The sequence below is a fragment of the Rhinolophus sinicus genome, chromosome 1 (assembly GCF_057876585.1).
Source record: "Rhinolophus sinicus isolate RSI-liver-muscle chromosome 1, RSI-T2T, whole genome shotgun sequence".
Classification (NCBI taxonomy): Eukaryota; Metazoa; Chordata; class Mammalia; order Chiroptera; family Rhinolophidae; genus Rhinolophus; species Rhinolophus sinicus.
The window spans coordinates 154,242,244-154,386,422 of record NC_142501.1 but is presented as its reverse complement, the minus strand read 5'-3'; the positions used below and the strand labels follow the sequence as shown (position 1 = coordinate 154,386,422).

The 144,179-nt window shown below is 33.9% G+C and overlaps 2 protein-coding genes across 2 annotated transcripts; both read left to right on the top strand.

Annotated features, from left to right (window-relative positions):
- The first annotated feature begins 38,006 nt into the window (after nucleotides 1-38,006).
- On the top strand, nucleotides 38,007-53,535 carry GNRHR (gonadotropin releasing hormone receptor). The gene is made up of 3 exons (XM_019748045.3): nucleotides 38,007-38,644; nucleotides 49,067-49,286; nucleotides 50,256-53,535. Exons 1-3 carry the CDS (start codon nucleotides 38,123-38,125, stop codon nucleotides 50,498-50,500), a joined length of 987 nt encoding a protein of 328 aa, XP_019603604.3. The 5' UTR covers nucleotides 38,007-38,122; the 3' UTR covers nucleotides 50,501-53,535.
- Nucleotides 53,536-68,738: 15,203 nt separating this feature from the next.
- On the top strand, nucleotides 68,739-141,966 carry UBA6 (ubiquitin like modifier activating enzyme 6). The gene is made up of 33 exons (XM_019748064.3): nucleotides 68,739-68,862; nucleotides 71,930-71,992; nucleotides 86,165-86,259; nucleotides 86,776-86,804; nucleotides 92,437-92,531; nucleotides 92,957-93,068; nucleotides 97,786-97,866; nucleotides 98,789-98,911; nucleotides 100,707-100,830; nucleotides 104,044-104,147; nucleotides 105,476-105,538; nucleotides 106,323-106,399; nucleotides 106,980-107,046; nucleotides 112,091-112,234; nucleotides 114,111-114,178; nucleotides 114,684-114,762; nucleotides 115,615-115,695; nucleotides 119,266-119,343; nucleotides 120,834-121,015; nucleotides 122,483-122,588; nucleotides 123,999-124,088; nucleotides 124,197-124,277; nucleotides 125,035-125,163; nucleotides 127,155-127,206; nucleotides 127,294-127,357; nucleotides 128,343-128,412; nucleotides 130,305-130,376; nucleotides 132,907-133,024; nucleotides 134,143-134,336; nucleotides 135,141-135,268; nucleotides 136,172-136,259; nucleotides 136,446-136,540; nucleotides 139,662-141,966. The coding sequence occupies exons 1-33, from the start codon at nucleotides 68,792-68,794 to the stop codon at nucleotides 139,795-139,797; spliced, it is 3,159 nt and encodes a 1,052-aa protein (XP_019603623.3). The 5' UTR covers nucleotides 68,739-68,791; the 3' UTR covers nucleotides 139,798-141,966.
- The last annotated feature ends 2,213 nt before the right edge of the window (nucleotides 141,967-144,179 follow it).

Below are 144,179 nucleotides of genomic sequence, written 5' to 3'. Positions count from 1 at the left end.
TATTATATTCCTGGTATTCCTCCAGACTTTAAGAACATTATGTAGGATCAATCACAGGAAAACAGACTTTCTGGAGGTCCTTTATAGATTTATTACCTTTCTCAATAATTTTATCTATTACAATGCCATCCCACAATTTCATGAAGAGCAGTCACTGTTGAGCATAATACACTTGAGCACAGATGGTGCTTTGGCATTGTCTCCAGGCCCACGTGTTGCTTAGAAACTTCCTCTCCCTCCTTCCGCACCTCTCATCAGAAGCTAGATGTCTCATGAAACTGACTGGGGGCTCACAGGCACAGGATCAAACACAGAAGCCAGCTGGACCAATCCTCCAAAACCACAATGAAATGGGTTAACTCAAAGCTCACATTCAAGGCAGCTCTTATTGAAAAAGAATGTTAATTTTCATTATTCATCACATAACTAGGTCTCCAGCTTAGGGATCTATGGAAAGTTCAGTTAGGTAGTCAAGGTTGCTGTCACAGCATCTTATTGACTAGCCTGACCTTCTTGTGCTGCCTGGTTAGTTCAGTTGCTTAGTGCCTGCTCCTAAGTATGTCAAGATTGTGGGTTTCATTTTAATACAAATTGCTTAACACAGAGGAAAAAGTCACAACTTCCTCCAGCTGTGGCTTAGACATCCCTGGCCTGTGCTATTAGGTACACTCAATGGCTGCATATGGCACCAGTATTTCTGTATTATTATGCCTAGAAGGAAGGGATATAGAATAGTGGTTAAGGTCATGGGTCCTGCTATGATATTTGAGATATGAATCCCAGGTCTTCTACATATAAGCTGTGTAACTTTGGAAAGATTACTTAACATTTCTGTGTTTCAGCCTAACCATCTTATCTTGAAAATGATGATAGTAAAAAAAATATTTCATATGGTTATTTTGAGCATTTTAAAGACCTAATGCACATTAAAAAAAAAAGAAAAGAAAGAAAGTAACAGCACTGACACAGAGTAAATATCCTTAATTGTGGAGTTTTTATCATGAAAAAAAGAAATTCAAAATATACGTCATGTGGATTATAGATTTGCTAGTCAATCATATATATATATATAATATTATCTATAATATATTAAATATATTATTATATATTACATATACACACTCATATACATACATACATATATGCTATTATTTTTATTAATAGCCCTGTCCCGACCCTCCTCCCAAACTCAGGCTACACGATGGGTACGGGGGAAGGACCTGGAGGCACTCTAAGGGAGAATAACTTCCCAAAGCACTAGTGCAATGGGGCAACTCCATTTCCCCACCCCTAAACCCCACCAAAATCAAATTACTTATCTCATAGAGCCTCAGCTTCTCCATCTTTAGAAAGAAAATTATGGTTCATATACTTCATAGTGTTTTTTTCTAAAAAAAAAGACCACATACATCTAAAGCCCTTAGTGCAATGCCTGGCATAGAGCAAGCACTTAATAAAGAGTAACCAAGATAATTATCTTCTATAAATGCACTTTAGAAAAGAATCTTTTCCCAGCCATCGTGGTTATTCTTCTGACAATTGTATACTGAACATTCATTGCCCAGCCAACTGAATCTTAGGGAATATACCTATGTGCTTTTTATCTATGGATTCAAAGCAGGGCAATAGCCCATTTAAGAGATTTTACAAGCCTCAGTGATGAAGAAAATCAGTGGCAGTTGAACCAAAGGATTAAAAACTATTGCTTTTACAACAAATAAATAAAGCAAACAAACAAGCAAAAACTCATAGATACAGACAACAGTTTAGTGGTTGCCAGAGGGTAAAGGGGAAGGGGAGGAGGTAGAAGATGGTAAAGGGGGTCAAATATATAGTGATGGAAGGAGATTTTATTTTGAGTGGTGAATATACAATGCAATATACAGATGATGTATTAAAGAATTGTACACTTCAAACCTATATAATTTTATTTAGCAATGTCACCCCAACAAATTTAATTAAAAATACACATTTTTTGAGAATAAGGGAGGACACAGTCTTATTATAGTTTCTCCCAGAATAACCTTGGATGTTATTTAGAGTGACAACATTAAGATAAAACAAATAAGAGTGCTGATGGATTTAGAGACATTTGAAAATGTAAAAAACAAAAAAATTATTGCTTTTGTAGAAACAAAAGGTTAATCAACTAAAGCATTCATTAACATTTCAATACTTAATAAATATACCTATTCAAGAAAAATTGCTCTATGCAATTCTTAGTTATAATACTAAATTATTACTAGGAAAATTTAGAAATCATAAATTATTGGTTTAATTTGTTAATTCATTTATTGAATAAATACTGACTGAATACTGATTATGGCTCAGGAAATTTGAATAAAATTTTACCTTATTAGTTATTTTTTGTTTATACTAATATTAAATTCATTTTCTTTTCCTATGCCCATACAAAATGATACTAGAATGAGTGTCAAAAAAGGATATTGTTTGATGAATTTTTTAAAATTTGCCATGGATCATTACAACTAAAAACCAAAATCTCACTGGATTTTCACTTAGAATTTGTATTCTCTACTTCCGTGCATCTTAAATTATTTATCCCAGATCAGTGGCAAAATCAGGAATGGTGAAAATACATTACTGGTTTCTGGTCCAGACCAAATATATGAAAATGCACTAGTCATTGCACAGTGGATATTTGGAAGACTTTAGAGTTGGAAAAGACCTTAGGAATCTCTGGTCTTGTTGCCTCATTTAGTAAAGAAGATTCAAGGAAGTAAAGTGATTTGTCCTAAGTCATAACATAAATAATGAGCAGACCCAAGACTTAAACCGATGTCTTCTGATTCTAAGTGCACTGTGCATTCTCTATATTATTTTATGAATCAGTTTAGAACTGAGAACTGCCCTAAAAATCTGGCTTAGTTGCAGATTTAAAGTTCCTAGTGAAAAAAAAAAAGAAATCTGCCTCCTTTCGAAATCTGTCGTCAGTCATTCTAAATCCAAATTTGTTCAATTCTGTCCTCAGTTTTAATATCAATGAAAAAAAGGATGTAAATCCATATCTACCTCAAAGAATTGCTGAAAGAGTTAAAATCATATATTATGAAATATTAATTTTAATGAACAATTATGAGGTACTTGTACAAATATTTTGCTAGGCAATATAGGGAATTCAAAGTATTGAAAGAAAAAGAGTTTTGTCCCTCTTAGCAAAAAGCCTACGTCCATGTAAGTTCACACTGAGTTAGTGTATATGAGACAAAAAGCACAATTAGTATCATTATTTCACAAATATATTTTAAGCTTATCCAATATAAAGTGTGATGTTTATTAGACCTAATGCTGCAATCAGTTGGTAAAATCAAACAGTGACTGCAAGTTGCTAGATGAGAACAGCTGAAAACTGGTTTTGTCAACAATATGCCCAAAGCCCCATGTTTCTCCGTCTACTGGCCTCCACACCATTGGCCAACAATTACCACTTTTGGCCAACAATTCCAGTAGAGGTCATATTCCTTTGACACAACTCTCAGAGGAGCCTATTCCTTTCCTTCAGAGCACTTTCCCAGGTTTTAATTATATATTCACTAAGGTGATTATTTGATTACTGACTGTCTCTCCCATCAGATCATAATCTCCATGAGAGCAGAGACCATGTTCATTTTTGCTTATCATTATATCCTTAGCGCCTAGCACAGGGCCCGGCGTATAGCACTAAATGGTTGTTGGGGAATGCCTTCCATAATATCAAAGCTGCAGAATAGGAGAGTGCATATATACAGAGGGTGCCAAAAAAAATATATATATATATATATATACTGTACTAAACTGTAGGTAAACTGTACTAAAATTGTAATACTCAATATATATCATAATAAAAGATGGATACAAGTCACATTTGACTTCTACAATTACAAGAGGTGCTCAAAGTGGTTACCATCAGCATCTAGACACTTCTGATTATGGCAAACTACTGCTTGAGCAACACTGACCGAAGTGTCCAATTGTATACATTTATTTGGCACTCCCTGTATATATATCTTTCTCAACTGAGGTTCCACAAAAGACTTAAACTGTCAAGAATATGGTATGTGTGACTTCCTATTAGGAGAAGTTCATTCATTTCCTGAAAATTAAAGCTCCCTAGGGCTTTAGAGCTTAATTCTCTTCCAGAGTCCCAATTGCGGAGGACTGATGGGAAGTGTGCCACATGTGTGCTACTAGCAGACACTGCTACCCCAGATTTAGTATGTAAAGAGTGCTTCACTTATTAGGACCCATGAACATAATGTATAATTTAATTTTCCACTCACTCCTGAATTCCATGAAAAATGACAATGCTACTACCTTCCAAGCTACTAACAATTAGTATTTACAGAGTGTATTCTTCAGTGAGAAATCAATGGTTTCTCCATTAATTCTAAACACTGGATCAGAAGATGTTCAAATTAACTATATAAAACCTAGAAAAAGAACTGATAGTATAGCTGTCCCTGTCTATGAAAGAATAGTTTTCTGAAAAATTTCTCATAAGGCAAATTGTCTAACCTAATACCATTGTTGTCAATGGGGAAAGTTTTTTTTGTATTCCCAAACCCGAAAATTTATATTTACTTATGCTTAAACAATATCACAATCCTTTGAAATAGAGTTGATAATATCAATAGCTAAAATTAGTTAACAAAATCCTTTATTAATTATTTTATAATATGACTACTTACATGGTCTCATTAGGTTATTTTATAGCTTAACAATCAAACCAGAACATACATATGATACTTCATGTTTATGTACAAACTTTAATGGAAAAAGGAAGAACAAGTAAAGCCTTGCAAGTGATATCTCATCAAACAAGTTGACCTCACAGCATGATGCACTTGACTATCACTACCACAAACTCTCAAGCCAAGAGATAAGAAGAAAATGTAACACAAGACTAGATGTACCAACTGTACAACTGCAAGTATGACCACATGGTAGCTCTCTCCTGAAAGCTCTGGAAGGAAAAAGATATCTAAGTCATTCCTTGTAAAAGCAAAGACATGCCTCACAAGGTAAAGTGAGCTTTCGAATGAAAAACCTTATAAAGTTGAATGCTCATAACCTTAATGGGCATATTTAAGGGTATGACTGTAATTTGGTTTAAAAAAATAATAATCATTTCCTACAAAAAAAAAATGCCTGTGTATAATGGTATGCTTAACCATCTACTGAATAAGTATGAAAAATATTTTAAATGCTTATGCTAAATTATAATTGGTTAAAATAAAAACTCAAATTATGTAGAAGTAATGGAAAGACTAATAACATTGAACTTCATACGCAGGATGACGGTCCTGACCCACTATTAAGAGTTTTACAAGAAGAAGAATAAAGCTCTGGTCTAACACTCATTTGTGAGCAGGTGGCCAACACAGACATATGGATGCTGTTAGTAAAACACATGTTTCATGTGGCTAGATCCTGAGGCAATGCATGGCTTCATTTGTACCATGTTTTAAGCAACTGATTAACCAATCATTCTTTGATAAATCCTAGAGGACATTTTTTTAAAGCATATTATTGCCCAAAGTGTCCTTTTTAAACCAAGAACCAATCTTCAGCACTACAAACCTATTTTATTAGCAAAATGTTTCTTAAAATATTCTAAGTAGTATAAGACCTTGAGCATTGACAATTCATTGGAAATAAATCTTCCTAAGAGGCAAATTTTCCGAATAGCTTATATTTAATCATTTTAGTAAAATATAAAATCCTCTTAAAATTATATTTTTATAAAAACTTTCTCAAACTTACCACCTACTTTCTTGACATTACTATGGATATGCATTAATACACAGGAAGTATTGTAGTGCCCTCAGGGCATTTAGGGATATGGAAGGTTATTGGTACTTTCACCAAATGACCCCAACATTAGGCTTTTGAACACTCATATTTGTTCTGTATATTTTATTTCTCTCTCATATTGTAATCTCAAGCAGAATTCACGTTGTCATTTCTATTTTCTCTATCTTCTCTTCTAACTTGTTCGAATTCATTTTAAATAATTTATAGTAATGTATGTATGAAAATTGGAAAAGCAAACAGCTTTTGGATGAGGATGTGTTGGGCCTTCTTATTTAATTATATAAGGTTTAGTGAGCTGATTTTTCTGATATGCCTTTTGGCGCCTCAGATAACCTTCTTTTCTGATACTTGACTTTATTCCAGAGAAAATATTTCCCAGTCTACTGAAGACATGGAGAGCTATACTTGTTGCTATTTCAAAGTATCTTTCAATAAAGCCTGGAATTTATTTAAAGTAATATTTCTTTAGGTATTTTTCAAATGTAATCTTGAGTTAGAATTTGAAATATATATTACTGAGCCATACAATCACATTAGACCTGTCCAGATACTTTAAGAGAGTTTAAATATTAACATACAGTCATTGTGTCAAAGGATCCACTATCAATAGGGCACATGAGACATATTTCAACAAAAATATCCATGAACTAAGAATGGTCTTTCAAACTAATCATTCTTATTTTCTAATCTTCATGAAAGGACAAAACTATTATAATTTTGTACGTTATTTTTGTTAAGCACTAATTTTTAATTATTAATACTAAAACACTCCATAGTAGGTCAATTCAGTTAATTTCCTGGACTACTTCTTTACATCTATCTGGAGTGACTCAGTTCTAAACACAGGAAAAATCTGAGACTCCAGGCCAAAGTAGGCAGCTGTTAGTAATCATACCCCAATAGATTTTATTCAGTGGAGTTTCAAATTTATCTTGCCAATTTAGATCCAGTTAGCCTGGGATGAGTCTTAAATTTCTGCCATATCCTCTCTGCATCATATCCTTTCCTTGACACTTGACTGAATTCCCAATCTGTTTCTCCATTATTGATAGTTTTTTACAACTATCTTTATTTTAGCTGTTTTTGGTTTCACATTTGCATTCTCTGCTAAAACTGAAGTTCTCAGAAACTTAGCACTTTGGGCTGGGTCCTAATAGCTGAACTACTACCCATAAAATGGTTGGGATCTTGTACCCAAGGGTTTGAATACCTAGCTCCCAGATACTACTGTTTTAATTATGTCCAGCATCATCTAAGGTGGGATAGATCTGTAGGATGGTTATTTTTATGTGTCAACTTGACTGGGCCACAGGATGCCCAGATATCTGGTTAAACATTATTTCTGGTATTACAGTGAGGATGTTAGTATTTGAATTGGTGGACTGATTAAAGCTAATTCCTTCCCAATTGTGGGTGGGCATAATCCAGAAAAAGACAGAGGAAGGGTGAATACTTTCTGTCTTCCAAACTGATTGAGCTGGAACATTGGTTTTCTTCTGCTCTCACACTGGGATTTAAACCACTGGCAGTTCAGTTCTCAGGCCTTTGGACTTGGACTGGAATTAAACCACTGGCTTTTCTAGGTCTCCAGCTTGCAGATGGCAGATCATAGGACTTCTCAGCCTCCATAATTGTCCATAGGCCAATTCCTCATAATAAATAGTTTCTGTTCCTCTAGAGAACACTGACTAATACAACCAGCCAGAATGCACTGCCAATCAGCATCAAGCCCAAATAAGTTCAAATTTGCTATGGGCATTTGGAAACCTACTTGCCTCACATATTTCTAAGAGGCTAAGCGTACATACATCTAGACCAACAACCCTCTCTCCTTTAAACTATGTCCTAGCTTCCTTTGAGTTTCCAGGAACCTAAGCTTTTGAGGCCACATGTCTACGTTGAGTGGGTTATAACATAATGAAAATTAAGAGAGATGAGTTTTAGGTGAAAGAATTTGCACTTTGGTAGGGATAAAAGGTCCATTAAGATCTATTAAAACATGAAAGACACAGTCAAATCTTTGCTTTCTAAAATCTTATCTGATAATATTGTGTAAAATGAGCAGAGGGGAGAGTATTTAAGCAGAGGGAACAGTTAGGAAGGAAGTACAACGGTCCAAATGTGAAGAACTGAAAACCTGAACCATCATAATGAAAAATAATGGACGTATGTCACAGAGATTACACTCATAGCAATGGCAGAACTGAACAACTGGATGTGAGGCACAACAGTAAGAGGAATTGAATACAACAATGGAGAGGGAGTAGAATATAGGTGATTAGCTTAAATTTTGAGTATTAGATAAACTATATATCTCTAGATAAAGTTATTTATCAAGAATTTGGAAATAAAGAATTGGCCCTCTGGAGGAAGCGTGGGTCTAAAACCATAACATGATGGTCACTCCCATAAGGTGATAATGACGTCCTGGAAAAGGATAAAATTACAAAGAATATAGGGAGATAAGAAAAAGGAAAGTGAACATGAGAATAAAACCAAATTCTGGCAAGGAGGTAGAGAAACTGAATCACTCATATAACGTCTGTGGGAATGTAAAATATCATATTCACTCTGAAAAACAGTTTAATAATTAAAAAAAAATTAAACATGCAGCTACCATACAACCCAGCAACTGCACTCCTGTGCAAAAATGATGACTTGAGTTCAAACAAAAGCTCATACATGAATGTTTATAACAGCTTTATTCCTAAGAGCAAAAAACTCAAAATAACCCATATACCCTTCAACAAGTAAATGGTTAAACAAAGTCAGGTGCATCATACCATAGAATACTACTCAGCAATGAAAAGAACTTGGATGAATCTCTAGAAAGCTATGCCGAGTGGAAGAAGCCAATTCAAAAGTTACATACTGTATTATTCTATCTATATGAATGCATGACATTCTTGAAATGAAAAAAAATTATAGAATGGGAGAACAGATTAGTGATTGCTAGGGATTGAGATGGGAGGAAACAGATGTGGCTATACGTAAAAGGGCAGCATGACAGATCCTTGTGGTGATGGAAGTGTTCTGTATTTTAACAGCATCGATGTCAATATCCTGATTAGGATATTGTGCTATGGTTTTAAAGATGTTATCTTTATGACATCTTTGCAAGATATTACCTTTGGGGAAATTGTGTGAAGGGTACATAAAAATTATTTATTACAACATCATCTGAATTTACTATTATCTCATGATAGATGTTCAATTTTCAAATTACTTTATAAAAACATACATATAAAATCTTTAAATTAGATATTTGACGTCCTGATGAGTCTGGCTCCTTACCTCTCATCTTCCTAGGTCTCTGAGTTACTGTCATAATAAATATTATTTAAATGAGTAATACTGTGAGATTTTTTTAAATGTTTTTGAAAATTTAGAACTCTTTTTGTGGCTGAAATATTAACATTATGGAGTCACGCCTACTAAAACATAATAATATTTTATCTGCCATTCCAGCAGCCTGAAATCTTTTGACACTCAAAAACTTTCTATAAGATTGTGAGTGTGCTAAAGCTATCAGAAAAACCACTTTGATTCTTCTTTTATACACTGAAAAATTACATGTGACTATTTCTTTCCTGCTTCTCTTAATGCATACATGTTAAATAGCTGAAAGTGCCATAAAATAAATGCCAATTTTAATGTTTTGCCCCTTATCTTGATTTTTCTGATAAGATATGCATCCAAGAGTTTTATTAAAGCTCATAATGTGGGGAAAAAGTCAACAAGGGACAAGAAAAGGTATTCAAAATATTAATAGCTCTATGTTAAAAAGAAAGAAGTATCTTTACCAAATCTGTCAACTCAGGCCAGGTAGAAATTTAAACTTCAGAAATTTCTTCCAAACCAGTTTTTCCATTCTTTGTACCCCTTACATTCTTTGTCTCTTCTGCAGAATTTCTGAAGAAACACAAAAGAATCCTATGTGTTATGAGTAAGAAAAGAGTAGTTGTGGTTTGTGTTTAATGACAGCTTACTTGTGCAACTTCAAAAAACATGGATTTACTCATGAGTATTACATAAAGCGAGTCTATAAATTCTGCTATGGTTGTAAGTGGGTCTATTAACCACTGTCTAAATATTTTTATTTTTCTGTGTTTTTTTCAAATATGTATAGTTCTGAGAAGTAATCTGTTTTTCAATTTCAATTTTTTTAAAAAAGCAACTTACAATAAGTTCCAGAGGAAAAAAGAATCATTCAGAATGAACAAGTGAATATGACCAGGTGATGGTTATTTACATCAAAAACTACTATATGCAAATTGTCAAGGGAACAGGAAGATAAGACATTTTCTGAGAAGAAGGAGATAAGAAGGAAAACTTTTTGGAGAGCCTACCTCTTAAGATGGGTCTTAAAGAAAGCAATGGGCATGAACTGAAAGGAATCCACAAAGTAGTCTCTGCTGGATGAAACACCAGAGGTGTGCCATCAAAATGCAGACCTTCGTAAGGGGTCTCGATACCTGGGAGAGCCAAGCTAGAAACTTTCCAAACTGAAAGTACTAATCCTAAATATTAACTCCCTGTCCAAAGTGTGTCCTCAAAAGGACCCCTTAGAAACACAAGGATAGCATTTTCAAAATGATAAGAGAGGATATGACTTACATAGTCCATTGCTCACTATATCAACATAGTTATCCAAATATACTCCTCAATACATGTCTTGTCCTTTGTTCATTACAGTAGTCTTTGTACTGCTTCCAAAGCTTAAAATCAACAATGGCTAACTCATAGGAGAAGCAGATAAAATACCAAATGAAAATAGTTCTGATTTTTCGTATTTCTTAAAATCTGCATAAAGGTAGAAAAATTGGAGCGCAGTTCTACCTTAAAACCTAATACTTGCATATACAACTGGTTATTAATTAGTTTAATTAACATAAAGTTTTAATAAATTAAATCTTAATATCTTTTAAAATTTTTTGTCTTCAGAGTCAAAATGACAAACATATTGAAGATATGTACTGTGAAAAATAAATCTACGTCACTCTGAGGAATGACAAATGATATTTAATATCTAACCACAGATACAATTTTCAGTCTAATTAGAAGCTTAAAGCAAAGCACTTACTGAGGTTAAATATGCAGCCAGGTAATGAATAAAAGCCTACCATGAATGAAGGATTCAGATTTTTTTTAACTACAAACCAGATCCACACTCTATTCTTTCGCCTTTTAATGTAGACCAGTCATATTAATGCTCCAGAGTAGGGTTTTTGTTGTTGTTGTTGTTTTTGGTGAAAATATTATGAATGAACTTCCATGATGGAAAATGATTTTGTCACAGTTACCTTGCCCAGTAAGTCCATATACATTTATGGCTTTAAAGTTGTCAGAAATCTACCACATGAACATTTAAAAATATCCCATAAAATATATCCCCTAAGAGAATTCAGTTGATCTCTTCTATTTTGAATGCTAGAACTCTAGGAAAACTATCTGAAAACAAGGAATAATTAACTAATTTAACATTTGGACTCACATAAAGTAATAAATTCACCTAAGTAGAATTAAAGCCTGTAGTATATATAAAATTGATATTATAAATATATCTACTGCTACTGTAAAATTATTCCTTATATTTTAGAATCACACAGCTTAGTTTTCATTATTATTATGTTTCAAACTTATTTTTTCAAGGAATAAAATAATCACTGGATATCAGACTTTTAAGGAGTACTTCTTTCCAGTGCATCCAATTGCATTTCTTGCTTCCAAACCTCAGAAAGACAACAAATAAGAAAAAAATTACAGATCCAAAAGCCCATTAGAGAGCATTTAAGCACATTTTCTAATCTAAATTCAACAGTGAGTCAATTATGCCTATTTTCCCCCAATAAAAATAATTCCTTAATTTTGTTATCAGCTGTTCTATTCCAATGGCACCCCTCCATGCTAGTGACTTTCCTGGTGCATCCAATTTTGTACACATACATCTGCCATAGCACTTATCACATCACATTAAATTGTCTACTTAGTTGTATATCTCTTCTGTCACACTCCAAGTTCACTGAGAACAGGGTCCATGTATATTCTTCTTTGATTCCTGGCCCATGAGAGAAGACCAATGCACATTTGCTGGCTGTTTTTTAAAAGAGCTTTGCCTTATTATTCCTTGATGGAATCTCCTTCTTTTCAGGGGCAGTGTTATTTTTTCATTTTTGTCACTTCCTTTATATGGTACTTTGTAAACAGAGTATCTTAGGTTACAGTGTTGACTCCTTGATTCAGAGGTAAATCTATAGGAGTTCCAGGCTTTGAGTGTGAGCCATAGGACTTAAAAGGAAGGAAACATGGTGACTCAGATCAAAGGAGTGACAGTTTAAGTCATTTCCCCATTTATTGTACCTGTCTTCCATCTACCCGAGTGATAGTTATTCTATTAAGCTCTGGGATAATACAACTATTAAACGTAAATTATAAGTCAGGAACACTTCTTTCCTTTAGAAAGTCACACATCAACAAAGAAAACCTCAAAGAAAGAGAAAAGTTCTGCAAAAATAGAAGGGTTTCTAAATAATTAATTATTAAGGTATAGAAATTAACATTTTCCAGTCAAGAGTTTATTTCCCAAGATCTTAATATGGTTTAATATATTTTACCAACCACAAAACAGTCAATTAAACTTTAAAGGTAACATGTCGAACAAAAATTAGCCTCTGGGAGGCAGTTATGAAGGATTAGATGGAAATATGCCACCTTCCTGTTTTAGTAGGTGTGGTTCACATCTACTCATAGTCCATCTGACTGCTGAATTACTCCTGTCTTTTTGTTCAGACAAGTTGACTTTCTGGTAAAGGATTCTTTTGTCTCCCTGGTTTGTTGTGCAATCTAATGTAAGAGTATGTAATTGTAATTGGCATATGGAACTGGATACTCCCTCCTGGATGTATAAAAATCCAAGAGCATACCGGTAATAAAAACAAACCTACATTGACATTTATAGTATTTAATTTATAAAGCAACTAGTGATTCTTTTTTGAAGAGAAACTCTTAAGCAGAAATGGCTAATGGATTGACTGTTCTCTGCATCTGAAACTTGGGACATTATTATGATTCATCTGTTCACCCTCTTCTCACATACCTCCCCCATGAATTGAACAGGTTTGCAGTTTTGCAGGGATGTGGGGCCAAGAGCAGAACCGTCTGGAGTAAATCTCATCCTGTAATATTCTCTAGATGCTAGGAATGAGTAGACAATGTTAAAGTCTGCCTTATTATTAAAGTAAAAAAAAAAAACTGTTATCCAAAATGAATGGGAAATGGAATGGCATGCTTAATTAACTGTTTTGAATAATCGAAACTTATCACACAAAGTGTATAAATTATTTTAAAATTTTTATTAAATTTATTGGGGTGACATTGGTTAGTAAAATTATATAGGTTTCAAGTGTACATTTCTATAATACATCATCTATATATTGCATTGTGTGTTCACCACCCAAAGGGTACTAATTTTAAAAGGACCAAAGCACAGCAAAATGCACTCGACACCAAAAAATGCACTAAATATAGCAATGTATGTACTCTTTCCTAGTTATTAGCATATTTGTAATGGAATATAGTTATCTGAGCATCTTAGTTTTCTGGTTCCCCCAAAAAAAACACCACCTGAGACAGAGACTTATCTGCAATAGTTGATTTGAGAAAGAGTAAAGGACAGATAAAATGGGGAGGGAGAGCTGGCTATCACTAGGGTCAATCTAGCTCCATCCCATGGGACCTTATGCATTATATTTCAGAACTGTGTTCCTCTGTGACTGAGGGGGAAGCTTTTGTCCACCAGCTCCCATCTTACATTAGCTCCAACAGCATTAACTCCCATATTTCCCATTGTTCATCTGGGAATGTCCACTGGGGTCCTCCTGAGCAGAAAGTGAGAAGTCTTAGGTGCTGACCTGAGAACAGCATCTGTGAAGTTACTTCTGAGTAAAGCAGATCCATGGAACTAGTCACTACACTGTGGCAGGAATAAGAGATGGGCCAAGAGTATTTAAAGTGGTGTGTAAAAGTCGTTAAATACATTCAGTTATCAGGTGATTTAGACACAAGACCCCTATTTTCCATGTATTTTAGTACTTTCCAGGACCCAGATTTCTTTTTCAAATAATATATTGGGAATATAATATAATGGGAAACTTGAGAGTTTTCTTAGAAACTGAGAAATGAATGCTAAGATTTTATTATTCTCTATGCTAATCTATGAACATAGTAGAAATTACACATATATCATCAAGATTGAATAAATGATTATGCCTGCAGAAAAATGTGTTCCCAAAAGCAAAATAATCAATATTAATTAATATTAAAATAAATTAATTTTAAAGTAATGTGTTCATAAATATAAATATTTCCACTTTCTTTTCACTTGACTTTCAGACATGGAAATGCCAACAGCAGAAAATCTTCTCAATACCTGTAAGTTCATTGACAAAGATTTATTTTCTAGTGAAACTTAATTCCTTGGATGGCAAAAAAGACTTCCACTTGAGAGTCAATGCAATATTCATAAAGGTGTAATGGGAAGTCTGCTTTTAGAAACTTGTGTGAAGGTGATTATAGTTGGCATTAAAAATAACTGATATCATGGATTTAAAATGAGGAACACATTAGTACATGCCATAGTGGAAATGGGTTCTACAAATAAGTGGTGATAACTAAGAACTTAGAATCTAAAACCAGCTGCACATTAGTTTTGAGCCCTAGATGTGCCATTTACCACTGGATGCGTTTATACAGGCTATTTAATCTCTCAAACCTTCAGTTCCAACTTGTTGCGAAGAGAAAAGAAAGTAGCACATGTCAATGCTTACAAGAATTAAAATAGTCCTCCCTTTCCAAATGCATATCTGTGTAAGGCCAGAGTTTCTTCATATACTTTGACCAAAACAACATATCACAATTGATTGAAAGGAGAAGCAGATATAAGAGTTCAGTCATCTTTTATTAAGACAGACATTGACGACACTTGCAAAAATGTAAAACGATGCTACTCTTTTTCTGTAAATTATATTGTTTCAAAAATATAGTTTTTCAAATAAAAATAGTATAATTTGTGCTAAAAAATAAAAAAAAAAGTATACAGCTCATAATAAGCACTCAATAGATGTCAGCTGTTTGAGTTTCTATTCTGCCTATGAAAACTTCAGGTATAGGAACTTACTATAGAATTCTGATCCTACAAGCCAAGCTTAGTGGGCTGAGAAGTAAGCTGCCTTACACGCAGGCAGCTTCCTCGCTGGCCAAGGCATTCTGCTTCCATTCTCCCAGTAGCTGCCCTGGGAAATGTGATCCCCAGGTTGCTAGAACCTGGAGCAGGCTGTCAGAAGAAGCACTGCTCTTATCTGGGGACTGAGACTGATTGGGGTACCGTGTTTCCCCGAAAATAAGACCTAGCCAGACAATCAGCTCTAATGTGTCTTTTGGAACAAAATTAATATAAGACCCAGTATTATATTATAGTAATTATATTTTGTCCAGCTATGTCTTATTTTCAGGGAAACACAGTACTGGATCAGAGGAATCCCCTCCAGAGCCAGGTGACAGCAACCCTGACTGCTTTGACTATCCTTCAGTAACAGCATACTTATTTCTGAACAACCGGGGTAAAACTTAAACACAGACTATTAGATTATTTTTACCTCTGATATATTCTTACTGAACAGTCCTCAAGTGACCTAATAAGACATTTTAAAGTCAATTATTCCAATTAAAATTTTAGTACTGTTATGATCGAAATCTACAATTAGGAATTTGTGAGGTTGGTAGAGGATAGGTAGTCAAGACAGGAATAAAAACAGTGGTAAGGCTGAAACACTAAACAACCATCCAGACCAGTATTCTGAATTTCCTATTTGAGATTTTGGCCTATCTGAGATTTTGATTGTACATTATAAATAAAAGAGGAGAAAGGAGAAGTAGGCAAGAAAAACCAAACAGGGTTGAAGAAAGAACAGAGTTTTGATATATGACAGAAAGTGTGTCAAAGTGCAGTAATAGGTGATGAAGTAAAACTTAAAAGGGTAGGGAAGTTGAAAGAGCTTGCTAGATTCTCTAATGTTTTTAAAGTATCAGCCAGAAAAATCTTCATTATACACCTTAAATCCTTGAAATTTACCATAGGACATCTTTTAACATAACAAAAGCTACAAGGTGTCACATAAGATTTCAAGGTAATATGCAGAGGTGGGAGCTGAAAGCTTAACAGACACAACAATCATGACTAAATGAGAACTCAGAATGGACATTGATGCATAATTATGAATTAGATTAAAATTCTGAGTCAGAGCAGAAACAGGGAAGTTAGAATCGCCCACGGGAGGTTCTCCTAAGCCACAGAGAAGCATCTTTGTTTTTATATTCCTCTGAAGGAAGTTGAGTAAAAGCCAACTTCCTTTAGGAGTTCTCCAAACAGAAGGGAGGATAGGGAGGAACCATTATACCTTTGGGTTCTGGATTATTTGTTTTATCTTCTGCAGCGTCTATGATAAAGGAGTGGAAAGAGGAAAAGAAAGGGAGTTACATTCAGTGAGTCACAACGTGAGAGCTCTCATTAAAAATAGCTACCTCAAAGGCTCTGTGATTTTTATGAAGAGGGTGCCTTAACAACCTAAGGTTTGGGTGGCATCAAAGAGAACAATCTAGAATCAGAAGCGATATACAAACTTAAGGACTTCCGAGGGCTAGTGAAGGCCTTTTAAAAAGTCTGCATATCTTCCTTTGTGCTTCTGATGCCTTTCCACACTCAGGAAAGAATATCTCAAAATATATCTTGTCACATACAACAACAACATCTCTGAAGTAATTGACCATTTAACCTTTCCAATTAATTTAAGCGTTCTTATTCTTGCTGCAAATACCTTTCTCTAATTCAGAATTTCTCAACTTGAATGCCATGGACATTTTGGGCCAGAAAAGTCTTTGTTTCAGGGACAGTCCTACGTATTATAGAATTCTTAACAGCATCCTAGGCCTCTACCCATTAGATACCAAAACCCCCGCCCCAATAACAAAAATCAAAAATGTCTCCAGATATTGCCAAATATCTCCTGGAGATGGAGAGTGATGTGCAAAAATGTACTGATTAAGAGCCACTGCTTTAATCTATGCCCACTGTGTTGATCATGACAAGTTTTCTTTACTCCCTAAATGTTTAGGAACATACCTATTACAGAAAAGGGTTTTGTAGTCAAATATTAGTATCATTTTTATTTCAAGATGCTTCATGGATTAGACTATATAGACTTCATTTCTACAAACATTTGTTGAGCTTTATGAGATGGATTCTCTGAGGTAGGTTCTGGAGATACTATTTTTTTTTTTTTAAGTTATGGTTCCTGCCCTCTAAAAATATTTATTAATAAGGCTAATAATTTCTACTAACAGATACCATAAGCTGTTAAGGTACAAGCTCAGTGCTTTAGTTGGAATAAGATGAGATAGTCAAGAGAATCAGAGAGAGAGTGAGTCAGATAGAACAATAGTGAAGTTGTACGATTACTACAGATTTGCTTTCAAGTCTTAATAGTCTAGCAGCTTATCTGGATTTGACACTAAAGCACAGTCGTGATTCAGAGAAGCATATAACTTTGGGAAAAGTTGACCATCTCCATGTGTTATTCCTTTTATTCACATATTGTGTATTGTAACTTGAGTATGAACACATTTCTGTCTACTCTGTCTCTCATCAGTATCTCATTCACATTCACATTCGTTCACACTTTCTCAGGAATGTTTCATAGAAATCATGATTTTAAACAACTGCCGACAAAATTAAAAAGCACACATTTCCCTATGCAACTTCGTAACGGGTTTTACAATTACTATCTTCCAAGTTCAAATATGTAATTCTACCTATATCTTACAATAGGTCATAGCAAGACCACACAGAAACACAGGGAATGTGTGTGAGCGATAAGGATGGGGAAGGAAGACAGCAATCTATTTTGAATGAATTATTTGGAAAGCTCATGTCAGCAGGAAGTTAGTCCTAACTTCTCCAAGACTGTATGAGTCTTTCCTCAGTTAATAGTGACATGTATTATGGGGAATTTGTTTACCCATACTGATTAAAATGTACTGATTAAGCAATGCATGCATAAGCAATATCTATATCATGATATGCTAATGAATTCTGTTTTGAGCAGGTTGTGGACACCGCACAATAACTTCCTATGGCCACAAGATAACAGGGGGCATGGATGCCAAGGAAGGGGAATGGCCCTGGCAAGCTAGCCTTCAACAGAACGGTGTCCACCGATGTGGAGCCACTCTGATTAGTAACAGCTGGCTTGTCACTGCTGCGCACTGTTTTATAAAGTAAGCTCTAGACCACATAAAGGCCTCAAAGCCACTCTAGTACCTAGAAGTCTGATACATATCTTTCAAGAATATGGCCACATAACTACACTCCCAACTGTTCAACATTGTATGATATAGCCTCAAAATTACTCAATGAATTATGAGTAAAAAAAAAAAAAGAAGTAGATTCAGGCTAACATAATGTTTGTCAAAAGTGGCAATATTGACATTTTGGATCAAATAAGTCTTTATTGTGGTGGGGGGAGACGCTATCCTGTGTATTAGAAGATAATAGATACCCATCAAATGACAGTCACATTCTCCCAGGATTGACAAACAAAAATGTCTCCAGACACTACCAAATGTCTCCTAGAGGACAAAATAGGTCTCAGTTGAGAATCACTAAGCTAGATTCACTTAATTCAAATTTATAAAGAAACTATAAATCTCAGATGTAACATGGGTGTTCTATTACTGTCTCACCATTTATACATTTGTTCTTATTTATTTAGTCATAAGTATTTGAATTCATCCTGTGTTCTCCATGTGTATTATAGTCCTATTTGAAATGATTATTTCTTTAAAGGATATATTATTGCACCAAAAGTTTGCCTTTCTTTTTTACCTAAAAGTTTTATTACTCTTCTGTTTAATGGTTCATTTCACTAATTTCTATTGGTTTTATGTGGCACTTATTGGTTTCATTTTCAAACAAAAATCTATCTCAAACTTAAGAGTTTGAAAATGTTCCAGAACACTATTTTTCAGTGTTTAATATACAAACCCTTGCTTAACAAATAATGGTAAAAGTCTGAAATATTTTCCTATTTATAGTTTCTAATGACTACAAAAGAGAATTTAGATATTTCCTTAATTTCCATAAGTTTACTCTGTCTCATATCCTTGCCCACTTTTTATTTAATCTTATTGACTTGTGTTGTCATATTTATTTTCTAAATCTGCTTGAGTTTTTTTCTGGACAAAACAAGAATAAAATGTAGTTTCCATGGGTTATCTTTTGAAATCCTTACTGAGTTATTCAAAATCTTCCATGTTATTATTTTTATTTTTGTCTTTTACATATAGCTTTACTTTTGTATGCTTACGTGCGCTATAGGAATTCAAACCATATCTAATTGTATAGAAAAGCATAAGATATTAATTCCTACAACTCCAACTTTTAATAAATAAATCTATTTTCTTTAGGGCCAATGATCCCAAAGAATGGACTGCTAGTTTTGGGCTTCTTTTAAGTGATCCTCAAACACAGAGAAGTATCAAGAATATTATAATTCATGAAGATTACCATTACCCTGCACATGATAATGACATTGCTGTTGTGAATCTGTCTTCACCAGTATTATATACAAACAACATTCGAAGAGCATGTCTTCCAGAAGCTACCTATACATTCCTACCCAATTCAGATGTGGTAGTCACTGGATGGGGAACATTAACGCCTGATGGTGAGTTCCTAACCTTCCTCTGTTACATGGTTTGAGTTTTAGGAGTTAAAAACAATAACCAGAGTCACAACTAAACCTGAGAAATACTTTCTCTGGATCATTTTATAGAGGCTAATGTGCAATACGTTGAAAATTATTCTTAACAACATACGTACAAAAACTACAATTTCACAGAGCTGTTTACCATAATTTCCCTTAAGAATAGTAGTTCAGGGAATACAGAAATGTATTACTTAAGTGATTAATTTTCTTCCATTTCATTAATTTATTTATTCATTCAATAAACATTTATATTGATTATCACCTTTGTTCCAAATACTGTCCTAGGTTTGGGTACATTAATGAATAAAATAAGCATATATTCCTGCCTCCATAAAGCTTACATTCTTAGCAAAGAAAGACAACAATCACAAAATATAATAAATAAGTAAATTACGCATACACAGCATGCTTGGTGCAGGTTAAGTGCCATAGAAAAAAAAGGTCTACAGATGATTAGACATTGTTGATGGTGTGAAATGAGTAGTCCTCTATGATAAGGCTACCTGAGCAAAGGCCATTTAAACATGTACATCCCCATGAACCTGACATTGTAAAGATTTAGTGGCTATTTAAGTTTGTAAATTCATTTAAAAGCAGAAGAAAATAAACCTAAAATTAATTACAAGATTCAGAATTACTCATATAGTAATAAACAGCAAAAAATCTAAAACTGATCATGAAATATGTGTTTCTGAAATAAGCACGTTTCATTTGTTTTCTAAGGCATCCATGTAATAAATATAAAATTACAAAATAATCCAAAAGGAAAAACATCCTACCACATATGGATGGACACACTAAGTATTTCTAAATATGATCATTTATAACAATAGCTTGCTGTGTTTATAAAATTACTTCTTTATTACTAAGAAAGGAGACAAATAAAAGCTTAATTAAAATGTGTGTTTAAAAAAAAATTAAATGTACGTTTTACATTGATTTGAAAATTGTACATAGTGTGAGATACTAATAATCTAGCCAGAGAAACAAATATTGACTTTAGCAAAAATTATATAATCTTCTTCCTACAGGAACAAATCCTAATATACTCCAAAAAGGAACAGTAAAAATTATAGATAATAATACCTGCAACAGGGAAGAGGTATATAGTGGTGTGATCAAACCTGGAATGTTGTGTGCTGGGTTTCTGGAGGGAAGAGTGGATGCCTGCCAGGTAAGTCTTCCTATTACATTTTCAAGATTTTTTTCTTGAGGCTTTTAATTTCCAATTAACCAGTTCTATTTTCTCAAAAGACTGACAATTTTTAAAGGCTTAAGTATATTTTACAGCCAGAGTAGCTAATGAAAATTATATTGCTTTCTGATCAGTCTCATTAAATACTAAAGTGCAAAACCATTCTTACTGTTATAAGAAGCTGTAGGTGGGAATAGAGAAGAGACTCAGTTTGGAATAACAATAAAGAGATGAAGTGGAATATTGGTGACTTTAATTCAATTGCTCCTCTTTCACTGAGAGACTTTCAACTGAGTACAACACCAATTTAATGGCCATGGAGCGCTCTTAATTTAGGGTGGCACCAATACCCTAAATATTTTATTTATTTAACAACACATACAGCATCTCCATGTACCAGGCACTGTTTTAAGCTCTTTACAGATATTAATTTATTCAAGTTATGACATCTCTGTGATGTATGTTTGTACTATTATAAACTTTGTTTCTCAGATTAAGAGACTGAGACAAAGACAGCAAGTAATTTTTCCAAATTTACTCAGGTAGTACATGGCAGAACTGAGATTTAAATCCAGGAAATTGGGCTCTACAGCCTAAACTCTGAATGCTACACTAAGCAGCCTTTACTTATGCTTCATACGCTTCAAACTCCTCTGATGCTATTTATAAGCAAGCATCCTATTGCTAACAAAAGTACTACTGTATTTATCTAGGCAAATAAAATCAGTGATAAATCCAGGAAGACCCTTATTGTATTTGCTCTTTCACGTAATGATTATTTATTGACTACAAATTATGTGCGAGACCATGTGCTAAGTTCAAGGAAGTAAAAAATGAATAGAGCATTATCTCTGAACTTTAGGAGCGAGAAGACATGTAAACAAGTATTTGCAATATGATTATCATCTCTAATTACCGATTCCCATCTTCCCAACTCTCACATTAAATCTATTCTTCAAAGCTATGACAAACTTAAATCCCTGTTTCTCTCCATTTTCTCAGTCCATCACTCTCTTCTAACTTCAAGAAATCTAGAACCCATGTTTAATAATTTCAACCACTCTTTTGCTAGCACCCTCAATGACTTCACCATCTTCTACATTCCCCACCACCCATCCTAATAATCTCCAACCACAGAGCAACCTATTTATTTTATTTGCTTTTATATGCTAGCTCCTTAGCACAACTAAAAGAAATCTTGTATTCTTGTAAACTGGTCATATTATCACAGCTGGGTCTTTAACACACTGTAGAATTCTTTAATGCATCTTTCATGGTGCTATGTCAATCTTTCATTACTGTTTGAATGTATCCCACCACACCCTTATATTCCTTAACATATGACATTTCCTCATACAAACTAGGAAAAAAATGAAAGTGATCATATGAGAAATCCTTTAATTTCTTTTCTACCTGATATATTTATATTTGTACTTATTTTCACCTTTTAGGCTCATGATGAAAAAGTTTCTTTTACTATGCAAAGCTAATCTGTTGCCTGTGTTTTCATCCACTTTTTCCATCTACACAGATATTTGAACTTTCCATTAATTTGAACTTTCTTCCGTATTTTCCAAACTGTCCCACTCTAATGAACTCTTCCACATATTCTGTAAACATTATTAGGTCTCTCCCTCAACATATCCCACTCTATTTTTCTTTTTCTCCTCTTGGTCAAATCTCTAAAGAATAGTTGACCATTGTTGTTCCACATTCCCAACTTACTTTCTGATCCATTGCTTGCGGGCTTTTGCCCTACCAGTCCACTGAAAGTACTCTAGTCAAGGTTACTAATGATTTTTTAATTGCCAAATCCAATACATGCAGAGTGGAAGATAGACTAAAAGCAAATGAGCTAGAAATAGTGGGATCCAATAAAATATTTTGCCTGAGAAAGATAATGAGGGCTTCAACTAAGACACAGTAGGAGGAACAGACAATCACAGTTGAGTAGACAAGATTGTGGGATGGATTAGATGTAAGAAAGAAGGAAAAGGAGAAAAATAATGCTAACTCCCCTATTTCTCCCTGAGTAACTGGAGAGAAGCTTTATAGGAGAAAGAACAGGTTTGAGGAGGATGAAAGTTCAATTTGGGGTGTGGTAAATTTGAGGTGCCTGTGGAATATCCAGGCAGATATGTCTAATATACCACTGAAAATAAAAACCTTGTGTTCAGGAAAGAGTTCTGGCTGGGGATACATAGCTAAAAGTCATTATCATCTTGATGGTAGTTAAATTCACGAGCATAAATATAAAGCTCAGTTAAAGTGTGTAAAATAAGAAGCGTCGAAGGAACAGAACTCAGATATAAATGCTTTTAATGAGTTAACAGTAAAAGAAAGTTCAGAAAAAGAGAAAAACAAGAAAAAATTGGTGTTACAGGATACCAGGATCAGGAAAATATATATATATATGGTCATGGAAGAACTGACTCTGAATTTTGAACACACAATGCAATATGAAGATGATGTAATATAGAATTGTACACTTGAAACCTATCTAATTTTACTAACCAATGTCAACCAAATAAATCTAATAAAAAAATTTTAAAAGTCAAAAGCAAAATGAACAAACATAAAAAGAATAGTTAATAGTGACACATGACATAGAAAAGCCAAGTAAGATAAGTGCTGGAAAGAGCCCATCAAATTCAACAATTGTTTATTGGTAAAGTGTGGGAAGTTGCATGGGTGGAAAGAAAAGCCATTTAGAAGTAAATTGAGAGTAGGATGAGAAAATGGAAACTTCAATATAGATTACAACTTTAAATGACTAGCTATGAAAGGAAGATAATTACCATGTTTCCCCCAATAAAAGACCTAACTGGAAAATAAGGCTTGGCATGATTTTTCAGGATGACATCCCCTGAACATAAGCCTTACTGCATCTTTTGGAGCAAAAATTAATATAAGACCCAGTCTTATTTTTGGGGAAACACAGTAGAGCAATAGAGGAGGCCTCAAATCCAAAAAGGATGTCATTTTTCAGGTAGGCAAGACCAAAAAATAAAAATAAAAAACATGTATATGGCTGGAGGGGAAAGAAAGTAGAGGAAATGAGCACGTTCTAGAAAAATAAAACAAACAAGAAAAGAGAAGATTATTGATAAAACAAGTTCCTTGATCCAGAGAACAGATGGAGGGATTAGCCTTGGAAAGAACTAAATACGTTCATTACTCGAAAGAGGAGAGCAGATACAGATATGGGCTGATATGGGTGAGCTGGGAAGTCAAAAGGTACAAAGACAAGCAATGGAAAGATTGCTACCTGTTATTCTCCACTTACTCTATGAATCTGAAACTAAGTAGACTCAGAATGAGAGAACCAATTTCTTTTTTTAATTGTGAAATGAGGTTTGTGCATTGCTGATTAGAATGTAAAATAGTACTGCCTCTATGGAAAACAGCATAGTGGTTCCTCAAAACAATTTTAAAAGATTACCATATGATCCAGCAATTCCACTTCTGGGTATAAACCCAAAAGAATTGAAAGCAGGGACTCAAATAGATATGTGTACATCCATGTTCATAGAAACACTATTCATGATAGCCAAAAGATGGAAACAACCCGTGTCCATTGATGGATAAAAGCATAGACAAAATATGGCATATATTATTTAGCCTTAAAAAGAAAATTCTGACACATGTTACAATATGAATGAACCTTGAAGACATTATGCTAAGTGAAATAATCCAATCATAAAAGGACAAATACTATGTGACTCGACTCTTATGGGGTACTAAAAGTACTCAAATTCATAGAGACAGGTGGTTGTCAGAAATAGAATGGTGGTTGTCAGGAGCTAGGGGAAGGGAACCAAGGAGACTTATTGTTTAAGGGGCATAGAGTTTCAGTTTTGCAAGATGAAAAAAAGCTCTGGAGATGGATGGTGGTGATGATCACACAACAATATAAATGTACTTAATGCCATTGAACTATATACTTAAAAATGGTTAAAATAGTAACTTTTATGTTATGGTGTTTACAACTAAAAATTAAATGATTTTTTAAACTGTGAAATGAAGAAAGTTTGCATTGGCTCCTGTTAAAAATGAGAAAGGCATCTGGCTAGAGACACATAACTATTGGGAAGAGGTTTTGACTTGAGAATATAAATTTGTAACATGGTTTTCTTTCAGTATACGGCTTGGCCTACGTTATGATGGGAAAGTGAAAAGCTGAGAATCCTTTTGGAAGAGTAGTGGTATGGGTAAATTCTGGAAAAATGACCTAAATATCAATAAATAAAAACTGTAAGGGGTGTAGAAGGTAGTTTAGCCAAAGTATTATGCATAATTCTGAAATTAGTTGGATGCTTACCCAAGAATAGAAGAGCAATAGTCCAGTGCTAGTGGTGGGTAAATATAAACCTTCCTTTTTTCCCAGCATCTGCCTGAAAATAGGAGAGTTGGGGGAGATAATCAGAAAATTCCTCAGCATATTAATGATTGCATAAGCAACAATACCTTAAATATCTCTTTTAGGTAATAATTGAGTTGAATTTTTCATTCTTGTTTTCCATTATTGTATTTTAGATCCAAAGACATACACTCATATCTTTGATTTAAATAAATGATTATAGAACACAAAAATATTCAAGACTAGAATCATTTTAATATTGAAATATCTAGGTGTGTTTTTTTCCCTTTTTTCTGTCTCTCCCTATCTTTACCACAGAAGAGTATTTACCTTTAAATAAAGCATTTACCTTTAAATAAAAAAAATAAGCAGTATTTACCTTTAAATTATAGTAATTGTATATGTTCTTTTTCTTTCTAGGGTGACTCTGGTGGACCTCTGGTTAGTGCAGATCATAGAGGCACTTGGTTCCTTGCTGGTATTGTAAGCTGGGGAGATAAATGTGCCCTTCCAAACAAGCCTGGTGTCTACACCCGAGTGACATACTATCGAGACTGGATCAAATCTAAAACTGGTCTCTAATGCAGAAGTTCTTTGTAGATTAAAGCTCGAAGAATACACGGTTGTTAAATATGTTTGTAATTCCTAAATTCTTAGTTACATTTAACTAAGAATTACTCTATGCACATTTAATGTTGCAAATTGAAACAAATACAATTTTAGAACTATGAAAGCTTCGTGTGTATTAGATTTTAACAAAGGTTTAATGAGAGTAATGGCCCAGATATACAATATTTCCTTTTACCCCTTTCCAGACTGAAGGTAATTATATGCGTAATGAATTACAGTTTATTAGGTAGGTCTTCTCTGCTGATTTGCAGATCCAGTTCCCTTGAGAAAGTATATAGAACACTAACAATAAACTTCCTTATGAGTGTATACATAATCCCCTGCTGACAGCCACGTGGATTCCACAAATTAACATATTGGTAGGTTATAGCTGAGTGAGTCGCAGTAATACTGCCTATAAAAATTTCCCAGGAAAATCTGTCTACCTGTTTTCTTTCTTGTCTTTTGGCCAGTGCTAACCCCTTTCCTATTTACGGCTTCCTCATCCTGAGTGACACAAAACAGCATGATATCCCATGGGGTGCATTGAGTAAATCTCAATGCTTGTTGATTTGTCTCTATTTTTCTTTCATATGAAAATGAGGCCAAAAGATGTTTCTCGCATATACACACATAATAGTAAAATTATCCTCAGACGCTATATAGTATTAAATAGATTTTGCAAATAACACCATATTACATGTCTCCAAACCCTTAAAATTCCTCTACGATACAAATTACCAACTAGAATAATTAACATGAAAATTTTCCTTCCGCTTCACTTTCCTTTTGCCCATAGAGAAACCTAAGTGAGGGCACCAATGTCTATAAATCCACTTATGCGTAAATCCAATTTGTCAAATAAGCAGAGCAGTTGGCTTTTATCCAGAATATTATCTCATCAAGGTGCTTTCCCAGATTGTAGTCCACCAGTATTCCTATAGCAGTTTACCCTACTCTTTTTCATCATTGACACTACAGTTACCACTAATCATCTTCATTATAAGTTTTTCACATATCTAAAAAATAATTGCATTCAAAATAGTAGCTAACATTTATAGGCTACTTCCTATGTGCCAGGCAAACTTTGCAAGTATTATCACATTGAACCCTTATAACAACGCTGTGAGGATGGTCCCCTTATAATCTTAGTTTTATGTATAAAGAAACATGGATAGAGAGAAGTCAGGATCAGACACTTTATAATTGGCTGAACTGGGATTCAAAATCAGATGACTGGATTACAGAACCCACACTTTAAACAACCTTGCTCAGTTATATGCTATTGTTATAACTAAGGATCTGCCTAGCAGAGTATTCTAAAATGTAGTATTTGTCGTAAACTTTATGGATGAATAAAAGCAGTAGCTTTATTATTTGATTGGTTTTAAAATATTCTGACATATCTTGAGTTATACATTTATAAGAATTAGCATTTCTACTTTTTAATTTTCTAGAAATTAATTATAAACAGAAAACTATAGGCATATTGGTCCGGATTCTTTGGTTGCAAGTGACAGAAACTCAATTAACACTGGCTTAAGTAAAAAGAACTTTATTTACTCATCTAACTGAAAATCAGAGATTCACATATGGCAGAACTAAGGCTACATACAGGGGCTCAAAAAACGTTTCGATCTCTAGCTGCATCTTAACTTTCTTCTCCTCTGTCTATATTCATGGCCAGGTGCTATGCCCGAGATTGTAAAGACATGCTCACTGGCTCTAGACTTAGATTTTCCTGGCTGGCTAACAGTCCCACAAAAATAGAGTCCTCCTGCCCACTGACTCCAGTAAAAAAGTAGTCCTGAGGATGCCATGACAGATGGGCCCAGATTGGATCAGGGTACCCCTCCTGGTGGAGGAGGTGGGGTCCTTGATGGTAGCCCCTCAGGTCAAGGAGGGAGCATTTCCAGTAAAAAAATTAGGCAGACAAAAAAATAATAGTTATCTATTACACAATCAAATTGTGCAATTTTATGAATCAATACAATGTTATTCAAAATTATATTATTTCAAAACAAATTGATTCTATATTTTCCTGTGCTTTTTATGCTAATTACAGTATTGCATAAAGCAATGTCATACTATGCATATTCTGGTATCTTAGGGGGAAAGCAAAATAGACTATTGATTAAGCCACCAGTACAGTTCTTTACCTAATTTCTTTGTGTATAAAAAGTATTCAACGTCTGACAATTAAGTTCATGAACTCATCCTAGAAAAAGTGCTACATACCTCATTGCTAAATATCACTATGGTCACCTTTGAAGTACTCCCCTCGGCAAGCTATGCACTGATGCCAGTACCTAATCCACCCTTCAAAGCAATTTTGGAACTCTTTTTCTGGAATGGCCATCAGAGCTGTCGTCATATTACCCTTCATGTCCTGAATGTCATCAAAATTTCAATATTTCCTTTATCTTCAGGTAAAGAGAGAAGTCATTGGGGTCAGATCACGTGAGTAGGGAGGGTGTTCTAATACAGTTATTTGTTTACTGGCTAAAAACTCCCTCATGGACAATGCCATATGAGCTGGTGCATTGTCGTGATGCAAAAGCCATGAACTGTTGGCAAAAAGCTCAGCTTGTCTAACTTTTTCACGCAGCCTTTCAGCACTTCCAAATAGTAAACTGGGTTACCTGTCTATCCATTTGGTACAAATTCATAATGAATAATCCCTCTGATATCAAAAAAGATTAGCAACATCGTTGCAACAAATTTGCGAACTTAATGTCCGACCTCACATAAGATTCCTGAGATTCCTGTTGGGGAAAAGTGCAAATACTTAATTTTTATTTTTGAAAATAATTTGACATGAAGACAGGCATGTTAAATAACCACATTTAAGAAGAAGTATGCCATTTCCAAGTAGGGCTGGTTTAAGTGAACCAACCTGCATAATGATATGTTGTATGATGACAGACTCCCTCTTCTGCTCTATAAGAGAGACAAAACAGTAGGTAATGGTGATAACGGTGTCTCCCCACCTGGGCAACAGGTCATAATTACTGGGTCTCTTTAGATTCAGGCATTTCTGCTATAAATAGTATCTGGCAAAAGTTCATGATGAGAACTTTAAAATAATAGTGAAAATTCAATACACTGAACATAAGTTATTACCAAGCTTATTAAACAGTTAAGTTAAATATTCACTGCAAGTAAGATCTGTATGTTGAAGTCTACTTTTCCTGTCAATACCCCCTTACTGATATGTTAGTAATATTTTAATGAATGTGAGGTTCACATATCAGTTTGTTTCTTTTTTCTTTTAAGTAAAGTTTAGTGAGGTGACAATGGTTAGTAAAGTTACAAGTGTACAATTCTGTAATACATCATCTATATATCACTCTGTGTGTTCACCACCCAGAATCAGTTTTTGTCTCTTTAAACCCCATGCCTATATGACCGTTAGCAGCTGAATTATCTGACATCTCTTTCAGTGTCTTTGTGATTGTTTGTACTCAGCTGGACATATAGATTCTCTTGTCAGGTAACGCAGTGGCTGGTAAAACCAGTTTTATTAGAATTTGCTTAGTGCAGATCAATATTTTCACTTTGATCTCTGATTTCTCTCATTTTTCCTCAGACTGCTGCTTTTCAGGACTCTTGTTGAGCATACTATCTTTGTTTATGATGCTGCAAAATTTAGTATTGCTCAGACTCTTTCTGGCATAATTTTAGTTCCCCTCAGAGGATCTCATAGTCTAAGTAGGAAAGACTGCCTTCCTCAATGATTTCCACCAAGTAAGCAACACAAAACAAAACAAAACCTTTCTAGAAAGTTTACTATTTCTTCATTTTCAAGGATCCTCTTGTTAAAAAAAGAACCATACTACATATACCTGGAGTGACAAAAAAATGTATACACATGACTTGTATTCATCTTTTGTTATCGGTATATATTATTACAATTTTAATACAATGTTTTCCTTTCTTAAAATGTGCATACATTTTTTTAGCACGCCCTGTATTTTCAAGTGCCCAAAAAGGATAGCCTTGTCACATTTTCTTTTAACCCTTCACTGTGTGGGGGTTTTAATATAAATTCAAATTAATTCTTTTTCTAAGAGGAAAATTTCTTACCTTTTCATATATTTTAAATAACATTTCTTAACATTTTGTATATTTAAAAAAAAAAATGTAACCTCCATGATATCACAGGCTCTCTGTTCTGTTCTATATTCCTAATGCCTACACCTCTGTCCAGCACATAAAAACATTTGTTAAATAAATGAAAGAATGAATGAGAAAAGCTTGGAAATTAAAGTTTCTATGATTGTATTAAATAAGCATATCCAACACATGAAAATATGTCAGTTTAATGGGTAAAAATCTGTGCATAATAAAAGAACAATAGAAAATTAATTTGAAGCTGACAGAGAACTTAAAAACTGTCATGAATTTTACAGGTAATAGCTGAGACCCAGAACGTTTGACGGTCACTCGAGAATGGGAATCTTCTGATTCCCGATACATATAGTGCTCTTTCTTCTATACAGTATTCATTACGGAAATATAGTTGAGATTCCATTACAGAGCATGCCATTGCCCTCAAACATTGATTTCCTAGAATGTTCTTTGAATAGATTATAAGGGTTGTGATGGATATTATTGGTCCTCCACCCAGACCCTTCTATCAGACATGGACACTACTCCATCCGTTGTTGAACTACCTTCTTCTTCTGAGAAAACCCTCAGCTTATTGGAACCACCACTCAAATGTGCCTGAGATGTCACACCTCTCCCCACCTAAAAGGTGGGCCTCAGCCAATGGATAACTGATACATGAAGAACGAAAGCTTAGCCTCCTTTCCCAATGGTGGGACAACTGTGGTGCCATTTACATGCCAGCACACCATGTGGCATCAAGCTAAGGCTGGATGGTAGCTGAAGCCACATTTGCCTCACTTCTTCCTCCATCCTATCATGCTTCCCTCACTGTTTTAAAGGTTTTACCTTAGAAAACTCCCTAAAACCACTTGCACAGGAATCCTCATTTCCAGCACTGATTCTAGGGAACTCGACTTAATACATTGGTTGATTTCGTTTTCAGATTAGTTGACTTGTTGGGGAAAACAGTTTCCTTGTATTTTTCCTAAAATACATGACACATTTTTCTAATTTAATAAATCTGGTACAGTAAACCCAATTGAATCTTTATTGTTTCAGAATATCTTGCCAAAATTCATCCTTACAAACATGAAGCTTCCTTGTATTGTACTATAAAATTAGATGCAAATAATGTAAGCATTTAAATGTAATTATATTGATTTTAGGACATGAAATCTGTGTTTCATTAAACCCGTTATCAGTTTGTTTTTGTTTTTTTGTCTTTTTTTCATGGACGTGTAATGCAAAAACATTTCCAGGTAATTAACCATACCCTGGTTGGTACAATTCCAGCTAATCAAGCTTTGTTATTCAAAGACTTGTGCTTCAAAAGTTTTTTACTTGTCCATATGGATGCTTTGATGATCTAGTAAGGGAAAATCTTATATAACAAACAATACTATATCACAGATACTATAGACCCCTATTTATGAAATTACTCTTTATAATAAAGGCTTTCCGTATGTGATATCCTCATTGTAGATTAGGAGAAATAAACAGAGGAAGAGTTACTTATAAGCTTCCTATCATTGCTCCTACCTTTGAAAAGTAATACTAGGAAATTTCAAAATTACACATTCTAGAAAAACAATCAATGAAAAAAATTCCAGATAAAAGACAGTATATATCATTTACTTGACTAAAAATACTTTTCAAAGACCTTGTTAAATAACTACAGCCTCTCTGGGTTTCAACTCTGTTTTAAACTGAAGTCCTAAAGATTTAAAAACACAATATTGATTTTTATTGAAGTCTATTTTTAAACACTGTTTTATAAAAAATTAAAAAAAATTTTTAAAAAGGTATCATAAAAGATTACTGTCATTGTGTTACCACAGACCCAAGGGGTCCATTTGCCTATGCACATCCAAGCCAAACAAGACATGAACAGGAGATTGCAGCAAAGAAAGTAAAGGTTTATGTAAGGAATTGACGGTAAGACCGGAGACACAGATGAACTAATGCCCTCAAACACCTGGCTCCCCGACGGCCTGTAGTGTCTAGGCTATGTAAGGGGAAAATCATTAATCATGGTTCTATGGGAGTTGGGACAGTGGGCTCTACTGATTGGTCAGGGCTAAGGCAGGGAGCAATTAAACATGGCATTAAGTCCTGATGTCAGTCATGGCATTGTTCTGTGTGGTTTCCAGGACTGCGCTCCGTGGGGCCCTTCTGCTTTCATGAGTCTGGAACTAAAATATAACTGAGGCCAAGGTGCTACATTTGTTTGACTAAAACCTTATTCTAGTTTGAGGTTTGGTTATTGCATCTTGGTCATGGCTGTTAGACCTGAAACTTTATTCTTAAGTGAGTTTGACACTGACCAAAGCCTAATGTCCTAAGGGCTTACTGATTAAAAAGAGTGTATATACAGCACATGTACAGGTAAAAGGGCCTGGTGGAAGAAATGCAAATAAGTCAGTTCTATCAGGCTAAATGAAGCTGGCTTGGATTAAAGCAAAATACACGCTAAAGAAATAAAGTTCATGTGTGGTTATAATTTTCATTAACTCTAAAGTGACTATTTATGTTTTATGGGGCCAGAAAAATTGATGAGTAGTTTTTTGTGAAGTGGAAAAGCATAAAGTTAAGAGCTACTTACCAGGATTCAAATCCTGATTCTGTCACCTAATAGCTGTGTGACCTTGGACAAGTTACCTAGTATTTCTATGCTTCAGTTTTGTCATTTGTAGACTAAGGATAATAACAGTATTTACCTCAGAATTTAGGTATAAGGATTTGAAAACTAAATATCTACAAAGCACTTAGAATATTTCCTGATACATAAGAATTCCTATATTGGTATTTGTGAAATAAAATTTTTATTTTCAAGAGTTTAACATACTTGAAGAATGGAGATAACCATTTAATTTCACATTACCTTCTCCTATTAAAGGAATTTAAGTTAGAAAAACAGGGGAAAATACTAAAATGAGAATTGTGTAAGTCTATATTGTTATCCCAGTGGAATACTCTGTATAGGTTTGTGTTACATTATTTCCTTCATTCTACTAAGAATTAGGAAATAGTCAATCTTATAAATACAGACATATCTTATGCTCTCTCTAGAAGTAGCATAGGTTATAAACAAACTTTAAAAATATTTATTTACTATTTTCCAAGAAAAAAATACTATATATTCAAATATTTGTCACATTATACTAATTATTTCTAAGCTAACTTCAGTGGCTCTCTAGGGTACTTCTGCCATATTGCTATACCTTACTCTGATATGAAATAAAATTAAAAGTTGAAAATCTATTTAATTCTACTAAAAAAAAATGTTAAACTTTAACATAATAGATTGTGTGGGGCACATAGCAGAATTTAAAATAAGCAACACTGACTATTTTTTTAAATGCTTATTAAAAGGAGCATTAAGGAATTATAAAAGTAAATGAACCTCTCTTAGAAACAAAGACTTTATAGAAAAACTTTTAAAAGAATACAAACGAAAGAATAGTGAGTATGTTATATAGAAATTAACAGGATGTGAATTAATTTCATGGGGACCCAGTCCTACTGAAACTTAATTTGAATAGAAATGGAGAATTCTAAATTGTATTTTAAAATTTTATCTATATTATAATACATTTGCATCATAAGTCCTCAATTACTGCAATTATTAGACATCTAGCATTCAAATTTCCAATTCTGAAAAAGATGGGATTAAGGTATGTTGTATTTTAAAATTGAATTACTTTATGAAATGGAAATACTAAGTGTATCAACAGAAGATTATCAGCAAAAGAATAAAATTAAAATTATACTATTTTTAATAACCAGTAGCCCACATGAAGTTTATGTGACTAAAAATATTTCAACATAATTATGAAACATGTTTGGAAATATCAAATATAATGAGCTTTGGCTAGCCTTTCTTTGGTAACCATAAGTGTATTGGTGTAGAATTAACCCCTGATCATTTGCAGAACATGAAAGCATTCATAAGATTCTCCAAAGTGGGAGACCAAAAAAAGCTTTATTAAAAGTCAGGGAGGGAGGGAGAGAAGGAGAGAGGGAGAGAGAGTTCTGTTTGGAACTAGCAAAAAGAGTTTTGCCAGGGCAGTTTGATAGAACTGCAGCAGTTTCTGTTCAGCTGGAGTTTTACATTTTTATAAGCAGGATGTAGGGGGCTTGTCAGCTTGCAGGGGGGACTGCCGTTAACAATTGTCTTCGCCTGGGAACTGTCCTGTTCCCATCTATGATGGAAGTCAGCTTGCAGGGAGTTGCTGTTGGGATTGGGAACTGTTCTGTTCCTACCTATGATGGCTGTAAGGTGCTTGTCAGCTTGTAGGTGCAGTGCTTGCCAGGGTAGTCAGAGACAAGTGGTTAATGTTTAGCTCGTTCCTGTTAGACAACAAGCTCGCTCCTGTTACCTCTGCTTGTGCCATCCTGCCAGCTCACAAGCCCGCTCCCATCAGCTCTTTATTTATTATTAAAGTTTATTGGGGTGACAATGGTTACTAAAGTTATATAGATTTCAAGTGTATAATTCTGTAATACATCATCTATATGTCTGTACTTGTCTCATCAATAAGTACAGTACCTAGGACATAATGGTCAATAAATGTCTGATTAACTGAATTATTGAATAAAAAATGATCATTCTTGTATTATTAGTTTGTATTTAGTTAAATATTCTTAATTATAATAAAAACAAAACTAAAATATTACTACTTTTAGTATTTAGTAAATATTTTGACAAATAAACATTATCATTAGCCTTCTACTTTTATCATTTATTTCATAATATTGATAATTTATGTTATATATGGAATCGTTAATCTGGTCTCCAATATCACACATAGATTTTCAACTATAATTTCCTATCATTTTCCTCTGACACCACTATATTAAAATAAAAATTGTAATAACATCTCATGGTTTGATTCTCCAAATAAGATACTCCTTCAGAAAATGAAAGTGGGGAAAAAAAAGAAAATGAAAGTGAATCTCCTATCTTAAATATTATGTATAATTTAACATGGCTTATAAAAAAATTGAATAGCTTTTAGAATTTGTTCCTTGTCTCCATAGCAATTTTGTATAAACACTTCCTCATACTTAATAGTCCACATTCCTTCCTTAAATTCTTCCAATAAATTTGAATGAAAATGCTCCCCTTTTATTCACATCATAGTTGTCACAGACACTATCATTCTTAGTTAAACAAAGTAAGTCATGTTTTGAAAAACAGAAAGAAAAAAAAATTCCTTTTCTCTGATACTGTGCTGCTCTATCTTTTCTCCCTACTAGAAACAAAGTTTTGTCCCAAATAGTTTTCATCCACATACTTCTTTGGATGACCTGCCTTCTTCTATTCTTTCGGTCTTATTGTAAAGAAGTGCTAAAAATCTATTTCTTGCTCCCCTGGGTCTCTTCCAAACCACCATCTCTCTCTCTCCTCAGAATTTGTACTTGTATCAGAAAGAGCTGACCAAGTAAGTACAAGAAGAGAATGGAGAAGATAATATAAAGAGAAGCAAAGATATCATGCTTGAGGACCAACTCAGGCAATGAAACAGAGAGAGCGGCTTATCCCTAGAGCTGCCTGGGTTCCTGTTGGCTTTCTGAGCTTTGTGTATCATGAAAGAGACCTCCATTATCTAAGAGAATTTCCCTTTCTTGCTGACAAAAGAACCTAAATAGCATGGCCCTTTATTCACTAAGGACTCTGGCATCTGCCTCAGTCTTTCTTTCCACCCCTACAAGGAAGGTAGTACAGCGTAGGAGTTAAGGAAAGGAGCTCTAGAGGCAGATTGCATGATATATAATCGCAATTCTAACAAGAGCATAGGCAAATGAACCTATATAATGCAAACGGTGTTTTGGCTTGAAAGAACCTAACCCTGTATATTCGTTAGGAGCAGTGGTTCAGTATTCACTAATTCAGTGTTCATGGCTACTTTATAGAACATAACAACCAAAAATAATGAGAGCTACGTGTATATTTATGCTATATTTGTGCTTAAAAATACATGTGATGCATTTTTCTAAAACGCATATTTCCCATGATTTCTGACTTATCTATTCCTCTTACTAATTCTTCTAAAACTGTTCATTTCAGAACCAAAATATTTCACTAGCAAATATTTTCAGAACCTTTAAAAAACTATCATATTGGTGCAAAAGTAATTGTGATTTATGCAATTATTTTTTAACCTTTTAAACCGCAATTACTTTTGCACCAACCTAATACTTAGGAAGCCAGATTCCATGTCCTGAAATAATATTTAAATTGAAGTATAGAAGGAGTGAAAGACAGTAATCCAGGGAATGTGGTGACAGCCAAAAGGGAGCTTAGGTAAGCAACTGGTCTAGCTGCTCAAGATCCAGGAAACAGCCAACAGAGAGAGAATATGAGGAGTCACAAAAGACATACCCGTACTCTTAGCAAATCTCCTATAGTACCAAATAAGATCCTTCAGGGCCTAGATGATGCCATATACACTTTTTATCACCTACAATGGCTAAGAGTATACAGGTATGACCAAAAACAACAGAGAATGTCTAAATAAAAAATTTATTACAGTAAAAGACACATTGCCATTCATCCTCCTCAAAATATTAGTCCTTGCTTTGAACATACTTATCACATCATTCTTGCCACTTTCTGAAGCAGTTCTGGAAGTCCTCTTTCGTGAGTTTCTTTAATTGCACTGCTGTGTCTGTCGTGATGTCCTGAATTGATTCAAAACGTTTTCCTTTCATGGTCATTTTGACTTTGGGGAAGAGCCAGAAATCCATGATGCCAGATCCGGTGAATAAGGTGAATGAGAACACACGGTAATGTTTTTATTTGACAGAAATTGCCTTATACCAGAAGTGATATATGACACAGTGTTGACATGATGGAGAATGAAGTAAAGACATTCACGAAAGAGGACTTCCAGAACTGCTTCAGAAAGTGGCAAGAATGATGGGAGAAGTGTGTTCGAAGCAAGGGTGAGTATTTTGAGGGGGATTAATGGCAATGTGTCTTTTACCGTAATAATTTTTTATTTAAACATTCACTTTATCTTTTGATCACACCTTATATAGCAGATATTTGGTAACTAAACTACTTATTAAATAAATCAATATAAAACAGAAAACAAAAAATTGATGAACCAACAAAAGTAGATCATCTAAGTCAAAAGAGCCACCTTTACTCTTAACATTCTTCTTTCTTTGGCTGCCACAGAAGCAAACTAGTTGACATAAGACAAATCAAGCTGGTGATTTAATAAATTCTAATGTAAGCCGTACTGGTATGGGTAAATCATCATCATCAAAAGTGAAAGCCGAAACACAGAGAAAGTTTCTAACTGGTCCCAATGTGAAATGATCAGATAACATATAAAAGAATATAAGAAAACATCATATTACATAGAAACATAAAAATGTGGTTACAGGGTTTATATAGTATTCTCTCCGATATCTAGTTGCCTTACACAATAATGGCAAGTACAATATTTAGACAATTATAAAAGCAAAGTAATAACTTTTTAAAAGTTAATCATGTTTATTCTAACTTAAGCATGAATAACCTGACTATTAAGACTGATTGATAAATTTGAATGCAGTACAATTTCTATCAGATCAAATTGATTCTAACTGTTAAGGTAATAATTGGTGTTTTGTGGAGGATGGTTTTAAATGAACGTATTTGTCTAGTGTTTGAATGCACATCAGTATGTGATTAAAAAGGAAAACAAATGTTTTTGAGAAATGTATTAATTTCTTAAAACAACAGATTTTAACTGGATCAAGTTGATTTTTAGTCTTTTCCTTCATTTTCATTTTTCTTCTGTTGGACAGAACACTAACAATTACTAGTTTTTAGAAAATATTTTCATAAAGGTGAATTATAAATTTAAATTATAAACATGTGAATGATAAATTCAAAATTAAGCTTCAAGTGTCCTTCATTCAGGAAAAATATTGTGAAAATCAGACCATCTGCTGAGGTACTAGAGTTACATTTGGCCCTCAGAAGGTGTTTGTCATGCTGTTTTAGCATTCTGTTGGATTATAAAGCCACAAAACAAGTTCACCTTGATCTTTCATTAAATATAAAGTATCTCAGGGACAAAATGGGACATAAATCTAAACCTGTGACGTTTCCATGTAAAGAAGACTGAAATAAAATGGAACTTTGAGTTCAATTACAATAAAGCATCAGAAGTGTCAGAAACACCAGTCTTGAAGCTCTAAGAGTCAGGAAGCATGGCAAATAGTGCTTCTCCTGAACAGAATCAAAATCACTGCTCAGCCGTCAACAGCAGCAGCCCGCTGATGCAGGACACGCTCCCCACCCTGACCTTATCTGGAAAGATCCGAGTAATAGTTACTTTCTTCCTTTTTCTACTCTCTACGACTTTCAATGCTTCTTTCTTGTTGAAACTTCACAAGTGGACTCAGAAGAAAGAGAAAGGGAAAAAGCTCTCGAGAATGAAGGTGCTTTTAAAACATCTGACTTTAGCAAACCTGTTGGAGACTCTGATTGTCATGCCCCTGGACGGAATGTGGAACATTACAGTCCAGTGGTATGCTGGAGAGCTCCTCTGCAAAGTCCTCAGCTATCTGAAGCTTTTCTCCATGTATGCCCCAGCCTTTATGATGGTAGTGATCAGCCTGGACCGCTCCTTGGCCATCACGAGGCCCCTAGCTGTGAAAAGCAACAGAAAGCTTGGTCAGTCCAATATTGGCTTGGCCTGGCTCCTCAGCAGCTTCTTTGCTGGACCACAGGTAAACCACTGTCATGAATGTGTTAAGTTATGAAAATCACAGATTTCCTATCTAAACTTGAATATTGTGTTATGTTATTGTATATCAAAGGCAGTATTGTATTATCTTTAAGAGTTTGGGCTCTAAAGCCAAAGAGTAGAGATTAATCCTGGCTCTGTTACCTTGGGCAAATTTCTTAACCTCTCTGTGCTTCAGTTCCCCCACTCATAAAATGGTGGTAATGTCTACTTTATACAGCTTTTGTGATGATTAAACGAATAATGTATTAAAGTGTACAGCATAATCTCTTGTACATAGTAAACACTCCTCCAAGATGTAGCTCTCCTCAAATTTGACTTCATCCCTGTCTTAGTTTTTCATCTATTTTTCCTTTTGCACTGTTTGGCATGGTAAATTGACAGAATCTTTAGGAACTGTGAAATTTCCATAGATAGAAAATATTTATAACTTGTCTTATTTGGGACTTCTTGAGTGGAAACATTAAGAATTCTGTCACTGCAGTTTAGAAAGAACTATTCTAGATTAGTTTGTTCTGAAGTTTGTAGCAGGGTGGGATTCAATACAGATGAAAAGTGGGAAATCTAGGACTTTTGGAAATTTAGATATTTCCCTGAGGTTGCCTTGAGCTTTTTGGGAGGTAAGTTAGACTGTAACAGGCCGTTAGCAAAACTGTAAGACTGCTACTTTAAGCACAAGGCCGTCTGCTACGTACAGAAGGTAGTGTCTCTCCAGATTGTTTTCAACAGAGGCTGCCTTCTTTGTTAATTAACCTGCATAATCTGCTATTTTGAACAGTCAGTTTGCTTAAATATACAAGAATAGGTTTAGCAAATACGTCATTTGAAATGAAGTTATTTAGCTAAGGCTATGTCATGAAATTTTCCATTTTGTTTCTTTAAAGTATGAGTGCCACTTACGGATTGGTTTTCTTAGAGAAGAGAAGATAAACACTGAGCCTGGTACTGATGAAATAAAGAAATAGCCCTCAAAGAAAATGCAATGCAGCTGTGGACACAAAAACTTATGTAAAACTAATATAACTATATACTAAAAAAAAAATTTAAACCTATTCCAAGTGTTAAGAGGAGGAAGAAATGAGTATGAGTTGAAATGGTGAAAGAAGGTTTTAGGGTAAATGTAGGATAAGCCAAATTTTTAAAGATGAATGATATTTGGATGGAAAAGGAAGTCAAGAATTAGGTGTATTTTTCAATAGAGGTTGAAAGGTGTCATTAATTTTCATAGACTTGTTTGGCTGAAGTGAAACACTGAGAGTTGGGGTTACCAGGAATTTTTGTTTGGTGGTTGCTCCCTTTTCTTTAACCTCACAGCATACTAATCCTTGTCATAAAGCATTGTGATTGTGTATTTGTTTGCCTGTCTTTACCATTAGATATATATGGTCCTAAATAGTGGAGACTGTTACGTTCAAATTAATTCATGCTCATAGTACCTAATAAGATACCTAGCAAAAATAGACATTTGAAATGTTTGGATACTCTGGCTTCTTTTCAGATAAAATAAATCTTTCACCTTTTATTAAAAAAAAAAAAGTTTGGATAAATGAATCAATGAATGGGGGTAAAATGGATTCATAATACAGAAGACCCTGATAGCCAGGGGAAATTCTAAAATTAATGTATGATCCAAACAACTTTTGTGTGTTTGTGCAAAGGATAAAATATTTTTTTGCAGTTATATAGAGAAATAAGTGGCATACAGCACTGGATAAATTTAAGGCATATAGCACGAGGGTTTGATTTACCCATATCGTGAAATGATTACCACAATAGATGCAACTAACATCCATTATCTCATATAGATACAACAAGAATAAAAGAAAAAAATGTTTTCTCCTTGTGATGAGAACTCTTGGGATTTACTCTCTTAACAATTTTCCTGTATATCATACAGCAATGTTAACTATAGCTATCATGTTGTACATTACTAAAATTATTTTTTAACAAAAATATTTTAAGAACATTTTTGTAGACCTAAATAGAGTGGAGAAAGACAAAGAAGCCTTTCAGATCATCTGGCAATGAGGTGATTAGGTTGGGGGCTAGGGTGGTGTCAAAGGAATTGATAGTAATCACAGGGGACATTTCAAACGAAAAACAAAGCTTGGCAACAAATTGGCTGTAAGGGATTAATAATAAAGGGAAGTAAAATAAAGCTCCAATATGTTTAGCCAAGGAGTTTTAATAGTAAAACCAATGAAACAGACAGGTAGGTTGAGAAGAGGGATGTTTGTTTCTTTGTCTGTCTGTTTAGTGTCTGAAGGGGGAGGAAAGGCAGGCTATGAAAAATGCTAAAAACATTTGCTTTAGGACATAGTATTGGCAGTGTAAGGTCTTTGTATTAGTATGGCTATTTGGAAAATAGTAATTTGGAATACTGATGTAGATGAAAGTTGAAACAGAAGAATTTGTCAATTTATTATAATAAATGAAACACAAATCCACAATTTCACTCTCTTTTGAAGGTCTCCTCAGAGACTATAAATAAAATATTGATTTATTAAGTCAATTATTTGCATCTAAGTATATCACAGAAATAATAGAAAGAAAATGTAAAATATCTATTATCATATAATAAAAAGAAAATATAAAATTAACTTTAAATTATTTGTGAATTTCAAGTAATAGCCTGACCTCAAATACATGACTCTACCTCAGATTTATGTGTATATGGGCCACAGAAAAAAATGGTACTATATTTTTTGGTAAAACAAATGACTCATCTTTACTTTCAGTAGCACTTTAAGTTTATGAAGAACTTTGTAAAGTTTTCTGAGAAACCTAACATACGTAATCTTATTTGATTTTTACATTAACTCTATGAAGTACATCGGAACCATGTTATTATCCTCATTTCACATATAAGAGAATGTACAAAGAGAACCTTTCAAAATAATGGCATCCTAATCTTTTTGGCCACAACCAAATACACACTACATAGACACTTGGTTTGTCTGTCTGTCGGTCGCTCTTTCACACACTTATAACTAAGAAAATGTTTTCATGAAATATCTACTCTGTTCATTTTTTATGTTAATTATAATTAACTGATAGGCATGACCTGCAGTTTGAAAACCATTGGTTTAATGGGATTCAGTGGCTTTCACAGTGTATTTTGGTCTGCTATCTTTTTATGAAGGCCAGTTTTTCTTTTATTATAGCTCTCTGCTATCTTTCTGAAGAAAAGAGGTTTCAAACCCTATGACTAATGTTACATATAGTTGATGGGAAGACAAGAAATAGAGAGAGCTTTTTATTTCTAGACTGTGGTACATGGTCAGTATACCTCAGGCTTCACCAGTCTCTACAGATAAGCCCATTGACAAAAGCGCATCCTATCATGGCTAATTTACAGTGAAAGGATGACTTTAATCTTCATCCTTTGGTGCATGTATTGATTTTTCCATTACTTGAGTAATTCATACGTAGGTTAAAAAAACACACACAACAAACACTAATAAGTTCATTGTCACAAGTCAGGTCTGGGAATCTGGGAATGTATGACATTTTGCTACAGCTTAGAATGACCGAATTTCAAATTGGCCACCTTGGTTTTCTACCTTCTTAATTACTAACCTCAGAAACAAAATTTTATGATGGTTTGGGGATATATTTGCAAAAGTTTCAGCACAGTGTACCATAGTAACTTTCAAACTTTTTACTAATAATGGAATTTTTTAAATAAACAAAATTCTATGTGGAGCCCCAATAAATGAAACAGATATAAGTGGAGCTGCTCTGGTTGAATAGGGATAAGGGAGACCCAATCCTCTGCTTGGTCATTCACTGGCCACAGTCATAGTCTCTCTGAAGACCTCATATCCCCCTACAACAAAGTGAGAAAGGCAGTGGGATAGTAGAAATGGCATGGGTACTGGATTTTTAAAAAGTTGGTTCCAAGTCTCAATACTATCTCTTACCAGTTATTTGATTCTGAGTAAATTGCTTAACTAAGTTTAAAGGTAATTATAAAGAATAAATTGTAAACAATAATATAAAATTGTCTAGTACAAGACTTTATACTTAAACAATTAATGTTCATTCCATCCTTTCCTCCTATCTTTATTCCTTCTGTCATCATGTCAGGAGAGAAAATAATAGGGAAATAGGAGTATAAAATAAATGGACAGTTCTTTTAACAACAGCAAAGAGAACTGCTTATATAAAGGTTGATTATTTCAAGTTTCTCAAACCATTTATTCTGACTGATAATTAAACTTGGCCAGCATACTCCCTAGGCACCAACCTATTGTACTCACTCTGAAAGCTATATGCGCTAGAGAAAATTCAAGTTTTGGAGGTGTCATGTCTAAAAGTAGGAAAAGGAATGAAGGTGGGAAGGAAGACAGGAAGGAATGAAGGAAAGGAGAGGGAGAAAAGAAGGGAAGAGAAAAAAGAAAGACAATAGAAAAAAGGCAACGAACATGACCTGAAAAACTATCTAATTTAAGACCATCTGTGGTTAGGCTGGTTAAGTGCATGTGGAGGAAAAATCATTTCCCGAATTAGGTGTGTCCATGTCTTATTAAAAATGACATGGTTTTCAATGACAGCCATCTAAGACCACAAGAATTCCACGGTAGCAGATTATTTGAAGAAAGAGTTCATCCCACTAGCTTACTTGTTTAATATGGAACATTACATATTGACAGTATCTAAATTCTATAGTTAATCCAGGCTTGCAGGCAAGATATACAGTATAAGCCGTCCTTGACTCTTTGTGTAGTGTGAAGACGTGTGGAGCTGTGCCTTGACACAGAGATTTACAGGGGTAGAATGCACTTCTGAACTCACAAGCAACTTAAATTCAATAAAAACTCATCACACGTGTACAGTATGCCAAGAACTGTACTAGGACATAGTAAAAGCATACTAGTAGCTGAAATAATAATGATGATGACAAATAATAGTTATTGAGGACATAAATGTGTGACAGGAACTGTGCTAAAGCTTTTGCATGCATTACTTCATGTAAGGCTCCCAACAACCCTATAAAATAGGTACAATTATCCTTATTTTATTCATGAAGAAACTAAGGATAAGAATGTTATATAACATGCCCAAGATTGCTGTCTAATAAGTGGAAGTGTCAGGACATCCAATTAACTCCATACCCAGAGCATTTAACTACTATCTCATACCACACTCTGCAATAATGTCTCTTTCCTTTTTTCCTGTAGGAGGCTAGAGAAGGAAAAGTCAGGAAATTTTTAAGGTAAAAATACATGCTTTAGAGATATCAGGGGAAAATATATGGCATAGATTTACAAATATGTAAATCAATGTATATAGATGTATATTTATAAGTTGTGTGCCTCGAATTTTTTATTACAATGGTTATAATTTATATAGTACTGTGTGCCAGGCTCTATTCTAAGCACTTTCCAAGTACCGGTATTAACGGTAACTCATTTAATTGCCATGACAGTTCCTAGAGGCAGATAATATGAACATCTCCATTTCATAGGTGAAACTGAAGCACATCATCTAAAGATAATTACTGTTAGAAAATATTAGGTAATGGTGTCATTAGTGTGGGGTAAGGTGAGAGTTAAAAATAACATTCTAAGAAGAAATGAACATTGGAAATTGACTGTAAAAAAGGAAAACAGATTGCTTTTGTTTATGGGAAAATAAAGCAACTAGGGGCCAGGGATGAGAGAGGAGAAAATTAAGAAATACAATCCAAGGACAGAAGAACCACGAAAGTAAAATAGATCCCATACTAATCATTAAAATGAACGTGGCCTTGGAGCATAAAATAAACTGAACCAAGCCTAAAACAAATTAGTTTATGGGCAAGTAACATTCTGAATTTCCATACCAGCTTACTATATCTCTCTTTCAGAATTTATCACAGTCTATCTTGTATTACAGGTGACAATGCTATAATCTCCCCTACCAAATATTTAGTTCCCTGATAGCAGGAAATATCTGGTTCACCTTTTAGTACATATAGGACCTAGTATAGTTTTTTGATCAAGGCGTTGCTTTAAAATAAGCATTTATTAAATAAAGATGACAATCAAAACTCAATCATAGTACTGTATTTCAAAGTCACATTATTGAAATTTTCATGTTTATGACTTAAAAACATAAAATATGAAAGTGAAAATGTGGCCCAGTGCAGAGCAGAACGTCAAACTTGGGTTATCTGGTTCCAACTACAATTGGGAAGGTGGAAAGAGAAGTAAAGATTTTAAGGAAATATAAGACTCTCAGGTTCTACGAGAAGTAATCTTTTCAAAGACTTCAACTCACATCTGTTGGGTCAAAATAAAAACTGAACTTTAAATGAGGTCAGGTTGAAAAGAAGTACGGAAAACTGAAAGGGTCACTTTGTAATGTGGAAAAAGTTGGTCTGGATCATAAAATAGAATTAGCTGAATGCACATTTGAGTTTCTTGATTTTAAGATTGATTATATGATCATTGGGCGCCCTCTAGTGAATTAATTTTAAAAATTATTTTTGCCCTTGAAGCTGAAAAAAGATCTGAAGCTGAAAATCAACATTTTAATTACAAAAGAAACAGGATTATATTTTATATTATATTTGTTTTATCAAAAATTTTCAACCATAAAAGCAAAGAAACAAAATACAGCATTCTTTTAAAAAGTATATTCTACTCCCACTCCACCTCAAAAATGAAAGAACTACTAGGCTTATTAAATTAAATTTAATTTAAATTTGCTAATTTAATCAAAAACTAAAAAAACAAATCCCGTCCTTCATTTACTTAAAATAAAAGCAATCCTGGCAACAAAAGCAAAAATAAACAAGTGAAACTACATCAAACTGAAAAGCTACTGCACAGCAAAGGAAACTATTAACAAAATAAAAAGGCAACCTACCAAATGAGAGAAAATATTTGCAAATCATATATCTGATAAAGAGTTTATATCCAAAATGTACAAAAAACTCATATGACTCAACACCAGAAAAAGAAATCCAATTAAAAAATGGGCAGAGGACCTGAATAGGCATTTCTCCAAAGAGGAAATACAGATGGCCAACAGACATACAAAAAGATGCTCAACATCACTAGTCATCAGAGAAATGCAAATAAAAGCCACAATGAGATACCACCTCACTCCTGCCAGAACGGAAATCACAAATAAATCAATAAACAAGTATTGGTAAGGATGTGGAGAAGAGGGAACCCTTGTGCACTGTTGGTGGGATTGCAAATTGGTGCAGCCACTATGGAAAACAGTATGAAGATCCCTCAAAAAATTAAAAATAGAACTACCTTATGACCCAGCAATTCTACTCCTGAGTGTTTATCCAAAGAAATCCAAAACACTAATTTGAAAAAAGTATATGCACCCCTATGTTTATTGCAGCACTACTCACAATAGCCAAGATATGGAAACAGCCAAAATGCCCATCAAAAGATGACTGGAAGAGAAATTGTGGTACATTTATACAATGGAGTATTAGTTGGCCATAAAAAAAGAATGAAATATTACCATTTGCAACAACATGGATGGACCTAGAGGTCATTATGCTAAGTGAGTCAGACAGAGAAAGATAAATACTGCATGATATCACTAATATGTACAATATTAAAAAAAAAAAAAAAAGCTCATACAGAGAACAGATTGGTGGTTGCCAGAAACAGTGGGGGTGGGTAGAGAATGAGGGATCAAACCATATAAACTTCCATTTATAAATGTCATAGGGATGTAATGCACAGCATGATGACTGTTAAAAGTTGCTAACAAAGTTGCTGAAAGTTCTCACAAGAAAATTTGTAACTATGGTGGCAGACAGATGTTAATTACACATAATGTGATCATTTCACAATATATACAAATATCGAATCATTGTTGTACATCTGAAACTAATATACTGTTATATGTCAATTATACCTCAATTTTTAAAAAGAAAGAAAAGAATACAGATAAAAAAAAGAAATCCTGGAATATTTTTGTTTGAATTTACTTGTTATCAGTTTTAAAGTGCTTGGGCAGTCTTATCTTTTTATTTTAATGTTTCATAGTAAAATGAAGTTTCTCATTGGAAAAAATTGGAAATAGCCAGGTAAGGAGTGTGCTTGATGAATCGGGGCAGAACGAACAAAGCTCCACTCGAACTTGTTTTTGAAAACTACTTGCAACCTTTCCTTAATAGTTGATTCAATTTGGGCTGTTTAAAAAACATAATTTCATACTTAAGAGAAAGGTTACAAAAATTGTACAAAGATTTCTGGAATATGCTTCCCTCAGATTTCCCAAATATTATCATTTTACTATATTTGTTATTTGCTTTATTCGCTCATATACATTTTTTTCTGAATTGTTTAAAAGTTCGGACATGATGTCCCTTTCAATACTTTATATATAACCACAGTACAAGGTTCAAAATCAGAAAATTAGCACTGATTATTATTATTATTTAATCTATATACTTTATTCATATCTCACCAGTTGTCCCAGTAATGTCCCCTTCAACGAGAAAATCCAAGATTAAGAGGTGGTCTCAGTAGCCATGTCTCTCTAGTCTCCCTTAAATTGCAACCTTCACTCAGTTTTTTTTTGCATTTCATAACTGGCATTTTAAGAGTGCAGGCATATCATTTTGTTGAATGCCCCTCAATTTGAGTTTGTCTGATGTTTTTTCATGGTTACATTCAGGTTATGCACCTTTAGCAGAAATGCAAAAGAAGTGATGCTAAGTTCTTCTCAATGCATTATACATACTATAGAGAAGCAAAGGCTGTCGATTGGTCTCATTACTGGCAATATTAACTTTAATTATTTGATCATTTCTCTACTATAAAGTTATTATTTTACTCTTTATAATGACTAAGTACACTGCAGGTAGATATTTTTAGATAATGTAAATAATCTGTTCTCTAAAAACTTTCACCAATATTTTTACAATCCATTGATGAGTCTTTCCTCAATCTCTTACTGTTATAGTGATTACCACTACTTCCATTATTCCCTTTACATTTATTAGTTGGCATTCTACAGTAACAAAGAGCTTTCCCCCTCCCCATTTGGTTGTTGTTTTATAATTTATATCAATAGGGACTCATGTATCTTACTTTATTCAATAGTTTATCATTTATCAGTCTTTTTCTTCATTGTCATGCTTAAACTGTCTCGGGTTGGCCAATGAGAGCTATTACAAGCTGGCTCCTGAGCTCTTTTGGTGTGCTCCATCATTCTCTGAGCACTTCCTGACTTTCTGGCACAACAGCTGTTCTAAGTGCATACTGTTATTTGCCTGCCCCAGCCTTGGGGGTGGGGGCGGTATGGTGCTTCTCCAGTGAGCTCTGCTTCCTTTGGTAGAGAATGGCAGTTAGAAAACAACATCTGGGCACTAAAGTGCCATTGTTCCTAGGGTGTCTCAACAGACAGAGCTGGAAAATAAATATATGTACATACGCACATGCACACAAATATAGATAGATATAGATTAGATGTTAGATAGATAGATTTTCCTTACTCTTTTTTTAAGAGACATATAGCATTCCATTGTGTGGTCTACCATAGTTTATTCAGTTACTGTTCTATGAATTGGTAGAATGTTCTCAATGTTTTTCAATTACACACAATGCATCAATGAATAACCTTGTGCATATGTATTTTTATGTAATGGAGGTAAGGTTGTATCCTCAGGGTAAATTCCTGGATGAAGGATTACTGGGTCAAAGAAAAATGCATATGTAATTACATTAGTTATTGCCAAACACCACTCCATAACGGGCGCACCAATTTGCATTCCTGCTAGCAATATATGAGAGTTTCTGTTTCCCCACAGCCTAACCATGAGAGTGTGTTGATAGATTTTTTTTTAATTTTTGCCAGTCATAATAGTGAAAATGGCATTTCAATGTAGACTTAATTGGCATTTCTCTTATCATGAATGAGGTTGAACATCTTTTCATATGCTTACAGGCCACTGTTATATCTTTTTTGTGAACTGTCTGTTCATGTTTTTTTGACCACTTTACTGGGGTTTTCTGTCTTAAAAATAAAATTTAAATGCGTATTTTGGGGGCACATTCAAAATGCCAGACACAATTTTAGGGGCTGCAGATAGAATGGTGAACGAAATCATTTGCAATATGTTTATTCAGCATAATTATATCTGAAATTAAAATACAAACAAGGTTTAAATTCTTGGTTGAGGACTGCTATGCAAGGTTGAAATAATTTCCAAAAAATCAAAATCCTATAGATCCATTCACATTACCCAAATATATTTTAAGTAAAGATCTACTTATAACTTCTCATAGAAATGCCAAAAGAATGATGTCAAGAAACTTAGCAATTGCTTTGGGCAACAATATGTTAGAAGGCTAGCAGAATCACAAAAAAGAAAACTTTCAAGAAAACATGGAAAAGAGTAACACGATTTTTTAATTTTTTTTTTTTTTTTCTTCTACAGTTATATATCTTCAGAATGATTCATTTAGCAGATGGGTCTGGACAGACAGGAGGTTTCTCTCAATGTGTAACACACTGCAGTTTTCCACAATGGTGGCATCAAGCTTTTTATAACTTTTTCACCTTCACCTGCCTCTTCATTATCCCTCTTCTCATCATGTTAATCTGCAATGCAAAAATCATCTTCACCCTGACCCACGTCCTTCATCAGGATCCTAACAGTATGTATTCCTTAGATTTGATGTCAATTGTGAGTAAACAGTTTTCAAACAACAATACTCAAAGCAATGTGGCGCTTACTATGTGCCAGATACTGTTCTAAGCAGTTTGTATATATTAACTCATTTAACATTAACAGTCACCCCAGGAAGGGATACTTTTATTATCTCTAATTTACAAATGAGGTAATTTTATATTTCCTGATGTTCTAAATTTGCATCATGGATTTAAAGATGAAAGGACAGTTACCCCACTTACCCAATATAAGCAATGGCAAATTGTTCCCATTGGGCCATCACAACACTATAATCAAACACCTGATTTCTAGAATCCAGCAAAGTACAACTTGTTAAATGGTAGCCAATATACTTGTTAAAGTTAAGCTGTTCTGTTTCACATCAAATACCTTATATCCATATAACATAACTATGCACATTTGTATGTATGTGTGTGTGTGTGTGTGTGTGTGTGTTGGATGTGTGAAATATTGTGCAATATGTAATTGACTATTCCATCTGAAACTTCACCAATGTAGTTGTGCCTTTTTTTGCTTCAGTAACCTGATGTATTCTCAAAAACTAAAATTTATGACTTTATAAAGTAAACAGGGTTACGTTGGCAGGATAACAAAGATGCAGAGAATTCGACTCAGCCCAACATCAGTCCACTCTCTTAAACTTATATTTAAAGAATTTGAGTATTCCCACATTTCAAATCCGGATTAGTTTGGTGGAAACTTAATTTTAAGAGCACTATCATGTTCAATATTTTCTATTTATTATATGACATATTGGAAAACTTAAAATATAAATGTGCTTTTCCAACAAATTATCATTATTAAAAACATTGGAAATTTGCTTCCATTATACTCATTAGGTTGAATTAGTATAGTGATTCTCTATTCCTTTCTGTCCGTTTTGGTTTTGTAATAAAATTGGTTTTTAACACTTACTCTTTTCTCTTTCTAACAGAAGTACAGCTGAATCAGTCTAAGAATAATATACCAAGAGCTCGGCTGAGGACCCTAAAGATGACAGTTGCATTTGCCACTTCATTTACTGTCTGCTGGACTCCCTACTATGTCCTAGGAATTTGGTATTGGTTTGATCCTGAAATGTTAAACAGGGTGTCAGATCCAGTAAATCACTTCTTCTTTCTCTTTGCTTTTTTAAATCCATGCTTTGATCCACTAATATATGGATATTTCTCTCTGTAATTGTTAGGCTATATAAAAAGTCTTGTAAAAAGAACAGGGTAATGAATTGCCCTATTTGGGAATAAACACAAAGTTTGCAGGATATTTACTTATAAACAAAGCAGAGGGTAAGGTTATGTTAGCATCCTTACTCTTTTAAAAATCACATTGTCAGAGAATAAATTACAAAGAAAACTTCAGGAAAAATAATGAAATACTTCCCTTTAATCATAAGCTCTGAATTAATTGGTGCCTTTTCTGAGCTCCTTATATGGGTTTCTTATCACTTTCCTCTTGTGTAACAATATGTCAGTATTTAAAATAGCCATGGCCAAAGGCAAAATATGCCAAAAAGCAAGGTTAGGATACACTCACAGTGTTAATCTCAGCAATCCCTGAAGAGTTTTTCTCCAAAATGGCTTAGCAGCAATTATAATCTTATGCTATAATAATACATAGAGCATAGAGATAGTATTTCCCTTGCCCATAGATCTATGTTCCCTCCTCTGGCAAAAATAAAAAATAAAAATAAAAATAAATGCAACAAATCCATATTTTTCTGTGGTCCAAAAGCATTCTGATGTTTGGAGTATTCCGCAACCACCCTACATCTGCTCCATCAACCCGACAAGACTTATAAGTAGTTCTTCATCCCATTCCTTATAGGTATAGATTGTGAAGTGCCTCTGTATATAAAGGGGAGCTTTAGCGTGGTTCAGATATGGACAGGGGTTAGAATATTCCTCTAGGCTGTACAATCTATGGAGTTTGTGGTAATTCAGTGTAATAATAATAAAATTGTTTTAAAATACAATCAAGGAAAAACCTATACTTATTATGTTTTATACAAAACATACCCTCTATTTTAACGAGGGATTTTTTTTCTATCTCCTGATCTAAATTCACAAACCACAAATCACGAAAAAGTAAACAGAAAATGAACCAAACGCAAAAGCTAAAAGATACTTGATATGTAAAAGGAATTCTGAAAAACACAGCTTGCATACATACATGTCAAAGACGACGGCAGAAGAAAAACTCTCTGTATATGTGTAACTAACACCTACTGATAATCACATTAAGTGCTATGATTTCCAAAATATGTCGCACAATACCACTTTTAATTCAGTCCTGTTTCTACCCATTCCATGAAAAAGGGGAGAGGATGAAAATAATGGTACTCTAATATCCATTAAATGAGAAAATCATATAAGGTATTTAAAAGAAATTCAACAATTTTTTAAAAATAGGTAAAATACTATTATATTCATCTGAGATATGTAGTGCCACTTAAAAGATGAAATGTAATTTCCAAATATTCCAGGGCATGTGGAATTGTGGAATATAATTGCTAATTAGAGTAACGGTAGGTCTTTCCTTATTTTTCTCTTCTCATTTCAGTTTTTCAGTGTTGTACTATGTGGTGTTTTTTCCCACATCCTACTAATCTTTCAATTCTGTCTCCATTGGTCCTGTTTCTATCATCATTTAGCTCCTTCCTTCTACTCTTTCATGCATATCTTGTTTTTTACTGAACTCATACCTATAGTTAACCAATCAATGCCCCAACTTTACAGTTGAATTGGACAAGGCTCATAATTTATAATGTACAAAAATGCTCAAAGTTAACTTAAAGGCATGTATATTTTATATTTCTGATAGATGAAACAGGAGTATAGATAAGTCATAACAAAACCAATCTTCTCCAAGTTTCTTTATCATATCCGTATTCCTAAACTGATAACAATCCTTATTTCTGGATTTAAAGGCAAAAATAACACACAAGATACAGTCTAAGGGCTATACTAAAATATGTGTTCAATGAACATATATCAGTTTGGCTTTTATATGTTCAATAAACTGTTCTAGTTAGATATGTTCTCCGGCATTTTTGATACATTAAGTAAAGGGCTATTCAAACTTGATACAGGGGTCTTTTATCTATGATCCATGCACAAAACTATATTTCAGTGCAACATTTTTTCTTCCATTCATATTTGTATTATTTTACACATTTAAAAACATTATTCTGAAGGGAGTTTATAGGCCAAACCGGACTGCCAAAGGATCCCCGTATCACAAGCAAAGGTTAAGAATCCCAATTCTTGTATATTTATAAGGAAATTCATTACAATAAAAATGTATAAGAATGTATTTATTTGTTTATATACATGCATAATAATGTTAATATTGAAACTACTGTTTCCATTTAATTATCTACAATTTTCAAACTTAGAAACTCTCTTAAGGCTCAATATGTAATGAAAAATTTTGCAAACATAAGTACATAATATGAATATTGTGGTCCATAAATTATAATATGCATATGGATATAATTAAACTAAAATTCATAGCCCAAGTGGTAAATGTGGCTTTTAAATTAAAAATATACACCACTCGACAGAGAGTATTTAATATTTGATATTCCAGTCATTTACTCTATTTCTGATCATAATAAAAGATGAGGATTCCTTGTAAAAAAGGATATATTCTGCAGAGTGAATCCAATATATAATAAAATTAAGATTTCTATCATTTAACATATAAAACTCGTTTAAAATTCTATTTACTCTTGCTACTCAATTTAGGAAAGAAATTTCTTGAACTAATGACAATGAATTGAAGAAAGATTGCACTAATTCAATTTTGGCCTAAGAAACAGATATAATAGCTGGAAAAAAAATACTGTGGGGGAGGGAAGTACCACAAACACTATCTTTTAGGCAGCATAAATCAGTGTAAGTAAGTTAGGAATTTCCTTAAATTGACCTGGTCTCAGAATTTATTTGGTCATCACAAAGAGATATTTGTGGGCAATTAAAATGTATTTAGAAGTTCATCTATCATATATTTAGCCTAGTTTCCAATGTTGAACCAATTAATTGAGCTTGTCTAATTACTATAAATTATGTCTATAGAAAACTAAATAAGGTTCAGTTTAATCACTATTTCAGATCAATTAATTTAAATGTTCAATTTAATTATTATAGTTATTAACTTTTAAAAATCAAGTTTAAAACAATTAGTCTAATTTTAAAAGTTATAGAATATATAAAGTGCATGCATAGGAACAACAGAATATATGTAAAATGTGTTAATATAGTTATCTTTCAGTGATAATTTTTAAAATTTTCTTTCTTGTGAATTCCTGTAATTCCAAATTTCCAAAATTAACATTTCTTTTGTAATAAGGAAAAAATATAATAAATGTTATATGTGTTGGTGTTTGTATGACTTATTTTATGCATCATTGTTTCTATTAGAATGGTTTCTGCTGTAAAAGAAATATCAGACTAGAAGTGGCATTTTTTCATTTCATGTTACAGGAAGTATAGAAGTAAGCACGTAGAGTTTGTTAATACAGAACTTTGAGTTATTTTCTCTGCTTCTGCTAGGTTTTATTTTAGTGATTAGAAATTAGCTGTCACCGATTGGGAGTCTCAAAGGCAGAAAGAAAGGGTGGCTTCCCCTTGTGCACCTCTCTTTCCCATAATTTCAGCATTTCCTCTTCAATTGGCTAGAACACTTGACCATCCCTGAACACATGACCACCCTTAAACTAATAACTAGCAAAGGAGAAGGGGGTTACCTCAAATACTGTAAAGGTATGATTTATCTTGTGGAGGCAGTGTACAATTTCTCTAAACATTTAGCCACCTGATATAATAGTGGTACCTTGGTTTTTTAATGTAATCCATTCCGGAAGACGGTTCGAGTTCTGAAACATTCAAAAACCGAGGCGTGCTTTCCCCATAGAAAGTAATGCAAAATGGATTAATCCATTCCATACCTTTAAAATCAACCCCTACAACTGCAAATTTATCATGAATTTTACTATCTAATGATACTACAGATCCATAAAATTTACGGCGTTCGTAAACCAAAATGTTCATCAATGGAGACATTCAAAAACAGGTACTACTGCAACTGAAAAAAACTGTCGTTTTTTTCTCACTGTGTGTGTGTGTGTGTGTGAGAGAGAGAGAGAAAGAGAGAGAGAGAGAGAGAGAGAGAGAGAGCGCGCGCAGTACTTGCCACAATCATCAATTCTCAAAATAAATTGAGACTATGTATAGCACAAAGTTTAAGTTGTACATAATTTAAATACAAAGCATAAAGACTAAATATACTTCTTGGAACATAGTAATTGCACAGTAAATATAGCCCTAAAGGGAAAGAACAGATTTTATTGTTTTCCACAATCTAAATTCAAACATTTTAATCTCTAGTAGTTGGAATGTTCATTCGATGCATAGAGGGCAGCTCAATTACTGACTTTTTTTGGAAACCCTTGGTCCTTGTTTTTGGTTTGTTTGTCTGTTTTTATAATTATTCCACTGGGTAAGAAATTTGCATAACTTTTTAACATTCTGGCTATCACTTTAGATACAGAGAATAATTGTCCAGTAAACTAATAATTAAATATGTGGCAACCTGAAGCAGATTTCCCATGAAGCTAAGGAAACTTAACTTCAAAGCTTCTCCACTTACTCTGCCCCCTACTGAGGCCCTGGAAAAATAGTCTTTATATGGTCATGTTTTTATAAAATTCACAAAAGTAAAATATTACAATTAGTTAAGACTATCTCTTTCTACTTTTACTTCCTCTCTGTCATACTTCTCCTCTCAGATGAAGTGGTGTTGGAATGGCCATAAATATCTTTGTGATCCAGGCAAGGGACTATTGAATTAGGAATATATATTTATATTGAATCCAGTGGGATACTATGTGGTTCTTGGTCACTTTCATGAATAGTTAAGTCACTGCTAATCCTCACAGTAAGGTTCTAGACAAAGATCTAGATAAAATATTGCTATACCCCGCCCCCCCCCCCGCCCTATATTGGCTTAGACAGGAAAGTATAGGGCCTCGGTCATATCATGATATGGTTGTGTCTAGACAGATGGTGTCAGAACTATGTGGGCAGTGGCGGGAAAGTAAGGTATACAATGTTCAGAACCTAGTCTATGGAAACTTCCAATCTTTAGCATATACACCCTAAAATGATTCCCAACAAGTCACACTCTTGTATAATTCTCTTTCTGAGTGCAGTTTGTTCAAGCCAACACCCAAGATTCATCCTCAATATGCCTCCCCAATGTCGTACATCCAATCCATCAACAAATCCAGTTGATTTAATCTGAAAAATATTTTCCAAATTTGTCCTTTCTCTACCTCCATTGTCATTCACCTAGTATAATCCATCATCACCTCTTTCAACCTGATTAGAGCCACAAACATCTTAGTAAATGTTTTTTGCTCTCCTGTTCTCCATCAAGCAACCAGAATGCTCTTTTTAAAATATAATTAAAATGTCACTCCCTTGCTGAATCCGTAATGACTCTCTACCACACTTAAAACAAAATCTAAATTTCTTACTTAGGTGTTATAGAGGTACTTTGAATAATCAATCCTGGCTTCAGGCTGAGGCTTTGAGACATTGCAAATGTAATGTTTTTTTCTTCTGGGAAAGGAAATGGAATTAATATAGTATCATAATAACAAACCTACACTGCAGTTTAGAGAATAGATGTGTGTGTGTGTGTGTGTGTGTGTGTGTGTGTGTAATATACATTTTTATTTTGAGTATTTATAATTTTGTATATATATTTACATACATGTACTAAGAGAAGTAAAATATGTAAAGCCCTGTAAAATTCTGTATGATATCTCTCTGTATGCATAAATAATAAAAGTTTGCTGTCTTAATGTTTCTATTAGGTAATGGAGGAAAGTATTACCTTTATCAGTTAGGATGCTTTAAACTACAAGAATGGGAAACAGAATAAAAAATGGAAGAACCTTCTTCAGTAATCTACCAATAAGACTATCTCTCAGTTTTATTATCCAGAATTGCCTAACATACCAGTGCCTAAACCAGTACACTGCAAGGAGACTGGGATTATGACTATTTCAGACCACTGATAATTCAGTATCTAGGGTTAGGGATAAATCCAGCTTCCCATGAAGCTCATGGCAGCGCTATATCTGAACAAAATTGTGATGCTATTAGCAAGAAAAAAGGGAGATCTACTCATAAGAAAAAAGGGGGGTACAATGTCTATCAAATTGCTTTCCAGCAACTTGAAATACTAAAGAGAGGTTGTGATTAGATGTCATCAATAACCATTTTTCCTTTCTAGTGGAAGTATTAAAAGTGATGGGGTATTTCCCTCTTTGAAACAATCACCACATCTATCCATGAAACATGGTAGCGGGCAAATGTATCATGAATTCCCTAAGACTTGGAAAGAGAACTGACTCTGGGTGGTAAGCACACAATGTGATATATAGATGATGTATTATAGAATTGTACACTTTAAACCTATGTAATTTTACTAACCATTGTCACCCCAATACATTTAATTTTTTTAAAAAATAAACAAAAATCACTAGCAGAGGGCTGAAGAGTCATGTAAGCAATTTGATATTATTATTATTATTTAATATTATCTTTAGTTGATAATAATCTACAGACAAACTTTTGAGTTGCAGTCTAAAATTGTTATTTCACTGATTATTATAATAAAAACAGATACCCTATTTCTACCTTATTGGAGATGATGACCTGGACTCAGTGTCTAGTCCCACACCTTTGCTTCCCATCCCTACCATCTTGCGTTAAAGCCTCACGAACCGCACTGGTGATGCTACTGTACAGATTAAAAATACCTGCTAGTAGCTCACTGCCTGGAATATAAAATCCAGCCTCCCACCCAAAGCCAAATGATGAGAGCATTGTGAGAGATGACTCCTTCAACACCTTCTTTAGTGAGACTGGTATTGTCAAATATGTCCCCACAAGAATGTTTGTAGAGCTAGAACCAATTGTAAGTGATGAAGTTCGCCCTAGGATGCCATCACTGGCAAAAAAAAAGGTGTTAAAAATACCTGTGCCTCTAGGCACTACACCATTGAAAAGGAAATCACTCACCTAGTGTTAAACAGGATTCAGAAACTAGCTGACCGAAGTACAGGTCTTCAGGCTGTTGGTTGGTTGTAAAACCAGTTTCTATTTTGCCTTTCCGCTGAGAGTTGTTATAGGAAGTGAGTTCTCCATTTATCCAGCTTCTTAGTTTTTCTTAGGTGTAGCTAAGGTCTTCAATTCCATCTTCTCTGCAGCACTCCAACTGTGCTGTTATATTAGATAATGGGGCCATCTGTAATATTTGTGTAGAAACCGTGATATCAAACAACCAGTACACAATAATCTTAACCATATTATCAACCAGAGTGTATGCGGAGTCAGATTTTATGGTACCTTGAATATCTATATGACAGTATTCCATACCAACTCTTATGCAGGGACTCTAGTCCCGCTCCCCGCACAAGAATACAGGATATGGTGAAGCCAAAAAGGAACAACAACGGAGCCATATACTGGTTCATGCCACTATATTCTCACTGGCGGCTGGGTTGGAGATACAGGAAGCGGGATCCACATGATCCACCATCCACCATCCATTTCTCTGCCAAACAACCCCCGTTGCTAGCTGCAATCCGCCATCCACTTGCTAGCCCCACTGCCAGCATAGCCACGGCAGTTATATTAGTGGCTAATGGCTAACCGGTAACAGCTGATGGCCACCCAGCCACAGCGGATGGCCATCTGATTACAGATTATGGCCATCTAATAACTGAGCCAGCACCTTTCCACGTGAGGCCGAGAGCCTAGAAACTACTCGCTGGGACTCTGTCCCCACTCCAACTTTTCTCTATAGCCATATCTACTTCACTCTGAACACATATCCCAGTTACCTTTGCTGGGGAAACTAACCACGGACATTGTAGTTCACATTCTGTGCTTTAACAGATATGCCAGGTGATTCTGGTGAGTGCTAAAGTTTGATGCTCCCTGGGCTAGAAGATCTGGCTGTCAAACCAAACAAAGATGAGGAAACAAGCCAAAGATGAGAAGGTAGATGATCTGAACATTGTTTCAGGCAAGAAGATCTAAAATGCAACAGCATAGTTTAGATAGCAACTGAGTTTGATGGTGAACAGTGACTGTGGCAGAACTGGGATCTCTGGAATAGGGCTCCGAATGTGCTCTTTCATAAAGGGACTGAGGTGCTTTTACCCTCGGTTAGGACACATCCTGATGAATTTACAGTATATATTCTAGAAAGCCATGAGGACTGGATGCCCCACTTAGGGATTTTCAGTTTTGTCATCTGTTTTCTATCATTATTAGCAGAAGGTAAAACTTGGGAGCATAATTTATTATATTTTATCTTTACTCACTGTTGCTTAAGTAGTTAAATCAAACAACAAAGTGTCTTGGAAATTATATTTCAATTGTTAATCTATGATACTTTGTCTTCTTATTGCTCTATAGGTAGTTTTTAAAAATACGTCAGGAAAATGGAGCATGCACATATTCTAATTCATAGTCCACTTAACAGGATATCACAGTAATCCCCCTTATCTACAGAAGATACGGTACAGGACTCCCATGATGCTTGAAACCACGAATAGTTCTGAACCATGTATATACTATGTTTATTCCTATACATACATACCTATTAATATAATAAAGTTTAAGCTACTCTTGTATTTTAGGGTCACTATTAAGTAAAAGATTATTTGAGCACAAGCACTGCACTACTGGGACAACTGATCTGATGGGTAGCAGATACAGCATGGATGTGCTGGAAAAGGGATGATTCACATCCACGGAGGGACAGAGCAGGACAGTGCTGGATTTCATCATGCTACTCAGAATGATGCACAATTTAAAATGTATGAATTGTTTATTTCTGGAATTTTCCATTTAATGTTTTCAGATCACCATTGACCACTGAAACAACAGAAAGCAAAATCACAGATGGGGAAGGGGCTACTGTATTCACATTTTGAAAAGGTTTATTTACTTCACAAAGGAATTTTCTTTGGGTTCTTCTAAATAGTTAGCTTGCTTTAAGGCAATTCAACTGTTACTGCAATACCTTTGGGCAAAGGAGCCCATCTCAACACTTAGGAAGTCAACTAATTTCCAACTAAGTTCTTGAAGGCCAGGCCTCAGGATTCAGTACTTCCTATTCTTTTTGATAGTCATGAAACAGTTGTTTCAGTTGTTGGGATCTGGGCATGATATATTAGAAAAATCCTCAATGAGAAAGAAAACTGGATCCTCGTCCTGGCTCTGCACCTACAACGATGTGAATTTATCCAAGACATTTAACCTCTTTGAGTCATCCTCTTTAAAACAATGGGGTTGTATATTTAGATGACTATTAAATATGTGTGCTAATAGCCAATAATTTAGGAGTATGAAGTAAAAAAAAATGCATGTAAATATGCTCTGTAATTATAAAACACAGTATAGATGTTGTGGGCAATCTTTCTAATTTGTGATGCAAACTGTTTGATTTACAGAAATCCAACATGCACTTAAATTTTCAGGAAGATATTCATTACAATGTACACCTATATAATAATAAAAATGGGGCAATTTTAAACGCATTGTGTTATCCTGGATTGAAACCAGAAAAGGAAAAAAAAGGTATTAGTGGGGACACCAGTGAAATCTGAATAATGTGAGTGGTTAATAGTATTGTACCAATATTATTATTAACTTGTATTTTGACAAATGTGTCATGTTTCGTAAGATGTTATCATTATGGGAAGCTGAGTGAAGAGTATAAAGAATTTCTCTGTCTTATCTTTTCAAGTTTTCTGTAAATCTTAATTTATTCCAAAATAAAGATTTTGAAATATAATTGTGCTATGCCTTTAGAATGTAACTATGCACTCATATATGCACTCATATGTGTGTGTGTGTGTGTGCGTGTGTGTGTGCTTGTGTGTGTGTATACATATATAGCACCGGAACAACAGAAATGAAGGAAGGAGACAGTTTATCTTTGACAGATCAAAGTGGAGAAGGGAAAGGAGCCAGGAAATCAAGCCCACATATTTTTAAACACTACACAAAAGCAATAGAACAAGGAGCTCTCTCTGAAGTTAGAAAAGTTTTCATGAAACCCATGAGAAAGAAAAAATGAATTTGAACTAAGAAAGTAAAAATCTGCTTTGCCATTAATCAGATATAGACAGTAGACACAGGTAAAATCAGCTGTAGTTAACAAAAAAATATTTTTCTCAAGAATATGCTATAAGGTGGCACAACTTCCCCCTCCACACACACACACACACACACTTAGAATAACTGAGAAAATATAGGGACTTGGGCCCATGGCGAAAGGAATGCTGGATGGACAGGAGGAACAGTGGATAAGCTGATCACAAGAAAGTCACCATACCATCACTCCTGAGACACACACACACACACACACACACACACACACACACACACAAAAGAAAAAGAGAAAAAAAGCAACAGCTGCTGATTATTTTCGCCCTTCTAACTATTTAGTTATGCATAGATGAAACCACTGTTCCACATGCGCAGTTGATCAATGCTTAACGACTAGACCGCCTTCCCAAGATGGCGAAAATGAGCAGTCCGCCAAATCCTCCACAGTGCAGGCCTGAACATAGTTAGCAGGCAACATAGCAGGTAAAGAAAGCCCACCTTTTTCAAAAAGCCCACCACTTTCAAAAAGCCCACTTTCGCGTGGAAGCCACTTTATCCCCAGCTTATAAAAGCAGCCAAGCAAAGCCAGTCTCCTAGTTAGAATGTACTGCCTCCCTTGTGATTGAGTATAAACTTAATAAAATTAATCTGGAAATTTTTCTGGGGTTTCCTATCAATTTCTATCTTGGAAAACCCAAGAACTACAACATTGGTAACATAACTACTGCTTTTTTACTCACAGAGAACCCTTTTCTCTACAACCATAGGCTATCAAAAACTTTCTCTTTGAAATCCCTTTATTAAGATCGAAATATCCGAGATGCTGCTTAAGATGGCAGAGTAAGTAAACACTGTGCTTACCTTCTCTCACGGCCACATCAAAATTAGGACTAAACTCACCATCATTGAGAATCGCATGAAATCTTGCAGAACTGAATGAAGCCCTATAACTATCATTGAGAATCGCATGAAATCTTGCAGAACTGAATGAAGCCCTATAACTAAGGACATGCAGAAGTAGCCACATGGAGAGTGGTAGGAGGGGCAGAGACTAGGAGGGGCAGAGACTGGTCCCACACCTGTGTGTGACCATTAAAAATCAGGGGGGATATCTCAGCTGTGGAGCTCCCCCCTGAGGAGCGAGGGTGCCCAGCCCCTCCCCAGCCCAGGGTTTCAGTGCCAGGGAGAAAAGACCCCATAATTTGTGGTCGTGAAAACCAGCAGAGATTGTGGCCGAGTAAGACACAGGGCAGCTGGAGTCCAGGTGCTCCTCCTAAAGGGACCATGCACAGACTTACTCACCAATGGCATCCTAGCTCTCAGCTCCAGCACTAGGGCAGCAGCTGGAGAGGTGACAGGGACATACGGGATGGGGAACTGAGTTGTCTGGCTGCAGAACAAGTGCTGGAGGGGTAGCTTTTCAACAAATGGAAAAGCTGGTGAAAACCACTATGTCTTTGTTGAGCCCTCCCCCTTCCCAGCGTGCAGAAGCAGGTGGCCACTTAGCTGAATCTCCATCCAGCTGACTAACGTTGTTCGTTCTCCACGACTGGTAATTCTGAGACCCTGCCCTACCCAACTTTCAGGTTGCTACCTAAGCCGCTTCCACTGGGTTTTTCATAAAAAGCTCCTGCTTTGGCTCATGCTGAAAGACTTTCCTACAGTTTCTCAAAGGTCTGAGGAACCCAGAAAGCAGTATCTGGCTTGAGCATGTCCTATATCTCTAGCAGCAGCCCTAAGCCCAGAACTAGCGGCAGCCGGTCTTGGTTCATGGCTTGGCCTCTTGAGGCACTTCCAAGCAGGACGCAGGACGCAAACATTTTTGCATTTTTTTATGGCTGATGGGACAAGTGACCCCAGGTGGGACAAAGGCTGCAACTGAACTTGACCTGCAGCAGGTCACCTCCCACGTGGCTCTGGGGCTGGCATGCCAAGTAGCCAACTTTGAAAAGAGCTGGTGCATCGCCCAGCCGCCTCCAAGGATGACACACCCAAAGGGTGGATTGGGCAGGCACCAGAACCCTGCTGAGATAGATCCAATTCTGTAGGGTTAGCCCCTACACCACAACTCCTCCACTGTGGTCAAGAACAGAAGAACAGTCCTCACAACCAATGAGCCCCAGGGTCAATCCTTACCAATGACGTGCAAACAGCAACCAAGGCTCAACTCTAAGGGGAGAAAACACACAACCCACACAAGGACACACCTGGAGTACGCAGCTCAGGTGACCAGGAAGACTGTGCCACTGAGCTCCACAGCACACCTGTTACATAAGGCCATACTACAAAGACTAGCAGTCCTACCTAATACATAAAAAAAAACACAGGGAGGCAGCCAAAATGGGGAGACAAAAAAACATGTCCCAAGTAAAAGAACAGAACAAACTACAGAAAAAGAACTAAACAAAAAGGAGACAAGCAATCTACCAGAAACAGAGTTCCAAACACTGGTTATAAGGATGCTCAATGATCTCAGGGACAACTTCAAAGAGATAGGAAACATAAAAATGGACATAGAAAACATTAAAAAGAACCAGTCAGAAATAAAGACTACAATGATGAAAATGAAGAATACATTACATGGAATCCGTAGTAGATTAGATGAAGCAGAGGATCAAATCAGCGATTTAGAAGACAAGGTAGCAGAACACACCCAATCAGAACACTAAATAAATAAATAAATAAATAAATAAATAAATAAATAAATAAATAAAAATAAAGACTCCAAAAAGATGAGGATAGTTTAAGGGGCCTCCGGGACAACATCAAGTATACCAACATTTGCATCATAGGGTACCAGAAGGAGAAGAGAGAGAGCAAGGAATTGCAAACCTATTTGAAGAAATAATAATGGAAAACTTCCCTAACCTGGCAAAGGAAATAGATATACAAGCCCAGGAAGTGTAGAAAATCCCAAACAAGATGAACCCAAAGAGGCCCACACCAAGACACATCAGAAGTAAAATGACGAAGGTTAAAGACAAAGAGAGAATCTAAAAAGCAGCCAGAGAAAAGCAGTTGGTTACCTACAAAGGAGCTCCCATAAGTCTATCAGCTGTTTTCTCAACAGAAACTTTGCAGGCCAGAAGAGATTGGCAGGAAATATTTAAAGTGATGAAAAGCAAGGACCTACAACCAAGGTTATTCAACCCAACAAAGCTATCATTTAGAATTGAAGGATAGATAAAGAGCTTCCCAGACAAGAAAAATCTAAAGGTGTTCATCACCAGTAAACTAGTATTACAAGGAAACTTAGAGGGACATATTTAAGACAAAAATAATAATAATTAATTAATTAATTAATAAAACAAAATGGCAATAACTACATACCTATTAACAATTACTTTCAATGTAAATAAATTAAATGCGCCAATCAAAAGATGGGGGACTGTGTGGATAAGAGAATAAGACCCTTACAGACGCTGACTACAGAAACTTACTTCAGACCAAAAGACACACACAGACTGAAAGTAAAGGGATAGAAAAGTTATTTAATGAAAATAAAAATAAAAATAAACAAAACTGGGGTAGCAATACTTATACCAGAAAAAAAAGACTTTACAACAAAAGACAAAGAAGGACCCAGTAATCCCACTTCTGGGTGTTTATCCAAAGAAACCCAAATTGTGACTTCAAGGGGACGTGTTCATCCATGTTTATTTTGGCATTATTTACAGTAGCCAAGATATGAAGGCAACCTGGGTGTCCCTGAATGAATGTAGAGGTGGTACACATATACAATGGACTATTACTCAGCTGTAAAAAAGAATGAAATCTTGCCATCTGTGACAACATGGATGAACCTAGAGGGTATTGTCTGAGTGTAGTTAGACAGTGAAAGACAAATGTTATATGTTTTCACTTATAAGTGGAATCTAAAGAACAAAATAAGTGAAACAGAAACAAATTCATAGATACGGAGAATATTTTTATGGTTTCCAGATGGGAGGGGGTTTGAGGGTAGGTAAAAAAAGGGGAAGGGATTAAGAAGCACAAATTGATTTTTACACAGTTGTCCTGGGGGTGTAGGATATAGCATAGGGAGTATAGTAAATAATACTGTAATAACTGCATATGGTGTCAGATGGGTACTAGATTTGTTGGAGTGATAGATGGTAGGGAGGTTGGGAGCAGGGTGAAAAAGGTGAAGGGATTAAGAAACACAAATTGGTAGTTATAAAATAGTCATGGGGATGCACAGCATAGGGAATATAATCAATAACGTGGTAATAACTATGTATAGTGCGGGGGGGGGGGGGTAGTAGTTAAGGCGATCACTTCTTCAATTATATAAATGTCTAACCACTATGCTGAACACCTGAAGTTAATATAAAATAATATTGAATGTCAACTATAATTGAAAAAGTCTAAAAGGGGAGAAAAGTTAATGGAGAATAAGAGGTTCAAAGTTTCAGGTATAAAACAAGTATGCCCTGAGGATGTAATATACAACGTAGGAAATACAGTCAGTAATATTGTGATAGCGTGGTACGGTGTCAGATTGTTGCTGGACTTATCATGGTGATCACTTCTTTAGCAGAGGGAATATAACCAATAATATGTTAATAACTATGTATAGTGCCAGGTGGGTACTGTTGAATAACTATGACATACACCTGAAACTAATATAATACTGTATGCTACCTATATTTTAATAAAAACCTTTAAAAAATTGAAATATCCCACTCTTGGCTAGAAGATCTAAGTAATTATGATGCAAAGAAATAGCCTCTACTTCCAATCCAGGGGCAGAACTTCAGAAAAGTGTTTGTGGAAACATCTATTTTAACCTTTTAGTTTTCAAGAAGAAAAGCATCCTGGGTCCATGTTGCAGTCCAGACCTAACGTAGACCCCTTTACATACAGCCTTGCTTCCTTTTGCGCCTATTAAAACATTTTAAAACTTCATTTTAATTCCTCCTAAACATTTGGTGAGGCAGTTCATGGTTCTTCTGGAATGTTGGAATACCTTGCAATGGGTAGAAACTGACTTTCTTGGGATACAGTTTTGTTCTTGGTGGACCTAGGCTTATTGGACTAGGAAGACTGCCTCACATTAAAAGTTCAGGAACATTAATGTCACATAAAAATGAGCAACCAAAAAGTATCAGGTTTATGTCCTATACAGTTATTATAAGAAAAAAAAGAGTAAGGAACATAACATCATCATTACAGATAATGAAAGTATGCCTGAAAGATGTGCCACAAAAACATATCAAAACTGTAAGTTACTATTTTGAAACTAGCTAAATTAGATTAAGAAAATGATACACAGTATGAAAGAACATGATTCGGAATCAGAAAACCTCAATTAACTCAATGAGGGATCCTTTCACAGTGTATACATATATCAAATCATCACATTGTACATGTTAAATATCTTAGTTTTGTCAATTATACTGCAATAAAGCTGGGAGAAATCAGAAAAACTCAGAAATGAGGTGACAGAAACAGGAAAATTAGTCACAGAAATAAACTAAAGGGAACACGAAAGCTAGTAAACACAATAGATTGATATTTTCTGTAAAGAAATCTTCTGTAAAGAATCCTTAGGTTGATGTTTCTCTAGTAGTTTTAGTTTTCTGACGATCATTCTCTAATAATTCTTTAGGAAGGGTTCATGGTAACAATAGTCTCATCAAATGTTGGTATCATATCAAGCATTGATAATAGTTTATACCCATTGTACATGAGAGTTGATTTGCTAGATATAAATTCCTTGGCCCACACTTTTTTCCTTGAGTATTCTAAATGTTATTCTATTTTCTTCTGTCAAAAATTTTCACTGTCAAAGTCTGGTGATATTCCAATTTTCTTTTCCATTTTACAAATGTGACAAAACATTAAAATCTGTTAAATCCAGGTATTTGTTATATTGTATGTTTGAAATTATTCACAACATATTTCATCAAATCTAAGATGACCTCCATTTTAAGAACATCATTGTTTTCTGTATTAATAAAACAAATGCATTCTAATTTCAGGGATGTTAAAATGTGAAGAAATGTGGGTCTTAGATGAAATACAGTATATTCATTTTATATTGCTGTATAACAAATTACCATAAACATAGTGGGTTAAAACCACATAAATTTATTAGCTCACGATTTTGCAGGTCAGAATTGGGGGCACAGCACAGCTGGGTTCTCTGCCCGGAGCCTCACAAGGTTGAAATCAATGTATCAGTCAATTGTGTTCTGATCTGGAGCTTGGGTTCTTCTTCCAAGCTCATAGAGGTTGTTCACCAAATTTAGTTCCTTGCAGCTGTAGGCCAAGGTCTCCATTTCCTTTTTGACTGCTAGCTGGGGGCGACTCTCAGCTCCTAGAGGCCATTCTCATTTGTTTCCATGCATTCTCTTCCCTCTTCAAAGCCAGCAAGGGAAAATCTCTCTCACATCAAATTCCCCTTCCAGGAAAAACCCAGTCTGTTTTAAAGGTAGAGTGGCAATATACAAATGAAAAAATAAATATACACCAGAAGGTGATACCGTGTTTCTCCGAAAGTAAGACCTAGCCAGACCATCGGCTCTAATGCGTCTTTTGGAGTAAAAATTAACATAAGACCTGATATTATATTAATTATATTATACCCAGTCTTATAGTAAAATAAGACCAGATCTTATATTAATTTCTGCTCCAAAAGACGCATTAGAGCTGATGGTCCAGCGAGGTCTAATTTTCGGGGAAACATGGTAGATGCTAAAAAAGAAAATAAAAGAAGTTTACACTTGCATTTCCTTCTGTCTAGAATACTCTTCTGCTAGAATATCTAGCAGGGCTCACACCATTTACATTTTGGCTCGAATGTCACTTTCTCAAAGAGCCTGTCTGTGACTATCAAAAATTGTCTTCCTCCTCATCCCCAAGTCACTTCCGATCTCCTTGCCCGTTTTCAATTTCATTATATTTACTTTCTGAAATTATAATTTCATTCATTTTCCATTTTTTGGCTTCCCATATGAGACTGACAAAATCAGGGATCACTGTATGTCTATCGCCTGATTATTGTCTAATCATTAGCTCCTAGAGTTTAATAGGCAGTTAATATTTAGGAAGGAAAGAAATGAGGGGGCGAAATTGGAAGGAAATACAGAAATTGGCATTATCTGTAGGGTGGGACAAAGATATTCATATTTATTAACTTTAGAATAAAGAGTAAAGACAGGGACACACCTAGTGCTAGAGCAGAACCTTGAAAGAATGGGACATAGACCAAGGTCATTTTAGTGGTTATATAGAAAAGGTACACAACTGGATTGAGAAATCTGAAAGATGCCATAAGTGAACAGCATTGTTTCCAGGTATTTGGAGATGTATAATTTTGAAAAGAGAATGGAAAGGCACAAAGGATAATGCAGTTTTGCCTCGACCCTCTCTCTACACTAGAGGAAGAAGTTCTAATTAAGTAAAAACATCATGCATGGCAAAAGGACTATAATGTAAATATACAAAGTCAAAGCATATGCTATTTTTTTTAATCCTACACCTGTTTCTTCAAATAGTTATTTAGAATGAAAGACAAATCCTAATGTAATTGTGTCCCACTAACTTTTGTTTTCTAAGAAAGGTGAAAGGGCAGTCAATGGAAAGAGAATTAGATGAGAAGTTCCTAGAGATGTGTTCTGGTACTTAACCTGACAGTGAATAGCTCTGTGACCAGCTCTTTGACCTTGACCAAGTCACTTACACTGACTGGAAGTTCCTTTCCTCCACCCAAAAAGTGAAGAGGCAAACTGATGACATGTCATTTATAGCTCTAAATATCACATGATTCTATTAAACCTGTGACAGTGCCTGACATGTAGTATACGCCCAAAATTACCTGTTAAACGTACGTCTGAAAATGAAATTTCAGATGGAAATCTGGAGCTATCTATTACTAGTCTTCGGTTATTTATTTACGAAATGAAGAGGTTTCCTCTTCTCGCTACAAAATTCAAGAATTTTGCTACGCAGCCCCATCATTTCGTTGGCCACTGGAATGCTCTGTGCTTCGCCGAAGAGCCAGAGTTGACCACGCATAACTTTACTGTTTTGATTTCACTTGCGGATCCGGGCCACACCAGTGCCGTTCACTGCAGCCACCTGCTGCAAAGCCCGCTCCGAGACCACACCCAAACCGGAAATCACGACGTCCCGGGGGTTGACGGGAAGGCGCGGCCAGCCTGCGCGCTCCCCCGGCCCGCCCCCTCCGGTGATGTCACTGCCCGCCCCTTGACCCCCGCGGTCCCGCCCCCTTCCCTGTACCCGGAGGCGGCGACTTCACTGGACCATGGAGAGATCTGAACCGGTGGTCGCACCTCAGCGGGAAGAGGCGTCCTGCTCTTCATGGGGAGCCGGCAGGTGAGAGGAAGCGTGTGGGAGCGAAGAAGCGAGGGATGGCGGGGACCCGGTCGCTAGCTTTCTGCTTTTCTCCCCGTCGGGCGGGTAGAGAGCTCTCGTGAGGCCGCGGGGCCAGGCAGAGCCGGCCCAGGGAGGCGAGGGGAGCGCGCGAAGTGGGTGTGGCGGCCTGGGCTCCGACCTGTGCGGCTCCCGGCTTCTCTGAGGAAAAAGTCCACTTCTCATCGGTTTCAGCGCTTTCTCAATTTCGGTCGGGGTCTGCCATCCTCCTTCCTCCCAGTTACCGGACGGGATGGGTGCCGGGGGGAGGGCTCCAGCCGAGAGTTCTGGCCCGGGTCCTTTGACGTGAGCTTTCCCAGACCTGGTGCCTAACACCTTCCCTCCTTTCGGTAAAATGAAAGCTAAAAGTTCTGTGCGTGATCCTCCATTGAATTTCTCTTTTGAAAACTATTACCAGAGGGAACTTGGTAATAATGAATCAGTGGCAGTCAGAACACCCTGAGGTCCTCTGTTGAGCACAGTTAAAAAAAAAAAAAAAAATTCAGGGAAAAGCAGCACGAGTTACTCATTCTTATTTCCCAGTTGGGGTTCTGGTTCTAAACGTCTTTTCCACTGCTGCAAAATTATGGGGTGGGTGGGATGTTCGTATAGTTCCTGTTTCAACACCTCATAATAAATAAAGGAGATGTTACATCCTGCCCATTACCAGAATACAGTATGCTAAAGGTGATGGATATGTGATTTTGAGCTAAAGTAAGACTTCCATAAACCTGTAACTTTTTCACCAGCTTCAGATTGAAAGGGATGATTTTTGTACCATGATATTGCCTGCTGTCGTCAACACTGCCGGATTCACTTGGGGAATATTATGCAGTACAGAGTCTCCCCTTATGTAAAGCGTTTTTGATTAACATACAGACCTTATTATAAAAAATGGTTTTTGAAACATTCCAGTAAGGCAGAACTTTCTGAAAAGTATACTCGTGACAGACATTTTAAGTGATATAGCTGATTAGAATGTATCTCTTCTCATTTTTACTTATTAAGAGCTTTACCCACTAGGCTATTGTCTTCCATGCAGGGAAGACAGCAAGTGAAAGTACTAGGCGTAAGAAAATTGTGTGAGACGAAATTTTTTTATTTTCATATTTTGTTACAATGCCAAAACAGGGTATTATAGTGTATGCGTGTGCTTTTATTAGATAACTGATCTCTTAAACACAGCTATTTTCTGTTTTGCTTTCATGATTACAATCAGGAATATTTTTAATAGTTACCCATTTAATTGGCTAGAAGCTGGTATCATTTGAGCTACCATTCAGTGTTTGGTAAGATAAATGATAACATTTTGATTATATTTACAAGTTCTTTGGCTTGTATATCAATACGAGGCCTAGAAAACTGGATTCTAAAACTGAATTTCTTTCTATCACATTGTTTTTAGAATCCTGTAATTGATAATTAGAACTTCCCAGAACCTGAAATAGATTACCGTGTTTCCCCGAAAATAAGACCTAGCCAGACCATCAGCTCTAATGCATCCTTTGGAGCAAAAATTAACGTAAGACCTGGTGTTATATTATCTTATATAAGACCTGGTATTATATTATATTAGACCCAGTCTGATATATTAAATTAATATATTACATTAAAATAAGACTGGATCTTATATTAATGTTTGCTCCAAAAGACGTATTAGAGCTAATGGTCCGGCTAGATCTTATTTTTGGGGAAACACGATGTTACACTTTTATTAAGATGATATTGATGTTAACTGTCATGGTGGCTCAGGCCCAAATGCCTCTGGCTGATTCGTGTGCCAGGGAACCATCTCTGTTTCCCAGTGTTTATCGTATTAACATTTTTCTTTCTACGCCATGCTGTGGAGATATTGGGATGGGCTGCAGTAAATGATATATATCATTATAAGTATGTCTTGTCATACTAGTATGTTTAACTTTTTAATTTTTAAAACTCATTCAACATATTTTTGGGGTGTTTTTGATATGCCTAGTATGAGAGGCGGTAGGCAGTATTAAGTGTTGGTCCACAGCTAGACTGCTGAGGTTCAGATTCTGACTCTGCCATTTACCTGCCCTGACTTTCAGCCGGTTATTTAACGTTTGTCACCCTCGTTTTCCCCCCCCTTTGTTCAGTGGAGATGGTAATAGTGCCTAGATCATAAAGTTATTGTAAGGGTTAACTGAGTTATAACATCTAAAGCATTAAAACAATATGAGCATAGTGTTATTATTAAATGCTAGGTACTGTTTTAGGTATATGGAATACAATAGTGAATTTTTTTTTACAGTAATGAATTCTTAATGGATCATACATTCTATAGGGGAAAGCAGACAGTTAATACACAGTTAATGATAAGTGATTTGAAGAAAATACAGCAGGTGAAATATTATGATGGTTTGGCCTTAGATTATGCTGATTGAAATAGTGAGAAGTGATCAGATTTAAGATCTCTTTTGAAGAGCTAACAGGACCCAGAGATGGAGAAAATGAAGGAAAAAGTTAAGATCCCTAGATATTTGGGCCTGAGCAAGTACATGGTAGTACTTGCTTGGGCTTGTAATATTTGTGATACTAACAACATCAGAATATAGATACTGCTTTGGCAGATGTGTAAAAGCTGGAGGTTACAGGAGAGACCAAACATGGAGTAATAAGTTTAGATATTATCAGTATATTGGTAGATTCCAGGGACCAAATAAGATTATCTAGGAATACTGTATATTAGAGGTTTATGGGGCACTCCAACAAAATTGTTAAACTATAGATTCATCAGAATATATGTAGCAATGATAAAACAACACCTGAGAAAATAACCATGGGCTATAATTTTGTAGTACACACAGAAAGCGTAGGCAATCAGTGAATTTAATTTTGACCTATTTTTAAAATCCTAGAAAAGTGGTGGATAGTAAAATATGTATCTGATTTGTAAAACCTCTCTTAGTAACTGGTGAATCTGATCCCATGTGTAATTGAATGTTACATTACAGGATGTGAATATTGAATAACCATACTTGCCCTTATAAATTGTGTTTTATTTTTTCAGTACAAATAAAAATTTGCCCATCATGTCAACAGAATCTGTGGAGATTGATGATGCATTATACAGGTAAGAACCTTATGGAAACTGACGTACTGTCCCCATTCTTTATTCTCAAATGATGGAGTAGTCTCTTTGAAGAAATACCATTAGGCCTATACAGAATTTTGTAAATATAGCCTAAGAGTTGCTCTCAAGTTAAAATTAGCGCTTCTGTGATTTTTTCTTTTTTTTTTTTTTTTTGACTATAGTCTGAAAGCTAGAATATTTAAATCTCAGTTGCTTTAGGTGCTATGACTAAATGATTTTGCTATCTACTACAAAATATATTTGTATTTTTGGACAGGAGTACTCTTCTTTTTGGACAGGAGTACATATTTATGTTCTTAATAGTGCAAGAATCTCATGAAAAGCAATCCATTTCACTTTATACAGTAGCATCTAGAGAATGTGTTTACTTCAGTGTAATCCCGTTAACATTGTGTGTTTGCACTGTATAAACAGTGGAGAAGTACTGTGTGATTGAAGAGCTGTGATTTGAATGGAATTTAGTGGAACTTTTTTAACCATACTTTTTCATGAAATCAAAATACTTTTTTCAAAATTAAAGAGAAATTAAAAACACATACATTCCTATCTCTCCTAAGACATTTTTGTAATACTTCAGGTTGTTTGTATGTAAGATAATATCATCTCAGTTTAAAAGTTTTTAGATTTTCTTTCATATAATCATGAAAAATAGATTTTATGTAGGTGGAATTTGGAAAAATAGGCTCATTATGTATTTTGAATTCCTCTATATTTTTTTTTAATGTGGGATGTAGAGTCATTTTTGAGTACTTTAGGAGGAGTTGATATGTTGATTTCAAATCTGTTTTGTGTTACACATTTGGAAAAAGTGGTAAAAGACTAAGTTAATTTTGCTTATGTAAAAATTATTTTATCATATGGTCTCCTGATTATAAATATACTTCAGAAGTCACCTTAAGTTTGGACTCTTATTCTGTAAGTTTGGACTCGTATTCTGTAATTATGATGTTCTTAATGTACTTTTGGTCATATTCTTTGATTAACAAATGGCAGCTCCTTGAGGTAGCATTGGCTAATTTTATTAATTATTTAGTTAAAATCCTGTGAAACTTTTATATCTCTCCAACTCTGTAATTGCTGATTAATAAACACAATTTTCAATAAACCAGAGATTAAATTTTCCTTTTTCAGTGCTATGCAAGTAGACTGCAATTTGCTTGACTGAAAGTTACAGAATGTAGCGGTTCAGATATTGCTGGATCATAAGGTAGTTCTATTTTTAATATTTTGAGGACTATCCATACTGGTTTCTATTGCGTCTGGACCATTTTACATTCCCACCAACCGTGCACAAGGATTCCAGTTTCTCCAGATCCTCACCAACAGTTGTTATTTTCTGTGGGTTTTTGTTGTTTTATAATGGCCATCCTAACAGATGTGATATCTCATTGTAGTTTTGCATTTCTCTGATAATTAGTGATGTTGAGCACCTTTTCATATTTCTGTTGGCCATTTGTGTGTCATCTTTGAAGAACTCTATTTAAGTCCTTGCTCATTTTTTAATCAGGTTGTTTGGGGAATTTTTGTGGGGTTTTGTTGTTGTTGTTGTTATTCAATTATAGCTTCTTATATATTTTGTTATTAACCCTTTATCAGATATATGGTTTGCAAATATTTTCTCCCATTCTGTAGTTTGCCTTTGCACTTTTTTTATCACTTCTTTTGCTACTCAGAAGCTTTTTAGTTTGAAGTAGCCCCACTTGTCTATTTTTGCTTTTGTTGCTTGTGCTTTTGGTGTCATAACCAGGAAATCCTTGCCAAAACCAATGTTAAGGAACTTTTCTTCTAGGAGTATTATAATTTTCTTCTAGGAGTATTATAGTTCAGGAGTTATGTTTAAGTCCTTAACCCATTTTGAGTTGATTTTGTGTGTAGTATAAGATAAAGTTCCAATTTCATCTTCTGCATGCAGATACCTAGTTTTCCCACCATTTGTTAGTACCTTTTCTCTGAATACACTGGCCATGCTAGACTATTTTCATAACAAACATAGTTTATACTTTTATGCCTCAGTTGTCTTCCTAGAGTTCCTTTTTGTGTCTCAAAAGTACCTTCTACTTACGTTTAAAGAATCACTGAAATGTCTGTTCTGATACTTTACATGATTTACTTTTCCTCCTTTCTGCTCAGTCTAAAACACATTATTATTGTTGCTATTAAAGTACCTAAAAAAAAAAGTACTCATCATATTGTCTCAGTAGTATATTTTTACATATATGTTGACTCTGTCAAATTGTGAGTTTCTCAAACTTCAGGACTATGGCACATTGTCTAATGCTTAAAGATTCTCATTAAAAGATTTTTGAATGACTAGAGCAAGACAGAGGGTTCAGATTGACTTGTGGTCTTGAACCCTAGATAGATGGCAGTTAAATGAATCGGCAGGAAACAAAACTAGAAGAATCAAAAGATATGACAGGAAAGTCTGAAAAGGGTCCATGTGGTACTTACATTAGGAGATACTGATATTAAAAAGGTATTTACACATTTCATCCTGAGGCAAAACAGTATCAGGGTAAGGTACAATATTCCCCTCTACAGGAATATGGTAGGAGAAAGTACAGTAAGACAGTCTTACATCTGGAAAATTCTGATAACTGGAAGAATAGAAAAACAAAAGTTTCTCTTTTCTCTGGAATTGGCACATTTTGAGCAAATAAGCATGTTTTTAACAGACCAAATATACATAAATTCATTTTAACCTAAAAGTTAAAGAGGAAGTATAACTTTTTGGCATTTTATATGTTGATATTTGTAAGGTCAATCCTTTAAATATTGTTTATTTCCTACTAGATGCTGTAATTGAAATCTGATTAATATTTACTAGGTATACAAGTTTTCTCAAATACAAAAACTTAGTCTCAGGTTATAATTACTTCTAAACAGGCTTTCCTACAAAACTAAAACTCTCTAAAAATCTACAAGTCTTAAATATTGGTTAAGTTTCTAATATTTGTAAATATATCTAAATAGGAAATATTTTTAGAGCACTTTTAAGCAGTCTAGTTGAACAAAATGTCTTTCTGAATACATTTCACTTTTTTATTATTAGTGCTCAATCGTCACCTCATAATTACTGATCAACTAAATCTGAAATTGTTCTCAGAATCTAAAGTGTTTTTTTTGTTTGGGAGTGGGGGGACCACTTCTAACAGCATTCTGAGCCATGTCTCTTTACTGTTACATTTTTAGTACCTACAAATTTTTGAGTGAATTAGACCCAAGCCAATTCTGTAGGTCTGTCCATTTATTTCTTTCCCTCTGAGGATGTGTCTGAGCTTGCTGATCCCAAGTTTTATCTGAAGAAATGAATGAGTCCCAATTTAGGACTCCTGTCTTGATTTTGTAAACTATCCTTTGAACAAAGAACTCTTCACTGGAAGTAATTTGGGCTGATTCAGGTAATGATAAAATATGGTACTTGATACCTCTTTTTCTGTATTCTTTGCCCTAAATTCTTCTCTTCCTAATTCCTCATGTGTAAATGAGAATAATATGCCATAGCTTAAGAATATTATCTTAGTCTTAAAGATTCTATTTATAAAAACTGTTAATATAAAATAGTTTTTGGCATGAAATCTCACTCGGCACCATTGGATCCCTTTTTCTTCTTCTTCCTGTTCCCAAGCTTAATTAGTTGCTCTCATACCCATTCAGTAACCTAAGCAAGAAACCTTGGTTTCATTTTAGATTTTTTTCCCTATTTGTCATCCTTCAAATTCAACTAATTTTTTTAATCCTTCCAGTTCTTTCTAAACAACTCCTAATTCCAATTCTTTCATTCCCTCTCCCTGCACTCATCATCTCTCATTTAACTATTGTAATATTCTCTTTTGTGATCTTTTTAGAGCTACTCTTATCTCTAACCCATCTTGCATACTTTACTCAAAGTATTCTTTTGACATTTATCTCAGAGCACATGACTTCTCAGTTTAAAAGTTTTTAAATTGTTCCCTATTGTCTGCATTGGTGAGGCCAAACTATATAATAAGCATTCAAGCCCCCTTTCGAATACAGCATAACATAGTGGCTGAGCATATAAACTTTGGTATGAGATCTGAATTTGAATCATCCTCCATCATTTATGAGTGTGATCTTAAGTTACTTAACCTCTTAAGTCTAACCTTTATATTCATTCATTTTTTTTCATAATTCATTCAAGAAATACTTAATGAGAAAAAGGTATACAAATTACAAATTAATCATAAAGAAAAGGGCCTAAGAGCTCAATAATTTCTAGTTTTATTTACCATGTGTTATGGCGATACCTTTTTTTTCTTTTGGGGTATTAGTATTATTTATTTATTTGTTTGTTTGTTTGTTTGTTTTTAATTGAAGTTTATTGTGGTGACAGTTGTTAGTAAAGTTACATAGATTTCAGGTGTACAATTCTGTAATACATCATCTATATATCACATTGTGTGTTCACCACCCAGAGTCAGATCTCTTTCCATCACCATATATTTGATCTCCTTTACCCTTTTTAGCCTCCCTTGTTACTTCTTACCAGTTAACCCTCCAACATCATATTTTTTAGTCTTGTCAAACTTTATGTATATATTCTCAGGGATTTGATTTTGCCCTACTTATCAGCTTAATGCTAAGCTGTTGTTCAGTGGATTATGACAGAATATGTGAAAACTTTAGGTTTCAGAGACAAAAAATTTTGTTATTACATAGCAAGTAGTGTGACCATCAGCATGGTGCCCCCAAGTCCCATGGGGACAATGCCCTGGACCGTGATGGGTGCTTTGCATGAGTACATAGTATGCTTATGTCACAGCTGAGGAATACTGAATTTGGGGGACCCAACGTTTTATGGCAAGCAGTAAAAAAGTTTGCTCTTTGTCTTAGAAAGAGACTTGCCTCATCCCTCAAGGTTATGTGCTACAAACACAACCCTGAGAAAAGACCCGAGTACCTGAGCGATCAGGACCTTCCTCGCTAGGCATATCTAAAAAGACCTGTTGGTGTGTGAAAGACCATGAAGTAATGTCTCCCAACAGAATACATATTTTTCACAATTTTATTGAGGTATTATTGGCATATAGTATACTGTACATATTTAATGTGTACAGTTAACATGTTTTCACATGTATATATATATATATATATATATATATATATATATATATACTCATTATATCATCACCACAATTTAGGTAATGAACACATCTATCACACCCAAACATTTTCTTTCTGCCCCTTTGTAATCCCTTCTTCCCGTCTCTCTCCAGCTACCATTTCCCAAGGCAACCAATCTGCTTTTTAATGGAATCATACAGCATTTACACTTTTTAAGGGGTCTGGCTTTTTTCACTCAGTGATTTTGAAGTGAGTTATCTGTGTATATTGTCGTATCAGCAATTTGTTCCTTTTTATTGCTGAGTTGTATTCTAGTATATGGATATAATTCATTTTTTTTAACTGTTAACTATTGATGGGCATTTGGGTTTTTTCCAGGTTTTGGCTATTACAAATAAGACTGCCATGATAATTTATATATACATTTTAGGGTAGAGATATGCTTTCATTGACTCTATTGGATAAATATCTAGAAATGAATGCTTGTATTATATGGTAAGTGTATTTTTAACTTTTAAGAAACTCCAAAATGTTTTCCAAAGTGGTTGCACCATTTTACATTCCCACTAGTAGTGTATGAGGGGTCTAGTGCCCCCATGTTCGCTTAGTACCTGGTATGGTCAGTCATTTTAAGTTTAGGCATTCTAGTATGTGTATAGTGGTATTACATTGTGGTTTTAATTTGCATTTCCCTAATGAATAATGGTCCTAAGCATCTTTTCATGAGCCTATATGGCATCTCTCTTTTTTTGGTGAAGTGTCTCTATAAATCTTTGTCTTTCTTTTTTTATTAGATTGTCTTATTGAGATCTATATGTACTCTGTGTACATGTTTTTTGTTATATATGATTCGAAATATTTTTTCCTAGTTAGTGGCTTGACTTTTTCTTTTCATAACAATGTCTTTTGCAGAACAAAATTTCAAATTCTGCTGATACAATTTTTTATATATAATTCATACTTTTTTGTACTATTTAAAAAATGTTTGCGAAACTCAAGGACTGTAGCATTTTCTCTGATGTTATCTTCTTGAAGTTTCATAGTATTAACTCTTAAATTTAGGTCTATGAGCCATTTCAAGTTAATTTTCATATATGGTGTGAGGTAAGGGCCAAGGTTTATTTTTTTTCATATAGCTCTCCAATGTTCCACCACCATTTTTTGAAGATCATCCATCCCCGTTGAATTCCCTGGGTTTCTTTGACAGAATTCAATAGACTATCTGTGGCTTTATTTCTGGAAGCTTCTATTTCAGTGATCTAGATATCTCTTTACACCAGTCCCACTGTAGCTTTATCATAAATCTTGGAATTTAGGAGTATAATTCCTCCAACTTTGATCTGCTTTTACAAAGTTGGTGTGACTCTTTTCTTCTAGGTCCTTTGAATTTCCAAAAACATTTTAGAATCAGCTTGTTGATTCTTTAGAAAAAAATAAAAAATCTTCCTGATATTTGTTTGAGATTGTGTTGAATATGTAGTTCAATTTGGGGAATACTGATATTTTAACAATATTGAATTTTAAGATCCATTAACAGGGTATGTCTCAATTTCTTTTCTCTCTCCTAGATCTTGCACAACTGTTATCAAATTTATCCTTAAGTAATTTGTATTTTTTATACTATTGTAAGTGGTAATTTTTAAATTTCAATTTCCAATTATTTATTACTTCTAAATTGGAGCACAGTTGATTTTTGCATATTGATTTTTTATCCTGCAATCTTGCTAAACTCACTTATTCTAATTTTTTTTGTAAATTCTACAGGATTTTCTACACAGTCATGTTGTTTGAAAATAAAGAAGTTTTACTTCCTGTTTTCCAGTCTGGAAGCCTTTTATTTCTCTGTCTTGCCTTACTACACTGGCTGGAACTTCCAATACAGTATCGAATGGAAGCAGTGAATGTGGACAGCATCACGTTTCCTGATCTTAGACAGAAAACGTTCATTCTTCCATGGTGAAGTATGATGTTAGTTGTAGGCTTTTCATAGATACTCTTTATTAGGTTGAGGAGGTACCCTTCTATAACTAGTTTTGTTGTTTTTTTAAAAATCAAAATGAATGTCAGGTTGTCAAACACTTTTTCTGCATTCACTGAGGTGTTCATGTGGTTTTTCTTTACTCTTTTAATGTAGTAAATTACAATGGTGGCTTTATTATACCACCCTTGCATTTTATGGGATAAAACCTATTTGGTCGTGATTTTTTTTTTTACATATATATGTATATATAAATTCTTTTAAGAATTTTTGCATCTTTGTGAGGTGTGGAGTATTTTTTGATTGGTTTTGCCAGGGTTTGGTATTAGGGTAATGCAGATCGCACAAAATGAATGAGTTGAGAAGTATTTCTTCAAATTTCTAGAAAGTTTGCATAGGAATTGGCATTATTTCTTCTTTAAATTTTTGTTAGAATTCACAGTGAAGCTGTCTGTCTTTGGAGTTTTCTTTGTTGGAAAGCTTTGAACTACAAAATCAATATCTAATAGATATAGGCGTATTCATATAATATATTTCTTCTTGAGTGAGCTTTGATAGTTTGTGTCTTTCAGGAAATATGTTCATTTATCTTAGCGGTTGAATTTAGTGGCTTTAAGTTGTTTGTAGTATTCCCTGAATATCCTTTGTAATCTCTATAGAATATAAAAGGATATTCCTCGCTTATTTCTGATATTGGTAATTTTTCTGTCTTTTTTTTCCTGATTTTCTGGCTAGAGGTCTTCTCAGAGAACAAGCGTTTAGTTTAATTGATGGAAATGTCATTATACGGCACATGACTGTATACTTCTATTTCTCCTATTCCCGGATTTAGTTATTATTGCCCTACATTTTGCTTCTGCATGTGTTATGAACGCACAATATATTGTGGGTTTTTTTGTTTTGTTTTGATAATTGTTTTATTTTTCAATTGCTCTTGAAAAATATATTGTTTTTGGCTTAAATACTCTACCTTTAAAAGATGTTTTAAAGTAAGAGGAAAAAGTCTTTGTTTTATCCATCCTTTTGTCATTTCTGGTATTCCCTATTTCTTTCTGTAAATTAAAATGTCCATCTGGTATCATTTTCCTTTTTCCTAAGGATTTACTTTAATATTTCTTACAGTGAAGGCCTGGCAGCAATGAATTCTTTCAGCTTTTGTATGTCTGAAGAAGTCTTTACTTTCTTTTTTGAAATTGAATATAGAATTTTAGTTTTTTTTTTTTGGTTTGTTTGTTTGTTTCCAGTACTTTATAAATGTTGTGCCACTGTTTTCTGATTTGTACTGCTTCCTGGGAGAAAGTCAGCTGTCATTCTTACCTTTTCTAATATGCCCTATTTTCTGTTATTACTTTTAATATTTTCTCTTCATCCCTAGTTTTAAAAAATGGTGATATGCTTTGATGTCGCATTTTTCATACTTTTTGTTCTTAGGCTGTCTACATTGTGCTCTGTGAATTTGTTGTATTCCTGAAAAAATATTAGCCATTAGTTCTTCAAATATATTTCAAATATATTATTCTCTCCCCCTTCTCCACTCTCAGGAACTTCAATTTCACATATATTCGATCAAGTTAAGTTGTTCCACATCTCACTTATGCTCTACTTATTTTCAGTCTGCTATTTTCAGTTATGCTCAACTTACTTTCATTCTTTTTTTTTGTGTGTGTGTGTTTCATTTTGGTAAGTTTCTATTGCTGTGTCTTCAAATTTGCTTCTGCAGTGTTGAATATATTAATTCCATCCAGGTTATTTTCAGCTTAGATTTTATAGTTTTCATCTCTAGACGTTTTGCTTTTCATGCTTTCTACTTCCTTCTTAAGAATATGGATTATAATTATAATTGTTTTAATGTCTTTTTCTAAAAATTCTGTCTTCTATGTCACTTGTAAATATGTTCTATTGTTGATTTTTCTATTTATTGTAATTTATGTTTTCCTGCTGTTTTGCATACCTGGTAATTTTTTAATGTATGCCAGACCTTGTGAATTTTACTTTTTTGAGTGCTGGATAATTTTGAATTCCTTGAAAGTTTGAGCTTTGTTCAGGAACTCAGTTAAGTTACTTGGAGATTTAAGTCTGGGACTAATTTTTCCCCAATATTGATATAATACCCTTCGAGTGATATTATTATTCAGGTGGTTATCTCTCCAGCTTGAGGTTGTTTCCTCAATGCAAGTGCTGATCTTAACTCAGCCTATGGATGACTCAAGGAGAACCTTCTACAGATCTCTGGCGCTCTCTGTGTTCATCTCTTTGCTTGCAAATTCTAGCCTCCTTGAATACACATCCATGTCTTTTCTATTCAGAGAGACCACTGGGCCTTTTTGGGTTTCCCTTCCTGCACTGCAGCCTGGAAACTCTCCAAGCAGTAGCTAGGGCAGTCATGAAGCTCACGTTGTTTTCCTTCTCTGAGATTACTGTTCTGAGTTGCCTGTTGTCCAGTGTCTGAAGTCTGTTGTTTCATTTATATTTTTCAGTTTTCAGTTGCTTAAAGTGGGAGTAGGATAAACCTGATCCCTGTTACTTCACCATAGCCAGTAGTGGAAGTCATGTGTGTGTGTGTGTGTGTGTGTGTGTGTATATATATATAAATATATATATATATATATATATAATACATATATTATATGTCACATATCTCTTATATGCCGTTGTTTTTCATGCTTCCCTTTTTTCTGGTATAGAATGCTTTTCCTTCTTGATAAACTTTTTAACTCCAGTTAAGTCTTTAGAATTTAACTTGGATGAACCTCATTTGGGAAGTTTTATATAACCTCCACTGATAGAGGTAATTATTTCCTCTTATCTATTTCAGGTTCCCTTAGTTTCTGGTACTTCTGTGTATGGTACTTAAGAATGAATTATTTCTCTCTCCCAATAATATGTCATAGGCATTCTGCTAAGTATTTTATATGTTTTATCTAATTGAAACCTCATAGTAGCCATATGAGGTTATTGCTGTTATCTCCACAGATTGCCAGTGCCTGGCTTGAAATAGATATTTTAATAAATTTATGAATGCATGACGAAGGCAATTGAAGTACTTCCAGAAGAAAGTGATCAGAGTGTTGAGGGGGACTCAAAATGATGTAATTTTGGAATTGTTTAAGGAACTGGAGATGTTTAGCCTGGAGAAAGAAGACTCTGGAACCTGAATACCATCTTCAAATGTTTGGAGGGCTGTCACATCGAAGAGGGATTAGATGAGTTCCTTATGGCCCCAAGGAGGTAAAATTAGGACTAGTAGGTGAAAACTATAGGGAGATACTGTGCTTTCATGAAAGAGAGCATCTTTAATAATTAAGGCTCTCTGAAAGTAGAGTAGATAGCTTGGTGATTTCATTTTACTAGATACAATCACTAATATGTTGCCTGTCTACTTAATAGAGTCAGCTGTAATGCAGTCATGCGGGACTTGAAGTTATACTTTAGGCTCTTTAAATCTCATCGCTATTACGTACTAATAGTATGAAATTCATAGTAGATGATCTAAGCCTCAATTGCAAGAGTACCTGACATTCACAAAATAGGCACTTAATGAGTACCCTTTCCCTTGGTGGCCAAACATTGAAAAGGTAGTTTCAGTTTTCACAGGTCGTTTAGGTAACAAGAATCTGTCTGAAATTATACGATTCTTTGGAAAACCTTGGTTCTTATATCTTTATTCTTTTGTCTGTATGTTCTTTTTCATTTATAACCACTTTTGTGCCGTGGCTATTCATTATTTGTCTAAATAATCTTAAAAATAATTCATAAGGACAAGTCTGAGATAAAAAACATATTTTTTAATGTAGGTCTTGTAACTGTGAACATAGAATAATTCAAGTCCTCCGCTTCGTGAAACATAAAAGTGTTATTCCTGTTCTTGTGTGCCAATTCATTTCTTTCATTAATTTAGCATATTTTTTGTGTGTGTCTATAATATGCCAGGCACTGTTAGTCACTGGGAATAAAATAGTAAATAAGGCATAGGCCCTTGCTCTAAAGAATCTGCAATCTCCTCGGAAAAATAGACAAATAGTGAAAATATACTGTGATAAGTGTTACAATACATTGAATGTAGGTTGTTATGGATGCACATAAAAAATGATCCAACACTGTCTTGAGAAAGGTTAGGGGTATCAGTGTAAGCATCATGGGGAGAAACTAATATATAAGCTGAGACCTAACGACCAGTAGGAGTTATCAAGCGTACAATATTGGGGGAGAGGAATACTGCAGAAAAATGTCTACCATGTAAAGAGAACATCCAATGTTTGGAGAAATGAAAACCTTTAGTATACCTAGAACATGGAATTTGGAGGAGGGATGACAAAAGATGGGACGAGAGTCAAGCAGAGATTAGATTATGAAGGGCATGTGACTAATGTTAGAATTTGGACTTTATCATAGCGAAATAGGAAACCACTGGAGTTTTTAAAGCAGGAGACTGATTTGACCAGATTTGTACTTCAGAAAGATGATTCATCTTAATAGGAAGCTAATAGGTAAGATGTGAAACTGAAAAACCAAGTACAAACAGGTTATTGAAAAATAAGGGGGTAGATATTAGAAGAAATAACTAGAAGAATCAAGAGTGCTTTTCCTTGGGAGGTGGTAATTGGGGTAAAGAAGAGAAGGTCGGGAAACTGATTTTTTTTTTTCCTCCTGTAAATCACGGTAGTGTGAATTGAGTTTGTAATCTACATGTAATGTAGCATAGTGGTTACGAGTAAGGATACTAAGACCAGACTACCTGTGTTGAATCTTTCCTCCACTATGTATAAGTTACTTAATTTCCCTGTGCTTAAGTTTTCCTCTCTGTAAAAATGGGAATAATAATAGTTTAAAATTTTTATGAGAATTTTTATGAGGATTCAATGAGTTAATACAAGTAAAACACTAAGACACTCTGTGGTGCATAGTAAACATTTAGTAAGTGTTAGCGGTTAGTCTTACATATCAGCACTATTCAGGTACTTATATACGAGGAGAACAGACAAATTTATAGTCATAGTGGGGGATTTTTTAAATGTTGCTTTTAGTAATCAAGAGAACAAGCAGACAAAAAAATCAACAGGTATGGATTTCATCAACATGATTATTAAAATTAAACTAAAGCATACATAAAGAATGTTCTATCTAACAACTATAGAGTACACATTCTTTTCAAGAACACATGGAACATTTGTAAAATTAACCAAATAAATACTCAAATATTAAAGAGTGAAATCGTATAGATTGTGATGTCTCTTCACAGTGTATTTAAGCTACAAGTCAACACAAAAGATAACTAGAAAACTCCCCATAAAATTAGAAATTTAAAAATATACTTCAGATTAACCCATAAGTCAAAAACGAATCATAATTAAAATTGGAAAATAATGAAAGTACTGTATCAAAATTTAGGATGCTGTTTAAAATCAGTTAAAGTTTTATATGTGTATTTTAGGAAAAAAACTAGAAAATTAATAAGTTTTTATTTCAGGAAACTAGGGGGTGAAAAATAGGGTAGAATTTATTAGCATAGGAAACATTTCAAAGGCCAAGTTCACAGACACTAGGCTAAAGTTCAGGCCTGATATGTTAACTTTTCCCTGCAGGTTAAGGATGTGAAACTACTTTGATACACTGCCAGAAAGGGAGAGTAAGTTGGTACATCCACTTTGGAAAACAGTTTATCATTACCTAATAAAGTTAATCCTGCATTTCCTCTCCTAGATATATTATAGAAACTACTACAAGTGTGTACCAGGAGACATAAGTATGCTCATAGACTCATTATTGGCAACTGTTCAAAACTGTATAATATCTAAATTATGGTATCTTATTACAATAGAATGGTAGCAGATATGAAAAATTAATGAACAACTGCATGCGTTGATAAATCTCATAAGTATAATTTCATTCAAAAGAATCAAGACACAGAAAAAGACATTCAAAATGATTCCATTTATATAAAGTTTCAAAACAGACAAATATATTTTTCAGGGATACACAAATAAGGCTGGTGATACACATACATACTATAGTAGATGTTCAATAAATATTTAATGAACAAATAAATAGTTTTTATCTCTGAAACAGAATGGTGAATATGGTAAATACCAATTTAAACGGAAAAGTTTGAGTTTTATATTTTGCAGGGAATAAGGAAGGCAATAAAGATAGCTTGTATTTATAAAGTTTCTTCTGACTAAGCAAGAAATCCTGTTTTAGGCTTTTTATTGAATATGAATAGCTGAAGTATGGAAATTAGATAAACATCTACATATTAAAAAGACACGCATTAAACGTGTGTGTCTGTGTGTGTGTGTGTGTATGTGTGTGTGTGTGAATTTCAAAAGAAATACTTGCAGCCCAAGGGTGTCTGGAATTATTTGTTATTTATATTGAACTCATCTGTCAAATGATTCTCTTAAGAATCCATTGGAATGTCCATTGGATTGAAAAACTGGTGTAGTATCAAGTGTATCACTGTTCTGTCAAATAAACTCTTATTAGTGACTTGATTATTGTATCTGACTTTCAAAAATTGTCAATGTGTATTTTTTGAAATTCCCATCCTGATACTACCTTGTGGCTGTTAGGATGGATGACTTAACAAGATCCTTTATGTACTTTATCAGTTTTATATACTTTAGCAGTTTTGATGACTGCTTAATTTTAAGTCATCTGAACTCCAAGTAGGGAACCAATTTTTTGCTTCAGAGATCCTGTTTTACAGTGAGAGACTCAAAGTGGAAATGGCAAACTCAAATGCCTGTAGTGGCCGCTGAGGTCATAAATGAGAGAAGCAGGATGGGAACTGTTGAAAGTCTAGAGCACATAGTCCTCCCTGTGTAAATAGGGGAACTCCTGTTCAACTCCATCTGCCTGTTGCCATTAAGGAATGTGGAGCTTGGTGCCAAATCCTCTCAATTTTCAAAATATGTCATATATTTAGCAATCAATCCAGGAAATTTAAACAGTTTACAAGTGATCCAAAAGCCTAAAACAAGCCTGTGGGCAGGATCTAGTTGCCAGGCTATTAGTTTGCAAACAACTTTAAAGGGATATATAATTTTGATGAAATAATTTATTGTTTTTTATTGTGTTTTTACATACAGTCGACAGAGGTATGTTCTTGGAGACACAGCAATGCAGAAGATGGCCAAGTCCCATGTTTTCTTAAGTGGTATGGGTGGTCTTGGTTTGGAAATTGGTAAGCAGTATTTTTATTCATAATTTTGTAAGACATTTTTGAGCAATATAATATAAAGATTTAACTCCTCCATGTATTGTTTCTGTAAAGGAAATTATGTAGATACAAAATCTTGATTAGATTTAGTTCTCATTGTTTTAGCAAAACTACTTCTTGATACTATAACAGTCTACCACAAGGAATCAGTAATGACTCTCTTGCTTCTTTTTTTTGTGATGTTAATAGCCATTAATGATCATTCTCTGTATCCATTAATTCGTTATGATAGAACACTCGTACATATATTTGTAATAATGTACCTGGAAGAATACACTAAAATTTTAAGTGATTATCTCAGTGTGGTGTGATTATGGAAATTTTTTTATTTTTTGTTCATCTGTATTTTCTAAAGGATTTGTATTTTTTAAGTAGTAAAAAAGTTAAAATTTACTTGTCAGAGATAGGACCAAACTTCATGAAGATATAGCTGATATATGTTCTAATAATAAACTATTTCTTTTTCTATTTCCTTTATAGCAAAGAATCTTACTCTTGCAGGAATTAAGGTGAGAAAAATGTCCTTGGTAAAAAGGATTGTTTGTTATGAACTCTTTTTTCGGTTTTTTACTCTCAGTAGTGGCGATATTGTTTATACTTTGGCCGAATTATTGCTTCTTCATTTAGTAGCAATATTGTTTTAATGCTGTACTTTCCTTTAAAAAAAAAAAAAAAACATTTTGTTATAGAAAATTTCAAAATTATACAAAAGTAGAATAGCCCATATACCCATCATGCAGCTCTAGTTATCAGCTTATAGACAAATTTGTTCCATGTATCCACGCCCCCAACCACCAAATTATTTTGATGTGTCAGACATCCTATTATATCATCCTTAAATACTTTAGTAAATAGCTCTAAAAGATAAGGATTCCTTTTGAAAATATAACACTATACCACTTTCACACCTAAAATAATGTTCTCAGTGTCATTGTGTTAGTTACCTATTGCTGCAAAATAAATTACCCCGAAACTTAGCAACTTAAGCAACAGCATTATCTCAGGCACACCTTAGCTGGTTCCTCTCTTTGAGGGTCTCTAACAAGCTCCAGGCAAGATACTGACAGGGCCTGGAATCATCTCTAGGCTAGGGGAAAGATCTTCCCAGTGTCGCTCAGGATTCAGTGGCAAGGTTGTGTCACTTCACATTCCCAGCTTAGTTCCTTGTTGGATATTGGTCAGAGGTCAGTTGCTTCCCAAGTGGCCCTCTCTATAGGGCATTTTGCTTCATCAGCGTAAGCTAGCAATAAGACAAGAAAGGGAATGTGCCAGCCAGAGAACTCACAGTGTTTTGTAACCTAATCTCAGAAGTGATATTCCGCCACCTATGCTGTGTTCCTTAAAAGCTAGTCACTAGGTCCAGTTTACACTCAAGGGGAGGGGATTACACAAAGGCCTGAATACCAGAAAATGAGACTCATTGGGGGCCATCTTAGAAGCCTTCCTACCTCAGTCATCTAATTAGAGTTCAAATTTTCCCAATTATCTTATGTGATTTTTTAAAACTTTGTTTTGTTCTAATCGGGATCCAAGTAAAGTCCATACACTAAACTTGGTTTCTTTTAATCTAAAGGTTTCCCTTCACTGGTTTTTCTTTTTCTCCTTACAATTTACTTATTAAAAAAACCAGGTCGTTTGTCACATGTACCTCTACCTCTGTATTTCCTGTAAACTGGTAGTTGTGTCCAGAGAATCAGATTCAGATTTGATTCTTTTCGTGCTACTACTTCACAGGTGATGTTGTGTTCTATCAGGAGGAAATAAATACGTGTTAACTTTTTGTGATTATTACTGACTATTAATGATTACTGCCTAGATTCATATTTTATTAGGAGCAGTAATTTTTTTATTAGTTTCAGCTATACAAAGCAACGTAATAGTTAAACATTTAAACCCCTCATAAAGTGATAACCCCCCCAACCTATTACGCCTCTGACATCTTATGTGACTGTTAAAACAGTATCAACTATCTTCCCTATGAGGTACTCCACATCCTATGACTATATATACCTACATATTTAGTTATAGTTGACATTCAATATTATTCTACTTCAGCTTCAGGAGTATAGTGCATTGGTCAGACATCTACACAGTCGATGATGTGATCCCCCTGATAAGTCCAGTGCCCATCTAACAACTTAAGTGATCTTTACAACATTGTTGATTATATTCCCCATACTGTGTTAACTATCAGTTTCTATTTCTCAGTGCCTTCACCTTTTTCACCCTGCTCCCAACCCCATTCCCATCTATCACCTTGATAGAGCTAGTGCCTATCTGATACCATACCTAGTTATTACAATATTATTGACTATATTCCTAATGCTATACTCTACATTCCCATGACTACTGTATAACAACCAGTTTGTACTTCTTAATCTCCTCCCCTTTCACCCATCCTTAACCACCCCTCCCATCTTGAAGAAGTCCCTTTAAGATTCCTTGTGGGCCGGCCCGGTGGCTCAGGCGGTTAGAGCTCCATGCTCCTAACTCCAAAGGCTGCCGGTTCGATTCCCACATGGGACAGTGGGCTCTCAACCACAAGGCTGCCAGTTCGATTCCTCAAGGTCCCCCAAGGGATGGTGGGCTCCGCCCCCTGCAACTAAGATTGAACACTGCACCTTGAGCTGAGCTGCCGCTGAGCTCCCGGATGGCTCAGTTGGTTGGAGTGCATCCTTTCAACCACAAGGTTGCTGGTTCGACTCCCGCAAGGGATGGTTGGCTGCGCCCCTTGCAACTAGCAACGGCAACTGGACCTGGAGCTGAGCTGCGCCCTCCACAGCTAAGACTGAAAGAACAACAACTTGAAGCTGAACGGCACCCTCCACAACTAAGATTGAAAGGACAACAACTTGACTTGGAAAAAAGGCCTAGAAGTACACACTGTTCCCCAATAAAGTCCTGTTCCCCTTCCCCAATAAAAAAATCTTAAAAAAAAAAAAAAAGATTCCTTGTAATACTGGTTTGGTGGTGATGAACTCCTTCAGCTTTTTCTTGTCTGGGAAGCTCCTTATCTGTCCTTCAGTTCTAAATGACAGCCTTGCTGGTTAAAGCAGTCTTGGTTGTATGTCATTGGTTTTCATCACTTGGAATATTTCCTGCCACTCCCTTCTTGCCTGCGAAGTTTCTGTTGAGAAACTTCTTATAGGGGCTTCCTTGCAGGTAACTTAACTGCTTTTCTCTTGCTCAAGCTTTTAAGATTCTCTCTTTGTATTAGGTTGGTGCAAAAGTAGTTGCACGTTTTACATTTTTTTAACCTCTTAAACTGCAGTTACTTTTGCACCAACCTAATATTTAACCTTTGGCATTTTAATTTTGATGTGTCTTGGTGTGGGCCTCTTTGGGTTTACCATGTTTGTGACTCTCTGTGCTTCCTGGGCTTGTATGTCCATTTCCTTCACCAGGTTAGGGAAGTTTTCTGTCATTATTTCTTCAAGTAGGTTTTCAATTCCTTGTTCTCTCTCTTCTCCTTCTAGTACCCCTGTAATGCGAATGTTGGTACACTTGATATTGTCCCAGAAGCCCCTTAAACGCTCCTCAATTTTTTGGATGCTTCTTTCTTTTAGCTGTTCTGGTTGGGTATTTTCTGCTACCTTGTCTTCTACATCGCTGTTTGGATCTTCTGCTTCATCTAATCTGTTGAGTCCCTGTAATATATTCTTTGTTTCCATTATTGTGTCCTTTATTTCTGACTGGTTCTTTTTTATGGTGTCCATTTCCATTTGTATGCTTCCTATCTCTCTGTTGAAGTTCTCCCTGAGATCATTGAGCATTCTTATAACCAGTGTTTGGAACTCAGCGTCTGATAGATTGCTTATCTCCGTTTTGCTTAGTTCTTTTTCTGGAACTTTGTTCTATTCTTTTATTTGGGACTTGTTTCTTTGTCTCCTCATTTTGGCTACCTCCCTGTTTTTATTTCTATGTATTCGGTAGGGCTGCTATGTTTTCCAGTCTTAAAGTGGCCTTATGTAGTAGGTGTGCTATAGGGTTCAGTGGCGCAGTCATTCTGGTCACCTGAGCCACGGGCTCCAGGTGTGTCCCTTGTCTGGGTTGTGTGCTCCCTCCTCTTGTAGTTGAGACTTGGTTGATAATCGCACATCCATGTGAGGGATTGACCCTTGGGCTCACTAGTTGTGAGGACTGGCCTTGACTACACTGGAAGAGTTGTTCTAGGGGCTGATTCTACGGAGCAGGATCTGCCTCAGCAGGACTCTGATGCCTGCCCAATCCAAGAAGCAGTTATATTCTGATTCTCTCTCTTCTTCATTTATTAGCTGGAATCGTATTTTAGAAAGAAAATTTTCCATTGCATTTTTGGTTCCACTAAAGTGCATTTTGTACATACATGAACAGCAGGATAAATACTTGATTTTTTCCCCCAGTTTATTTACCAGTTTTCAAAATCAGTAGTATTCTATCATACCTCAACAGTGGCCAGTGAATTTGTGTGTGTGAACATCATGATAAACTCATGGATTTAAACATACGTGTTATTTTTTGACCCATTGTAGCTGTTATTCACATTTTGCTCAAATTATTTTATCTTTGCCTGCTGGGATTTTCTTCCAAGTTCTTGAGTCCTTTTGACACACCCCCATAGTCTTCGATTGTCACTGATTGTAAAGTCTTTTCAGTCGACAGAGCTAGAACATTCACTATGAGTAAACTCAGAAATTTCTGAGTTTCAAGTTTAGGTTTGTAGGGTATTTACTTCTTTGATTTTATATTTGTATCTCTTACTATAAAGTTTGGGTCTTAACAACATGAACCTAATTACTTATTTGCTTTATCCTATATTCTGTTCTACCTTTCTATGACATAATTTCAGAATAACAATTCTAATAAATAAAAATATAATTACTATTGAAAACAATTTAAGATTCTTTGTAAGTCACTTTAAGTCATTCCTCTGGGTAGTTATGCGACAAATTAACTAAATAGTTTTGTCCATTTATTTATTTTGCTTTGGATGTTTAGGGATTGCTTTTTTAATTTAATTTAGTTTTACTATTATGTGAGAACAAAATTCAAAATCAAATTTATAAAACAGCGTAGATTCGGGTAAGTCTAGCTTCTCTCTATCCTATTTCCTCCTTTCTTTATTAGGTCACCCCTCTCTTTTTATTGTTTTTAAATGTAAGTAAATGCAGACATATGAACATGAAAATCTGTACGTATGTGTGTACATGTTTATTCCCATCTGCTTTTCTTAAAGTGCCATGCTTTCCTTGTTTTTTTCCTCATTTAACAGCATAGCCTGGGATTACCCCATAGTGATAAATAAATGTATTTCATTCTATTTTTATAGCTGCATTGATATACTTTTCATTGATATGGCATTTATTATTATACCCAGTTCCCCAGTTCCTCATTGTTTTGATTATTTCTGCTGTTTTGCTATTATACATAGTGCTGCAGTTAAGACTCTTGTACATATGTCTTTTTATGTTATTCCCAGTGTGTCTTTGGGTTAGATTCTTAAAGGTGGGATTGCTGTGTCAAAGGATAAATGCACGTGTCATTTTGCTGTAAATTGGCAAATTCCTTTCCATTGAGGTTGTGCTGCTTCACATTCCCACAGTAACATATGGGAATGTCTGATTCACCTCATTCTGACCAATAGAGTATATTGTCAAACTTTTGGATTTATGCTATTCTGATGAATGAGAAAGGTTATTTAATTCTAGACCTTACATATTTTTTTACAGCGCCAAATGCATTTCTTTTTCAGTATAATCCATGTTCATATACCTTGCCCCCTTTTTAAAATAAGATTTGTAGCCTGTAAGTTGCAAACATTTTTTTCCAGTTAGTTACCTTTCTTACTTTGAACATGGAGCATTTGGAAATGTTTATGTGAATTTTAAAAATTTTTGTATGTTGATTTATATAGCATGCTACTTTCCTCAATTTAAATTCATTTGCTGCTCAAAGTAGTTTTCACAGTAAGTTTTTTGGATTTCCAAATGTATATAGTCATTTCATTTAACTTTATATCCTTTCCTATTCTTAAGCCTTTAATTACTTTCTGTTGTCTAATTACACAGGATAGTACTTTTAATACAATGTAAATAGTATTGGAGATAGTGAACATCCTTGTCTTATTCTTGACTTTAACATATATTTTCCTCTTTTTTGAAGGCACTTACCATTCATGATGCAGAAAAATGCCAAGCATGGGACCTGGGAACCAACTTCTTTCTCTGTGAAGATGATGTTGTTAATATGAGAAACAGGTGACAAGATATTTTGATGTATTATGATAGGGTTTTTTTATTTGATTATTTATTTTTGTCGCATGTTTAATACATTCACATTGCTCCCTAGGAAAATTGTTAAAGGGAGTCTCTTATTTCTGGACCATTAAAAGATTTACGGAGCTTAGAACTATGAGGGTGCACTTTGAGATTGTGTGTCTTACTATGGAATATCAATAGTATGCTACATCTAAAAATCGTATCATTATCTATAAATATAAATAAATCTTAGCTTCTTTCTTCCTCTACAGTTTATTAAATTTCCATTGAAATTTTGTAACATTCAGTTTCTTCTAATGTCATTCTTCTTGGACACTTTGCTGTCTAAGTTTGAGAGATTGAGTATGTTGAATGAAAGAATAGTAAAGATCGATTATTTATTTATTTATTTTTATTAATCTTAGGGCTGAAGCTGTTCTTCAACATATTGCAGAACTAAATCCATACGTTCATGTCACAGCATCTTCTGTTTCTTTAACTGAAACTACTGATCTCTCCTTCTTGGATAAATACCAGGTTGGTACTCCATTTTATATTAGATATTATTGGCAGATTCCAAGGCAAATTGTTAAATATTAATATAACTAATTTAACCTAGTCTATTAAGCAGAACAAAAAAATTCAGGTTAAAAGACTTGCTTTAGAATAATACATTTCAAATGCTCCATTTTAGGGAAAGGACCGAGGAACTTCTGACAAAGCTATTGTATCAGTCAGCTATAATATTTTCATAGTAATGTGCATAAATAACTACCCAAGACTCAGTGGTTTATGGCAACATGCATTTCATTCTTTGTTATACATTTGCATATCAGCTGGAGTTCTGCTATTCCAGACTGAAGTTTAACTCGAGTCTGGGTTCTGCTCCATGAGCTTTGACTCGAGTCTGCCTTCTGCTTGGCACAATAAGGGTGCACTTTGGGATTGTGTGTCTTACTATAAAATACAACAGGGTGCTACATCTCAAGATTCTATAATTATCTAAATATAAATAAATCTTAACTTCTTTTAGCACAAATGACACCATTTTGGGCCTGTGGTTTTTCTCTTTAACAGTTCTCAAACTATCTGGAGAAGACAGTTTCAGATCCACAGGTTAAGGCCTCAGTCCCACAAGAATACCTTCTCTACCCGCTTTCTGATGCCAATCAGAAGTCCAGGTTGTTACTTGTGCTTTTGAGGACTAGCCATAAATCAGAGGTTCCCACACCCCCTCCCCTGCTCTGGTTCAATTAATTTGCCAGGATGGCTCACAGAACTAAGGAAAACAGTTTACTTACTAAAGTACCAGTTCATTATAAAAAGCCATAACTCAGGAACAGCCAGGTGGAAGAGATGCATAAGGCAAGGTATGGGGAAGAGGGTACAGAGCTTCTATGCTCTCTCTCCATGTATGCCACCTTCTCAGCACCTCCACATGTTCACGAACCCAGAAGCTCTCTGAGCCACTATTTCAGGGATTTTTATGTAGACTTCATTATGCAAACGTGAATGGTTAAGTTATTGGCCATTAGTGATTAAGTCAATCTCCATGCCCTTCCCCTCCCTAGAGGTTTGGGAGATAGGGCTAAAAGTTTTGACCCTCTGATCACAAGGTTGGTTCCCTGGCAACCAGCTCCAATCCGTAGAGGCTTTCCAAAAGTCACCGCATTAACATAAACTCAGGTATGGGTGAAAGAGACTTATTACATATAAAGAAAGACGTTCATTTCACCTTTGTCACTCTGGAGTTGTTTCAGGAACTGCGACAAACCTAAATATTACAACAAAATATGCCCCTATCCCCCCTTTTTTTTTTCCCTATCCCTCTTATATAAGAAATTACAAGAGTTTTAGGAGCTATGTGCCAGAAACATTGGATGATGGCCAAAATATGAATTTCTTAAAATAATCATACCTATTTAAAAATCAGTGTAGACTTCCATTCTGGACTGGATAACTTGAAATCTATCCTGCTACAAAGTTAATAACCTTCTTATAATAGAAGTGCTTGATAAACTTTCTTGTAAATGACTACTTGAGTGCTAAATAATATAAGGGAAGTGCTCAGAGACCAAAAATGAATAGGTAGCTAAAAGACCAGTAAACTGTTGGCTTTTGTGGTCACTTTCAGGGATGAGGTTGCCTGTCTCAACCATATTTCTTAGGAATTAATGGTCACACAGAAACAGAAGATACAAAATAGGTCTACATGAGATTGAGAAATGGAATTGAGATCTACCCCATCTTTGTAAAGCTGAAATCTCAGAGAGCTACACCCTCAGTGAAAGGGTGGATAAGAATAATCATTGCCTATCAGAACAAGAAGCCTGTCTTTTTCCTCTTGAGCTGTGGATGAAAAATAAAGATCTTCCCTGGGAATTCATAACCATATAAATTTAGAGTTCAACTTTATAAACCTTTGTAGTAAAGTTTCCCAAGCTGAGAACTTAACATAAAAAGTAGTACTAAACTGGTGATACCCTGGAATACCACACAGAAACAAAACTAAATAGACCTAAAGAAACATACCTTTGACTAGGCTACAGTATATTTCAATTTATAAATCCCCTTCGAAGATGAGTTCACAATACAAAAGAACAAGACAAGAAAAAGTTCAGCATGATCAAGAGTCAGTGGATGTAGCAAACAATAGAATTAAACCTTCAAGAGTTTCGGATAATGGAATTATTGGATATATACTATAAAATATAGATATTCAAACTAAATCTTTAAAAAAGTGATTAAATATACAATATGAAAATAAGACATTGGAAACAATCAAGCAGGTGTGATTAAAGAAGAAAATAGAACTTCAGAAATGAAAATATAGTCTTAAAAATTAAAACTCAATGAAAAGATTAAACAGTGGATAGATACAGCTAGAGTAGGAATTAGTGGATTGAAAGATAGAGCTGAGGAAATTATTGAGATTACTGCACCCAGAAATAAGAGAACATAAGAAAGAAAAAGTAAATGAGAGTTTGAATGAAATGTTCCAATTCATGAGATTGAATTTCTGGAAGGAGAGTATTAGGAAAAGCTATTCAAATAAATTATGGCTGAGACTTTTATAGCTTTGACGAAACACAAATTAGATTCAGTTTATGTTCAGTCTGGGGATTAATTTTACCCTATTTACTAGCTAAGTTAACCTGTTACTGTTTGATGAATGCTGGCAGAATGCAGGAGATTCTGGGTTACAGACTTAACACGTTGCGTATGGCGGGGTTTAAATCCCTCATACCCCTCTGTTCTGGCAGGTTTTTAAAAGAAACTACTTTAAAATGCACTCTTCTCTTTAAAGCGTAAATGCTTCTATGTCATTTATTATTTTTCTATGGAATTTTTTAGGATTTACTCACCTATGATGTTAGTAATCCCTCCTGGTGTGATACTGCAGAAAGCAGCTTCCTTTGTGCAGGGGGACACGGCAAAAATTGCATATGTATTGAGTTTCACTTCTCACTTTTTTTATGCGCACACTTTACACACCCGTGTGTGATATTTTTTCTTTCCTCTTCCCACTATGGGCTCCAGATGGTAGCATTGTTGCATAGCAATGCATGATACGTCGAACATAGCAATGCATGGTAGCATTGTTGCGTAACTATGGCCAATAATATGAAAATAATTCCTTTCAACTTCCTATAACTTTGCATTGACGAGGTTACAATATGTATTTCATGAGGTATCACCGAAGAGTTAAATAAAATAATTCGGTGTTTTTCCAAAAATAACATAATTCAAAATTGCCTAAGGGATACTAAGGTTCCAAATGTTATAAACAAATCACTACAGTTCTGGAAAACTCTGTTTATTCATACATCCACTGTTGTGAATGTAACACGTGAAATGACTCATGGGTGGAAAAATGTATCCGATTCAAAATCACTATTTTTTTAGAAAAGAAAAATAATATGAATCCTAAAAAGTACATATGATGCAGACTTTATTCATTAACGACATTTGCCCGTTAGATATTAACAAAACACAAATAATTCAATCAAATATGCAAAGTAAAAAGAGTCAACAGTAAAAACGAGAATTCTCATTATCCATCCTTAATGCATGGCTCAGAAAAAAACGAAGATTCTCGTGATCCGTACGCAACGTGTTAAGGACTTTACTATTCAGAGCATGGTAAGAAGTAGGAGCATCATATTTGCCTTGTTTTTTCTTTTGCCCTCCACCAGATCCCACTAGTGAAGTGCAGAGGGCACATGTAATGGGTTCCTTTAGAGGAGAGGAACACTGAGCTTGGGGCACCTACTGCTTTATAGCAAGCAGTAAACATGCTTGCGCTTTATCCCAGAGGAGAGACATTACCTCATTTCTCAGGTTACATGAGGCAAATACAATCCTGAGAAATGACCCTAGTAAAAATATGGCCAGAGCCCTGCATTCATGGCATACCTAGTGAGATGTATAAAAAATGAGAGATCTGTGAAGGGATATCTCCCTGTAGGAAGCACACCATATTCTGAGCTAGATAAATTAAACTAAATCCACACTTGGATAAAACTAAGTTATATAAGTCATGGAAACCAGCAGCAAGGAAAGCTCTGGATTGAGAGTCTAGCTCTGCTTTTGCTGATTGATGGACAAATGACCCTGAGGAAGTATTGTAAGTCTTGCAAAGACCTTTATAAGTCTAACTTATGATAAAACCTGATTATAAAATCTTCTCTACTTATTTTACAGGGTAATGATAAAAAAAAAAGTAGGCATTAAAAATTATAATAATTTGCTTATTACAGAACTTGTTGGTTTCCCTAATAAAATTGTCATAAAGTAAAAGTAGTTATATTGTGAGTCTGTTGAATCTCTGAAGTAAAAGAAAGCTAAGCCAACTAATGTATCTCTTTAAAAATGCAATTGTTACCCCTTTAAGTTAGCATTAAATTAATATTCTGATAAGTGTATTAGTATTTTCGTGGCAGTAACATACAAAATCTGCAACCATTTGAAGTACATAAATACCATGTAGGAAATTAAGTTTTGCTTCTAATTATGTGGTCCATAATGGTAGTTTAATTTAATATGGGTAGGTTTTCCCCTGTGTTGTTTTTACTTTTGTTATTTCATACCTCTGAAGATACTAACCTTAGAATGGAATACAATAGGATACTATTTTTTTTACAAGGAAAACAGTATGTTTTTAGCATAATGCAAACTGAAATGCTTCTGATTTAGAAGTTGTACATTAAAATAATTGTATATTCTCCAAACTTTATTTTTGTCTTTTCAACAGTGTGTGGTATTGACTGAGATCAGACTTCCATTGCAGAAGAAAATCAATGACTTTTGTCGCTCTCGGTGCCCTCCAATTAAGGTAATAGCATCACTTAATAATGACATGTAGTTAACCAAAGGAAGAACACTTTCACTTTTAGATTTTTTCTTTTTGGGTTATATATGCGTAGGAAAGTCTTTTTCCATAAGGACAGTCACAGTATTATTTTTCTCTCTAATTTTGGTATCATATTTATTTCCTATTTTTAAAACTATGATCAAAATTTGGTTTATAGGCAAATTGCCAAAGCTAAGGAAGAATGAAGATTAGGAATAGAAAAGATAATAAATACTGAATTCATCATCTAACTTTAAATGTGATGATGGTGGTTTTTAAGAGGTACATTGGTTCTTTTAACAACTATTAATTGAGCATCTACTGTGTACTAGAAACGGTTCTAGGCACTAGGAATACATTAGTGAACAGGACATGTACGTTTTCCTACTCATGAAAATTACCTTCTAGTAGGGAACATATACAGTAAACAAGGAAATGAATACATAGTTTCAAGTCCTATGAAGAAAAAAGCTAGGTAAAGAATAGAGTATTATTTCTGCATGATGTTAGGGGGGTGCCCCAAGCTCAGTGTTCCTCTCCTCTAAAGGAACCCACTACATGTGCCCTCTGCACTTCACTAGTGGGATTTGGTGGAGGGCAAGAGAAAAACAAGGCAAATGTGATGCTCTTACTTTTTGTTATTTAAAAATCATAGAATGTATAATGATGATGAATGGATGTCACCTCTAATTTTGTAACCCTGGATATCTAGTCCCACATACCAATATCCTTGATTCCTGAACCAATTTACAGACAAATAAATTATCCTGTTCATGATTAACTTTATATCCCAAATGATATATTTAATTAGAAATGGAATTGACATCAAAGGGCCCAAGGTAGTTGAGCTTTATTATTTCTTTATATAAATAGATACGCTGAACTTCTTTTTATCATTTCACAGTTCATCAGTGCAGATATACATGGGATTTGGTCACGGTTGTTTTGTGATTTTGGTGATGAATTTGAAGTTTTAGATAGAACAGGAGAAGAACCAAGAGAAATCTTCATTTCAAATATAACGCAAGTATGATTGTACATGTATATTATTTTATATATATGTGATTGATTTTTTGAAGTTGATGTGCATGCTGTTTTTTAAAAGGTGGTATTAGCAAAATATTGTAAGATGCAATATTTTTCAGTTTTACGAGAATTTAAGGAAATTCATAATGAAATGTTTTGTTAATTCTTGATTGCATTCTGTTAAAGGTAAATTGAAGTTAGAATATTAAGAATATTCCTGATTCTTTCTAACATTATTTAATAATTGATAGATCAACATTTGCTTATGTTGTAAGTTTTGATTTTAATTTTGTCCTGTGTCGTGTTCCTATGGGACATGAATTGTGACTCAGGAGTTGCTGAATTGTTTATTGTGTCAGGTCATAGATGTACTAAGTCGCCTGGCCCAACACTGTGGATGCACAGTTAAGTCATCATAGACCAAAGCTTTTCTGATTTGTTATATTTCTAAAACAATTATTTAGAGGAGGAAGAAAATTTAGAATTAATTAATCTTCTAATCAAAAAGTCTGATTTTCTAACCACATTCTTTTGATACTATGTAAGCTTAATTTTTTATTCGCTAAAAGAATTGGAAAAATCATGATTCATTTTTACCCTTTTTATCTGAAATCATTAACTTTATTTTCACTCTTTATAATCAATTAACATTAAAGATCAAAAGCCAATATAAGGGAATGATAATATACTTTGACCTAACAGTATTTGTGCTCTCTTTATGCTTTATGTTTAAACCCAATGTAATGTTGCGTTTCTCACCCCTTTTTAAGAAAAATTCATTGAAAAAGTCTGTGTATCTCTGTACTTACAGAATGGTTTATTATTCAGTCTTTTACCTTCTGTAGTTGTTTTTAGTTTGTTCCTGAGAATATTATACAGTTGGATTAAGCTCCTAGTGAGAGTGTGGATCCTTGTATTGCATTGGTATTTTCTTTTATTGAATAGTGCAGGAAATACAGAGGTTATCCATAAAGAATTAGGAAATATCATAAATGGTCCCATTTAACTTATCTGCAAGAAATTATTTCTCCTTAGTAAAGTCCTTATGAATTCTATTCCTCTTGAAATAATTGCACACACATTACATTCATTTTATCAACATTGTGTGTAATCATGATTTTATTATTCTTATCCAAATCATTAAGCAGCAAGAGAATTTTTAGAATCTATGCAATTATGAAAGAGAGAAAGATAATTCCATTAGATTTCATGTAGATTAAATTATCACCTTAGTCAAGCAGTGTGTAGGATTACATGCAATTAGGAAATTTCCAGGCCTTTGACCTGTCTCATCCATCCTCCTCGGTGACATAAGCCAATTTGTTTCTATTTTTATCCTGATAAGCTGGGCTACACAATATTTCTTTGCTTTAAAGTGTTGAGCAAGCTTTAAACTACCAGTTCCCTGGCCTTAAATCTCCATCCTGCTTTCTCACCTCTTTTTAATCTTCAAAGTTAGACTCTCATCTTTTATGTACATAGAGTTTCTTATAACATGACTTTAAAACGTACGTCGATAACTTCAGTCTATAAAATATTTGAGCTCCTATGTGGAATCTCTGTGTCCCCCAAACATAGAAATTATACTTTAAATATTTATAATAAAATAATAAGTTGGTCACTATTTTGTGACAATTCTTTAATGGCTTGCTTTTACGGAGGGAGAAAAAGAATGGCTTGGAATTTTGGTGGTTTTGAGAATTTTATAATTACATGGTACTTTTTATGTGAGACTGGGAACTTGTATGAAAGGGAATACATGAACTTCTTTAATAGTACATTACTCTTATTTTTAGGCTAATCCTGGCATTGTCACTTGCCTTGAAAATCGTCCTCACAAACTTGAGACAGGACAGTTCTTAACATTTAGAGAAATTAATGGAATGACAGGCTTAAACAGATCTACACGACAAATAACTGGTAAGCTGGTGTGTTTTATTAATTCATTTATATTTATTCACTATTCAACACATTTGTAGTTCAGATACTATACTCAGTGTTGAGAGGACAACATCAACTCAGACAGACATGATCCAGTTCTTGGCCTCAGAACATTCAATACAGGTGAGGCGATATTAACATTAAGCAGTGATGGTGTAACAGGCATTCTGGGAGCTCTAAACTTAGCAAGGAATCCTACCCAGTTTTGGTGCAGCAGCAATACAGACAAGGTATCTTGATTAAAATTTGAAGACAGTGTTGGCTTAGGAAGGTGGTGAAAAGATTATTTTATACAGAAACAAATACTAAGACGAGACAAAATTCAAGGAACTAAAAGATATAATATGGCAGGGCTGGCAGTGGGAGTTGAGATAGCAAGTGCCTTAAGACATTTAGGAGGACGCTTTATATCTCATATGGTAGGTAAAAGAAGATTCCAACATGAGCAACTTATTTATTCATGTAGGGAATGCAAAAAAGGGAGTAGGTTTTGGAGAAAAGGTAATGAGTACAGTTTAGGCTTTTGGACTGAGGTGGCAGTAAAGTATTCAAGTAGAGATACATGGTTTTGTTCAGTTGCTTGGATAAAAGAAATTAATGGATGCTACTGCAGGCAAATTTGTGGGTTTGTTAGAAAGACATAGAAGGAATCTGTTTTTTCAGTGGACTAAGATGAGATCATTGCACAGAGGAGAGGAAAGGTGCCAAGGCCAGAGATTTGAGGAGAATGAACATCTTAAAAAATAGAAAGATTATCAGGCATCATTTACGACCCATTTAAAGTTGAAGATAATGAATTCATCGCAGTGTAAGTCTGCATGGTTTGTGATTTTTCCTCCAGCCATGTTTTAAGACTTTGCTAGACATCTGTAACTCAAAGATGGCAAGTTTATACCTATTCAGTTGACATGTGTCAGTTTTATCTTTAGGGCGTTTGGAAGTATAATTATGTAATTAGTGTACAGGCTAGTAAATGGATTACTATTTTTTTCTTTCAATGACTACAAAATGGATCCTTAGGAGAGGAAAACTCAGTTCCTCTCATGAACTATAGAAAAACAACTTTGAATCTGTATTTAAGCATCTTCGGCTAAAAAAGAAAAAAGCTATTGAATTTTGTTTCCCACTCTATATCTAAATATGTAAAATACACGTTCAGATCATTGATATTAAAGAATTTGTATCTGTTTTTGCAGAAAATGACTCAGCTAATCGTTTAGGATTAATTTGTTATTTTGGGGTCCATGCGATAATGGATTATGGTGATGGATCAGACTTGAGAATACATATAAAAGGAGGAGCCACTGGGTATCACAGAGTGAAAATAAACAAAATTCACATTTTGTCCCAAAAATTCTTTGGGCAGAGAGAGAATATTTAAATAGAGTGGCTGTTTATGAAATTTTTTTTTCTTAACATTTATTATTTGGTACTTAACTACTCTAAGATAATTTTCTGTTATTTGCAAAACATTTTTAAATAGCTGAAACGTGTATTGTAGATATGTGTGTGTGTGTGTGTGTGTGTGCGTGTGTGTATGAATATATGTTTAAATAGAGTTGAAAATGAGTATTCTTTCAGACCTCCACTCTCCAGAGGTAACAGCAGCTGTTTGATGTTTATTTTGCTGACCGTTTTTCTCTACTTAATATATAAGGCGCTGTACACCTAAATCTGAAGCTGAATAATACTGAATGTCAGCTATAATTAAATATATATATACACACATCTGTGTGTGTGTGTGTGTGTGTGTGTGTATGTATGTATATATGTATGTATATATAGTGCCATGGGATGTGGAGTACAGCATAGGGAATAGTGTCGAATTGTAACAGCTATATACTATATAAGAAGGATAGTACATAGGGGGAGGGAGGTTAACACTTTATGAGGAGTATAAATGTCTATTACATTGTTTTGTACACTTGAAACTAATGTGTGTGTGTGTGTGTGTGTGTGTGTGTGTGTGTATCTCCATCCTGTGGGAAGAAAGGGCTTACTGTTTATTTATTTATTTTTTTAATAAGCAAATGGTTCAAAAACAATAAAAGCCAAATGTTTACAGTGACAACTTCTGCCCACCTGTGGCTCCCACTCAGTTATCACCCATTTACTGTTCTTAGTTTGTGTCTTTCCAGGCTTTCCTTCTGCTTTTTTACAGAAGTGTAGCATATTATATATACATCTGCCCTTTGCCTTTTCATGAAGCAAAATATTTGGATATTTTTATATCAGTAATTACAGAGCATTCTTTTTGGTTTGTTCCTATAAATTTTCTTTTATGGATGCATAGCATTTCCTGATGTGGAATGAGTTGTATCATAGTATAATTTTAATTTGCATTTTACCTATTATGAATGAGATTAAGGATCTTTTCTTAAGTTTTAGAGCTATTTGTTTTTTTCTTTAATGTGAATCATCTATCCTTTGCTCATTTTCCTGTTGACCTGTTGATTATTTTCTTAGCCATTTCTTGGAACTCTTAAAATATTGGGCATATTTGTCCAGTTTTTTTATATAAATTACAAATAACTTTTTTCTAGTTTAGCATGTGACTGCTTGTGATTGGTTTTTACTGTGTATATATAATATCAAATTTTTAAATGTTTTTTATGGTTTTTATTTTGAGTCATAATTAGAAAAGCCTTCCTCACTACAATGTTTTAAAGAAATTTTTCTCCCATGCTTTTATAATATTTTTGGCTTTTTTTTTTTTTTTTTTTTTTTACATTTAAAACTTTTACTCATTTGGGATAGATTCTTTGCTAGGTAGCATTTTTCCCCAAAGATTTATAGAATCATATTATCATTTCCTCACTGTTTTGAGGTGCCATCTTAATTGTAGCCTCTGTGAGTCTACTTCTGAATTTTCTAATTTTTGTGTTTATGTGCCTGTCTATTCATGAGCCACTACCACGCTATATTAAATATTTAATAAGCACCTCTCATTACTTTTTTTTTCCTTTCAGTTTTCTTGGCCGTTTTTAAGTCCTTGAGTTCCGGTTGGAAAAATAATTTGTCTATCCCCCCCATACTTCCTCCTACTCCCACACACCCCAAGAAACAAATTTATATGGAGACCTTCTTAATTTTATAAATTAGAGGAAATTAACATTTTTATGATGATGAATCTTCAAATTTAAATACCTATATCAATATGTGACCATTTTTTGTTTTTTTGTTTTCTTTTAGTGGTATCACCATTTTCTTTTAGCATTGGTGATACTACAGAACTGGAACCTTACTTACATGGAGGCATAGCTGTCCAAGTTAAGACACCTAAAACATTTTACTTTGTAAGTATTTTTTTACTGCTTAAAAAATATTTCTTTACAGAATAAGAATGGCAAAAGAGAAAAAAAAAGCAATAAATACTCAGTTAAACAAACAGTTAATTTAAAGCCTGAACAGATTTTGTTTTTTTAATTTGCACTCACTTTGAGGGAAATAGTATCAATCTAAGGAATTAAACTGATGTCAATGAAAAATTTACAACTAGAATACTATATGCATATAATTGAGGTATGTAAATTTCGTCAAAGGAACTATACCTTTGTAATCATCAAAGATCTGATCATACTTTTTACAGTTATTTACTAAGACAAAAGTTAAAACTAATATATTTTTGAAAATTGAAGTATTGAAACAGTGTATGTTTTATTCAGTTACTTACATTTTAAAGTTAAAGGGAATATTTTTTATTTATCATACTTGTTAATCTAGGTTTTTAAATTTTAATTTCAAGAAACAATGCATATGTTGGAAATATGAAATAATTCCTGTAAACTGACATTTAAAGGAGAATGTAAGTATCTACAGAGAGAGGATGTAGAGGCTAGTTGTATTAAGAAACTACAGTCTCCTGCTGCTTAAATCCTTAGGCCACTTCTCTATATGAACTAAAAGATACAATCTTTATTTCTCTTGCAAGTTTTCAAGGTTTTAACTTAATTGCCTTTTCTGTTCCAGAACAGTTATTAGCTATTGTCCTCTACAATGCTTTGTTCAAGCCAAAGTTAGAAAGTTAGAACAAAACAACAGATTAAAATAACTACAGCTAGTCAAATGTGCCCCTGCTTTACTTCCTCTTGCCACTGTCCCCAATTTTTTAATTAGTTTATGCTTCAGGTAAAATTGAGATTGGGTGGGTGTTTGGGGATTTTTGTTTCTTGGGGGTTGGTTGGTTGGTTGGTTGATTTTTTGTTTTGTTTTTGCCTTTGTGTGTTCTTTGCTTCACACAGAAAGTTTTAACTTTGCATAGTGAAGTCTTGTCATGCATAACAAGCCTTGATAACTTGATATCAGAAAAATATGGTTGCTTTTCAATTAAAAGAGTAGATTTTTTTCAAGTGTACAGATGTTTTAATCAATTCTTCCTAAATTTATTTTGTGGGTCAGGTTGTCTAATTGCGTTTAACATTTAAAAAGTAATAATGTGTGGTAATAAGAGAAAGGGGTAACGGAGAATGGTAGCTATTTTATATCTTCAGTTAAAACTTGTTAGTTCAACCATATTTATTTCAGACCTTTGGGAAAGAGCCATTGCTTTTAGTGTTCTGTATGGTTTATAGTTTGTCAAGTAATCACTCGCACTGGAGTAATTGTTTTGTTTTGTTTCTATTAGGAATCATTGGAGAGGCAGGTAAAACACCCAAAGTGCCTTATTGCGGATCTTAGCAAACCTGAGGTAACTACTTTGTAGGTTTAAGAGAGGCAGCAGAGTGTGGGATGGAGATTGATAAGAGATTATAAAGTTAAAATGGAGTAACTGTGTATGTATCTTTCTATCAGATTTCCTTAATAAAGGTTGTATTCACATGTGTAAAGTTGACTCCCAAGAATTAAAATGGGAATTTATATTATGGAAAAATATTAGAATAATAAGGAAAAGTTTTACTATTATAATGATACACCAGCTTTGAAAGTTAAAAGGCAATTTCAATAATTTATGCAAAGGTGACCTTATTAAACGATTTTCTGAACCATATAGTTTTATTATATTATAGTATATAATAAAATACATCCCAGAAAACCTTGGAAGCATTTATTCTGTTTTTTTGTAATCACTGGATATAATTTTGTAGCAATGAATATAGTTGATAGGAAAATAGTTATATTAAGTTTCCAAATTTGTAAATGTTGATAAGGAAAAAGAATTAGATCATCTTGTACAACTGTTTCATTGCTGTTGTTCAGTTGATTTTACTATACGTTTTATATAAAGAACCTAGTAAAAACTAGTCATACCATCTGTAATTGAGACTTAGATCTATTGTTTAAATATTGCTTTATTGCCTTGATGTCAAGTCATTTAACTTCTCCAAGCCTCAGCTTCCTCCTCTGTTAAATAGAGATAATAACAGTATTAAGCTAATTCATTTATTGTAAGGATTAAGTTAAATAATATTTTTAAAGCATTAGCACAGTGTCTGACACATATCACATTGACCAATTTTTAATATTCTAAATAGGCACCTTTAGAGATTCATACAGCTATGCTTGCCTTGGACCAGTTTCAAGAGAACTATAGTCGCAAGCCAAATATTGGGTAATGTCTTTTGTTTGAAATAACTTTTTTCCGTATTATAAAAGCAGTACTTCAGAAATTATAGGTTAAAAAATTTAGAGTGACTAAGCCTCTTATAATTGCTACACCAATAGATACACCAAACTATATAACTTTTTATTATGATCTGGCTTTTTTTCTTGTGGGAATGGAGACATTAATTTATAAAACTGGAATTATATTAAATAAAGAATTTTCCCATTTTGAAGTCTTAAAAAGCTACAATTTCTGAAATACAATAAAACATCTGAGAATTAATGACTTATGAATCCACTATGTAATATTTTACCCTTTAGCTTATTAAGTCAAAAGTACTGTTGCAAAAGATTTTTGCCTTATATATTTAAAACTAAAGCTTATTTATATACTATCCTTAGGTGAGTATGATTTTGAAGTAATGTATTTATAAGCCAGTTACATTTAAGTCAGTGAAGCACTTTGTGCTACCTGTTGGCAAAATTCCACATTTTTAAATATATTTCTTAAACTTAGATTTGAGTGTGACTTACTGTTTATAGCAGTACAGAAAATTGAAATTGGGGTGCATTGTTTTGAATCCTAGATGCCAAAAAGATTCAGAAGAACTGTTGAAACTAGCAACACATATAAGTGAAACCTTGGAAGAGAAGGTAAATATTCAAAGTTACAGCCATCAAAAAATGTATAACATAAATGTTTTGTATGTTAATATTCTCTTATCCTTCAAACCCCAGCTTTGCTACTTACTTACTCTAATAGTAGGCAAGTTACTTGACTTTGTTCTGCTTTAATTTATAAGTCTATAAAATGCAGTTACCTACCTCATAGGGTTGTTGTGAACATTAAATGATTTGATTTTGTAAAGTAGGTAGAACAGTATGTGGCATATAGTCATTACAATTTACTGCTGTTACATTTTTAGTATTAGTATTATCTCTTCTAATTCACTTTGTTAACCAACGAAAACTCACTATATAAAGTCATCAAATTTCCTATAAATTGTCTCTTATAAATTATATATTCATATCTCCTAATTGTATTTTGCATATCGTGTGTGGACATACCACCTAGAAAATGTTTTGTTTTGTTTTAATGTTATGGTGCCAGTATCTGCTGGCCAACAGTTTCATTTTACCTGATATAAACATATCAATGTTTGTGTATTTATTTGAAACTTGTTATTATTGTATAAAAATGAAGGAGAAATGAAAGTGTGAGCAATAGTAGTAAGAATAAGATGAGCTCATATTTCATGTAATTAAAGAAGAAAATAATAAATGTGTTGAAAACAATGAATTACTAGTCATAAGTGAAAGATTTTTTTATTGTATACGGATTAGGAAAATGTATGAGAGGTCAAGAACAGTAAGATTTCACTCATGGGATACAAAACAACAAAAAAACAAACAAAACAAACATAAACAAACACAAAAACAGACTCATAGATACAGGCCACAGAATGGTGGTTACCAGAGAGGAAGGGAGGTGGGGGGAGGGCAAAGAGGGTAAAGGGAGTCAAATACAGGTGATGGAAGGAGACTAGATTTTGGGTCGGGAGCACACAATAGAGTATACAGATGTCATATTGTAAAGTTGTACACCTGAAGTTTATTTATAAGTGTACCTCAATAAATTTAATATAAAAATGCAATAGAAATAGCCAAAAACTATAAAGTTAAAAAGTATGAAAAGTTAGATATAGGTTGTTGAAATCTGATGAAAAGGAAGAATTAGGGATTTATCAACTTTATTGAGATAAAACTTAAAAGTCAATTTCACCCTTTTCAGGTGTACAGTTATACAAAATTCTACATACAATTAATTCAACTGTACACAATAAATTCAAAGTTTCCAATTGTGTATCTACTGGCACAATCAAAATATAAAACATTTCCACAATGACAAAAGTTCCCTCATACCTCTTTAAAATATCGTCTCCTTTTCCTCCAGCCAAACCATGGTAACCACTATAGTTTTGCCTTTTCCAGAATGTCATAAACGGAATCATGCAATATGTATGTAGCCTTTTGAGTCTGGCTTCTTTTACTAGATATAATGAATTTAAGTTTCATCCATGTTGTTGCATGTTCATTCCTTTTTATTGCGGAGTAGTATTCTGATGTTTGTAATAATCCACGGTTTGTTTGTCCTTGCATCATGTTGTAGGCATTTGAGTTGTTTTCAATTTTGGAAATTATGAATAAAGCTGCTACAAACATGTGCATACAGATTTTGGTGTGGACATACATTTTCATTTATCTTTGGTAGACGCCTAATAGTGTATTACAGAGTCATAGGATAGATACATACGTTTAACTTTATAAGAAACTACCAAATTGTTTTACAGAATAGCTGTACCATTTTGCATTTCCACCAGAAATGGTATGAGAGTTTGAGTTCTGCATTGTCTCCATAACTTTGATTATGTTTATTTGTTTTTAGCTGTTAAGTGTCTTCAAATCTTTGCCTGTTTTTTAATTATGTCATTTACTTTCTTTTTCTTTTTTTTTTTATTAGTATTGAATATTTTCTTTTTGATTCAGACAGTTCTTTATATATTTTGGATGTCAGTTCTTTATCAGATACATGTTTTACAGTATTCTCTTCCAACCTGTGAGTTGTGTTTTCATTTTGTTACAGTGTCTTTTAAAAAGCAGGTTTTTAGTTTTGAAGAAGTTCAATTTATCAATTTTTCTTTCCATGTTTTTTTAACCCAAGGTCACAGTTTTGTCCGATGTTTTCTTCTAGAAGTTAATAGTTTAGTGAATTTCATTTTTTTATAGCATACAAAATATAGATCAGGTATACATAACTACATTTTGAATTCATTATGTACAGTTTAGTACTTTTGTGAATTCATTTTTTTACACCTTGCCAGGTATAAATCAAGGTTAATTTTTATGTATATAAATATCCAGTAATCTAGCCCAGTTATTGAAAAGACATTTCTTTCCTCATTATTTTTTTTTTTTTGACATCTGTCAACAATTTATTGATCATATATGTGTAGGGCTATTTCTGAACTCTCCATTATCTTCCATTGATTGTTTCTATTCTTTTGCTACCCTGTTTCTCCAAAAATAAGACCTAGCCGGACAATCAGCTCTAAGGCGTCTTTTGGAGAAAAATTAATATAAGACCCAGTATTATATTATATTATATTATATTATATTATATTATATTATATTATATTATATTATATTATATCTTATATTAAAGACCCAATCTTATAGTAAAATAAGACCGGGTCTTATATTGATTTTTGCTCCAAAAGACACATTAGAGCTGATTGTCCAGCTAGGTCTTTTTTTCGGGGAAACACAGTAGCATCATCGTATTGTGATTACTTTAGCAGTATAATAAGTCTGGAAATTAGTTTTGGGTCTCTCTCATATTTCTCAGAGCCCAGAATTACAGTATTCCTGAATTTTCAATTTTTAAATTTACATGTTTTAAATTTTTTCTATAGCCTTTATACTTGAAAGGCAGCTGGGATGGATATAAAATTCTAGTCCCTTACTTTCTTTGGTGATATTTTGTTTTACATCTTATTGTTGAGAAATATCATGCCAGCTTATTTTTCTTACTCTTAATAAGTAATCTGGTCTTTTTGCTTTGAGACCCTGTAATTTTTTTCTGCTGTATATTTTTTCATCTGTAAAGTCTTAATAGTTTTACTAAGTTATGTCTCAGCATTGATTATTTAGTCAAATTTCCCAGGTCCACTTTGATACATAGGTTTAGATTTTCTATTCTCTATTTATTCCATTCTTTGCAGGGTGGGGAGGGAGGTGTGACGAATAGATGATTTTGGTTCTTAGTTATTAAGTTTCTGATTCAAGGTGGAGTTTTTTGTTTGTTTTCTCATATCTCCAAGTATTTGTTAAGGTTATATAATTCACTCAATCAAATTTCCTTTACCTTGTGATTAGTTTGGGGGAGACATTTTCAGTAGCTGAAATGTTTTTATTCTAATTTTCTGTTTCTTTCTTACATTAGCTTTGTATGGTAAACTGTTTTTTTGCTCATTTTTTTGGACAGGGCAGGGGTTTGGGGTGCTTTTTAGATTTGTATTTCTAGAACCCCTCTTCTCTCCAGATACCGAAATGATATTCTTTAATGGATGGATGGATGGATGGATGGTTGGTTGGTTGGTTGGTTGGTTGGTTGGTTGGTTGGTTGGTTTTGGGAGGTACATATGTATGATGTGTCTTGTGGATTTCTGATTTCTGTCAAATCCTTAATTTTCCTCTCTTCTTTCTTTACCCTTCTCTGTCAAAGGGTATATCCACTTTCTAGTTACATCATTCTCTCCCAGAGGCATTCTTTCACCATAGCCATTGCTGAGATTGGCCATATTTCACACATGTTCAGTAATTTTCACTCTTACTGTGGGACCTTCTTTTTTCTCAGGATGATTTTGTTCTTACACATATCCTGCTTTGTGCAGGTTTGTAGCAATATGAAATCCAGAAATAGTTCTGTTGGAGTTTGGTATTTATTTTTCTATTTATAGGTAATTTTAAGTTCATAATATTCTCTGTTTTCTACTAATACTGAAGCCCTGCCGCTGACTTATTTCACTTCTTGTGGATATGTATCTTCTGTAGATTTAGGCCATTGTCATTGTCTTAGAGCTTCTGTTAACATTCTTGTTTTCAATATTATCACTGCCACCAATATCCGCATTCAAAATGGTACAGATTAAATGAAATCATAATCTGAGTTGAGTTCAGTGCTAAATAGTTGAAAAATAATGAGAAATGAAAATTTGAAATGGAGTGAGTGGAATAGTGACTAGACAGTAACGTCATTCTGTGTCACCGATACCTTTGAGAATGTAATAAAAGCTACCCTCTTCTCCCCCTAAATGCAGAAGTATTATTTTACACAAGAGTTTCAGGAGATGAATTGAGCCCTACTTTACTCTTAAGGTTAAGATTAAGACTAATATTGAAAGAATGGGAAGAGAAAGAGAAAATAGGTTTAAGATCTTTGTCACAGATAAGAAAAATATCTAAAATAATATCTCTAAAATCCAATTCTCTAATATTTCCTTAAAAATACTAATCTTATTTTGAGAAACATTTCAGTTTTAGTATGCTAATGAGAATTTTGTAATCATTAGCTCTTACATTAGATTATTATGCAAAAGTGCCATTATGCTCTTAATTTTTTTTCTAAACTGCCTTTTTTTACAATGTATTGCTTCATTATTTTTCACACTTTATTTACTACTTTGAGTACAAACTGATAGCTACTTCTCATTTTTATGGATCATTTTATTTTTCTTTCCATTTATCTAGGTTCAAGATTTTTCCAGTTTTAATTAAAACAATTTTTTTGAAATTCTGGTTGTTTATAAATATTGACATATATCACAGAACTGTTCTTTAACAAAAACTGTGAATGTTAGATATTCCAGTTAATTCTAAATGGTGCCCTAGTGTAGCATAAAAAGCCAGAGAGTAAAAATGGCAGGTACTGGTAAAGAGAAATACTGCTTAGGATTACTGGTGTGCAATTGGGTGTTTTATTTGAGATTGGAACTTTTTTAGAACTTAAAAACTATTTATTGAGAAATTGAGTAACTTTTTTGAGTTAAGCTCTAATTCTCATATTTAAGTCATTGAAACTTTGAGTGTAGTATGTAAATACTGCTAATATTATTGTCTCTTATGGCTTGTGTTTCAGCCTGAAGTAAATGCTGACATTGTGCGTTGGCTCTCTTGGACAGCTCAAGGCTTTTTACCCCCACTTGCTGCAGCAGTAGGAGGTGTTGCCAGCCAAGAAGTGTTGAAAGCTGTGACAGGAAAGTTTTCTCCTTTGTGCCAGTGGGTTAGTTCTGTATTTTAATATTTATTATATTTAAGGTTAAATTAGCCACCCATACAATGACTGTCTGTTATGAGTTACAGCATTACTATATTGTAAAAGCAACCTTAAAATATTTTTTGATGCATGAGGAAAATGTGTCATGCCACCAAAACTAAACTCTATAATTGAAAGTGATGAAGATCACATGTTGAGGCTATTGGACTGTAACGCAAATTGCATTCTAGGATATATTTCCTCATTTGTGACAGTGAGGGAATGAATTTTATATCCTTAATCTTTAGTCTCCTCTTATTAACTTAGCACTCATGGATTCTCAGGACTCCTGAACTTGTTCCATGGATTCTTTGGCATCATGAATCTTTAGAATCCCTTCCTAGTATACACTTCTAAAGGTAGAAAGCATGGGAGGGGTAGATTTTAGAACTATATAGGGTAAAAAACTCATAAGATGGAATATAAATCCCCATTTCTGTTACCAGAAGGAATAATTGTATCCAAGGATACTCTTTAGGCCCTTTTTTTTTTTTAAACACGTTAAACATTTATCATTTTTTTATTTTTGAAGAAATGCCCACATAATGCCATTTTGGTGCTGAATTATTTGGTTTATTTTAATACAGAGTACAAGTTCATTTGTAAAAGTCTGAATTAGATACAGCTGTTAACAGCATGAGAAATAATATGAATAATGTTATTAATATAGATTCTGTGTTATAACTAAATAACCATTTGGTCATGTTCCAGTTTAGCCACATAAGTAGCTTATGTGAAATTGGGAGACTTAGTTCTTTTTTTCATTAGCTTAAACTAATTCTGTGTGATATTTTTTAAAATGCTAAAATTGCGGCTTCCTAGATCATCTCCTCTATATAGTGTGTAATTATAAGTGCCATATAACGTATCCAAGCTGGAAAATAAATACACACTAGGCACTTTCTCATCAAAGACTTATCAAAGACTTATCAAATTGCTGTGCGGCCCAAAAAAGTCATTTTTCTCCCGCCTTCTAAGTTCTTTTAGCTGGGCTTATAAATAAATTAACATGAGACAGAATAACAGGAGACAATGTCTAAAATTTATTACAAATGTACATGTGGGGATTCCATAAGAATATGAGACCCCATTGGGCAGTTGAGGCTTATATGCCATCTGAACAAAGGAGAGGGAGGCAGGGGTCTGGAATTTCAAAGGGAAAGCAGACAATTTACATACAGATGAGAAAGAGCAAACATGTGATAAACAAATTCTTGCTGGGTCACCCAGAAACAGTTGGACACAAAGGGAAGTTCAACAAATAGGTTTTGCTAGATTTCTCCCTATCTGCCACATTTAGTTTATATTGTAATAAGGAGATACTTCCTTCCTTTAAGTAGGTTTTTCTATCTGAAATCCTTTCAGCAGGTAAAGGGGAAGGATTAAGTTTCTTTCTGAATCTTTTATTCTTAATAACCAGCTTAAAATAAACATCCCAAAAGGCATATTTTGAGGTGGCAAAAATTTGGTCCCCTTCATTACTTATTCAAATGTAGCTGAAATTGCATGAGGCTTCCACAATTTTTAATGTAGTTATAAAAATAGATTTGGAAGTAAGATTGCTTTTTGTTTGTTAAAATTAAAATATATCATCTTTAAGATGGCTAAGTGACATGAATTAAGTTATATCTTGGGACAGATTCTTCAGGTTTAATCATTGTTTTAATAAAAGAATACAGGAAGGTATGTTGTATAAAAAAACAAGTGTATTTTAATGTTATTTATTTGGAATTGGTATTTTTATCATTGTTTTCCTTAATTATTAACTAACTTCAGAAGAGAACTCCTTTTCCTAGTAATTTGCATTTCATATGTAATTTGTGTTTTTATCCTCTACTTTAAGTTATACATTGAAGCAGCCGATATTGTCGAATCCTTAGACAAACCTGAACGTGAAGAATTTCTCCCACGGTAATACTGAAATTTCTGTTGTTTTTTTCTTATTTGTATGTTTATAAAAGGCAACTAGATTAAAGGAATTTTTGTTTAAATATGCATTTGTTTTAAATGTCTTTTCTCCTAGCTCATTTACTACTGCAGTCATTTCTTCTCTATTTAGAGGTTACATGTCATAATACACCATGTTTCTTTACCACTTTATAAATAATGAGTGTAAAGTTCTAAATTGTACATTTTCATGAGAATGTTTAGCATTCAAAACACCATTCTGATGTTAGATGAAAACAGTTGCTATCTGCAACTTTTATTTATATCAGTGTTTAACTTTTTTGAGTCACAAATACAAATCTCTGAATATCTGATAAAAGCTTATGAATTCATTCTTCCCAAAATTCACATAGCCCAAAGTTCTGCTTTCAGTTTAAAGTACATTAAGTTTGTATTAACAATAATGAAACTAATCTTCATAATGTTTTTAATGTCTTTCTGTTTTGTTGGTATCTGTTATTTTCTTCAGAGGAGATAGATATGATGCCTTACGAGCCTGCATTGGAGACACTTTGTGTCAGAAGCTACAAAATTTGAATATCTTCTTAGTAAGTACGAATAATGATGAGAATAAATAGCACATTCAAACTATTGTGTATCATCAGGTTAATTTATTAAAGCAAATTTGAGTCTAAGTGAGTACAATTCCTAATGCAGTAGATACATAGTAAATGTTTAAAACAAGGATTTGCAAACTGGCCTGCAGACCACATTCATCTTGCTGCCTGATTTTATAAATAAAGTTTCATTGGAACACAGCCAAGCCCATTCATTTATGTATTGTCTTTGGCTTCTTTTATTCTGTAATAGTGGAGTCAAATGGTTGTGACAGAGACCATAAGGCCTGTAAAGCTGAAAATATTTGCTGTCTGGCCTTTACGGAGAAAGTTTGCCAACCCCTGATCTAAAGTATTAGTACATTTAAAAGATGATATGAATATGATAGTTTGAACATGAAATGATTTTCTAAAAATATATTAAAAATTGGTTAGATTTTCATTTATTGTTTTCCTCACCAGATGAGGAAATATGTAGGTAGAGTCTATCTTTCTTAAATATCCAAGGAATCTTTTCCATTAACATGTTGCACTGATATTTTGTGCTGTTTGTTTCTATCTTATATAAAAAATGAGTTCAATGTTTGGCTTTTGTTTGGAATTTTAAGGAAATGTAAGTATTGTGTGTGTTTTTTAATTTACATATTTTTTTCTTTAATTGAGATAACAAATAATGGAATCAGAAACCAGTTAAATACTTTAAAACAAATCACAAATGTTCAAATTATTTTTTAAAATATGTATTTATTATAACTTCGTACTTGATGAAAATTAAGATGAAATTGCTCTTAAGGAAATACAGTTCTGATTTTATTTAATGTGTTGTATTTTTCTCCTCCATAGGTAGGATGTGGAGCCATAGGCTGTGAAATGTTAAAAAATTTTGCTTTACTTGGTGTTGGCACAAGCAAAGAGAAGGGAATGGTAAGATATAAATCTTTGAGAGTTAAAAGTTTATATTTCCTTTTCTTCAAATTTTGAACTGAATTTGTCTAAATAGGAGTAGATTTGAAATATTGATTTTTGAGGATAGATCATTAAGCTAGAAATTGGAAGATTCTGATTCTACTCTGACTACTTTTCAAAAGTGATGTGACCTTATGGCAAATTACTTAATTCTCTGCTCCTAAATTTCTTTCTCGAAATTGCAAAACTTATATCTGTACTACCAACTTCATGGTGTTATGGCTAAGATTAAATGTGAAAACTGTAAAGCACATTAATATTGTCATTTTATTAGATACTACTTATTATTAAGTAATTATTTAAGATGGAAAAAGCTAACATTAGAAAACTGAAGAATACTCAGATATAATTTCAGTTGGTGATTATCAAAAGAAGAAGGAATATTGTAAACTTGGGTGTACAATTAAAATTCTTAAGACTATAAATGTGTGAGTTAATTGGGAAGCTATGTTATATATTTAAATAAAAATATATTTCACTTTAAGATGTAAACTAGCTTCCCAGAGTAGTGATTTCATAGATGTATCATGGTTACTAAAAGTGAGTAATTATCACTAAAACTTATATGGTAGTTCACATGTTATAGTTAATTAAACTGGGTTTATTTTTTCGCTTAAATAGCATGTTTGTTACTATTGCAATTGTGAGCAAATGTTCTACATTTATATTATTCCTGCTCCTAATTTCTAAATTGTGTTCCACAAACCTCTGTTAATTCTGGTGGTTTTAAAAGATAATTCTCAAAAAAAAAAAAAAAAAGAATTGTTGGTTACATAAGTTTGATAATCACCTGGATACTTTAACTTCTTGGAAATTCACAATGCATATTAGCATATAAAGATCAGGAAAAGAACTACGGTAAACAGACTTACTGACTTCAGGTAACAAAACAAGGTAAGTTAGTATAGACAGATTTTTTTTCCTACTGCAAACACATAGATTTGCTATGTAAATTTTTATAAGTGTTTGTACAAACTATCTGCAGAAAAGGAAAGAGGAATCTCCGGGTTCTGGAAGCCTAAGGAGAAATTCCTGAGTTAAAATCTATGGTGACTCACAAGCATTTCTATCTTTTTTTTTTTTTTAAGATTTTTTTTTTATTTATTGGGGAAGGGGAACAGGACTTTACTGGGGAACGGTGTGTGCTTCCAGTACTTTTTTCCAAGTCAAGTTGTTGTCCTTTCAATCTTAGTTGTGGAGGGTGCCGTTCAGCTTCAAGTTGTGCTTTCCGTCTTAGTTGTGGAGGGCGCAGCTCAGCTCCAGGTCCAGTTGCCGTTGCTAGTTGGAGGGGGTTCAGCCCACCATCCCTTGCAGGAGTCGAACCCAGCAACCTTGTGGTTGAGAGGACGCACTCCAACCAACTGAGCCAGCCGGGAGCTCAGCAGCAGCTCAGCTCAAGGTGCCTTGTTCAATCTAAGTTGCAGGGGGCGCTGCCCACCATCCCTTGTGGAACTCGAGGAATTGAACTGGTAGCCTTGTGGTTGAGAGCCTACTGGCCCATGTGGGAATCGAACTGGCAGCCTTCGGAGTTAGGAGCATGGAGCTCTAACCGCCTAAGCCACCAGGCCGGCCCACATTTCTATCTTGAATATGTGTCTAAAACATTAAATAAAGAGGTCACTCATAAGAAATTAAAGCTCAGAGCATGTACCACAGTGGAGTATGGAGTCCAAACTTATGTCATAAAAATTTCAAGCGTAGAAATGAACATAGCAAATTTAGGATTATTGAAACCTCCAAATCTCTGACTAAAACAAATGCAGAACATCATCATAGTGATACATACACACCCAGAGTACATAAGACTGTGCAGGAAAATCAACATTCAAGATGGTTCACAATAAAAAATGATGATCCTCTAGAAAAAGGATACCTACCACGTGGAAGAAGAATCAGCCAAGGTAAATGAAAAAATTTTCCCTCTAAGAAGTATAGATAACAGGAGCGCTACAGGTAATAGAACAAACTAAAATAAAATTAGAAATGACTGTAAAGATAGAAAGAGGAATAGAAACATGAAGGGGGGAAAGGCACTGAAATTCTTACAAAGAGCCAAACAAGAACTTCTGTATAGTTAGTGAGCTTAAAAATCAGATATAGCTGAAGCAAGAATTTATGAATAGAAGATACATATGTAAGTACCCAGAATGTAGCACAGGAAGATATATTTGTAATGAAAGAGAATGAATTTGCTTGGTCCAACATAAGTGTAGTAAAATTTCAAGAGAGAATAAAGATAATGGAGAAGAAGCACTATATTCCAAGCATAATGACAGAAGTTGACAAAGTTGAAGAGACAAGTGTATTCAGATTCAAAAGGTAAACTAGTCCCAAGCAAATCAAAGGCAAAGCTAGAAAGAAAGATTACCTAGTAGACTTCTCATCAACAAGAAATGCATACCTGAAGATAGGGAAGCCAATCTTCGTAGTACAAGGGCAAATCCAGATTTCTGTATTCAGCTACATTATCTTTAAAGACAAGCAAAATGATGAAAGATTACCACTTACTGGTTCTCACTGAAAGAACTATTAGATAACATGAGCAATATATAAAGCAAGGGTAAGTAGAGACATTTGTCAACATTCTTAGATTGATTTTTAAATTTTTTAATTAAAATATTGTCTGATTTGTGAGTGGAATGCTTAATAAGAAGTAAAACCTTCCTTGATAACATGAAAAAGAGAAGGTAGAATTCATATATCTTCTAATTGTTCAGGAGGAAAATATTTTGATTAACTTTAGCTTTGAAGTCACAAGTTCATGTTAAAAATTTTAGTATATAGATGTTTAACTTCCAAACCAGTTCAATTGTGGGGAAGATGAAGTTGGAATCAAGAAAATTTGATCAATCCAGTAGAAGACAAAAGAATGTGGAGGGGATAAAAAGTTGGCTTGGGGGAGGTGGGGGAAAAACAAGCCTTATATCAGTAATCACAATAATTATATATTAATTTTTTTGATAAAAGATATTTTCTATTTGGCTTTTTTTCTATTTAAAAAAGATACCCTCTAGCACATAATTACATAGAAATGTTGAAAACAAAAGAAACAGTTATATAAGGGAAATAACTAAAAGAAAGTGAATGAATATGTTTGTGAACCAATCAACGTCTAACAACTGGAACACACTGAGAAATACTGCTTTTAGTCAAATCTTGTATACAAATACTAGCTTAAGTGATTAAGAAAGAAGAGCTAGCTCCTCTATGAGTAATCTATTACATGTTTCTAAAATATAATAGTAAGGTTTTCGCCTCTATTTTGTTATAAATAGAAAAAATGTGTTAAGCAGGAATTGCAGTTGGTTTCAACTGTTTTGTTTGACATGTTCCTATGCTAAACATTAAGTATAGATATAAAAAGAGTAGTATTGGTAATCATTTGGAATACTTCTATTCATATAACTTTTACCAGCCAAAATAATTCAGAATAAATTGTGGGGATTATTTTAGTCATCCTGAGAAAACCAAAATAGATTTAAACTTATTTGTTATGTAATTTCAGGCATTTTCTTTTCTTGATAATAGGTTACAGTTACAGATCCAGACTTGATTGAAAAATCCAACCTGAATAGACAGTTCTTATTTCGTCCTCATCATATACAGGTATGTTGTTTTTCTGTTTCAATTTTAGATCATCTGTTGTGTTATACAAAAGAGACTTTACTTTTTATAAGTAAAAAATGACAAGCATAATGTTATTGACAAGCATAATATTATTCTTTATTAGAATCTCTCAAATTATCAAATAATGGGAATGATTATGGGGAAACTATATACTTATTTTTTTAATGTAAAATAATGGTTTTGGTATTGATTTTTGGGTATGAAAAGCTGAGTGGTTAATCATGGGCAGTATTTTTTTTTGTTTTGTGATCACCACAGTGAGTCTACGTGTATAATTTTAGAAACTAAGGATATATGTAGAAACAAGTTCTCTAATTTGAAATGTTAAAAGATCACAAATTTTTCCTGTTTGTCTTTTTGTCTTTATTACAAAACAGGTAAAGTTTAGCACTTAGAATTTTGTGCTCTTTTGATCTTGTTTGACTATTTAACATCACTTTTTATTGTAAAATAATGCTTGTTATCAGTCTCTTATAGATCAAAATATTTAAGTCAAGAAAAGAAGTAGTTTAGTCAGTCAAGCAAATTTGCTTTTACTTTTTTTCACTATATTTTTAAACAACTCATAGTTAACTAAGCTTAACTAATGTCATGAACAGAACAGTAACTAAAGCAGGTGGCATGGTTAACCTAATTGCCTCACCTTTCCAAATATAAAGAACTAAATAACAGAGTCTCTCCTAACTAAAATATATGTCACAATATTCATTTACTTTGTGTATTTTACTTATAGAAGAACTATGAAGTCCTGTTTATTCTTGTTTTACTGAGGTCTAACAAAGTTTTTGCTTTGTATGTACACTGACAGCATTGAGAAGTAAAAACATATCATTTTAATAATGTGAGAAGAGACAGAAATACCAGTAAAAGTAGATGCGTGTATTCAGAGTGGTCTATAGATATTTAGTGTCAGAGCCAGTACTCCCAAATGAACTTTGATGACACTTGAAATGACACTAAGAATGAATTATGTTTAGAGTACTCTTTTTATTATAAAACTAAAATATATAATAATTTAAAAAAAATTTCCATCCAGAAATAGTAATATTTTTAAAAGATTTCATTCCCAAATTAGATTTCCATAACTGTTAGAGTTCATTTTCTGTGGAATTTGGATTTCTTATATTTTACTGAATGTGGGTATTTTTCTAGGCACTTACTCAGTTCAAACCTCATACCTAGGGGAAAAAATATACTTTTATTTTAATTGGACTTTTAACTAATATTTTAAGAACTAAAGGACTTAGCTATAAAAGAGAGGTTGTTTAGATTTCACTGGGTAAATTATTTACACTAATATGCACTACTAAATGTAGTATAACTACAGTGAATGTAATTTCCACAAACTAAAAATTGGTCTCATTACTCTCACCTCATATATATATTTGAGTGATAAGAATATGTAAGTTCAATCATAGCCTGTATTTTCTGCTTATCACTTATTTCTTCTGTTTTTGATATTTGTTTAGAAACCTAAAAGCTATACTGCTGCTGATGCAACTCTGAAAATAAATCCTCAAATAAAGATAGATGCACACTTGCACAAAGTATGTCCAGCCACTGAGACTATTTATAATGATGAGTTCTATACTAAACAAGATATAATTATTACAGCATTAGATAATGTGGAAGCCCGGAGATACGTAGACAGGTATGTTCTTGAAATTCAAGTTCATAAAGAATTGTCTTTCGTTTTCGCTTCTATTTCCCATGCCTGTTTGTTTAAAAGTTACTGAATTTTTTTATTATTCTTTATGGTCCTATTGTAGGACTCTTCAAACCCTCTGATAATTTCCCATTATACCTAGGATAAAATTCAAAATCTCTAAATGACCTAAAGGTTTTTAGTAGAGTATCTGCCCTTTGTCCACTACTATAGTTTAAAATTTACCTGTTTCTTTCCTGGCTCCCCTTATTCCAGCTACACATTACACATTTCTTTTTTCAGGTCTTATAGGGTATCCACATTTTTGCAACTATGTTTTTTTTAAAGGATGTTAAAGAAGTGTAATTACCACACTGCCCAGCAATGTAAGATGATAGAGAAAAAAGAGAGCAGGGCAGAACTCTCAGGGTTATATTGAGAAAATGATGAGTAAATCATTTCTGGGGTGGGTATCAAGTCAGAGTACTCTAGCTTTTTTTTTTTTTTTTATTCTCAGTGACTTGCACATATTCTCCATCAGCCTCAGGAAATTATCTTGTTCGAGAACTCTTGACCCCAAATTTCCCTACTTAACTCTTCACCTATTTTTGTTTTTTTTCCTCATCCTTTAGTTGCAGCCTAAATGTCTTTCTTCAAACAGGCATTTTTTAACCCCCAATTCTAAATTAGAATCTACTGTGGTAATCTTTTATAGTATCTAAGCTTTTTCCTTCATAGACATTCATACACATATTTATGTAATGTTTGTTTCCTCATTAAATAATTTCTTTAGGGACCATTTATTTTCCCATCACTGTATCCTCAACACCCAATACAGAATGTCATTCAGTAAATATTTGTTAAATAAGTAGATGAATGAATGATTATAATGTATACCCCTTACATAGTTTTTCTTACGTCATTATATGACTATTTATTGTTAGGGTGCTAGAGCAGATATATTAACAGAGGAAAATTTACCAATTGAGAGTGTAATGGAAAGTTTGTAATCTTGGGCAGAGGAAGGGAAGAAAAACTTTAAAAAATTAAAGTGTGTAGAATATAGGTATTGTCAATATTAAGAAGATATATTATTTGGGATAAAGAAAACATTGAAAAGATATAATGGGATAGAATTTGTAGCTCGAAAATAACCAAAGAGGAAATAGGAAGCAAGAGAAGAAAGGATAACACAGTTAACAGTTAACCTAGTGGAAAACAAGTTGAAGCCCCAAATTTGGTAGTAGTAGCAGAAGGTAGAGACAAAAATTACTAGACTGAACAACAGATTTCGTTGGGGGACAGAGGCGCAAATGATGAATAAGTTGTTTGCTGATAAATGTATCTGTTTCCAAATATTACAGTCAAGAAATGATCAATGTGTGAAGTGGTTGGTAGAAAGTGGTACGATTTCCTCCACTTATATTGTTATTGCTCACTTTTATGTTAATTACCTATTACCTTTTCAAATAGCCGTTGCTTAGCAAATCTGCGGCCCCTCCTGGATTCTGGAACAATGGGCACTAAGGGACACACTGAAGTTATTGTACCTCATTTGACTGAGTCCTATAATAGTCATGTAAGTGAACCAGTTTTTTAAAGTAATTGTCTCTCTTCTTTCTATCTCATAATTTTTTTGTCTTCATCAGTCAACTACTTTGATTTAGCTTCCCCAATCTTTCTGTTTTGGAATCTTATTCTTATGTCTACTGTGTATTTCTCAGAGCTGCTTGATTAGTTCTATAACAACCTTTCTACTGGTTACTGCCCTAAAATCTTACTAAAGAATCAGTTTCTCCATGGGAGGATAAAACCATCTATATACATAATAGTATATGTAAATGATATAGATATATCTTTTTTAACCCCCACAATTAATTTTGAGATGCTGCCAGAGTTGAAAATCACTGATCTAAGAAATAATTGTAGGCTTTAGGATTTAAATAAAAAACATCAACTGAAGTAAAATTAAAAGAAGTATACTTCTTTTACAATTGTAAATATACCTTTATTTAATGAAAATATTTAGCTTAGTAAAATTTCAAAATTTGTATAAAACTTGTTTCCCCAACTACTCTCATGAAATCACAAGTTTATATAATAAAAAAATATAGTGGACAAAATTGGTAAGTTTAATTTGAAGTTAATTAGATGGAAGAAATCATGATATGTTGGATGTCATTGGAAATTTTTCAGAGAAGGGAATGTTACAGAATTCCAAAAATTCCCTTGATTCTCTCATTATACTATATCTTTCCCAAACTTTCTTCTCCTGTATGCTCTCATTTCATACTCAAAAACCAGAATTTAGTACTCTTGTGGCTTCCCTCTTTGGCTTGTATTTCATAGTATTTCATAGATCAACAAACTAAACATAATCTTCAAGTAAAAAGAAACGAAGTGAGTTATTTTAGATTGGGTAAACCAATAAGCCTAGGCCAGATGTAGCCTGTAATATAATATGGATTTCTTCTTGGTACTTTTTCACATGAGATAACATAAGTATTTGCTGTTTATTTAATACACACTTTCTGTAAAAAACTACCAAGCATCAAGGACATAATCATACTCCTGAATTTTTTTTTCCATGGAGAAACTCATGGTATGCTGAGCACTGTATTGGGGATTCTTGAATTACTTTTCAAAGTAGAGACTGTTGTAGTTTTAAATGTAACCTTGATTCTTTGAGGAAAAAAATGAATTATATATGGTAGTCTACCATGAGTATTACATGGTACTAAATGAACGCACAGATAATAAGTGATAATAGAATTCATGTTGGTTGTTACGTTAACAAATAGGTTAAGTGTGAAAAGAATCAACTTTTCTTCTTAGTGCCTAGGAAAGAAGATATAAAAATGTTGGATTTATTTTATTTTTGAATTTAGTTTTTTAATGGTCTTAAATTTAAAACACTCAAGTAAATTCAGTCAATAAAAAATTGTCATTGCTTCTCTTAAACCATCTATTGTCATATGTTATAAATTAGCGGGATCCCCCAGAAGAGGAAATACCATTTTGTACTCTAAAATCCTTTCCAGCTGCTATCGAGCATACTATACAGTGGGCAAGAGATAAGGTAAAACAGATCTTTTTTCAAGGAATTTTTTTCTTAGTAGAAAAGAAACTATTTCCAACTTTTAAATAGACTTCTGTTTGTAACTTTTCCCCCTCTTTTCTCTTATAGTTTGAAAGTTCCTTTTCCCACAAACCTTCATTGTTTAACAAATTTTGGCAAACCTATCCATCTGCAGAAGAAGTCTTGCAGGTAAAAATCAATACATTTTAATAGAGACTTAACACTATGTATCTGGTTTATCTCCTTTTCAAATTGCCTACAAATGGTTCATTTTACCTCCTCAGAAAGGCATTATAGCATTATTATTGTTCGTAGAAAGTACATGAGGAATCTTGAAAGTAGCAGGTCACAAATGACCATTTTTTTGTTTGATTGAACTATATGGAATTGCCAATATTTGACCATGTTTGATCCACAAAACAGCAATTCATATAGTTCAACATAATAAGGATGTTATAATAATTGTAAGAGAGCTACAAATAATAAAACAGCTTGTTAACCTGAGTTCTAGTGAAACTTTCACTAGTAGACAGTAATATCTCAGATTTATTACTCTCTTGGTGAGGGCACTTCAAAGATATTTTCTTACTTTAATCCTATACTAAAAAATGCCAACTTTTTAGTACAAAATGTTATTCTTGCACGTCTTATAGTAAGTACATGTTTAATAATAATGTAATTATATAGCTAGCAAGACATGAGGATCCCTTGCGAGACAAGAACCTTTAAAGTTAAAATTTCATGTGATATCTCTTCCCATTTCCCCTCGAAGAAAGAAAAGGAAGAGGGAAAGGAGAAAGGCAAGGACAAGGAGCTTGAGGTGAAAAAAAATAAAATCATAAGACACATGAGATGGCACTTCAAACTTTGGCCTTTGGCTAATACTTCTGGGAATGTGTGTATGTATGTTTAATTGGAAACATTTGTTTTGTTTCTCTCATTTTAGAAGATACAAACTGGACACAGTTTAGAAGGCTGTTTTCAAGTTATTAAGTTACTTAGCAGAAGACCTAGAAGTTGGTCCCAGTGTGTAGAATTAGCAAGATTAAAGTTTGAAAAATATTTTAACCATAAGGTAAGTGTGGATTATAAAAAAATTAAGAAAAATTCTGATTTAATTACCAGTTGCTCATTTAATTACCAGTTAATTTCATTGGCTCATTTAATTACCAATTAATTTCATTGAGCTGAAATGCCTACTTTTTTCTTTCAGGAAGCTTTTCAGAAATAAGTAGTAAATTAAGTGAAAACAAGTGCTGGGCACTCCACTGATTTCTCTTTGAATGTTACTGATTAAAGGATGCGTTTAAACTTCACTCATTGGCTTGATAGTTGTGCATTTAACTGATCTTGTCTTTCTGTGTGCAAAATTGATTTTTAGATAGAGATTCCTTCTGGAGAATAAGGAATATATCTCATCAATAGTCTTAAAGTAGTTTGTTGTTCAGAGTAAAGCAAGAGACTGAGAAAATAAAGATATTCAGTCAGAAATTTTGTTGGAATTTTGCCTTCTCCACCCATATCTGATAATCACATTTGTGTCTCTTTCCTCATTTGTAAAATGGGGATAATAAATTGGTACCTAATTCATAAGTGATAGGTCGGCCGTTAAAGAAACACACATGGTCAGACAAGTTAAGAAAGTTTTTATTGTTAGAGAGAAAAGTATATCGGACTGAGCAAAGACCGCTACAGTCCGGGCTGCATGCCTAAAGGAGACTTGCAGCCCTGAGGGAGGGGGTGAGGAGGGTTTTATAGGGGCTGTGCTGACAGGGTAGTATTGTTTGAACAGAAAATGCTGGCTGCCTGTAAGCCAGTAGCTGTTTTGTGGCATTTTCTGTTATTGCAAGTTTGGCTCTGTCTGCAGGTGCAGGCCAGCAGACATTTTGTTGTTTTCTTGCAGACATGGCTCTGTCTGTAAGTTAAGGTCTCTGAGACCTAACTTTCAGAAACCTAACAATAAGGTATTGATGAAGATCAAATAAGTTAACACAGGTAAAGCATGTAGAACAGAACCTGGCGGATAAATGCTCACTAAATATAGTTGTTCTTACCTCCAATTACTTACAATTGCTAGGATATGTCCTGCACTCTCTTTAGTCTCTCCCGCTCTTCAGGCTTTTACCTATTAAAATATAAAATAAGTTCATCTTTTTAAAAAAGCTTCTTGATTACGCTTATCCCTGCTTTTCCCTTCCTTTTTGGCTCTGTTTCTTGGAAAAGGGGTCTGTGCTCACCTTTGGCAAGTTCTCATCCAGTAAGGTGTCTTCTTTCCCCACTGCTATTCAAATTATTCTTCCTGTGATTACCATGACCTCTTGTTTCAAAATCTTAAGAACTCTTTGTAGTCCTTATCTTCTGCAGGTTTTTCTGAAACTTTTTATTATGGAAAAATTCAATAACTGAAATGTAGAGAAAATAGTATAATGAACCCTCATGTAATAATCCTCATGTATCTGTCATTCAGGCTTAACAATTATCAACTCATAGATAATCTTATTTTCATCTATAACCCCACCCGATATGCCCTTCCCCAGATGGTTTGAAGCAAAGGGTATTTTTGAGAAGGGAAAGTGGAATAGTAACATGAATAGAAGGAAGGAATTTTTATGGGTGTTAAAAAAACTAAGGAAAGGATTTCTGTAGATGCAAATAGTAACATAGGATGCTAATTTTAGAAAATGTGTTTAATTTTCAGTGTGGTAGTCATAATGTCTGCTTTTCCTATCAGCTTTGCAAACAGTTGTTTGGAATACAGTACTGCTTTAGACTCAGTTCAAGGGTTATTTTGTACAGTTTTAACATTCCAAAGGTTTGAGGAGTAAGACCTGCAAGGCAGTTCCTTTGGGATGGCAGCTCAGACTCCATTTTGAAGTATCTCCGTTTGTATTATTTTTTTCAGTGCCACACAAACTATAAGTGTTGATTTTAAAATAACAGTACAGATTATTCCAGTTATGGGGGGCAGTGATGGAATGGACAGATGGAGTACAGAAGTAGCTAGGAGACGTCACTGTATATTTTTTTATGCATTTTAATTTTTTTTAACTTCATTTTTTTCTTTAGGCTCTTCAGCTTCTTCACTGTTTCCCTCTGGATACTCGATTAAAAGATGGCAGTAAGTATAAGCAAGTGTTGAAAAGAAAATTTAATCTAATTACTACTGGCTGCCTACAATTAAAATAATATTTGTATCTTTTGTTAGGTTTGTTTTGGCAATCGCCAAAGAGACCCCCCTGTCCAATAAAATTTGATTTCAATGAGCCTTTGTAAGTATTTATATCCAGTTTTATATGCATTCTGTGTTGTAAACATTTTAACTGTGTATAGGTTTACATTACTGGGTTAAAATCTCAGACTCTTTAATGTTGAATTATTGCATCCTTGTTAATCTAAGAGTTAACACAGTCTGGCCAACCACGCCAGTCACAACCCTTCTTTCTACACAATCTGTTTATTTACTCTCTCTGGTAAATAACCTCATTACTTTATCTTTTCTAGAGTGAAACGAAAGTACACATCTTCCATAAAAAGTAAATGATAACAGTTGTTTTTCTATTTAGTGAAGCCAGTATATAAGAAACTTTAGTTATATGGGGGTAAAAATGATGACTACTACTAAACAGCTCCCTGAATAATGTCAAATTAATTTTCAAAAGAGTTGATCTTTGAGTGAATACCTGTACATCTATCTATATTATATATATATGCTTTATTTACACACACACACACACACACACACACACACAAATACATTTCAATTTAGCACTTTAACAGTTTAGCTTGTTAACCTTCTATCTGTGTTTATTTTAGGCTTCCAGTCACCTTATTCTGACTGCTTCTCCTATCAAACTTTCCTTTCTTTGTTTTTAAACAAACTCATTTGCTTAGTTTGAACCTGATACACACTTTTTAAAACCAAATGTATAATATTTTCTTACGACTTAAAATGAATTTTCTTTCACTAGTCTTAATTTTTGTTCTTCTGGCTACTCATATCCCCAGAGTCGTTATGATCACTAACTGAATATTAGTGCTTATGAGGATAAACTTCTAATGTTTAATGTTTTTTATAGCTTCTGCAATACTTTGGTCAAGATGAGAATTTCATTGCCTAACTTTAAAAAAGATAATAATCCTTTGACAAAAATTCTGTGGTCATTTTGTTCAACATTTTAAAGACTGTAGTTTCTAATGAATTAAACATCTTTGAAACTATGCATTTACACTATTTTATTTTTTTAATTTCAAAAGGCACTTCAGTTTCCTTCTGAATGCTGCAAAATTATATGCTGCAATCTATTGCATTCCATTTACAAAAGAGGTAAGATACTCTTCAAGCTTAGAAAGTTATACAAAGCCAGGCTTGAATTAGATGACATCAGCTAATTTTATCATCAAAATTTTATATCTTAGAATTGTTCTTTGATAAAAGCTTTTTCTTTTGCTGTATTGTTACCCGTTCTAACATACTGTGTTTCTCAAAAATAAGACCTAGCCAGACCGTCAGCTCTAATGTGTCTTTTGGAGCAAAAATTAATATAAGACCCGGTCTTATATTAATTTATTTTACCTTATTTTAATATAAGACCGGGTCTTATATAATATAATATATAAGACTCAGTCTTATTTTACTATAATATGAGACCGAGTCTAATATAATATAAGACTGGGTCTTACATTAATTTTTGCTCCAAAAGATGCATTAGAGCTGATGGTCTGTCTAGGTCTTATTTTCGGGGAAACATGGTAGCAGAAGCTAAATCTTGTTGCAACATTACTTGGTAGAAGAAAGTAAAATTTTTCTTTATAAATGTAAGTAGTGAAACAAATATTTGTAAAAGTAGTTGTACTTTATTTTTAAAACATTTATAACTTATTAACTTGAATTATTATAATTACTCGGAAAAACCAAACTGGAAATCAGGTTAAATTGTCACTTTTTCGTGACAATGAGCAGATGACATGATTCTTTATATAGAAAACTCTGAAGACTCCACCAAAAAAACTATTAGAAACAATAAATAAATACAGTAAGTTGCAGGATACAAAATCAATGTACAGAAATCCATTATGTTCCTATATACTAACAATGAAATTTCAGAAAAAGAAGTGAAAAAACAATTCATTTTGCAATTGCAATAAAACCAGTAATTACTCTGAAAATCCAAAGGGAACTATTTTATAGCAATTTCAAAATATTCCTTAGAGATTCTCTGTTAACATCTGTTTGGCTTATTTTATGATATTAATGTATATGCTTTTCAGGAAATTTGAAAATGCTACCCCATTTTGACATTTGTTAACCTTTATCATCATACTCATTCTCTTAGACATCAGTTTCATTGACTGACATCTAAAGGATCTAATACAGATTTATTTGAGAGGCAGATTTGTATTAGTGAATTTTTCTTCACCATTACATATTAGAGCTAAATAAATTGTTATACTTTTACAATGGCTGAATAGGGAATGTGAAACAGATCCATGATTCACACTGGCTATTTTGGATCCAGATCCAAATGGATCTAGCTATTTTGAATCCTGATAAAAATGCCTATCGTAGATTAATTCTTTTTGGACTTAATGCACAGTAAAATATACCATAAATGTCTGGTAAAAATAGTGGCATATGGTCTGGTATTCTTTTTGTAAAAAGAGTGGCTATTTTGTGCTGAGTGTTATAAGGGACCTCAAAAGCAGTATGTCTCAGTTTTTTCCTAAGCAGCTTCTTAATAATGAATATGGATCTGATAGCCTTAAATTCATCCAAATTCTTCTTGAACCATTTAAATATTTTCCTGCTTCCGAAGATATGAATTCCATGTACTTACTTTATGTATTGAGTATATAATGCATTTGTGCAGGGAACTCTGTTAAACAATGAAGAGATAGTCCCTGATCTCAAAGCACTCAGTCTGATACTCAAACCAGTCCTAAAACTACCTTTATAAAAATTTGTGGAAGGAACTAAGGTTTCAGGTTTGTTGACAAGTAAGTACTTTTTCATACATACCACCCCCTCCTCCCAGCGTTTATGGTTGATATTTCTATAGAAATAAAGATAAATGTCATAAATGGATATTGTCTAGTCAAATGATAAATTATTCAAATATTTTAGTATGATAAATTATCTTTTATAGGATGTTTTTAGCTTTAGTGAGAATTCAGAATTAAAAGAATAAATTTGTTCATAAAATTACTTTTTAAAAACAGGATTTATCAACAGATGGCCTCTTGAATATTCTTTCCAAAGTAAAGATTCAGGAATTCAAACCTTCCAACAAGGTATGTTTAGAAATTCTTTTATTTAGCAAATAGTTATTGAACTTCTACGTGTATCAAATCCTGTTCTAAACCTGGAGAATCCTACAGTGAATGAACAACGCAAAATCCTTGATTTTGTGGAAGTTATGTTTTAATGGGCCAGAGGTAGCCTAGGAAAAAAAATGCCAATAATTATATAATATTACAATGTGGGCATAAGTGCTAAGAAGAAAAAATAAAACAGGAGAAAGAAATAAAGGGTTATGGAGCTGGTGTAATTTCATATGGCATAAAAAGGGAAAGGTGTTTTTTGAGCTAAAGCTTGGAGGAAGTGAGGGAGGGAGCTATGCTCTTACCTGGTGAACGAACAATGCAGACAGTGAAATCAAGTGCAGGCTTTGAAAGGCCTTCAAAGACTTGAGTGAGTGGAGGAGACTTTGCAAGAGAAAAATGGTAGTGAGATTGGAAGGGCAGTTAGGATTATGATAAGTACTTAGTGTTTTATTATGAGATAAGCCAGTGAAGGGTTTTAAGCAGAGGACATAGTCTGACTTACATTTTAAAAGGTGACTCTGGCTATTATGTTATGAATGATTATATAAGACAAAAGAGAGGAATCAGGGAAAGCTGTTAGGAGATTATAGGCAAAAGATGGTGATGGTTTGAATAAAGTAATATGAGTAGGTAATAGTTGTGATAAGGGGTTGGATTTTGTGTATATTTTGCAGTAACTGAGAGGACTTGTAAGAGATTGGAATTGAAGTGTGAAAGAAAAAATGATTGTTAACTTTCTTATTGGAAATAAGAAACAAGCTTACTTAGTAGGTCTGAATGAAGGGAGAAGAAGATAAAGGAAGTTTGTGCAGAGAAAAGGTTTTAAATAATTGCCCAGGGGAATGTGAAGTCACTTAATTAAAAGATATAGTAGAATTGTGAGACAGCACTGAGGATCCACTTAATGGTAATCCACTTAGTGTATTTCCACTAAATGTGGCTGGAGAAAAAGCTGCTTGGGTGTTACTGTAGAATAGATGGAAAATTGGATATAACAAGGTAGGGATTTTGCCAAGCAAATATGTTGGAAAGAGAAAGAGATAGGGAGTAATAATAAAAATGGAACATGAAATTTAGACAGGGTAAATAGGACAGTTTGAAAATATTAAGTATTTTATTTACATATTCATTATGTACCTTTTTGTATGCACTCTAAAAATCATAAAACGCCCTTCTCTTCCTTTAACCTTTAGCTATACTGGAAAATGTGGAGTAATGTCTGCCTCCTTGTAAAATTCAAGAAAGTAGTAGTGTGTCTAGTCTTTCACTCTGCATTTTTATTTTAGGGAAAAGAAAATCTTGTAAGCAGTAGATACCAGCACATGATTTGCTGAATGGGATGTTCATGACTTGTAGCTTATTAAGAGTAAAAGTACAGAAAGGATAAACAGCATTTCTATATAAAGAAGGTTTCTAGCGCAAGTTTCTAATAAGCAAAACTGTTAGACATAAGCCAAGGAGACATACACCAGTAACTTACTAGTCTTTATTGTTCTTCAGTATGTTTTCTGGCCTGAGTTACTTTTTTTATCAAAGTTTTGGTGTAATAAACTATCCAGAGCAACTTAGCTGGTTTTGACATGAATTGTAAGCTTCCACAGCTCCCTGAAGCAACTCACACCGATGCTTCATGATCTGGCATTTCTAGTTAACGGGTGCTACAGCCAAAAGTTTCAGTGAGACATCCTAGCAAACAAAAGTTTCTGCTTTCTTGACTTCTTAATATTTCTTCAATATTTATAATAATATTTAGTCTGTACAAACATGAGTTAGGTGTGTTTTTAATAAGAAATAATATTTTAATTATTGATGATTTCTTAGTTTGAGAAAATTAACTTCACTACCCTCATGGAATGTCTAATACGAAGTAATTTCTTAAGGATAAATTACTTGTATGTGTTGCCCTGCATCTGTATTAAGGAAGACATATTCTGTAGGACAGAACTACTTGTCAGCAATCAATAAATACTTAAAAGATGCCCATATTATATATTTTATAGATATTTTACAATTTCTTTGGAGACAGACAGAAAATGGCTCTGCGCTAGTTAAAGCTATGCCGTTTGGTTTAAAGTAGATTTGTTAGAATCACAAACTATTGATTAATGTTAACTTTGTTAGTGTGGAATTTTAAAAGAGATCCATATGAACTCAGATCTCACAAGCTATTCAGTAAATATTTTTAACACCCACTATGAGCAAATTTGTCTTACACATATTGAGGTTCTCTCAAGAGAACAAGATAAAGATCCCTGAGAAAAAGATTATCATAGAATTTAGATGTCAGTTTTCGGAGTTAGAAAATAAAGAAAACAAACTATACTATTACCTACTAAGGGAAGATGTAAAATACATTGGACCATGATAATTAATAATCTGATTAAACTAGAAACAGGAAATGTTTTCTCTGTGCCTTATTTGATAAAAACAGATATGGTAACCAAATTTAGGTACAGATTGTGATAACATTAATGAACATATATTCATATATTTAAAGGTTGTTCAAACAGATGAAACAGCAAGGAAACCAGACCATGTTCCTGTTAGCAGTGAAGATGAAAGGAATGCTGTTTTCCAACTAGAAAGGGCTATTTCATCTAACGAAGCTACCAAAAGTGAGCTTTACTAAAATGTTTTGAACTGGAGGGATTTTTATTTTTACTAAGCTTTACACCAAAAGCTTGTGGGATTAAATAGCAACAATAATAATGATAGTAGTTGATTTCTTGATCATATAAAAGGCACTGTTTATCTTTAACTGTGATTAAATTCATAATTTTCTCCACCATTGCCCTATCCTCAAAGGCTAAAAATGTAAGTCTGCTTTGTTGTTCTGATTATTTTAGTCCTTGAAATTCTGTTATGTGATTCCTTTTTAACTTATGGCTAACATGATGAACAAAAAGTGGAGTCCTTGTGGAGACTAACCCTTAGACAAACCCAGTTAAGTCACTTTCGGATAAAAAACCATAGACAGATTTTTTTTTTTCTCTGCTTCTTAGTCCCCATAATTACACATAGAGAATACAAACTGACCTACATACATTCTTGATATCTTAAATCTGGGGGAACCAAACTTTTAATTCCTTAAAAGCATAGCTATTAGCTCATGTTTTTAGACCTGCTTACCACTTTTTTATTACATGAATCAGCAGTTGCTAAACTTTTGGGTTTTATGCACAGATCAGTAAAATTCAGGAATAACAACCTGGATTAGCCAACTATTTATTTTGCAAATAAAGGTAATTATCTCAGCTTAATATTGTTCTGGAAAAAAATGTACTGTCGTTTCTTACTTTCATATTTCATCACAGATCAAACTGCAGCTATCTACAGAATGATTTTGGGAACCACTGCTCTTTCAAAAAGATCCATATTTTTATTTGACCAATTTCTTAGTTATTAGTGGCAAAATGTTTCAGAATAGTATTTTTGGAATTCGTTTGCGATCAATACCAAATGTTGCCTTTTTATTGTAAAACACTTAATAGCAGATATAGTACATGGCTTTGTTACTTTTCTAAAGGCTTTTTTTAATATAGAAACTTCTCTAATTTAGTGGTATTAAAGCCATTATATGTCTTTCAATAACTGCAGTTTCCTGGATTTTTCAATCATTTAAAAACAAAACATGACTGAAATCTTTAATAGTAGTAAACCCACATTGCTTTTTATCTAGTAAAACCTTTACCACTTAATAGGACACTTTGTTTTTTCTGGTTGTTATGATCAGGTGACCTTCAGATGGCAGTCCTTACATTTGAAAAAGATGATGATCGTAGTGGACACCTAGATTTCATCACAGCTGCGTCAAATCTTCGTGCCAAAATGTATAGCATTGAGCCAGCTGACCGTTTCAAAACAAAGCGCATAGCTGGTAAAATTATACCTGCTATAGCAACATCCACTGCTGCAGTGTCTGGCTTGGTGAGTTTATTATTCTTTGAATGAGAATGCTTCTTTTTCATCACCTCTTTCCTCTTTTCTCCCATTATACTATCTCCAACCAATCCCTCAGAAATTTTAGAGAAGGAGGGATACATACTGATCTTATAATTTAAAATTTCAAAATATTTCTAAAAATAATCTACATTATGAGGTTTTACAGCTATACAAACATTTTAACATAAACATAAACTATCAAGATAGAGTCCAATTTTCCTACAGGCAATAATCCTCTTAATCATCTTTGTGTCCTCCGTGCTCTATTTTCTTGAATTAAATGAACTGCCCTAATCTTTACTGTTTGATTGTATTGGAGTTTAGTTCTTTGCCTTAATAAAAGTATAATTCTTGTTTGTGATCGGATTTCTTACAATTTCATCTGTCCTTTATGATTCAGAATCTTTAGGATGGCCCTAGTTATTATACTGTACTATATGTAGTGTTATTCTTAGAACCTGTGTAATTATCTGCTCTTATATCAAATCACTTAAGACTATTGTATTTCTTGAGTTCCAGTGTCTACTTTCAAGGTAGGAAGATTACATGGTCAAATTAATATATTTTTTAATAACTTCGTTCATGTATAGAACAGGTAGAGAGTTTGAAATATAAAATATGCTAAAAGTGAAGAGACTTACAAGAAATTTATATTACGCCAGTCCAATAGTAGCTTTTACTCTTTACAGGGAAATGCTTGAGAAGGATTTAGGAAAATCAAATAGATGCAATTAAAGTCATGAATAGTTTTAGGCTGTTTATATAATAAGATCACCTTCTTTTATCTAGGTTGCATTGGAGATGATCAAAGTAGCTGGTGGCTATCCCTTTGAAGCCTACAAAAATTGTTTCCTTAACTTAGCCCTTCCCATTATAGTGTTTACAGAGACATCTGAAGTAAGAAAAACTGAAATCAGGTACGCGTGAAGGTCTATTTCTCTTGCCTAATGAGACTGAAATAAAATTTCTACCTTCTAAAATGGAAAAATACTAGCTTCACATCTCTTTTTCTTCTATATGTGGAAAACCTTACCATCAATTCAAGACTGGGTCTAAATCCCATTTTCTTGAAGTATTTTTTACTAAACTAGCCATAGAACTCTCACAACACTTAATCTGCCACACTCTTTAGTGTTGTACTTCCTTATTGTTTCGTCTACATTACTCAGATGAATTAGAAGGCACTCTAGTGTTTGTTTAATAGATCATGTAATTTAGAATCTAATTCCAAAAGCTATGTGACAAGGCAAACGATTCCCCTGGACCTCCATTTTTCACTTTTCAGATTGGCAACAACCAAAAATTTGAAAACACCTTTCTTGGTAAAGTGTGAGAAAGCACTCTCATATATTACTGATGAGAGTATAAAATAGTGTAACTCATAATAAAGGGAATATAGCACTATATTTCAAATTGGCAGATACATTTACACTTAAATGATATATGTACAAGATACTCTGGCATTGTTTATCATAGCCAAAGATTGGAGCAATCCAAGTGTCTAGTAATAGGGTACTGGAACACCCATCCACGCAGTAAAACCCATGCAGCTTTTTAAAAAGAGAGAAAGGGAAAGAACTTTCTCACTAAGACATACTGATTTATAATGAAACACTTGGAAGGATCAACAAGGAACTGATTAAAGTGATTACCTGTGTTGGTGTGATGGGGAAATAAGATTATGGAATATTTTTGAAGTTGTATTTTCTTTCCCTTACATTATTATCTAGCTAAATTACAAATAATGGACTTCTGGAGGGTTTTATTATTACTTAAGGGAAGAAAATTAAAATGTTTTTCTGAATATTTTTCTACAACAGAAATGGAATATCATTTACAATTTGGGACAGATGGACTATACATGGAAAAGAAGATTTCACCCTCTTGGATTTCATAAATGCAGTCAAAGTGAGACACTTATTCACTGAGTTGCTTTGAGTCTATTACTTTGTATGCATAATTTCATTTGAGATTTTTATATAATGTTATTTAGCAGAAATTTGTTCCGTTTATACTGTTTGTAAAACTCTGTCACCCAACATTTTATATTTGGACAGAGCTTTGATTGTTTCTCTTTTGGGGATCCATTTTTAGGAGAAGTACGGAATTGAGCCAACAATGGTGGTACAAGGCGTCAAAATGCTTTATGTTCCTGTAATGCCTGGTCATGCAAAAAGATTGAAGTTAACGTAAGTATTAAGTATATGCAAAAGAGTCTCAAGAGTTGAAACATACAAGCTAAATGCACACTGGGAGATTAGAGGTAGAGGTTATCAAAATTCAGATAAAAGTATTTGATTTACTCCTAATGGCAGTAATAAAGACAGTGAATTTACCAAGCTCAGTGGGCTGCCTCTCAAGAGAGGTTCATAGGATTACGGTACCCTTGTGTAGTTATTGTAGTTCAGATTAGCTTTTCAGTCAGGAGGCTTAGAAAGCTGATTTAGTCAATACACCAAGTGAAAATAGATCCACCTCTCATGTGGAAACATAATGACCAGGATTATGAGACCGAAGTATAAAACAAAAATACCAAATTGTTATTTTCATTCATTTATTCAACAGATTTTTTTGAGTGTCTGCTATGTGCCAGGTACTTTTGTAAACATTAGGGATACAGCAATGAACAAAGCAAAGTCCCTGCCCTTCCTGAGGAGTTTGCGTAACAACAAGTCAGATGGTGTTAAGTGCTAAGGAGAAAATAAAGCAAAGTAAGGGGATAAGTTGGTATATTATGTTGAGTGGTCTATGTATTCCCTCTGCCTGTCACAAGAAATACATGTTCAGATAATATTTGGGCAGAGACCTGAAAAAGAAAGGGAGCAAAAAAGACAGCATTTACAGTGGTCTGCAAGGCCCTGACTGGTCTGGTTCCCAGTTATCCCTCTAAGTTCCTCTCATACCATGTTTCCCCCAAAATAAGACCTAACCAGACAATCATCTCTAATGTGTCTTTTGGAGCAAAAATTAATGTGAGACCCAGTCTTATTTTACTATAAGACTGGGTATAATATAATATAATTAATATAACATAATACTGGGTCTTCTATTAATTTTTGCTCCAAAAGACGCATTATAGCTGATTGTCTGGTTAGGTCTTATTTTCGGGGAAACACGGTACTAATCTCGCTTTGCTCACAACATTCTAGCTGCACTGGCCCCCTTCCTTTTCTGAACACTCCTGTCATGGTCCAGCATGAGAACTTTTCTCTAGTTGTTTACCCAGCTTGTAACTCTTTCTGAGATGGCAGCCTGGCTAACTCTCAGCTCTGGTCTTTGCACCTGTTGCAAAGGCCTCCCTGAGCCCTCCTTAATATTCCAACCCCAGCCTAGCATGTCCAATATCCTTTGCGCTACTTTTTTACGTAGGACTTATCACTGTCTTATAGGTCCTGTACATTTTATGTTTATTATTTATTATCTGTCTCCCCTCACTAGACTAGTAGCTTCACAAGGGCAGGAATCTTTATTTGATCTGGTAACTGATATATTTCAGGAGCCTAGACCAATGCCTGGCATGTAATAGGCATCAATAAATATTTGTCATGTGAATAAATGAATCTGCATGATGGTGCTTTAACTATAATTATCAATTAATGAGGTTATTCACTATTTTTTATTATAACCCAGTCTAAATTCTCTCTAAAAAAACATTATATTAGCTAAGGCATTAATTTGCCTTATATTGTTTTTGTTTGTTTGTTTGTTTTCATTCCAGTCCCTAAGTATCTTTTGGATAAATTAAGGGTAGTATTTAGAATTCCTTTACTGTATACTACCTAGATGAGATTGGAATGTGTGTCATGAAGTGTATTGATTAGTGGAATTTAAAATTTGCTGCAAATAATTCTCAAAATGCTTTATAGAGTTGGCCAACATTTGAAACCTCCAACGTGGTAGTTCTGTGAATATTTCTTATTTTATTACATTGTTTATTTAACAGATATTTATTGAGTACCTATGAAGTGGCTAGACAAGATTGGCTTTAAGGACCTGGGTTCACATCCTTGCCTAGCTACTTACTTGTTTTGTCATATTGAATAGCTTATTGAACTCTTTGAAACTTATTTTCCTACCCACAAATAGGGATGATTATGCCCATAACTATTGAGCACTAAAATAATAGTAAGGGCTAGTGGTGTAATGTCAAGAAAGAAATAGTCAGTAAATGTCACTCCAATTAATATTTTGTTATCATACATCTTTGTCAGGTAGCCCTTGCCCTCAAGGAGTTTACAGTCTATTAAAGGAAAGTGACATGTTAATCATTAAAATGTAATTGAATAATTATAATAAAGGTTTTTACAGAGTACTATGGGCACTGCTAACTCAAAGCTTTAGCTTAGGGTAGGTTTCATTGACGCTACCTTTGAAAATGGATTATATCAGGCAAAAGCGGTAGATTGTGCAAAGGCATGCAGCTAATAATAAAAAACATGCATGATCTATTTGGGAAGTCAAGATTTTGGAATGACTTAAGGATGAGGTGGTGAGAATCAATGGTAGAAAGAATGAAAAATTATATATGGGACAAAATATCTTTGTAAAATAGAAAGAGCTATAAAGATTTTATAGTTCAGAGTCTGGCACAAGATAGGTACATGATATATGATACATTATTAGGCAGGAGAGTAACATCAAATTTATATTTTAAGAGGATTCTGGCAGCAGAGTAGATTGGAGGTAGCAGGAGACAACGGGCTAGAAGCTAATGCAATAATTTGGCATATAGATGATGACTTGAATTAAGACAGTAAAAGTGACAATAGCAAAACCTAAGTGGTTTTTTAGTAAGTAGGATAAACATGGGATATAAGGGAAACAAGAATGTCTTTTATTGTGACATTTTCAGCTTGCGTTTGAAGATTTAAATCTTGCTTGCTTTTTACTCTTTACAGAGAAATGCTTGAGAAGAATTTATGATGCCTCCAAACTTTATAAGGAGTATAGGAGAATTCATTTTTTGAAAATGTTGCTTTCAAAAATCATTTTGGGGTTTTTTTTGTGGTTTTTATATGTTAGGGTTTGTTTTGCTTTTTGTTTTTCTCTTTTAACACTTGGTTTGTGTTCTTTATCACTATCAGCAGTGGTCCAAATTGATTCACTGGTAGGTAAATGAGTGTCGAGTTCAGAGCTTTTAGCAAAAAAAAAAAAAAAAAAATGAATATATGAAAGTGGATGGAGTATTAGATTTAAAAATGAAATTAAAGTCTAGATATAAGTTCAGATTTTTCTGGGCAACAATTGACAGCCGAAAACTTTCATTTTACAGAATTTACCAAATTATTTGTCTTTGGTTATTTTTATTAGAATGCATAAACTTGTGAAACCTTCTACTGAAAAGAAATACGTGGATCTTACTGTGTCATTTGCTCCAGACACTGATGGAGATGAAGATTTGCCTGGACCTCCAGTAAGATACTACTTTAGTCACGACACTGATTAACAGAAGTTGTCTTAAAGTTACTCCAGGACTACTTGATTTTGGAAAGAATGCACTTAATTCAGAAGCTAAAAAATCAGCTCATAATACTATGGATTTCTCTTCAAGGAAGCCTTAATTTAAGGGAATTTCTAGTAGGAATCTACACTGAAGAATTAAACAACATTTTGGAACATTGTATATACTTGTCTAGTGATTCATATGTGGATATGATCACGAGCAACTTTGAACTGGAATGCCATTTTATAATGCTTACAACAAGTTTGTGTATTAACCTCTCTGTCTGAATAGAAGGAAAAAATATGTATCCGTGACCAGAAGAGATAACAGGTCAAGAAATTGAAAGTAACAAATGCAACTATCCAAAAAAATTAATCCTATTTTACGAATTTCTTATTTAGTATTTGAGGTCCATTTTTCTATACAAATAGCATTGGGCACCCTGTAACTCCTACGATTAGGTTTTGAGTTTAATACCAGTGGGAATTGGAGGGATGGTATCAGTTGATGGACAGTAAACATTTTTAAGTTGTATGGTTATGGTTTACTGTCCTGTTACCTTTGCTAGTTTAACCAGAGTTTGTTACATCACTGTCTCCCAAAAATCAGGGTCTTTCTTGATAGCATCAGTGTTGTAAGCCATGAGCAGTAGGTCAGATGACACATGTTAACTCAGACTAAACGTTAACAGTATTATATGGACTCTGACAACCCTCTGAGAGAATCCATGAATGTGAACAGAGAAATGTGGCTGATCATTTGTTCTTTAATATGTCTTCTAATGTGGCAGTTTTATTTATTTGGAACTCTAAACCTGATTGTCATAGTACATAAGACTAAAAGGTTTTGTGAAGGGAATATTTTTTAAAAGTAGGTGAAAAATAGAAATTAAAAAATCATCACTAGTTGAGTCTCGATGTTTTTTCTTCCAGCAACCTATTGGACAGAAAGAAATTAATATTTTATTTTAAAGAGGAATGTATTATTTTATTCTGCATTCCCAGAAAGGGAGTTGATGAAGATAAAAATTTATTTTTTTAGGTCTTTATTATTAGAAACTTTCTGTTTTCTAATATGAGCTATTACAGATGTTCATAAAAGTGCTTTCATTAAAATGATGTAAAGTACACTCAACACTGTAACTCAATGAAAACAGCAAGTGTTCCTTTTGTTTCTAAAACTATCTTGTATTCTAAAGCAGTTGGCATTTTATAACCACAGGAAGTTGTGTCTCTCTAGCTGCTTTTCTTCTCTTGTCTTCAGACCATTAATAGGTACTTTGATAAATTAAAAACTAAATTCACATCAGTATTGCTCCAATTTGGTATCTTCTTATATACCATCTACTTAACTTTCCTTTATATTTCATTTACAAATAGTTAAATTACTTTGTCAAACAGCTATATTATTCTTTTGTAGAAGTATCATCCAGCTGGGAAAATGTATTTAAAGACTAGAGGGTGAATTTGTATGATTAAAAGATCATCTGTACATTGGGAGGTGGGAGGAAGTGAACAGGATGAGTTTAAAGAAAATGGCTACCTTTGAAATAAGCAATTAATTATTGGTTCACCGTATCCTACCGTCTCGCATTGTGCATATTGCAAGTGTAATGCTTAAAATTAATATTATTTAAAATTGAATCCAGGAATATCAGGTTTCTATGACTTGGAACTTTATAGACTAGGAATAGTAAAAGGACTTTTCTCTAAGAAGCCTTTTTCCCACTTTCACTTTGTTTTGTGCTCCATGACACTGATATTTTCCAGGTAGCCATTCAACTGTGATCTAATAGCTTGCTTATCATTCGATCTAAATCTCCACATCTCCTCACAAGTGAGTTTAGAAGTAGTCTATCAATTCTTATGGATATTAGTGCTTTAGTACATACAAACAAAATCAACAAACATTAAGTTCATTTTGGATTGTACCTGAAACCATTGTCATTGCTTTTTTTTTTTTCTGTAGGTAATGGGTATTGCCATTAATTTCTTCTGTTTTGTTCTAGTAAGCTGGAAAGCCTAGGTGAAATTAATGATAATTTTCTTCACTGTTTTGTTTATTACTGTTCCATGATTGAAATACCAGGTGCAAAAATTAATGATTTGATTTTGTACGGTACCACTGAGTAATTTTTTACTTATTAAAAATAAATTAAGAAATTTGACAATATATTTGTAAGTCCTGTTCCATAGTTGACTCCAGAGATTCCAATTTTACTATTTATTTTGTGGGTAATACTGCTTTGGCGTTTTCCTGATTTTCAAGTTTTGCAGTCATGTAGATACAACAGTCACTGGATGTGGAGGCACTTATTTCAAAGTGCTTTGGCTCCTGAAAATTCTGTTAAAACAATTAGGGTGGAAATGGTGGTAACCATGTAAAACAGACAATCTGATAAATCCCAGACTGTTGGTTGGGGATTTCTAAGTCCATTTATTTTGGTGTTCAGAGCAGTTATGTTAACCTATCTGTAAGTTCTTCTAAATTGTCCCAGAGATAGGACTTGGAAATAGGTGTGTATCTTTGTTTGAGTCCACTATTTTATAATTAACAAACTGAAGACAGAAAGACAATTAAATGTTCTCTTGAGATTTTGAGGAAAAGTCCCTTGACCTAGTAATTCAACCATAATGAATATTATCAAAATTTCATTATAATTATATATATAATTATATATGTAATTGTAAATGTATAATTATTTAATATACAATCATTAGACATGAGTTTGACTATTTTACTTTAAACAACTTCAAAAACAGGGAATTGTGATCTTGGGGGTCATAGTAAGTAATCAGTAAGTAATCTGTCTGTGTCCATTTTTCTCTTGCCATGTCCTAGCTTTGTTTTTTAAATTGAAAAACAAATATTGAAAAAATATATATTCAAAAGAGTACATTAAATATACATATGCTGTTTAAGGAATCATTCTATATGTACTTGTATAAGACCAGGTCTCAGATGAATAGAACATTGAGAGCAGCCTAGAAAACTGCCGGTTGTAGTCCCTTCCCAATCACAAACAGCTACCCCCACATACCATCTGGCAATAATACTGCCCTACCTTTTGTGATAACTATGTCTTTGTTACTGTGTTTCCCGGAAAATAGGACCTAGCCAGACAATCAGCTCTAATGTGTCTTTTGGAGCAAAAATTAATATAAGACCCGGTCTTATTTTACTATAAGACCGGATCTTGTATAGTATAGTATAGTATAGTATAGTATAGTATAGTATAGTATAGTATAGTATAATATAGTATAATACCCAGTCTTATATTAATTTTTGTTCCAAAAGACGCATTAGAGCTGGTTATCTGGCTAGGTCTTATTTTCGGGGAAACACGGTGTAGTGGTACCACCTATGTATGTACCTAAACAATACCATTTACTTTTTGATAGTTTTTGAACTTTATGTAAATGGAATCATATAATACTATCCTTTGTTGCTGCTTCTTTTGTTAAACAAGAAATTCATCCATGTTGTTGCCTGTAGCTTATACTTCAACTTCATTGTTGTATAATTTACCTTTGCATTAGCATACCACAATTTATTCATTTTATTGACGGTAGACAATTCGGATGTTTTTAGTTTGGAGCAATCATAGTTTCGCAGTGAACATTATTGTATGTATCTCCTAGTGCAAGTAAGGTATATACATAGGATTCAAATTGCTTGGTCATTGGGTATTCGTATCTTAAATCTTACTAGATAATAACAAGAGTTTTTACTGAGCCATAGAGATGTCCACATCTTGCTCAACACTGGTGTTAACAGATTTTGTAAAATTTTGCCAGTCTGGTGGATGCATGGTTGTATCTCATTGAAGATTTATTCTGCATTTCCCTAATTACCAGTGAAATTGAGGACCTTTTCATAAATTTATTGGCCACTTTGATTTTCTTTTTTGTAAAGTGTTTTTTCAAGTTGTTGCCCATTTTTCTGTTGTATTTGCAGTTTTCTCCTCATTTATTTGTAAAACATCTTTATAAATCCTGTTCTTTGTTAGCTATACAGTTGAAAATACCTTCTCCCACTCTGGTTGCCCACTCTCTTTTCTCTCTCTTTATGATGTTCTTTGATAAACAGAATTTGTTAATAGCTACTGAGAAGTTTTTGTGAGTTGCTTAAAACATTGTTCTGTACCCAAAGGTCATGAAGATACTCCTTTATATTGTCTCTAAAAGCTTTAGTTTTACCTTGTCATTCAAGTTTTTAATTCACAAGGAATTAATTTTGTATTCTGAGAAGTGCCTCACCACGATTTACTAAAGTCCGTTCTTTTCTGCACTGTCACTCCTACACTGCCACCAAAGTCACATATCATCTCTTTTCTGAATTTTTTGTTCCTTTTCTATATATACTGTGCTTGTGTTTATTGCCTT

Coding starts and splice junctions, on each gene's coding strand:
- GNRHR (XM_019748045.3), top strand. CDS start 38,123: ATGGCAAATAGTGCTTCTCCTGAACAGAATCAAAATCACTGCTCAGCC. Junction 38,645..49,066: donor GCTTCTTTGCTGGACCACAG/GTAAACCACTGT, acceptor TTTCTTCTACAG/TTATATATCTTCAGAATGAT. Junction 49,287..50,255: donor CCTTCATCAGGATCCTAACA/GTATGTATTCCT, acceptor TCTTTCTAACAG/AAGTACAGCTGAATCAGTCT.
- UBA6 (XM_019748064.3), top strand. CDS start 68,792: ATGGAGAGATCTGAACCGGTGGTCGCACCTCAGCGGGAAGAGGCGTCC. Junction 106,400..106,979: donor AGTCGCAAGCCAAATATTGG/GTAATGTCTTTT, acceptor TTTGAATCCTAG/ATGCCAAAAAGATTCAGAAG. Junction 121,016..122,482: donor GCCCGGAGATACGTAGACAG/GTATGTTCTTGA, acceptor CTTTTCAAATAG/CCGTTGCTTAGCAAATCTGC.